The sequence below is a fragment of the Giraffa tippelskirchi genome, chromosome 4 (assembly GCF_054371585.1).
Source record: "Giraffa tippelskirchi isolate mGirTip1 chromosome 4, T2T-mGirTip1v1.2.pri, whole genome shotgun sequence".
In the NCBI taxonomy this organism is placed as follows: Eukaryota; Metazoa; Chordata; class Mammalia; order Artiodactyla; family Giraffidae; genus Giraffa; species Giraffa tippelskirchi.
The window spans coordinates 7,145,541-7,289,132 of NC_137278.1; the positions used below are offsets into that span (position 1 = coordinate 7,145,541).

The following is a 143,592-nucleotide window of genomic DNA, read 5'->3' on the forward strand; positions in this document are numbered from 1 at the left end:
GCGAGCCTGCCAGGAAATCAATCTTCTGGTTTCTTAAAGGAAACCTGCTCGGGAGGAGGTGGTGAAGCCTCGCAGCCCGCCGGCCCTGGGAGGGGGGCAGCCAGCATCTGTCCATCTGTCTGGGGAGACCAGTCAGTTGTGAGGGTCCTTCCCGGCCATGGACTTGGTGGAGGCCACAGACTTGGTGGAGCCCCGACAGGGAGCCAGGGGGGCCATGGGACCAGAAGGCATCATCAGTCGATTTGAGAGTGGGTCCTGGCTGGACTGGCTGTGTGCCTTGGAGTAAGACGCTTGCCCTCTCTGAGCTCTGCTCACCTACTGGTAGTGATAATTTAGCACAGTGCCTCCCCCATCCCCAGGGGATGTTGGAGATTTTCCCCTCAATTCATGGCTCTGGGGCTTAATGATCAACCCAAGGTGGCCCATCTCCTCTATGAAGAGCCTGGATCCCAAACAAATTGTGGAAGAGATCCCCTAAGAGCAGAGATTCTGGAGGCCTGAGTTCCAAGTCAGGCTCCACTCCTTACAAGCTGTGTGACCTTGAGCAAATGCATCAACCTCTCTGTTTTCTTTAAAAAAAAAAAGTGTGTGTGGGGGACCAATATACTTCCTTCTTAGCTGTGTTGTTGGAATAAAGTAGGTCAGTCATTATCTGGCTCACAGTAGGACTAGCTGCAGAGCAGAGTGTAGGAAGGTCCTTGGTATCACTGGTGTGGGTTTTCAGGTGAAAATTCCTCACTATGCCTAGATGGCTTGGCTGCCGCTTGTCCTACAAGCCTCCTCATCTCTAAACGCTGTGTTTGATTCTCACGGGAACTCCTAGCTCACACAGATCGCCCACCCTGCCTTCTGCAGAGGTGGGGTCCCAGGGGCTCCACTGTTCATTCCAGACAGATGTGGCCACCTCTGAGGGTTTTAAGACCATCATCTGCTAGCAAATTGGCCAAAGCCCAGGGCCCCAGCGGGGGACACTGTGAGCCAGCCCCAAACAGACTGAATGTCTGTGGGACCAGGCAAGGCGAGTGGCCCAGAGTCTCCGCAGAACCAGAGCGGTCCTGCTGCTCCACCCACCCTGTGTCTGAATTCCACTTTACAGATGAGGAAACTGAGACTCAGAAAGAGGTGCGTGGCCACAAACTTCAAGGCGGTGGAACCAAGGTTGGAACTGGGTCTGAATGATGGCAAGGACCACCTCCCCAGAGGTCACTTGTAAATACTGTCGACAGAAGGAGCCCTTTCTGCATTGTCAGGAATGCTGCTTTCCCTAAAGAAGGTGTGTGCTTGTGGAGAAAGACCAGTTTTGTGGGCTCAACATGCTATTCAGAATTCACGAAGCTTCTTCCTTGAAGGGAATTGGAGGAAGGAGTGGACTGGTTTTTTGTTTGTTTTGTTTTGGCTGTACTGGGTCTTTGCTGCCCTGTGGCATTGGAAGGCAGAGTCATTACCACGGGACCATCAAGGAAGTCCCAGGTGTGGGTGGCGTTTGAGAACCGACTTGAGTGTGGTGTTCATCCATTTCCTCCACACTTCTGGAGGGGACCAGTGTCCCCAGGACAGGCTGACGACTGGGCAGTGCCGGGTGGTGAGGGGGATGGTGGTTGCACCCAACCCGATGAGAGCCACCCTCCTCTCTGAGACCCTAGCCCTGAGTGAAGAGCCAGGCTAGGGGCAGGAGAGGCCCTGGCCTTCAGGTAGGAGAGAGTCTCTGGGAATTAGAGCTTCCCATCTGAGTGGCAAAGTGGCCTCCACACGGTGTTGAGTTGTAGCCTGCTACCATGGGAACAAAAAAATCTGAATCCAGGGTGTGGCCCAGTTGGATGGTGGCGCCTCCCTGTGTGACCTTGGGCAAAAGCCTTACCCTCTCTGGGCCAGGGTGGCTGAGCTGACTGCACTCCTTCTCTCTCTCTCTGGAAGCCCCTCCCTTTCACCCTGGCCTCCAGGCTCTCAGAGGGGGCCTCTGTCCCTCTACCTCTCGCTGCAGGCCCCAGAGGACAGGCCACCCCCACTGCCCCGCAGGCAGCGGGTAGAGGAAGCCGGCAGGGCGGGAAAAGGCAGGAGGGGCAGGAGTTACAGGAACCGGCTGGGCCTGGGCGATTGCTCAACTGAGGAGCCTGGCCCGGCCTGGCCTCCACAGGCCCCCACTTCCACCAGCCGCCCTCCCTCCTAGCTCTGCATTGCAAACATTCCTCGCCAACCTCGGTTACTGTACCCTCGGAAGGGGGAACTGCCGCAAACACAGCACGAGGCCGCCAGAAACACTTAACCCCTTCCTTGCTTCCAGGCAGAGCCGGCAGGCCAGAGGATGGGGCTGGGCCTGGATTCCCAGATGCCAACGTGACCTGGTCAGGTGCACCGCCGGCAGCCCTGGCTGGCCCCAGGTTAGCAGCCTGAATCAACAGGCTGCCTGTGGGATCACAGAGTGACCACACAAGGACTCACTGGGCAGACATCTCCAGAGTGTTCACTGGGTGCCCGGCACTGCATCTGGTATAAACAGGAAAATCCAATGAGGGGCACCCACAGAGCCCACCTTCTAGTGGGGGGAGGAGTGCAGATCAGATAAACAGGCTTTTTTCTTTTAGCTCACGACAGTGATGAGTGTGCTACAAAGGAAAAGCACAGGGTGAGCCTGAGTGTGAACTGAAGTCGCTCAATTAGGCAGGGAGGGCTTCCCGGAGGAAGTGACATTTAGCAAGCAACAAGAAAAAGAGAAGGAGAGTGTGTCAGGCAGAAGGGTATGAGGCTCCCGAGAGGGAAGAAAGTTTTCATGGTCCAGTATATGTGCCTGGAGGGCATAGGGTGAGGGCTCGAGAGCCCCTAGGTGGAAGAGCTAGGCCTATGCCAGACCCCAAAAGGTTTGGGGTCACTTTTGAGCTTAGATTGTCTTCTAAGGGCAGTGAGGAGCCATGGAAAACCTTTACCTGGGGAATGACATGGTCAAGTTCAGTGTCAGACCCTAAGAATCCCATAGCCGAGAAATGAAACAGCGCGGGTTTCAGATACAGATCAAATATATGCAAAGACAAGAATACCTGCAACTTACCAAAGTGCCACCAACAGGAGACATTTCAAATGGCAGCCTGGCAGCTGGGCCTGGCACCTGGTCCTCCTGGGGCCCAGGGGCCACTCTGAGCCCTGCCATCCCCAGGCCAGCCGGAGGCAGCCAGCTGAGGTGGCTCCTCTTCCCAGGACAGGATCCACCCCTCCCCCATCCCAGACCCCACTCTGCAGACAGCTGGAGCTCCGTAAATGCAGCAATTAGTGTTGAAGTTGGGAGGGGCTGAGAGACCATCCAGGCCCACAGACTCCTCATTTCAGAGGCAGCAAGGGCTGGCCCTGGCTTCTACTGGGGGCCCATATGCAGCTGGGCCTTGGGCCCAAGCTGGGGATGCTTGGGCACAGGGGGGCCGAGGGGGCACGTGTCCGAGATGCCCACAGCACGTGTCCAGAGAGGAGGCCAGCACACCCAGGCTGTCCATGACCTTGGCACATCAAGATCTCTGTGGACCCCCCTCCAACTAAAGCCCCTTCCTCTCCCCACCTTTCATGGGACCTCACAGAGACTGAAAGAAACAGAGATTCAAATCCAGGAGACCAGGAACTATTTGGAAAGGGGCAGTCACTAAACCTAGCGAGGGACCACTCCACTCCCATAAAGCTTGAAGGCATGAGTCAGGGGACAAAGTAAGTTGGTGGGAAACTTCTGTATTGTTTTCGCTGTAGATGACTTTCCTTTTCTTTTTTCTTCTTCTTTTTAAAAATGAAGTGCTACTTAGATCATCAACATACCAGAGATGAAAATGGAGCTCTCTTGATTGGAAAGGAAGAGGGTGGCCTGGGACTTCCCCATGCACACCTGCATAAGCTCTGTGTCCTCCTGGGCAACCCCAGGTTCCTAGAGTGGGCAGGCAAGCCCAGCCCAAGACTATAGGGATGGGGAAACTGAGGGCCTGGGAGGCGGAGACACTTGTCTGGAGTCACACAGCCCTGAGGGGTGGAGTCAAGGGCTGTCAGGCCAGCCTGAGCCAAAACCCTTCCATCAGGCCAGGCCCAGGCTGCGGGGTCAGGAACTTGTACCCCCACTCCGTTTCTCTAAGCCTGGCCTGTTTGTTGGGACAGCAGATTTAGCCAGAGCTCCCCAAATCCCGCCTCAGCGGGTTGAGACTTCCGAGGGGAAGACACGCCCAGGACGCTCCCTCTGTTGAAATCATGCTGGGACAGGACAGGAAAGGGCCCGGCCAGCTCCATGCCCACACATGCCCCCAGCAGAAGCAAGGGCTGAGCTCCTTCCAGCCCCCGGGGTTGCCCATACAGGGGTCCCCAGCAGCAGCGACCATCTGCTCTGTGGCTCTGGGTCCACTTTCGGTCACAGAGCAAAGATCTTTCCAGGCCATGGCACTTCTATGAAGGTTCTTTGAACCTAGGGTGCCACCACCTTGGTGATCCGCCATCAGCTTTGCCAGGATAAAGCATACCAGAACCTCCTGAAGCCTCAGCATAACCGGAGGAGTTCGCCATTATCAACCCATTTCACAGACAGGAGACAGGGCCGTGAAGTCCCTTGCCTGGTCACAGAGTTAGTAACAGACATGGTAACTCGAGCGGCCAGGTGTCTGCTCCTCACCACTAGGCCACCGCCAGAGATGTGACCCTTTTTCCCAGCATGAGGCTGGGGCAAAACCAAAGAACCCTCGGCTCACCCTGACTCCTCATGTTGTTTGTCTGTATTTTAGAATTTTACCTGTTATTTTATTTTATTTACGGTTGTGCTGAATCTTCATTGCTGCGTGATCTTCACTGCAGCGAGAATGGGCTGCTCTGTGGTGTGTGGGCTTCTTGCGGTGGCTTCTCGTTGCATCGCACAGGCTCTAAGGGATGGGGGCGTCATACCTTAGCTGCAGCAGGTAGTTGCGGTGCATGGGGCTTAGTTACTCTGTGGCATGTGGGATCTTCCCGGACCAGGGATCGAATTCGTGTCCCCTGCATTGGCAGGTCAATTCTTAACCACTGGACCGCCAGGGAAGTCCTCCTCATATTGCTAATGCACACAAAATAAACATTTCATCTCACCTATTTACTGTATCTTTGGCATTTATCCATTCTGAGTTTACACCCCACTTCAGTCTTCCCTACATGAGTTCACACGGGTCATGGAATTTTTCTCTGCGTCTCCAGGAGGCAAAGCTACTTGTGTCCTTGTAGCCATCACTGCCAAAACAAACAAACAAAAATCTCACTTTATACATTTCATAAAAATGAGTGGCCTAACTTGGAAATGTTGCGGAACCTTCTCCTTGGGGACGTGGATTGCACTGTGCCATGATGCTGTTGAGGCACCAGGCATGGGGTGAGGGCTCTACAAACAGGCCCAGATGATTGTTATTGCTGCTGTTCACGGGGGGTTGGTGTAGCTGATAATTCCTAGTCTTTTCCTCCTTCACATCACAGGTTAGCAGGGTCACTTCTCAAAGTTACTAATTGGCACTAAATGGTAAGAAACCAGTTGTGAGAATGAGGCAAGTTATCTGTCCTTGTACTGGAGAGATGGTTACCATGGCAGTCAGCCTGCAAGATGGTCTCCAGACAATTTCCACCCCCTTCAGCCCTTCCCACAATGAATAGAGCTGTCCCCGTGGGGCCAAGAGGACAGTGTGGAAAGGACCACACATGCATTCCAAGATACTGTGGCTTAGTCTTTCTCGCTGGCATCCATCTAGAAGAAACCATATAGTGAGGAAACTCAAGCAGCTCTGTGGAGGACTCCATGGGGCAAGAAACCGAGGCCTCCTGCCAACAGCCAGCCAGTGAGCATACCATCTTGGAAGCCAATCCCGCAGCCCCAGTCAGATGAGAGCAGCCCCAGCTGCTATTTGGACTGCAACTTCAGTGGAGACCACAAACTGGGACCAGCCAGTTATGTTGTTGTTCAGTTGCTGAGTCATGTCTGACTCTTTGCAACCCCATGGACTGCAGCACGGCAGGCTACCCCTGCCCTTCACTATCTCCCAGAGTTTGCTCAAACTCACGTCCATTGAATTGGCGATGCCATCCAACCATTTCATCCTCTGTCGCCCCCTTCTCCTCCTGCCCAGTTACGCCACTTTTGAATCCCTGAGTCACAGACCCTTTGAGATAATAAATACCTGTTGTTTTAAAGCGCTAAGTTAGGAGTGATTTGTTACACAGCAGTAGGTAACTGATGCAGAAACAGAGAGACCCTTAGTTATGAGGGCTCGTCCTTGACTGGGTTCCCAAAGTGTGTTCCTTGGCGTATTGACCCCAGGCTATGCTCGGGAAAACCAGAGTCGGTCAAGTAATGGCAGACTGTGGGCTTTCATCTCTGATTTAAGATTCCCAGCTTGGCACATTCAAGCAGACCCCTCTGGGCAAGGAGGCAGTTCCTCTGGAGTCTTGGTGGAACTCTGACATAGCTTCTTTGAGAAATACAGCTGAACTGCCACGGGAGTAGGCTCCTACTGCACATTAGACAATTGCATCCAATATAAAAACAAAAACACTTCCAGCTGGATATTCAGAGTGTGGCTGATGGTGTCCTCTACACAGACAAGATGGCAGGCCTCTCTGAGCTCCTCTTCCGGCTGAGGGGGCTGGTTTGCCCTGGGTCCTCTCTGGTCCCACCAGTCATACCATCAATGGTGTTGGTCAGGGCTCGGGGCCCGTGAACCTCACGGCTCTTTGGCCGTGAACCTCAGTGTATCTGGGGACCACTGGGGCTTCAGATTTTGGTTCCTGCCCTCTGCAGCGTCAGCTCTCATCGCTCCGAAGCGATGGCCTTGAGCTCCCCACCCCTCGTGTTTGCCACATCCTCAACGACAATGCCTCAGAGTCGGATCCTTCTCGGCGGGAACACAACCATGGTCTTAAAACACGCACCACTGGAAAATAACGTTTGATATAAAAAAAAAAAAATCATTTCGTAGGCAACTTTTTCAGAGCGAATCCACCCCCTTCAGCGAGGAAAAGCTGTGCTCAGAAAACCACATTCTTTCAAACCCCTGGGGCTGCGTGGGGGTGGGAACAGAGATCTTTCTACACGCTAGGAGGCAGAGGCCTTTTCTTCTGTTGAAAACGTAATTTTACCCTCATGTTGCTTCATCTTTCCCTGCATGGCCTTTCAGGGGCTCTCAGGCCTTTCTGGAGCCACCGCTTCCAGACACCAAGCGGCCTGCCCTCTTTGCTCAGACCTGAGGCCTTGCTGTGCGGCCCTGGCTGGCCCCTGCCCCGGCCTCACCTGGGAGCCCTGCCTAGGTCTGCTCCAGCAGAATCTGCACTGGGACAAGGTTCCCAGGTGATTCCAGGCACATGAAAGATGGGGGGCACCCAGCTGCCCCCCAGAACCGCCATCTCAAGGTGCCCTCTGCCTCCTTGCTAATGGGCCACCAGGCCCGCCTTCCTCACCCGGCTTCCAGGCTCCCATCACAGACGGCTTCTCAGAAGTTGCACTTCCGGAGCCCCGTTTCCATGGGCACCCTGCCCACCCCTGCATCACTCTTTCATCATGTTTGAAATCTGGAGAGAGGGTCACACACCACAGGGTGGGAAGTCAGGACCCCTGAACAAGCGGTAATGGCAACAATAAAGACTCCCAGCCTTTACAGAGCACTTCCAACCGAGCAGGGAAGCATTGAGACCTAGAGGTTCAGAGAGGGAAAGCCATCACCGCAAGATCACACAGCTGGTAAGTGGTAGAGTCAGAGCCAGCAAGCTCTCCCCCGACACCCTGCGGCAGGAAGCCTTCCCTATGAGAAAATGGGAGGGGCTGCAGGGATTATCAAAGACTTGCACCCCAACCCCAACTGGCTTAGCCCGGTGGTTCCCAATCTGGAGTTCCTTGGGGAGACCTCCGAGGCTTTCTGCAACAGTGGTGGTGGTGGGGTTCCGTGCTCTTTTGAAATCCCTGATGGTCACTACGCCTTGACTGAGGGCTAGGCCACCACAGGGTCCATACAGCATTGCCTTTCTTTGCTTTGGATGGGATTATATCAACCCACCGTGCCGGTTCAGACTCTCCGGCCCAATGGGAGTTGCAAGGCATTGGCACGGATGCCCTTGATTACCCCAAACTGAGGAAGCTTCTAGTACTTAACAAAGGCAGCTTTCTTGTTGGGCCAGCGTGGGCCTGGAGACAGATAAGAACAGGAAGAGCTTTTCTGGTGGGAATGGAGAGAGGAATTAGCTTACAAATCTGAGTTACCGAGGGGAGGGGATTTGTCTCCAGGATTTTCGGCAGCGGCAGGCGCTTTCTTCTATTTTCTCTAAAATGAAGCTGGTGCTGTCCCACTCCCACCCAGCCCAGCCGGTGTTGGTGGAGGCGGAGCCAGCCCCAAGGGTGGGCAGGGCTGAGCTGTCCAGACTCACTGCCCAGGTCTTCATGAGATGCCCTCCCGCCACGCTCTCCACGGAAGCAGACCTTGAAGATGATGGGTGAGCTCCTTTTCGCAGGAAGCCAGCCACAGGCAAACCTTGAGTTTCTTGTAGAAACCTGCAGCAAGAATGGGCGTGGGCTTCTGTGCGCAGTTTCCACGCCGCCCTGCACCTTTCTCCCCATCTCGGCTTGTCCGAGTACCACACGTGTGGGGCTAGAGTGGTGACTCCCTTGCTCCTCCCGGGCAGACCCTTCCCCTCCGCCCCCCACCTCCACCCCACACCCACGGGAGGTGCCAGGCCCTGGAGATTCTGGTCAGGAGCGCTCAGAGGTTAACGGCGGCCGGCGGCTCTAAAGTCCGAAGGATACAGGTGGCTTGTGATCAATGTGAGCAACTGACAACTTCACCTCACGGCTTGGGCCATGTGCTTCCTCCGTCTGGAGACACCCTGTTGGTGTGGGGACCTCAGATTCTTGACCACTGGAAGCTGACCTTCCAGGAGGGACTTGAAGTCACCTTTGGATGGAGTGGGGAAGGGCATGGTCACCTCTTTAAAAATGATCCCTGTGGGTCTGAATAGCAGGAGCTGGAGCCCCCTGTCCAGAGACCCCATGACCAGGGACTAGAACAGCACAGTGAAGGACAAGCCAACTGGGCTTCAAATACGACTCAGGAGGAGTCCATTTTGAGGTATGAGAAAAATGCACCATCCATCAGCCACGGTGAAGGGCTAGAACTGATGTCAGTGCACCAACCACGGGACTTCTCTTTTTTTGGCCACTCCAGGCGATAGCTTAGGTCCACAACCAGTGATCGAAACCATGCTCCATGCAGTGGAAGCGTGATGTCAACCACTGGACCACCAGGGACGTCCCCCGGGGGACTTTTTTAAAGCAAGTTCCTTCTGGGGTCTTTTCTGGTGCTTCTTTATGAGATGGATCAGCTATGCAGCCTTGGGTGGTCCCTCTTATTCCACATGCTTCAGTGGTCTGTCCATGTGTCCCCCTCTCCTAGGAGACGTAGCTCCCGGGCAGGGACACCTCAGGTTGGTCTCTGTGCCCTGAGAGCTCACTTCGGGCCCTGCCGTCAGAACTCACGTTTCTGTTCATCGGTAGAACAAAGCGCCCAGCTCCAAAGCCAGGCTCTGCAGTTTCTCAGTGTGGAACCTTAAGCATGTCAGGTCCCCTCTCTGTGCCTGCCTCTTCTCTCCGGAAATGGTGATCCTGGTCGCTGGCATTTCATGGTTGCTGTGAGGACGGCCTGAGCAAGTGAACATCCCTATCACAGGACATGCCCACAAGGGGGGTACCACTCTCCAGGCTGGGCTCACAGCAGGGACTCAGGGACTGTTTGGTGCTCAGATTTTTTTTTTAAACTAACATTTGTTTTTTCCCCCTAAATTTTATTTGTTTTCGGCTGTGCTGGGTCTTGGTTGCTGCACAAGGGCTTTCTCTAGTTGCGGCGAAACTCACTAGTTTCGGTGCTCAGGCGTTTCCTTGCATGGGCTTCTCTTGTTTCAGAGCACGGGGCTCCAGAGTGCACACGCTTCAGTAGTTCTGCCTCACGGCTTAGTCACCCTGAGGTATGTGGGCTCTTCCTGGACCAGGGATGGAACCCATGTCCGGTGCATTGGCAGCAGATTCTTAACCACCTGGGAAGCCCTAAATTAACATTTCTTCAAGTACAAGGATAAAAATTGTATACGACTTGTGAAGAATGTGATTTTTTGCAAAAGAGGAAACTTGGGACTTCCCTGGTGGTGCAGTGGTTAAGACTCTGCGCTTCCAGTGCAGGGGGTGCAGGTTTGACCCCTGGTCAGGGAAGTAGGATCCCATATGCAGTGCAGTGCAGCCCCAAAATAAATAAAAGAAAAGAAAACTTGACTTCTTTTTTCCCCACTGACAGCCAGCATTCAAGATAGATATTCCCCATGCGTGTCTCCCTTTTACAAAAGAGTAAGTCAAGGCTCAGAGAGGTCAAATGAGGTTCCCAGGATCACTCAGTGACAGAATCAAGCTCTTAACCGTGAGCGTCTTAGATTTATAACCCCTGGCCTCCCTGAGGGACTTAAACCCCTCAGAACCAGGGGCCCCATCACAGAGAGAAGCAGCAAAGATCAAGTGTACCTATGAATTAACCAGGCCGAGAATCACATAGTAAAGTCATCTCCACTTCAAAGATCTCTCGGGTGGGAACCAACGTGACAAGGAAAGAGAATCTGAGTCACGTGCCACCCAAAACACTGGGCTACTCCAGCAGAATACAGCTTCCCCAAGCCTGAGCTAACTCGAGCCACCTTCCATCCAATTCCCTGGGAACCAGGCAGTAGGTGCGCTGGGGGCACATTCAAGTCAGAAGCCTCTTGGGTTTTAGTACAAGAGCAGAGACCAGGGGACAGGGCGGTGAGGGTGGGGGGACTCATGCTCTGCGGCTTTCTTGAGGCAGGGGGTTTTCAAGAGGGTCTTTCAAGCTGCCATCTGAGTAGTTGGTGATTAGAATCTGGGCTCTCAAGCCGCAGAAACCTAGGATTCCCTCCTGGCAAGCTGTGTGGCCTCTCCGACCCTCAGTCTCTTCATCTGAAATGTGCCCAGCCAAGCTGTATTGTCCAGCTGCTCCTTGGGGGGCTGGTGCTGGGGACTGGGGACTCAGCAATGAATGGGAAAGACCAGACTGGGGTCTTCACCAAGCTCACTGCCTCACAAGGGAGACAGTGAGTGTGGAGACAAGCAAGCTTAGGTATCTGCTAGAAGGGAATAACCCGAGGATGAGAGTCAACGCTCTCTCAAGCTGGTGGTGAGGGGGCAGAGTTCAGTTCAGTTCAGTTCAGTCGCTCAGTCATGTCCGACTCTTTGCGACCCCATGAATCAGAGCACGCCAGGCTTTCCTGTCCATCACCAACTCCGGGAGTCTACCCAAACCCATGCCCATCGAGTTGGTGATGCCATCCAGCCATCTCATCCTCTGTTATCCCCTTCTCCTCCTGCCCCCAATCCTTCCCAGCATTAGGGTCTTTTCCAATGAGTCAACTCTTTGCATCAGGTGGCCAAAGTATTGGAGTTTCAGTTTCAACATCTGTCCTTCCAATTAACACCCAGGACTGATCTCCTCTAGGATGGACTGGTTGGATCTTCTTGCAGTCCAAGAGACTCTCAAGAGTCTTCTCCAACACCACAGCTCAGAAGCATCAATTCTTCGGCGCTCAGCTTTCTTCACCATCCAACTCTCACATCCATACGTGACTACTGGAAAAACCATAGCCTTGACTAGATGGACCTTTGTTGGCAAAGTAATGTCTCTGCTTTTAAATATGCTATCTAGGTTGGTCATAACTTTCCTTCCAAGGAGTAAGCGTCTTTTAATTTCATGGCTGCAATCACCATCTGCAGTGATTTTGGAGCCCAAAAATAAAGTCTGACACTGTTTCCACCGTTTTCCCATCTATTTCCCATGAAGTGATGGGACCAGATGCCATGATCTTAGTTTTCTGAATGTTGAGCTTTAAGCCAACTTTTTCACTCTCCTCTTTCACTTTCATCAAGAGGCTCTTTAGTTCTACTTCGCTTTCTGCCATAAGCGTGGCGTCATCCGCATATCTGAGGTTATCGATATTTCTCCCAGCAATCTTGATTCCAGCTTGTGCTTCCTCCAGCCCAGTATTTCTCATGATGTACTCTGCATATAAGTTAAATAAGCAGAATGACAATATACAGCCTTGACATACTCCTTTTCTTATTTGGAACCAGTCTGTTGTTCCATGTCCAGTTCTAACTGTTGCTTCCTGACCTGCATACAGGTTTCTCAAGAGACAGGTCAGATGGTCTGGTATTCCCATCTCTTTCAGAATTTTCCACAGTTTATTGTGATCCACACAGTCAAAGGCTTTGGCATAGTCAATAAAGCAGAAATAGATGTTTTTCTGGAACTCTCTTGCTTTTTCGATGATCCAGCGGATGTTGGCAATTTGATCTCTGGTTCCTCTCCCTTTTCTAAAACCAGCTTGAACATCTGGAAGTTCACGGTTCACGTATTGCTGAAGCCTGGTGTGGAGAATTTTGAGCATTACTTTACTAGCATGTGAGATGAGTGCAATTGTGCAGTAGTTCGAGCATTCTTTGGCATTGCCTTTCTTTGGGATTGAAATGAAAACTGACTTTTTCCAGTCCTGTGGCCACTGCTGAGTTTTCCAAATTTGCTGGCATATTGAGTGCAGCACTTTCACAGCATCATCTTTCAGGATTTGAAATAGCTCAACTGGAATTCCATCACCTCCACTAGCTTTGTTCGTAGTGATGCTTTCTAAGGCCCACTGGACTTCACATTCCAGGATGTCTGGCTCTAGGTGAGTGATCACATCATCTTGATTATCTGGGTCATGAAGATCTTTTTTGTACAGTTCTTCTGTGTATTCTTGTGAGGGGGCAGAGTGTGCATCCAAGTCAAGGCTGAGCCCTTAGTGAGCACTCAGTCCATGAAAATGGCTTTAGTTGCTGCTGTGGCGACTATTATTACCGTAACCTGAATAAAACTGGGCTGCCTTGGGGCCCAGTCTTGTCACGATGTTATGTTCAAAAGCAATATCAGCCTGACATCCCCAAATCATTGCAAAGCAGTTTAAATCTTCCCGACGATCTCTCAGAGACACCAAAGGCGAATTCCTTTGCACACCACACAAAAAAGCATTCTCAAGACTCTCCGTGACAATGTGTCTGCCTAGAAGGTCTCAGAGCAGTTGCTCCAGAAACATCTCCGTTCCCTGCACCTCTCTGTCATCCTTCTCAGAGAGGCGGGGGCCGCTGGGCTTGACCGCCGGAGAAGGGGGACGGGGTGTGTCCAGGCTCTGCCCTCACTAGCCATATGGCCGCAGTTTGCTCATTAGCAAAATGTGGGTAACAACAGCACTGCCTCCAACAAGGTATGGTGGGGACTCAATGAGATGGTCGGATGGCATCATCAACTCAATAGACATGAGTTTGAGCAAACTCCGGGAGATGGTGAAAGACAGGGAAGCCTGGCATGCTGCAGTCCATGGGGTCGCCAAGAGTCGGACACGACTGAGCGACTGAACAACAACGATACAATGGCTTTAAAGTGTTGAGGATGGGCAGGTACAGCTGGGCAACCCCTTCTCCTGCCTCCCCGACCTGCCCTTTGCCTCTCATCATTGATAGGAGCTCCAGCAGGGTCTCCTGTAGTCAGTCTGGGCTTTCTAGGGCCTAGCATCCAGTGGCAGCCGCTCCACCCAGCACAGGGAAAGGGTCAGGGCCCAGCAGGTACAGAGGCTCCCACCATCTGAGGTCACTGTTTGCCGGAAGCCTGGGCAGTGTGGCCCAAGCTGGCTTCTCCTCTTCCTCCTGCATCAGGGATCTGGTATCTGTCTTCTCAAGGGGCTCTGGGCCAGGCCTTTGCCAGGCATGTGGTTCCTGCCCCCGTAGGGCTCACAGACCCAGATAATCAGGGCCTGACTTCAGGGGAGACACCCAGGGCTGCAGGAGAGGACCAGCTGGAACATCAGGGAGGGCTTCCCGGAGGAGGCAGCACGGAAAGGAAAGCCACATCCAGGCAAAGGCCTGGAAGGAAGACAGTGATGGGTTCTAGAAGCTACAAAAAGTTCTCACCCATCTGCCCTGGACAGGTACAGTTTGCTGAGCTCTGTCACCTAGACCATGTCACTTGGCCCTCTCCTCCCTCAGATCCCAGAGGACAGAGGGCAAGAACTCTTACTCCCAATTCACAGAGGGGGAGACAAGTACAAGAGAGAAAGAGACAATTCCTAGTTGGGATTAGAGCCCACATCGCCTGTCTTCTGGCTCAGGTGAGAAAATCAAGATGCAAGACTGGGCGCTGAGCATCCCTAGCATCTCCCTGTGATCATCACCCCCATTTTACAGATGAAGAAACTGAGGCTCGGTGAGACCACAACATGCCTCTAGTCCTGCTCTTTCCGTGCATCTCTGGGGACCTAGGACAAGCCTGGGGTGCCCAGATGCCCTCCCTAGGCGGGGCAGGAAACAGCCAGGAACGCTGGTGACAGGGGGTGATGGAAGGAACGGAGCCAGGATGGGTTTGCAAATCAACACCAGGCTGGGGAAGGCGGAGGAATGCGAACGGGATGGGGTGAACCCTACATGGGAGGCCAGTCTGGGAGGGGCCCAGAGCCCTAGGCGGACCCCCCCCCCCCAAACACAGGAGGGTAAGACCCTGACTTCCCGGAAGACACCACCCCCCAGCTGGGCGGGGTGAAGGACCACTGCCTCCTGGCTTGCCCAATCAAACGCACTCCCAGTCCGACGGGGGAGGCGGCCAGGGCGGAGGTCTCCCACGGCCTTCCTGGGGGAGCCCCCCGGGACCTGCCCCGGACTCGGCCGCCCACCGCCCACTGCCCACCCCCAGCCTCAGTAGCCCCGACGCCCGGTGTCCTCCCCTCGGCTTTCGGTGGCTCCAGAATTTAAAGGTTAAATCCTAACCTCGTCTCAGCAGTTTCTCCCGGCTTTGCCTACCCAGCGCCAGTTGCTGGTAATTATATGCATCTCCGAGCAGCCAATCAGCTGTCAGACTGACAGATACTGATCTTTTCGTTTTATTTTTAGCTCTGTGCTTCCCCCTCTAGTTGCAAAAAAAAATTCTGTTTGTTCTGTGTGTGGCTGCTTGACTCCCAGCTCTGCACCCGGCTCTCATCTCCACCAGCCAGGCGGGAGCAGGAAGCCGCAGGGGCTGAAGCCCCCTGCCCCTCCAGAGACAGCGATGGCGGGGTGAGAGGGGGAGAAACGCACCCTCTGCGCCCCCTGGTCCCCTCCAGCTGCAGACTCTGGGCTGCGATGGGGAGGGGAGGAGGCCGGTGCTGCCCAGAGGTGCCTTTGGAGGCCGAGGGAGCAAGAGAGGAGCTGGACTTGGCGTGGGAGGGGAGCAGGTCCTCACCTACAGGCTGGAGGCTGGGGAAGAGACAGAGACGGAGAGACATGCAGAGGCAGAGACGAAGCTACACTGACAACAAGGCAGAGAAGGGAGTGGAAGGGGAAAGACCAGCTCTCGCCCCGTGGAAATATTTCCCTCCCACCCCTGAACTGAACAGAAGAGGGCAGGGATGTCAGCCCAGGGAGCCCTGGAAGGGAGTCAGGTGGGGGCTTCCCAGCCAGGCCTGCAGGGCCCAGGCTGTGTGCCTCCCCTGCTCTGTGAAAGGCAAGCGAAGTGCTCTTCAGAGTCCCTTTTGGGGGAACGTTCTGGAAGATTCTGGGACCTCCTGGAGGCACCAGGAGGCAGGCAGGTGTGGGGCCCAGCTGGCAGGAGGCCCCCGTTCACCCACGGTCTTTGGAAGGAAAGGCCAGGCAAGCTTTTATGTCCCAGAGGGTCTCCCAGTCAAGGGCTCTGGTCCAGGAGTCATTTGTTATTTAGTCGCTAAATAATGTCCGACTCTTTGCGACCCCATGGGCTGTAGCCCGCCAGGCTCCTCTGTCCTTGGGATTCTCCAGGCAACAGTACTGGAGGCGGTTGCCATTCTCTTCTTCAGGGGAATCTTCCCGACCCAGGGATTGAACCCGCGTCTCCCTGGTCCAGGAGAGGGGTCAGCAGATGATGGTCAATGCTTCTTTCCATCATCAAGGCACTCTACAGTTTGCAGAGCGTCTCCCCTCGCCCCAGGGGCCTCCGCTTCTCCCCACAGTTAGCCTCAGGATGAAGTGACATAGGGGGTCTAGGAAGACTGGCGGGGATCACCCCCATTCTGACTGGCCCTGGGGGAGGGGCAGCAGTGTCACCTAATGGTTTGCACTTTGGGGGACAACAGACTGGGGTTCAAGCCCCAGGGCTGTTCTTCAAGCATCGTGAGGCCGAGTGAACGCCCCGAGCTCTCCGGGTCCCAGCGTCCCCATCTGGAAGGTGGGCCCCAGGCCACCCCCCTCCCTCACAAAACTGTCTGGGGAGCGCAGTCACCCTGCATGGGTGCTTCTGACAGCCCCAGTAGCCCCAGCCTGCTGGTGAGCAGGTATCATCAGTGTCTCCGTTTTGCAGATGGGGAAACTGAGGTTCATGTGACTCGTATTTGGCAGAACTGGGACCAGAACACTCCCCCCCCCCTACTTCTTGGCTTCCTTTTCTCTGACACCACAGATGGCGCGCTGAGAAAAAAGAGAGGGGAGAGTGGAGAGAAGGGAATTAGGAGATGGAGCGAGGTGGAGGGAGGCAGCAGCACCGTGATCAATTACTTGGGCTGTAAATTTCTGCTGTTTTGCAAAGTGAGCACACAACCTGGGAGAGGCATCACTCCCTGGTCTGCTTGGAAGAAACCAAACGGCCAAGCCCACGGCAGATGCTCTGATGGTGGGAGCCTGAGAGGGAGAGGGGAGATCCCCTGGGTGGGGTCAGAGCTGCTCGCAGCATGTATGGAGGGCAAGGGCCCCTGGAAAGAACCAGGGGAGGGCAAGCTTGGGAGCTGCCTAGAGCCCCCTTGGAAAGGGACTCGCCTTCCTCTTCTCTTTCCAGAAGATTCCTCTCCTGCTTTTGGGAGTGGGAAAGCCAGTCCTGGGCAGCCCTGTCTGCCGCAACACCCCTGCCTGGCCAGACCCTGACCGCTGCCTCCACAGCTGCTCCTGGGAGCTACCGGGGACGTGGGGTAGGGGGTAGGAGGACTCAACTTTCTCACCTGTGAAATGGGAGTAATGACAGCATTCATCCCCAAGAGTTGATCCAAAGGATCAGAAAAGTCTAGGATATAAATGGTCTAGCGTGGGGCCTGCCACACACCCAGCAAGGAGAGTTAATGCTGTTGTTATTACTGTTATTATTTTAAAAATAAGCAAGGGCTAAAGGGTTCCCTGGTGGCTCAGATGGTAAAGAATCTGCCTGCAATGCAGGTGACTCGGGTCCGATCCCTGGGTTGGGAAGATCCTCTGGAGAAGGAAATGGCAACCCCCTCCAGTATTCTTGCTTGGAAAATTCCATGGACAGAGGAGCCTGGCGGGCTACAGTCCATGAGATTGCAGAGTCAGACACATCTGAGCGACCAACATTTTCACTTTCATTTTCAATGGTAGTTTAGAAACTGATTGAATTATTTAAAAAGTGGGGACCAGTCCTCCCTCGGAGGTTCAGTGATGGAAAGGGTGGTCCACATATCATGGACTTGACCTGTCTCCATCTCCCAGCATGTAGGGTTTGGGGACGGGGTCAGGGTGCAATTTGTGCTTGGGAAATGTGGTCAGAGCGAGGCAGCCCAGGCCCGGAGTGCTGGCCTTGACCTTCCGGGAGCCTTGTTACAGCCCATCTGGGGAATGAGCATCGGTGGAGTCCAGCTTCTTCCTCTGGAACCCGGGTGCTCCAGGGAGGTGGATTTTAGCCATGACGCTGTCAGGGCTTTACACATGGTGGAACTGCAGAGACCACAGCATTTCAAAAGCACCTGCTGCATGCTCATCTTCTGCTGGGCACGAGGAAATCCATCAGTGAGCATTCCCCAAGCCCTGCCCTCAAGGAGCTATTCGGGAGAAAAGCAAATAGATTCAGCTGACTCTGAACCGTGGTCTTTGGACCCCAGACAACAGCCAAAGCAGTGGGAAGCCATGAGAAGGAACATGATCCTAGACTACAGACAGGGTGAAATGAAGGAAGCCAGATGAAGGGGCCTGGGGGCAAGGGGTAAGGCCAAAACTGGCGGTAAATCTGGGTCCTGGAAAAGATGTTTTGAGTTCAGGTGGGTGCCAGGCAGAAGGCCCGCCATGCACCCTTGGCAGCCTCAAGGGTCCAGGCTGAAGGCAGTGGTGGAGCTTTCTGCTTTAAAGGCAACCTTGGGTGGATTCCTTTACAACAAAGAGCAGCTCCTCTGGATGCAGATAATAAAAATATTGTATTAGTCAGGATGGGCTAACAAATATAACAAACCATCCCCAAATAAAAGTTTATTTCTTATTCACATCAGTGTCTACTCTGGGCTGGTAGAGAAGAAGTGGGGGCCCTGCTACAGGCAGTAACTCGGAGGCCCAGGCTCCCTCATCCTGTGGTTCATCATCTTCTAGGGCCTTTTCCTCCTCTGCAATAATCTTGTGGAAGGGTAAAGAGAGAGTGGAGGAAGGCATAGGAGGAATTTATGGAGCAGGCTAAAAGGAGCAGGCTAAAAGGTGGTGGAGCAGATCACTTCGGCTCACATGCCATTGGCCAGAACTCAGTCACGTGGCCACACATAACCACAAGGGAGGTTGGGAAATGTAGTCCTGCTGGGTGCCCAAGAAGAAAATAATGATCTAGGATTTGGTGAAAATATAGCAGTTTCTGCCACAAGTGCGGTTCTCCTTACGTGGATGAGCTGATGCTCACAAAGCACCTGATGTAGGCCGGGCCACTGACTTGTGCCCTGAAGCTGGTTATTTGTCTTATAAAAGCAGAAGCTGCTTGCCTGAGGGTTAGGACTCGCATCGGAAGCCTGTACCTAGTTCTCCTCCTGAAATGATGTGTTAAAGTGTGTGTGAGTGAGAGAGAGAGAAAGGAAAGGAGGGAAGAAGGGAGAGAGAGATGGATGGAGGGATATTTTTTGGTCTAAGCGGAGCATCCAGAGGTATCAGATTCTCAAAAATATGAGCATAATGGCTAAAAGCAACAGCTTAGTAGGGACTTCCCTGGTGGTCCAATGGCTAAGACTCTGTGATCCATTGGGTCCCAGGTTCGATCCCTGGTCTGGGAACTAGATCCCACATGCCTCAACTGGAAGATTCCACATGCCGCGATGAAGATGGAAGATTCAGAGTGGCACAACTCAGACCCGGTACAGCCAAATAAATAACTGTAAATATTTTTTAAAAAATAAAAATAAAGCAACAGCTTAGCTGTGCAATGGTTTTGGGGGCTTAGTAAAGTCTTGGTGCCGAGTACATCAATCCTTTTGTACTCGGATGTACATATGGCCCCTTATGTACTTATGGTCCCACATAAGTAGGAGGTAGAACCAACAATTCCACAGCTACCGTCTTCCCTCCCTCCCTAAACACACCCCCAGAGACCCCAGGGTTGAGCAGAGAAGGCCTCAGCTGATCCATGGCAGCGGACACATCAATGCTGGTCAGAGGCAGTGGCCACGGCAGCCGTGGAGGTCATCGATGTCAGCACGGGAGGCCAGCTGAGAGGTACAGGTGGGGAAACTGAGGCCAGAAAGGGGCCACCTTGCCCAGGGTCACACAGTGAGTCAGAGCAGAGCCAGGACTGACATTCAGAGGCAGTCAGGTTTCTGTGGTTGTAAGCAACAGAAACTGGGCTCTGTTTGCCTGGATCAGTAAAAGGTTTCATCTCCAGACTGAGGGGAAGTTCAGAATGGAAGGAAACACAGGAGAGGCAGACAGTCCCCAGCAAGAATGCCACCAGGGAGGGCATGTTGGAGAGCAGTGACCCACCTTGGGCTGGCCATCAGGACGAGGAATGAGAGTCCCGTCCTCAGGGAAGGGGGACTGCTGACCCAGCCGGGGCTATAGGCTCATCCCTTGGCACGGAAGGACGGGCGTCTGGACTGGCAGCCCACTCCCCAGGCTGCACACATGGGGGGAATTCCCCGTGACGCAAATGGGGGACTTTTGCCAGAAAGAGGGGGGCCAGGGGTGTTGGGCGGCCAAAACAGCAGATGTCCGCTCTGGCCTCTTGCTCCAGGGTTGTGCAATCGAAACAAAACAACCACAGGGCTGGTTTCCTGCAACCCAGAGCTGCAGGCTAACCAGAGAATCCAGCCCAGAGCCAGGCCTGAAGGCTCAGCAGACTGGTGTTATGGACTCTGACGGCACTTCTAAATGACCGGCAGCTCCCTGAGGGTGGCTCCACGCCGAGCTGGGCTCCCAGAGGACTTGCCCAGGCTGGTTAAAGGAGATTTCACAAGCAAGGGACATACAGCTGGCAGAGGAGCTGGGCTGAGCGCTGGGGGTCCAGGCGAATTCGTGGCAGGAGGGAGCTGGGAGCCCTGCCAATCTCACCCTGCCTCTGGTGGGGGCCATCTGAGAGTTGATGCTTGAGCTGAAGGAGCTAGAAGCCACTGACAGAGGAAGAATGAAGGGACGCTTGGTGCTGCCTGCTAAAGCTACAATCCCCAGCTCTTCCATCAAACACAGTAATCTTAGTGTCACTCCGAAGGTGCCCCGTGGATGTGATTACAGTCCATAATCGGTTGACTTCAAGTGAGAGAGCTTGTGCTAGATACTCTAGGTGAGCCCGATTCCATCCCCTGGAAGACCTTAAGAGCAGAGCTGAGGCTTCCCTGATGGAGAAGAAATTCCGCCCACGGACAGCACCATCAGCCCTGGCCCCTCGGTCCAGCCTGCTCTTCAGATTCCAGGCTTGCCTAGCCAGCTCCACAGTTGCATAACCGATTGTTTGCCATAAATCTCTTCACATAGATCTCCTGCTGGTTCTGTTTTTCTGGTTGGAGCCTGAGTGAGGCAGATGGGGAAGGGAGGCTGCAGGGGTGCGTTTGCTAGGAGGCTCCCAGTTCTCTCCGAAGGAGCACCCACATCCCTACAGAGGAGTGCTAACTGGGTTGGGTCCCTTCACGCGGCCGGGGAGCAAGGACAGGGGTGCCTGGAGGGGCTCACAGCCCCTGGATGTCAGTGTTCAGAAAGGTGGCTCGGAGCCCTGGGGCTGGGTCCTGATACCTGCCCCCACCGTTTGCGCCCTGCCCCACCTGCCACCCCCTTGTGTAGCAGACACATCACTGAGCTGTGTTTTCCTGGACTTTCAGAAACATGGGAGCACGGATAGACTCTTGGACAAACCAGGAGACTAAGACCTGGACTCGCTCACCCGTCTGGGGGTTTCAGATGGCCTTGCACCCTCTCCTCTCTCAATGCAGCCCCTCTCAGCCCACTCCATAGGTGCCATGGGCTTGGACAGAGGCTGAGGTGCCCAGGGGATGGGCAGCCCCCCTCTCAGTGATGCCAGTTGGTCTGAGCTATCCTGGCATTTTATAGGGGCTTCCAGATCCCCACGGGCAGAAACCAGCCCTGGCTGGCTGATGGTGCTCAGGGAAGGGCAGGGCCCTGGTGGGGAAGAGGCTCCCAAACCAGGGGTTGCTGGAGACCTCAGGCCCCCTAAAGGTGTTCCCCAGCCTGTTAGTAGGAGGCCACATACAGAGGCTTGCAAAGCCCCCACCCTGCCTTCTAGGGACTTCAGCCATCACCGGAGTAGGGCGAAAGGTGTTAACACTCTGCTTAGCATCCTCTCTTCCCCTGCAACAAGCAGATTGGGGGCAGGGCAGAGGATGAAGAAAAGGGGCGACTCCCTGACACGAGCTGCAGGCCTGCACCAACAAGCACCTGGGCCGGCCCGCGTACCTGGGCACATGTGCGGGTAGGCGGGGCTCCCACTCTGTTTTTTTTTTTTTTTTGCTTCCACTCTTATTTATCCATAAAACTTGAACATAGAGCCCACCCTGCCAGGCTCAGCTCCAAGCACTGTTGGTTGTTCTCTCCTTTGATCCTGACGACCACCCTGAGAGGTGGAGGGGCTAGTGATACCTTCATCATCCCCATTTTACAGAGCGGGAGACTGAGGCATCTCTTACCCAAGCCTCCACAGCTGGCAAGTGGCAGGCAAGCTCTGTTGCCCGGAGGTTCAGCTCTGTCTCCTTGATCCCAGGGTCTGAGCCGTCTCTCCTTCTCAGGCCTCCAAGGGACCTCCCAGAGGAGGCCTCCCTGGGGCATCATCTAACCACCACCACCCCCACCCCATGTCAAGAAGATTCTGTCTTCTATTGTAGCAGCACCGCAGCCCTGGCCCTTTTCTCAATTTCTGCTTCTCTCTCATCATGCTGTTTGTTTGGTCTTTGGGTCTGCCACCCCCAGCCCATTATCAGAGCAATAAACACTCATGATGGAAAGTTTGGAAAACACAGAGACCTCACACTGTGATGTAATTGATCTGTTCCCACACCCACCCGTTTCCCCTCAGACTTGCGGCTTCTGGAGGGGTGAGTGGGGGCTCAGCCCAGAGCAGGGGTGGGGAGGGTCCCTGCCGCCCACCGCAGCCTTGAAAATCTTGGATTGGTCTGTTAACCCAGCACCCGGTGACATCCATCAGAGCCATTGTTTGGGGGCATCTGCTGTGTGCCGGCACCAGGCTGGGCACCTGCCTCCCCTTGTCCTCCCAGCCTTCCAGGATGTGCTGCTGTCAGCACCCCTACTTCTCAGATGAGGACACTGAGGCTCAGGAACACAATTTGTCCAAGATCTTACATCATCTGGTCTCAGCGCTGGTGGCTGTCAGCAGCCTCACCTCCCCTTGAGAGGCATTTCCAGGGCTTTGTTAAGTGACTTATTGCCTGCTTGGTGCAGACACGTTCTGCCTAAGACCTCATAATGCTAAGACGGAAACAAGAGGCTGCGCAGAACAGCATCCACACATTCTATAAAACAATAACTGGGACTTCCCTGGCAGTCCAGTGGTTAAAATTCCGTGCTTCCACTGCAGGGAATGTGGGTTCGATCCCTGATTGGGGAACTAAGATTCCAGGTGTGGTGTGCAGCCACAAAAAAAAACTTTTAAAGATGATGGGCGAACGTCACCCTGAGATTATGCACTCAGCTGACCCTGAGGCTAACTAGTATTTTTACCTTAACTGGGATCCCAGAGAGTCCCATAAACCCGATTTGCTGGAAGCAAAGGAAATGGGGATTAACTGAGTCTGAGTGGTTTCCATGGAGCCCGGATTGTACAAAACAACATTTAGCTTCTGCCAGGGGTATAGGGACCACAGGTTGGGCAGGAAGATCTCTTAAGAAGGAGCCTGAGAGATTGTTCCACCACCAACCGCCAGCAACAGCAAAATGTCTGGGTCCCTGGACCATCCTAGCAGATGACACAGGGGCTGTTGGGCACTGGCCATACTTACTGAGCATTTCCCTGGCTGGGGGAACATGGTTTCTCATTGACATACTGGCCCTGGCCCTCCCTAGGCCAGGCTGCAGCAGCTCTGCCCAATACTCTGCTCCCCAAGACCTGTCTAGGGCCAGGGGATGCCAAGAAGATAGGATTTCACTATTAGGCAAGGAATTCCTCAGGGTCTCCAACGCAATCATTTGTTCATTCAGTCCATGTATTCATCACAAAGTCTTTAATTTTTAGATCCTTTCTTAACAGTAGCTAAGGGGTTGGAAGCAGTCATTCCCTACTCCCCAAATCCCCCAAACCCTCACTGACCCTCCATACCCTGCAATTCATTGAGGCTGAGCTGATGGGTGTAATGAACTGCATGCCTACACAACACCTTCCCTGGGCATCAGATTCAATTAGACCGTATCTTTAGAGATAACAGCAAGAGTTGGCACAGAGCTCTTATCATGGGCTCAATCTGTCATATATTAGCCCATTTACAATGGCTCAAGATGTCAGCGCTAACACTGTATTCATTGTAATAAAATAGTGTATTCGTTCATTAATGGTCTCAACAAATTCTTATTTGGGCCTGGACTCCAACCTCCACCCCAGCCTGTGCAGGGCCCTGGGGAAACCCAAAGTGAGTAAGGCAGAACTTGCTCTTGAGGAGCTAAGGATACAGTGGTCGACTTTCAAGATGGCACCTTCAGGTCTTCACATCTTAAGTCCTGACCAACAGAATGGACATGACAGCGTGTGATGGTATGTGACTTCCCAGGCTGAGGCACAGGGGGCGCTGTGGCTTCCGCCTTGCTTCCATGAATCTAAAGGAAGCTAGCTGCCATGCTGTGAGGACCTTCAAGCAGCCTTGAATGGAGAGGCCAGGAGCTAAGCAGGCTTGTATGTGAGCCATGGGGGACACAGTTTTTCTAGCCTCAGGCAGTCTCTGTGGACACCTGACTTCAGTCTCCCAGGTAACTCTGAGCCAGAAATACCCAGCTAAGCTTCAGCCATACTTCTGACCCATGGAAATAATGAGATAATAAGTGTTATTGTTGTTTTAAGCTATTGTGTGTTGGGGGGGATGTATTTGTTTAACACTAACAGATAACTAAGTGTGTGTGTATGTGTGTGTCTGTCTGTCTGTCTGACACATGCAAGTGACAAACTTGTAGACAGATGAATCAAGTGCAAACAGGGATGTAAGGGACTGTCCGGGGAAGGAAGGGTTCCCCGGAGCTAAGTGAGCTCTTCCTGATATCCTCAGAGTACAGCAGAGGAGATGCACAGGAAATAATGATTCACAAACCGCTTCATTCATTCAAAAGGCACAACTATGAGGGACGTCCCTGGTGGTCCAGTGGCTAAGACTCTGTGTTCTCAATGCAAGGGACCCAGGTTCAATCCCTGGTCAGGGAACTAGATGCCACATGCTGCAACTAAGTGTTCATACACCACAACTGAAAGATCCCACATGCCGCCACTAAAGATCAAAGTTTCCACGTGCCACAACTAAGACACAGAGCAGCCAAATAAATAAAAAGAAACACAACTGTGAGTGGATATATGCACATTTATGACTGATTCACTTTGCTGTATACCTGAAACTAACACAACACTGTACATCAATTATACTCCAATAAACATTTTTTAAAAAGATACAGTTGTGCACTCGCTGTGGGTTCCACAGTAGTAGGTACAGGGGCTAGGTATGAAAAAGCAGACCCAATGCCATCTGTGATGAAGCTTTCATTCCAGTGGGGGAGACAGATGCTAGATAAAGTCATAAATAAACACACAATTCCAGATGAGATGAGGGTCATAAGACAAGAGATGGGGAAGGTCTCGCTGAAGGCCGTAGAAACTGAGGCCAAAAGGATCTGAGAATTTAACCAGGTGCTGTAGGGAGATGCAGGAAGAGAGCATTCCAGCCAGAGGGTGCAACGTGTGCAAAGGCCTGGAGGTGGCGAGAAGCTTGGTGAGTAGGAAGAAAAAACTGAAGGTCAGTATTGTGAGAAGAGAGTGAGCTCAGGGGAGAGGGATGTGACGCGTGGCTGCAAAGGTTAGGCACAGGCCTTGTGGGTCAGGCTAAGGCTTTCCATTCTATGCTGAGCAGAATGGAGAACTGCTGATGGTTGGAGTAGAAGAATAGGGGTGTGTCTCTGCTGCCAGTAATAGAACACCAAGCTAGCTCCGAGTGGACTGAACCATAAAGTGTATTCAAGAAGAATTACTGAGATAAGAAGTTCTGAGGTCAGTCCAGTAGCTTGAGTCAAGGTCGAAATTCATAATCACATCTGCAAAATTCCTTTTGCCACATAAGGTAACATGGGAAAGAGTGCCTTTCCCCCTTTGACTCTGTTGTCCTTCGGTTTTTTTTTTTAAATCTCAAATTTGTCACCTCGTAGTTGCAAGATGGTTGCCACAGCTCCAGGCATCACACCCTCACACACCAGCATCCAGAAAGCTCTCTCTAAACTTGTGAAGTGGAGGGAGGGACTCTTTCCAGAAGCTCCCAGCAGACTTCCCTTTCTATCTCATTGACCAGAATTGGGTCACATGCTCACCTCTGTCTAATCATTAGCAAGGGGGAACAAGATTGTCATGAATAACGAACTGATCATGATTGATCCCCTGGGGCTGGCCTCGGTGTTCTCCAAACAAAACTGGGATTTGGTGAACAAGGAGAATTGACATGATTATGTAATCTTGATGTAATTTTCAAAAGAGAAGTACCCCACCTCTTCCTAAATTTTACATGTGTTTGTCTAGCACAGGCTGTGTCCAGTGCTGAGGGAGAGCAAGCCCCAGCAAGAAGCCACCTGTATGAGGTCAGAGATCATAAGCAGCCTGAGGAAGCGAATGATTCCCGAGACCCACGTCCACATCCGAGCAGATTCAGACCCTCCATCATCCAACTGGCCTCTCCAAATATTGGCTCCAATCTCTGGTTCCTGTTGTTCAAGCCGGGAGCTCAGGGGTCTAGCCACCCGCCCTTAGCAGGGTGAGAGTCAGGTTGATGCTATTACTCTCAGGTATGAGAAGAGAGAGACTTCCCAGGGGGCATCCGTGGTAAAGAACCCACCTACCTATGCAGGAGATTTAAGAGATTCGGGTTCAATCCCTGGATCAGGAAGATTCCCTGGAGGAGGGCATGGCAACTCATTCTAGTATTCTTGCCTGGAGAACCCCATGGACAGAGGAGCCTTGGTGGGCTACAGCCCATAGAGTCGCAAAGAGTCAGACACAACTGAAGCGACTTAACACGCACGCATGGGAAGAGAGCTACACCCTTGACACCCAGGCCTTTGCCAGGTCACATCTTTTGTCATATAAGGTCACATACTAACAGGGTCATTATTCTGCCTTCCACTCTGTGTCCTTCCACCAGGATGTAAGTCCCTGAGGCCAAAGTTACTTCCCTGATTTGCCCACTTGCAGGTCCCAAGAATCTTTAGAACTTAGCACACAGCAGGAGCTGAATGAATATTTGGTGATTTATGAACATGGGAATGAAAATGTTCCAGATTTCACAGGGAAATCTTTACAGAACTGTGTCTGGAACAAAGGCGTCCAGTAGTTCTGATTGCAAGGAGCAGGGCAGTGGTCCCCAGGGGGAGGTCGATTGAGGCACAACATTGGTCCTTGGCACGGTGGAGGGTGGCCCATTGGAGGACGTGTGAATCAAGCAGGTTGTGCCTGTGAAGGAGAGGGAGCAGACGTGAGCTGCCTGCCAGATACAGACAGGCAAAGTGATGCTGTGGCGGCAATGCCAAGGGGCACCTCCCATCTCTAGAATGTGGGAGAACTTTGCCTGTGACTGTGAGCAGTACAGTCAGGGCAGCAAAGAGTTCTGCCCTCACCACACTTGGGGTGGCCAAGCGAAGATGCAACGAACTGTGGGTCTTTCATAGATCCAAGAGTCATGAACAGTGGCCGTCATTCCACTGTAACACCTGCTGTTTGTTCAGTGTTATTCTGAATCTATGTTTGGTTACAGTTCAGAATATTTTAAGGTAAAATGTGCATAGAGTGAAATGCACAAATCTCACACATATGATTCTATGAGTTTGGACAAATGCATGCACCCATGTAACTCACACACTTATCAAGATATAGAACCTTTTCACCAACCCTCAAAATATCTTTGTGACTTCCAAGATGATCCCACACCTAGTAAAAAAACCCAATATTCTGATTTTTTTCATCATTGAATAGTTTTGCCTGTTCTAGAACTTCATATAAATGGCATCATACAGTTTGTGCTCTTTTGCATCTTGTTTTTTCATTCAACGTAGTGTCTGTGAGATTCATCTGTGTTGTGTACACTGATAGATCATTTCCGTTTTATTAATAACTAGGATGCCATGGTATTAGATACGCCACAGTTTGTATATCCACCCTCCTGGTAATGGACATTTGGGTTGTTCCCCTTTAGAGATGTATTCTAAATAAAAGCTTCTATAAACAGTCACATACACATCTTTTTTGTGAACATGTGCACTTATTTCTATCAGGAAAATACCTAGTAGTGGAGAATTCCTGGGTTAGAGGGTAAGCGTGTGTTTTACTTTATAAGCCACTGGTGAAACATTTTCTAAAATACTTGTAAGATTCTGTGTTCCCATCAGCAATTTAGGAGCGTTCTGGTTGTTCCACATTCATACCAACATTTGGTGTTGTCAATCTTCTAAAATTTTAATCATAAAAATATCTTAATCATGAGACACTGTTGTGGTATCTCATGGACTGTAATTAGCATTTCCCAGATAACTAATGATGTTGAGCACTCATTGCCCATTCATATGCATTCTTCATTTTTTTTTTTTTTTTTTGGCCATGCTTTACAGCTTGCAGAATCTCAGTCATCCTACCAGGGACTGAACTCTGCCACCTGCAGTGGAAGTGCAGAGCCCTAACTACTGGAACATCAGGGAATTTCCATACGCATTTGTTTCTAAAGAGTCTGTTCAGATCTTTTGACCATTTTGAATTGATCATGTGCCCTTTGATCATTCTGTTGTAAGATTTTCTGTCTAATCTGGACACCAGTTCTTTACCAGTTATTTGTTTTGCAGTATTTTCTCCATCTTTGTGGTTTGCCTTTTCATTTTCTTCACAGTAAGCAGAAGTTTTCAACTTTGATGAAGTCAGTCTGTTGATCTTCTTTCTGGTCATTGCTTTCTGTGTTACATCTGAGGAATTTCATCCGGTTCACAGGTCATGAAGATTTTTCTTAATGTTTTCTTTGAGAAGCTGTATGGTTTGGGCTTTCACATTTAGATCTATGATCCATGTTGAATGTCACGTATGGTGTGAAGTAAAGATAAAGTTTCATTCATCTCAGTATGGACACCCAGCTGTTCCAGTACCGTTTGTTCAAAAGATTTCTTCTCCCCATTGAAATGCTTTTGCCCCTTTGTCAAAAATCAACATGCTGATTAAGTGTGGATCTACCTCTGCTGCCACAGTCAGCTACATTAATCTGTCTGTTATGCCTTGATTCCTTAGTTCTGAAATCAGTTTGGGTAAGTTCTCCAAGTTCCAGCAATACAACAATTATTTTGGCTATGATAGGGCATTTGCATTTTCATATAAGTATTAGAATCAGCTTGACAATTTACGTATTTCCACAAGGCTGCTGCTGCTGCTGCTACTGCTGCTAAGTCACTTCAGTCGTGTCCGACTCTGTGCGACCCCATAGACGGCAGCCCACCAGGCTCCCCCGTCCCTGGGATTCTCCAGGCAAGAACACTGGAGTGGGTTGCCATTTCCTTCTCCAGTGCATGAAAGTGAAAAGTGAAAGTGAAGTCTCTCAGCCGTGTCCGACTCTTAGCGACCATATGGACTGCAGCCTACCAGCCTCCTCCATCCATGGGATTTTCCAGGCAAGAGTACTGGAGTGGGGTGCCATTGTCTTCTCCATCCGCTGAGAATATAATTGAGATTGTGCTGAATCTATTGGTCATTGAGACGAACTGGCCACTTTGACAACACCAAGTCTTCCAATTCATGAACATACTATTTTTTTCCATTTATCTTAAGACTTTTAACATTTTGTTCTTTTGTTAAATTCATCGCTAAGTATTTTATGTCTTTGTGTCATTACAAATGGAATTTAAAACTTTCATTTCTACCACTGTACACCTACTAAAATTGCCAAAATCCAGAACACTGACAGCACCAAATGCTGCCAAGGATGTGGAGCAACAAGAATTATCATTCATTGCTGGCAGGAATGTAAAATGGAACAACCACACTGGAAGACAGTTTGGCAGTTTTTACAAAATTAAACATAGTATTATCATACGATCCACCCATCAAGCTCCTTGGTATTTATTCAAAGGAGTTAAAAACTTATGTCCATACAAAAACCTGCACACGGGTGTTTATAGTAGCTTTATTCATAATTGCCAAACCTTGGAAGCAACCAAGATGTCTTTCATCAGGTGAAAGGACAGATAAACTGTGCTAATCCAGACAATGGCATATTATTCAATGATCAAACAAAATGAGCTATCAAGCCAGGACAAGACATGGAGGAAACTTAAACACCTGTTACTAAATGAAAGAAGTCAATCTGAAAAGGTTGCATCCTGTATGATTTACAAAATTTTGAAAAAGGGAAAACTATGGAGATAGTAAAAAGATTAGTGGTTGCCAAGGATTAGTGGGAGGGAGAATATAGACAGAACACTTTCTGGGCAGTGAAAATACTCAATATGGTGAATACTCTCTATGTGGCTAATGGTAGATATGTGTCATTTTACATATTAGCCAAACCCATAGAATATACAACAGCAAGAGTGAGCCCTAGTGTAAGCCATGAACTTTGGGTTATAATGATGAGTCAATTTTGGTTCATCAGTTGTAATAAATGTACCACTGTGGTAAAGAATGTGGATAATGGGGGAGGCTATGCAAATATGTCATATCTGTTTTTTCACTGATGCTGAAGCTAAAGCTCCAATACTTTGGCCACCTGATGGGAAGAACTGACTCATTGGAAAAGACCCTAATTCTGGGAAAGATTGAAGGCAGGAGGAGAAGGGGACAACAGAGGATGAGATGGTTGGATGGAATCACTGAGTCGATGGATATGAGTTTGAGCAAGCTCCGGGAGTTGGTGATGGACAGGGAAGCCTGGCGTGCTGCAGTCCATGGGGTCGCAAAGAGTCAGACAGGACTGAGTGACTGAACTGAACTGATGCAAATGTGAAGGGAGGGGTTATGTGAAAAATCTCAACAAATGTATTTATTTTTATTTTATTTATTTACTTTTTGGCTGTGTCTCAGCGCTTGTGGGATCTTAGTTTTCCAATCAGGGATTGAACGCTGGGCTATGGCAGTGAAAGCATCACGTCCTAACCAGGGGACTACCAGAGAATTCTCAAATCTCAACAAATTGAAAAGAAGTGAAATCAGAGTGTGTTCTCTGATCGTGGCTGAATCGAAGCAGAAATTAATATCAGAAAGACAACAGGAAAATCTCCAAACATTGGAAACTAAACAACACACTTCTAAAAATTACCCATAGGTCAAAGAAGACGTCTCAAAGGGAATTTTAAGAACACATAGAATGAAAACAAAAACACAGAATATCAAATTTGTGGAATGCAGCTAAAGTAGTGTGGTGAGGGAATTTATAGCACTAAATGCTTACATTCAGTTCAGTTCAATTCAGTCGCTCAGTCGAGTCCAACTCTGCGACCCCATGGACAGCAGAGCTTACTCAAACTCATATCTAACGAGTTGGTGATGCCATCCAACGAGTTGGTGATGCCATCCAACCATCTCATCCTCTGTCGTCCCCTTCTCCTCCTGCCTTCAATCTTTCCCAGCATCAGGGTCTTTTCCAATGAGTCAGCTCCTCCCATCAGGTGGCCAAAGTATTGGAGCTTCACCTTCAGTATCAGTCTTTCCAATGACTATTCAGTGTTGATTTCCTTTAGGATGGACTGGTTGGATCTCCTTGCAGTCCAAGGGACTCTCAAGAGTCTTCTCCAACACCGCAGTTCAAAAGCATCAATTCTTTGGCGCTCAGCCTTCTTTATGGTCCAACTCTCACATTTGTACATGACTACTGGAAAAACTACAGCTTTGACTATATGGATATTTGTTGGCAAACTGATGTCACTGCTTTTTAATACACTGTTTAAATTTGTCATAGCTTTTCTTCCAAGGAGCAAGCTTCTTTTGATTTTGTGACTGTAGTCACAATCTACAGTGATTTTGGAGCCCAAGAAAATAAAGTCCGCCACTGTTTCCACTGTTTCCCCATTTATTTGCCATGAAGTGATGGGATCAGATGCCATGATCTTAGTTTTCTGAATGTTGAGTTTTAAGCTTTTTCACTCCCCTCTTTCACTTTCATCATCAAGAGTCTCTTTAGTTCTTCTTTGCTTTCTGCCATAAGGGTGGTGTCATCTTCATATCTGAGGTTACTGATATTTCTCCCGGCAATCTTGATTCCAGCTTGTGCTTCCTCCAGCCCAGCATTTCTCATGACGTACTCTGCATATAAGTTAAATAAGCAAGGTGACGATATATAGCCTTGATGTACTCCTTTCCTGATTTGGAACCAGTCCGTTGTTCCATGTCCAGTTCTAACTGTTGCTTCTTGACCTGCATACAGATTTCTCAGGAGGCAGGTAAGGTGGTCTGGTGTTCCCATCTCTTTAAGAATTTTCCACAGTTTGTTGTGATCCACACAGTCAAAGGCTTTGGCATAGTCAATAAAGCAGAAGTAGATGTTTTTCTGGAACTCTCTTGATTTTTCAATGATCCAGTGTATGTTGGCAATTTGATCTTTGGTTCCTCTGCCTTTTCTAAATCCAGCTTGAACATCTGGAAGTCCATGGTTCATGTACTGTTGAAGCCTGGCTTGGAGAATTTTGAGCATTACTTTGCTGTCGTGTGAGATGAGTGCAATTGTGCAGTAGTTTGAGCATTCTTTGGCATTGCCTTTCTTTGGGATTGGAATGAAAACTGACCTTTTCCAGTCCTGTGGCCAATGCTGAGTTTTCCAAATTTGCTGGCATATTGAGTGCAGCACTTTCACAGCATCATCTTTTAGGATTTAAAATAGCTCAACTGAAATTCCATCACTTCCATTAGTTTTGTTCATAATGATGCTTCCTAAGGCCCACTTGACTTCACATTCCAGGATGTCTGGCTCTAGTCCAGTGATCACACCATCATGGTTATCTGGGTCATGAAGATCTTTTTTGTATAGTTCTTCTGTGTATTCTTGTCACCTCTTCTTCACATCTTCTGCTTCTGTTAGGTCCATACCATTTCTGTCCTTTATTGTGCCCATCTTTGCATGAAATGTTCCCTTGGTATCTCTCATTTTCTTGAAGAGATCTCTAATCTTTCCCATTCTATTGTTTTCCTCTATTTCTTTGCATTGAATGCTGAAGAAGGCTTTCTTATCTCTCTTTGCTATTCTTTGGAACTCTGCATTCACATGGGTATATCTTCTCCTTTGCCTTTAGCTTCTCTTCTTTCCTCAGGTATTTATAAGGCCTCCTCAGACAATCATTTTGCCTTTTTGCATTTCTTTTTCTTGGGGATGGCCTTGATCACTGCCTCCTGTACAATGTCATGAACCTCCATCCATAGCTCTTCAGGTACTCTGTCTATCAGTTCTAATCCCTTGAATCTGTCACTTCCATTGTATAATCATAAGATATTTGATTTAGGTCATACCTGAATGGTTTAATGGTTTTCCCTACTTTTTTCAATTTAAGTCTGAATTTTACAATGAGTTCATGATCTGAGACAAAGTCAGCTCCCAGTCTTGTTTTTGCTGGCTGTATAGAGCTTCTGTACCTTTGGCTGCAAAGAATATAATCAATCTGATTTCAGTATTGACCATCTGGTGATGTCCATGTGTAGAGTCTTCTCTTGTGTTGCTGGAAGAGGGTGTTTGCTATCATTAGTGTGTTCTCTTGGCAAAACTCTGTTAACCTTTGCCCTGATTCATTTTGCACTCCAAAGCCAAATTTGCCTGTTACTCCAACAAAAAAGTAAGTATTCTTATTCTGACAAAACATGGTCCACTGGAGAAGGAAACGGCAAACCACTTCAGTATTCTTGCCTTGAGAACCCCATGAACAGGATGAAAAGGCAAGAAGATAAGACACTGAAAGATGAACTTCCCAGGTCAGTAGGTGCCCAGTATGCTACTGGAGAACAGTGGAGAAATAACTCCAGAAAGAATGAAAAGATGGAGCCAAAGCAAAAACAACACTCAGTTGTGGATGTCACTGGTGATGGAAGTAAAGTTCGATGCTGTAAAAAACAGTATTGCATAGGAACCTGGAATGTTAGATCCATGAATCAAGATAAATTGGAAGTGGTCAAACAGGAGATGAGAAGAGTGAACAGTGACATTTTAGGAATCAGTGAACTAAAATGGACTGGAATGGGTGAATTTAACTCAGATGACCATTTATCTACTACTGTGGGCATCCCTTAGAAGAAATGGAGTAGCCCTCATAGTTAACAATAGAGTCCGAAATTCAGTACTTGGATGTGATCTCAAAAATGACAGAATGATCTCTGTTTGTTTCCAAGTCAAACCATTCAATATCACAGTAATCCAAGTCTATGCCCCAACCAGTAATGCTGAAGAAGATGAAGTTGAACCGCTCTATGAAGACCTACAAGACCTTCTAGAACTAACACCAAAAAAAGATGTCCTTTACATCATATGGGACTGGAACGCAAAAGTAGGAAGTCAAGAGATACCTGGAGTAACAGGCAAATTTGGCCTTGGAGTACAAAATGCTTACATTAGAAAGAGAGAAAGTCTCAGGTCATTCATCTAATCTCTCACCTTAAGAAAGTAGACTTTAGAAAGTTTCATGTGAATGAAATATCCCACTTAAAAAGTATAAACTTTAAAGGCAGTATTGTATTGGGGGAAAAAATTAAAGATGAAACTAGATGGGAAAGAGCAAAATAAACCCAAAGCAAACAGAAGGAAGGAAATAATAATTACAAAAGCAAAAACTTGATAAATTAAAATCATAAAAATAGAGAAAATCATGGGAAAAAAGCTGATTCTAATGATCAGTAAAATTAAGAAATCTCTGGCAAGAATAACAAAGGAAATAAAAAGAAGACAAATCAGGAATGGAACATGGGGTAATCTACAGACTATAAAGACATCAAAAGGATAGAAAGGGAATGTTGTGAATGGTCTACAAATGTAAATTAGACAACATGGATGAAATGGACCAATTCCTTGGAAAGCACAAACTTTCACAACTTATCCAATATGAAATAAATCTTTTGAATAACACTATAAACATTAAATAAATTGAAATAAGACAAGGGAACATTTCCAATTCATTTTATGAAGGCAGTATTTCCCTGATACCAAAACCATACAGTACCAAAAGAGAAAAGTACAGATCATCATACGTACAGATCAGTTCAGTTCAGTTCAAGCGCTCAGTCGTGTACAACTCTTTGCGACCCCATGAACTGCAGCACTCCAGGCCTCCCTATCCATCACCAAATCCTGGAGTTTACCCAAACTCATGTCCATTGAGTCAGTGATGCCATCCAGCCATCTCATCCTCTGTTGTCCCCTTCTCCTTCCACCTTCAACCTTTCCCAGCATCAGGGTCTTTTCTAATGAGTCAGCTCTTCGAATCAGGTAGCCAAAGTATTGGAGTTTCAGCTTCAACATCAGTCCTTCCAATGAACACTGAGGACTGATTTCCTTTAGGATGGACTGGTTGGATCTCCTTACAGTCCAAGGAACTCTCAAGAGTCTTCTCCAACACCACAGTTCAAAAGCATCAATTCTTTGGCGCTCAGCCTTCTTCACAGTCCAACTCTCACATCATATATGACTACTAGAAAAAATCATATGATTATACTAAAGAATGGGCTTCCCTTGTGGCTCAGCTGGTAAAGAATGCACCTGCAATGTGGGAGACCTGGGTTCGATCCCTGGGTTGGGAAGATCCCCTGGAGAAGGGAAAGGCTACCCACTCCAGTGTTCTGGCCTGGAGAATTCCGTGGACTGTATAGTCCATGGGGTCGCAAAGAGTTGGACACAACTGAGCGACTTTCACTTTCATTCTTAAGAATGAAGAAAACAATGGGCAAAATTCAACTCCCAGTCAAAAAATTCTCTAAGGAAACTAGGAGTAGACGGGGATTTCCTCCTCTTGATAGAGAACATCTACAAAAAACAAACAACAAACAAACCTAAAACTAATATTGTATAGCCGTGAAAAATTAAATGCTCTCACCTCCTAATAATGTGAAAAAGGATGTCTACTCTCAAGAATCTATGTTTAGTGCTAGAAGTTCTATCCAAAACAATAAGGCAAGAAAAGGAAGTTAAAGGCATATAGATCAGAAAGAAAGAAATTAAAATATCATATTTGCAGATAAGAATGCTTATGTAGAAAATCCAAAAAACTACCAAAAAATCTCCCAGAACTAATAACAGAGTTCATTCTGATCACAGGATACAAGATCAGCACACAAAAATCAATTGTATATCTATATATTAGCAATGAACACATGGAAACTAAGATTAAAGGTATAATACCATTATAAAAACTCCCCAAAATGAAATACTTAGGTATAAATAATAAACATATACAGGGCTTACATGTTTAAAACTATAAAACATTGATGAAAGAAATTTTTTAAAGATCTAAATAAATGGAGAGAGAATTCATGTTCATGGATTGGAAGAATCAGCATATTAAAAATATCAATTCTTGCAGAACTGACATGTAAAGTTTAATGTAATTCCTGTCAAAATTCAATTAAAAATTTTAAAGATATGGATATTATACAATTTACACCGAAAAATCAAAGGAATTAGAAAACCTAAAACAATTTTGAAAAGAGTAATAAAGTGAGAGGAATCACTCTACCCAGTTAAAAACTACTACATAGCTACAATAATCAAGACTGTGTGATACTGGTGGAGGGATAGACACATAAATGAATGGATAGGGACAGAGAACCAGAAAAAGACACACACAAATATATATGTGTGATTCTTTTTTTTTAAGGTACAAAATGATTCAATGGAGAAAGGATAGCCTTTTCAACAAATTGTGCCGGAACAACTGGACATCTATAGACCCCTCAAAAAAAACTGAACCACAAACTAAACCTTATATAAAAATAACTCAGAGCGGATCACAAACTTAAATGTAAAACTATAAAATGTTTATTAAAAACTCTTCTGGGGCTAGTACTTGGGTCTAGAAAAGAGTTCTTAGATAGACATAACACAAAAAGCACAGAAAAAAACCTGATAAATTGGACTTCATCAAACTTTAAAAGTTTTGCTTTGCCAAAGACTCTGTTAAGAGGATAAAAAGACAAACCACAAACTAGGAGAAATATTTGCAAATCACCTAACATTTAACATCACAAATAATCCAACAAAAAACATAGCTAGATTATCAAGAAGTCTCAAAACTCAATAACAAAAAACCTCACAAAAAATCCAGTTAGCAAATGGACAGAATATATGAAGAGATATTTCACTGACAGTATATGGATGGCAAATAGGCATGTAACAAAGATATTTAACATCATTAGCCATTAGGGAAATGCAAATATACCCCCACAGTGAGGTAGTACTACAGACCTATTAAAACACCTAAAATAATAAAACAAAATACGAAAAAAAAAGAAACAAATGCTGGTGAAGATGCAGAAAAACTGGGTCATTCATGCATTGTTGTTGTGGAAAGTAGTCAGGCCACTCTGCAATATGGTTTGATAGCTTTTCAAAACACTAAATGTAGAGTTACTTTATGGCCCAGTAATCAAGCTTCTGGACATTTATCCCAGAGAAATGAAAGCTTATATCCACACTAAAACCTGTACATGAGTGTTCATAGCACCTTTATTTGTAATAGCCAAAAACTGGAAACAACCCACATGCCCTTCAGTAGGTGAACAGTTTTAAGCAAACCATGGAATAGTACTCAGCAACAAAAAAAGAATGAACTATTTTATACAGACAACAGCATGGATGGATCTCAAGGGCATCACACTGAGTGAAAAAGCCATTCTGAAAAGATGACATGGTGTATAATTTCATACACAATATTCCCTAATGAGAAAATGATAGAGGTGGAGAAGAGATGAGTGGTTTGCTAGGATTAGGGGTGTAGGTAGCAAAGGTTGGGTGTGACTATAAAGGGGCCATTTGAGGATGATCTTTGGTTGATGGAATAGTCTGCATCTTGGTGGCTGTGGTAGTTACAAGATTCCATTCATGTGATAAAACAACACAGAACTCTGAACACACACAGTACCAATGCCAATCTCCTGGCTTTGCCATTGTACTGTTGTGTGAGGTATAACCACTGAGGGAAACTGGTTCAGAGTACTCTCTCTGTTCTGTGTTTCGAACTTCCTATGAATCTATAATTATTTCGAAACTAAAGGTTTTTTTAAAAAGAGAAAGGGAAAATTCTTCAACCAATAATTCTATATCCAGCAAAAATATCCTATAAGATTGCAGACAAGACAGTCGCTTTCAGATTTAACAAAAGTTGAGACTTTTAAAAACCATTTTTAAAATTGAAAAAGTTAATTTACAATATTGTGCTAGTTTTAGGTGGTGAGCAAAGAGGTTCCGCTTTACATATAAATAAATATTCTCTTTCAGATGAATAAAAGTTGTTTTTTAGATAGGGACTTTTCACCAGAAGACATGTACTATGAGCAATGCTAAAAGGGAAAGAGTATAAAATGGAAATTTGGATCTCCAGAAGTGCAGACCTGAAACTATCATAACACTGTTAATCAGCCATATCCCAAAACAAAATGTTTCTGGTCTTAAAAAAAAATTAAAATTAAATAATCTTGAAAAAAATTTAAAAAATGATAAATATCTAAGTAAGTAGAAAAGATGATATTTCCCTCTTAATTTCTGTAAACCATATAGAACTGTCTAAAGTAAAAACTGTATACGCTTACCTATGACAACTATAGCGTAATGGGTAGCAGATTGGGAGCCAATGGACCTCCACAGCTGCCAGAAGTTTACATTTTATGTGATGCGTTTCAATGTTAACTCCAAGTTGAAAAGTTAGGGAGGAATGAATATCTTAATCCTTTAAACAACCACTAAATAATAAGAATAATGCAAAGAGGGTAGGAAAGAAATTGCAGAGTTATGCTTTAAATATTGAGACACAGATAGATTGAAAGTAAATGGATTGGGTCTTCCCTAGTAGTCCAGTAGTTAAGACTTTGCCTTCCAATGCAGGGGGTATGGGTTCAATCCCTGGTTGGGGAGTTAAGATCCCACATGCCTCGTGGCCAAAATATCAAAACATAAAACAGAAGCAATATTGTGACAAATTCAATAAAGACTTTAAAAATGGTCCACATCAAAAAAAAAAAAAAATCTTAAAAAAATACAGTAAATGAATGGAAAAAAGATAACACAGGCACACGGTAAGCCAAGGGAGGCTGGTATGTTATATAAATATCACAGCAAGGACAGCTCTGTTGCACGTGTCCTCAAGACTCTCTCCTTAACTTCACGCCCAACTCCATGTGGGGCCACCTCCTGTGATACTGCGGAGGAATGGGTGAGTGCACTTCAGGCAGGGCTGTGTGTGAACACAGGCTGGGTCTTCCTCCAGCCCCTTTCCACCTACCACAGAAGCCTGGCCTCGGTTTGGCACCTATGCGGGGAGTGCTCACCGAGGACTGGCAGATTCCATCGATTCTCTGGGTTGCTGGGTGGTTTCTTGATACTGGAGGCTGTCATTGCCTGGGTCTACCAGCTCCTGACAAGACCAGAGGGTGGGGAGGGATTCAGGGGATCAACAAAATATTGACTGAGCACCTACTGTGTGCCAGACCTAGGGTTTCACTGTGCATGCCAAGTTGCTCAGTCATGTCTGACTCTCTGCGACCCCATGGACTATAGTCCACCAGGCTCCTCTGTCCATGGAATTCTCCAAGCAAGAATACTGGAGTGGGTTGCCAAGTCCTCCTCAGGGTTACATTCAGTTCAATTCAGTTCAGTTCAGTCGCTCAGTTGTGTCTGATTCTTTGCATTAGCAAATGTAACAAACCCAGACCCTTGCCTCAAGGAACTTACATTCTGATGATGGGCTGAAGAGAGGGCACTGTAGACAGGAAACATCATAAAAAAATAAATCGTGAAGTTGGTTAGGAGGTTAGTGCTATGGGTTTGTCATATATGACCTTTATTATGTTGATGTATGTTCCCTCTATACCCACTTTCTGGAGAGTTTTTACCATAAATAGGTGTTGAATTTTGTCAAAAGTTTTTTCTGCATCTATGAAGATGATCATATGGTTTTTGTTCTTCAATTTGTTGATATGGTGTATCATACTGATTGATTTGCAGATATTGAAAGATCCTTGCATCCCTAGGATTTATGGGCTTCCCTGGTGGCTCAGATGATAAAGAATCTGCCTGCAAGGCAGGAGACCCGGGTTTGATCCTTGGGTCAGGAAGATCCTCTGGAGAAGGGAATGGCTACCCACTCCTGTATTCTTGTCTGGAGAATTCATGGATGAAGGAGCCTGGTGGGCTGCAGTCCATGGGGTTGCAAAGAGTCGGACACGACTGAGGGACTAACATTTAACCCCACCTGATCATGGGGAAACCAAGTGAGGCAGGGTAAAGGGTGGGGTGTGCAGGGGTGGGTCTGGACAGGTTGCTCCAAGTGGACTTCTTAAAGAGGTGAAGCCTGAGCCAAGACTTGAAGGGGGAGGGAGTGAGCCCCCTGATCTCTGAGGAAGAGCTCCAGGCAGAGGGAGCTAAGGGAGTCTGGAAGTTTCCAGGAAGAACAGAGTCTGGGAGGAAGGTGAGCACTGCTGAGACGCTCCTGCTACATAGGGCACAAAAAGGCCAGGCACAAGCTCTGTCTCTCGACTTGCTGAAGGACAGGTGATCCACCAGCTGACACCCCCTTTACAGGGAGGCTGGGAGCGAGGCTGAGTCCCCAGTCTGGCAGGACTTGTTGGGGAAACAGACTCTCTGTCATCATGGGCCAAGTCAGTCTAGGCTGCCTGATGACCATGCTGTCAGAGTCCCTGCTCTGTCCTTCCCAAACCAAGGACTTGTTTGCCCTGCTCACCCTCTGAACAGACCCCTAACGTGTCCTTCTGATGGAGTTGGGGAAGGTTTGCTGCAGGTCTCAATCTTGGACACATCTGCTCCCAAACCCTCCATATAGGCATCTAAGGAACTCAGAGGGTAAAAAGTCTGCTAGCAATGTAGGAGACCAGGGCTCGATCCCTGGGTTGGGAAGATCCCCTGGCGAAGGGAATGGCAACGCACTCCAGTATTCTTGCCTGAAAAATTCTGTGGACAGAGGAGCCTGGCAGGCTGGTGTCTGTGGGGTCACAAAGAGTCAGACACAACTGAGCGACTAACACTTTCACTCTTCACTTTCAAGGAACCCACAGTATAGATCCAGTGGTCCCTCTTGTCCCTTTCTGCTCCTAAGGGCACCCAGCCTGACTCCTTGACAACCACTGTGGCATCACCTCCCTCTTCACTGGTTAACAGGCCTGTTTCACTCCAGAGGCTCCCTCACACCACCCTTCCAGCACCCAGCTCATCCTCTGTGCCCTGCCTTGGCTGGTATTAGCAAGCCCCGTTTAGGAACATTCCATATTATACAGGTATTCGGTATTCCAAATAAAATCTCAGCAACCCCCGTGAACCGTCTTAACTGCCGAAATGCCCACAGGACTTGAGATTAGCTCCACAGCACATGTGAAATGAGGGGATTTTGTTTAGTGTTTAGGATTTATACATGTATATTGTGTGTGGGGAGGAGTCCCAAATATGTATTTAAATCAAGTAACTTAATCCACGGGGTTCAAGGCTAAAACCACCCTAGGAAAATGGTATTTACATGTATTAACCTCTTGCCAACCACAAGGGAGAACGTGTGGGAGACAGCGGAGCGACCTGGAATTGGAGGAGCCCAGAGAAATCGCCAGGTGGTGTTTGCTTTCTGTCCTCACCTGTTCGGTACCTATCTCACTGCCCCATCCCCGCCCCCTCCAACACACACACCTGGCTGGACACAGATTCACCAGGGTAGGGGGCCACCGGCGTCTACCCTGAATTTCCCAGGGCCTAGTGTTTCTTGTTGAACGAACAAAGGAATGAATGAATGTGTGCGCTGTGAGGATGACGCTCTAAACAAAAACATGAGTTTAATGATGCAGCCCACTTACTACTCCGTTCAACAGACACTGAGGAGTTGGACAGGGTATGAAGACCAAGCCTGGAGGAGGTTGTGTGCTGGCTGGGGCTGAGAGAACCGTGGAGGGGGCTTGAGGACGCCTCGTGTCCATTGACCATCGAGGGACCTCTCTGGGGCGACAGAGAGGAATCAGCTGATGGGTGATGGATATCCGCTCCGGTGGAGGGCATGGGGCAGGCCAAGGAAAGAGCTCGGGGTGATTGAGACAGTCTGTGGGGTGAGCCCCATGGCAGGAGCCAGCTCTTGGGGCCCCAAGAGCCTTGAGGCAGTTTGCATTTTATTCCAAGCACACGTGGGAGGTGGCAGTGACAATTTGGGAAAGCAGCCATCATCCTGGAGCAAAGACAGCTACTCTTCCTCAGCCAGGTGACCCACACCCTTGTGAGCTCACACCTTTCCACCTGCCCAGACTGCAGCCCACGCCTCCTCCTCATCACACACACACACACACACACACTCACGCGTGTACGCACACATGTGCACACACACACCAACAGTCAAGAGAGCCCCAGCGAGAGGGCAGATCAATGCGGGGCCCACTGATCAGTGCTTTGGCTGACCTTGACCGTGGTGCCCTAGGCCAGGTGGAGAGGCCGGTTTCTTTTCTCAGCAGCTCCCAGTGGAGGAGCCAGAGACCAGGCCCTACCTGCAAAGATGCCCGAGGGCTCCTCGGAGCCCAGTGCTCCCGCTCCTCTGCGGCAGGGCCCCCAGGGAAAGGCGGCCATGCGCTGTCCCTAATTACCTCCAGCAGCAGCAGCCGCAGTGGTAGCACTTCTGGGGCTTTGCAGCGTCTGAATTAAATTACTCCCTCTTGAGAAACGGTGAAACAGAGGCAGTGACTTGCCCGAAGACAAAGTTGATCAAGGGCAGGGCCTAGATCTCAACACTTCCTGGTCTGCTCAGATTGTCCCCCTTCTCCAGTCACCCGGCCACCTCCCTGCCATGTCAGGAGTTTCTGTTCAGCAGATTCTCATTCATTCAAAGCCTCCTTAAATCAGAATTCTGGAGAGGAGCAAAGTCTCCTTGGCACCAAATGTGGAAAGAAGCAGGACTTGCAGAATAAAGCATCTGCATTAGCAAGACCAGTGGGGAAAGGGTTAACCTGGGAAGAAAGGCAGCTCAAAAACTTGAGTTCATGCAAGCTCCACACTGTAAGTCCACTCAGCAAGCATCTTCAGTAGAGCCTCTTCCATCCCAGTTCACACCTTGGAGAAGGGGGAAGCGTCAGCCTGGCTGGAGGAAGGTTTGCCTTTGCTCCCCTCTGTGTGACCTGGGGCGGGTACACCCCCTCTCTGAACCTCACTTTCCCATCAAAAGTGTAACTAATAATGCCTTCCCCGCAGAGCTGCTGTTAGAGTTGATGTGTATAAAACAGTATGAGGCTTGGTGTTTAGTAGGTGCTCCGTAAATCGTAGCCATCTTACAAGAGTTAAAAAAGTATCTCTTGGGACTTCCCTGATGGTCCAGGGGCTAAGACTCTGCTCTCTCAATGCAGAGGGCCTCGGTTCGATCCCTGGTCAGGGAACTAGATCTCACATGCCGCACCTAAGGGTTCACATGCTGCAACTAAAGATCCCGCGTCCCACAACTAAAAAGAAAAGAGATCTCGTGTACTGCAACTAAGACCTGGCACGGCCAAATAAGTAAATAAATAAAGTACCTCTTGAATCAGATGAGTGAATTAGACATGAATCTGAGCAAACTCCAGGAGACAGCGAAGGACAGGGGAGCCTGGCATGCCACAGTCCATGGGGTTGCAGAGAATTGGACACAACTTAGCAACTGAACAGCAACAACTTGACCCAAAATGCCTGCATCTCATCTTCTCACTAATGCGCATGGGTCTTCCCAGAAATGGATGAGAGCTCCACGCATGGTGCCTGCACCAGGCTCAGGGTGAGGTCCCCCGAACTTGGCTTATCAACTTGGGTATCAATCCAGCACCTGCTTCCTGCCAGGTTCTCTGAAGGCTGGGCACATGGCAGTGGCCGAGACAGATAAGACCCCTGCCGCCATCCTCCACCGGCAGCTCACCCCCATCATCTGGCTACTGAGCGTGCCTGACAAGGGGGCAAGGAGGAGTGGAAGGGGAGGAGGGTTGCCAGGTTAAATACAAGACGCCGAGTTACATTTGAATTTGAGATAAACAACATATTTTCAAAGTATATCCCATTCAATATTCAGGATATACTTGTACTTGAAAGTTGTTGCTTATCTGAGATTTGTGCTGTACTTTCCCTTTTGTTGCTAAATCTGGCAGCCCTATAAAGCAGGTCTTTCTGTGTTTAGCAGTTACCCAGCCCCTTCAACAGAAGTCTCTCTCCCAAATGAACAGACCTATGGGCCTGGGGATAAACAGAGGGATGAGAGAAGTATTACTACAAGGGGTGGTCCCAGAGGTTCCTGACAAGGTGACTTTTGAGCTCTGACCTGAAGCTTGGAAAGCAAGAGAAGCGATGTTACATTTATGAGGAGAAGGAGGGGCAGGAGATCTAGGGAAGGCGAGGCAGAGTCACAGGCTTTGGAGGAGAGAGCACGGGCTTGGGGTGGCGGGGGATGGCAGGCTTCATGGAGGAGGCAGAACTGAGCCAGGCCTTGAAGCCTGAGGATGGGGTCCCCTATCAGACCCAGTTTGATAGGGGGAGGGTCTCCCCTTCCTGGTAATCCAGGCGACAGACCCCTGAGGCATGGTGTCCCACGCCATGCAGCACCGCTCCCAAGGAAATATGACGTGTGGGATAACGCACACAATACAATGTTGGGTGAGGAGTTCAAGTTACAAGACGGATGGCAGTTATGGTGTTTCAGGTGTTGAACTAGACCATCTGACCAGCACATCATGAGTGAAGTGAAGTGGCTCAGTCGTGTCTGACTCTTCGCGACCCCATGGACTGTAGCCTAGCAGGCGTCTCCGTCTGTGGGATTTTCCAGGCAAGAGTACTGGAGTGGGGTGCCATTTTCTGCTCCAGGGATCTTCCCGACCCAGGGGTCGAACCTGGGTCTCCCGCATTGTAGGCAGCCGCTTTTACAGTCTGAGCCACCAGGGAAGCCCACATCATAGGCCGATCAAGAAATGTGGAATCAATGAAATCATTTTCCCATTTGCAAACAAACTCAGGGGAAGTAGAGGTATCTCTAAGGAGTCTTTCAGTTTTGAGAATATTTTACTGAATGGATGGATGGATGGATGGATCCAATAGATGGAAGTTTAATAGGACTCCATCCAGAAGCCACTGGTCCCAGACTTAGAAAGTGATGAAACAACAAGCAAAGACAGAACCTGCCTCCTAGTCCCTGACAGGGGCCATGGCTATTGAACTTGAGATAATTAATGCGTTTGCGAATTCCTGCTCCCTTCTCAGCCTGCCGGGTCTGCAAAGCCTCCTGCCAAGCACAGCAGGACAGATCAGCTCCACAGCCTCCAACACCCCTGCCCCATGTTCTCAGCCCACTGGGCCCGGATGGATGTAAAATCCTGGCTCACCCCCGGAGGGTGTGAGGCCAAGGCAGGGAGCTCTGCGGGGAGGCTGTCTGGCAGACTGGAGGGCTCACTCACCACCGCCCTCCTGTGTGTCCTCAGGCAAGTGACTTCACAGCTCTGAGCCTCAGCGTCCTCTGTAAGGCAGGGACGGATAACTGCGATGCCGCCCTTCCCTGATTCACAAAGGTTCCACGCCCTTTCCAAGCCAGGCACCACCCCAGGGGTGGAGTTACAGGAAGAAGGTGTTGGGACGCCCAGCTCAGGTTCTTACACGGAAGCACCAGACAATGAACGGAGGCTCAGCCCCACCGGATGACCCCTTGGGGAGGTCTGGGAGGCACCCCACCCCTACAGGATGATCTTGGAGAAGGGGACAAGACAGACCCCTCCCTTATAGGCTGCAGGCAAGGGGGTTCCTGACATTCCACTCCTGCTGCATGAAAGGATCTCCTACCCTAAGATCCCACCATCCTGCTTAAAAGCCTGTGTGTGCTCAGTCGTGTCCAACTCCTTGCGACCCCATGGACTGTAGCCTGCCAGGCTCCTCCCTCCGTGGGATTTCCCAGGCAAGAATACTGGAGTGGATTGTCATTTCCTTCTCCAGGGGATCTTCCTGACCCAGGGATCGAACCTACATATTGCCAGGCAGCTTCTTTACCACTTGAGCCACCTGGGAAGGTGGTGCTTAAAAGGCCGCTCTTGATCCTTCCAGGTTTTTTGTTTTTGTTTTTTTTTTTCTGAGTAGGGGGGCTGGCAATGACTTTTAAAATTGAGTATAGTAGATGCACAATATAATGTAAGTTACAGGTGTACAGTATAGTGATTCACAGTTTTTAAAGGTTATGCTTCATTTATAGTTATTTTATATTATAAAATACTGCAATTCCTCTAGCTTTTTAAGCACTTTGGTATTAATGATAACACATGGGTAAAGTTTATTGAGCAATTGTCACGAGTCCACTCCTCCGTGCTTTGAGGGGTTAATGTGCTCGGACCACACAGTGGGATGGGGCGGGGGGAGGGCAGGAGCCCTGCCAGGGTGACATGATGCAGGCAGCAGCAGGCAGAGCTGATGCAGTCAGCCAGCCTGGATGCACCGCGTGTTGACACCTCCTGGGACCTCTCCTAAGGGGAGGAGGGAGACCAGGGCAGGGAGGAGCCCTTCCATGCATCCCTCTCCCATCAGGCCCCAAAGCCCCTCTGGCCATCAGGCCTCACCCTTTCCCTGCAGTGAAGGAGACGCTGAGGCTCCCAACTCCCACCCCACTTCTCCCCTACACTGGTCTCCTCCTTAGTGCACGCTACCCAGCAAAGCCCCTCCAGAGCCCCTCCTGGGACTGATAGATGATACACAGGGACAGGATGAGGGTTGGGAGAAGACCCAAACTTCTGTTCTATGGCTAGGAGACAGACCTGGGTGCCCAGCACCCCTCTGGGCCCACCCAGGTGTGCTAGGCCAGTGGCCACCAAAGTCCAGCATAGTGACCCCTCCCTCTCTACACATTGTCACCCCCACCCAAAGTGTCTTGTTTGATGCCATTGTATGCCCCCAGGTGTTGCAGTAGTGGGCAGGTTGGGGGGGGTGCCTGGTGAGAGGAGACCCCTGCAGAATGGAGTGGTGGGATGGACAGCGGATCCCGGGAAGGCGGGGTCCCTGGGTTCCAGGCTTCTCCTTCCGAGGCCCATACACACTGCCCAGACTCCTGGGCCCCACTCTGTCCCCTGAGCCCCTCCCGCCCCAACACCCTCCCATTTCCCCACCCCTCTCCCCTTCCAAATGACGAGGACTGGGTGACCAGGAATGACCCCACCACCACGAGACCTCTCACCCCGAGGTGAAGTCAGGCCCACTCCCTAACTCCCTGGCTGTGTGAACTTGGGCACATCACTGGCCTTCTCCGATCAGCTTTCTCACCTTAAAATAGGGGTCACGTCAGCCCCAACCTTGCCGGGCTGCTGGAGGAGGGAGGGTCCCCACAGCTGCACTCAGCACAGACACAGCACCCAGGGCCCGAACCCCTCCTGCCAAACGCAGGATCACCTTTGGGACAACCACAAAACGAGCATGAACCGAGTCTGCTGATGAGAATGAAAGAGCAAAACCTATCCACAGCTCCTGGTCTTGGCCCAATCCTTCAGGTACCACCTTTAGTAGGTCTTAGTCACTCTGAATCACTGTATTATTTGATATTTTTCTTTAAATGAATCAACTATTCTTACCTGTAAATGTGTCTATCTGGGAACTTTATATGAATACTGAAAGTGGAAACTAAGACCCCTCCACGCCATAAACAGAATCTAAAAGTAAAGGTAAATTACAACGAAAATAAACAGTTGTCAACAGGTTCCATCCGGCTGTCACTGCCTGCCCCGGTGTTCTGTTAGAAAGGGTTAGAGAGTATAAGCCGCTCTTCCAGGAAATGAAAGGAGAGAGAAAAAGGGAGTCAGTAGGGCTCTTGAAATCGCCCCTCCTATGTCACTGGGTGCTCACCTACACCAGGGAAGCCCTGAACAGTGGGGGACACCCCCTTCCTGGCCACTGATCCTGGGGACACTCCCTTCCTGCAAGGGAGGGACCAACCTCATCTATTACTGACAGGTACTGTCATTACCTCCCTGCAAGAGACAAGTGAAAGACATTGTGAAAACCACAATCACAGAAAACTAATCAAACTGATCACATGGACCCCAGCCTTGTCTAACTCAATGAAACGATGAGCCATGCAGTGTAGGGCCACCCAAGACAGACGGGTCATGGTGGAGGGTTCTGACAAAACGTGGTCCACTGGAGAAGAAAATGGCAAACCACTTCAATATTCTTGCCTTGAGAACCCCATGAACAGTATGAAAAGGCAAAAAGATACGACACTGAAAGATGAACTCCCCAGGTCGGTAGGTGCCCAATATGCTACCAGAAAAGGGTGGAGAAATTAATCCAGGAAGAATGAAAAGACGGAGTCAAAGAGAAAACAATGCACAGCTGTGGATGTGACTGGTGATGGAAGTAACGTCCGATGCTGTAAAAAACAATATTGCAGAGGAACCTGGAATGTTAGGTCCATGAATCAAGGCAAATTGGAAGTGGTCAAACAGGAGATGGGAAGAGTGAACAGCGACATTTTAGGAATCAGTGAACTAAAATGGACAGGAATGGAGGAATTTAATTTAATTCAGATGACCGTCTATATCTACTACTGTGGGCAAGAATCCCTTAGAAGAAATGGAGTAATCCTCATAGTCAACAAAAGAGTCCGAAATGCAGTACTTGAGTGCAATCTCAAAAATTACAGAATGATCTCTGTTCGTTTCCAAGGCAAACCATTCAAGATCACAGTAATCCAAGTCTATGCTCCAACCAGTAATGCTGAAGAAGCTGAAGTTGAACAGTTATATAAAGACCTAGAACTAACACCAGGCTCCTCTGCCCATGGGATTCTCCAGGCAAGAATACTGGAGTGGGTTGCTGTTTCCTTCTCCAAGAGGAAGGAGGCCACCCCCCAAATCTTCACAAACTACCCTCTTGATTTCTCAGTGAAGTACTTAAGTTGGATGATAATCATTACATACACTAACAATTTCCTTTCAGTTCAGTTCAGTTCAGTCTCTCAGTCGTGTCCGACTCTTTGCGACCCTGTGAATCGCAGCATGCCAGGCCTCCCTGTCCATCACCAACTCCTGGAGTTTACCCAAACCCATGTCCATCGAGTCGGTGATGCCATCCAACCATCTCATCCTCTGTCATCTCCTTCTCCTCCTGCCCCCAATCCTTCCCAGCATTAGGGTCTTTTCCAATGAGTCAACTCTTCGCATCAGGTGGCCAAAGTATTGGATCTTCAGCTTCAACATCAGTCCTTCCAATGAACACCCAGAACTGATCTCCTTTAGGATGGACTGGTTGGATCTTCTTGCAGTCCAAGGGACTCTCAAGAGTCTTCTCCAACACCACAGTTCAAAAGCATCAATTCTTCGGCACTCGGCTTTCTTCACCGTCCAACTCTCACATCCATACATGAACAATTTCCTTTATGAGAATGCAATTCTAAGTCTTAGGAAGGGATATGTGAGTGAAAACGGGCAGGGGTGACAAAGAGGGTAAGAAACTCACCAGAGTGCTAGGACAGTCCCTGAATGGTCCTCCACGTGGGAGGCCAGCCATGATGGAAGGAGCACTTCATCCATGAAAGGACTGGCAGCTATCTGTCCCATTCTGTCTCCCCAAAGCAGAGGAGGCAGAGACAGTCCATGCTGTGCATTGGCTGGCAGTGTCAGGGGCCAGACACGCAGGCTGGTGGCATATGTCTCAGGTGCCAGTCGACCACTCGGCCCAAGTGTGGGCAGGGAGGCCTCTGTCCACATGGGTCTCACTGAGCCATGACCAGCTTCTGAAGCCCATAATGTTCCCTACTCTGACCCCACAACTTGCCCAGTTCCCCTCCAGTCCAGAGAGCAGCCTGGATACTCTCTAAGACCTAGAAACTTCTGTACCCCCTCCCCCCATAAAGTGTGATCAGCCCTGGTGGGGAGAAGACGGGAGTTCCCAGGCTCCATCTGTGGAGCGTGTGCCTTAGATCCAAATGGCAGGATGAATTCAAAGATGAACAGCCCTCTGCAGCCTAGAATGGTACTTCTGCAAGTGAGGGCCTAGCTGAGGCTGTGGGGAGACCCCCTTGCCTACACACAGTCCCCTCACAAGAAACGCTCAGTCCCAGGACCCTCAGCCCCAGGGTCCTCAGATCCGTCTTCTCTGGTCAGGGACCAGGCAAGCAGGAGGATCAATGGTTGACAAGGCCAACCCCCAGGCCTCCTACCCCACCCCTCAGGTCACCCTGAGCAACTGCTACCTTGAGTCCTCCTAGGTCTTAGCCTGAAAGTCACATTTCAGCAAGTGAAACAAGAGCAACCCTCTCAAAAGGACTCCCTAGGACAGAACTCGGGCTTCCCAGGTGGTGCAGTGGTAAAGAACCCGCCTGTCAACGCAGGAGACTCGAGAGACACGGGTTCGATCCCTGGGTCGGAAAGATCTCCTGCAGCAGGAAATGGCAACCCACTCCACAGGAAAATTCCATGGACAGAGGAGCCTAGTGGGCTACAGTCTTTGGGGTCCCAAAGAGTTGGACACTACTGAGCAACTAAGCACAACACAACAACAGGGCAGAACGCCTAAAAAGCAAAGACAACCACCATGAGATACAGATGGCAAGCGGAAAGCATTCTCCTAAAACATCTAAGGGCTCTGGTGCCAACAAGGAGGAGACAGGGGCGGGACTTTCCCAGTAGTCCAGTGATTAAGACTCTGTGCCTCCAATGCAGGGGCACAGGTTCAATCCTCAATCAGGAAACTAACATCCCACATGCCTAGCAGCTTGGCCATAAAAGAAAAAAGGAGATGGGAGAGGGTGATGGCTAGAGCAGGGGATTTAGTGCTACCTGGACCTGGGTTCAAATCTCAGCTGCATCCAAGCCAGCTGTGTGATTCTAGGCACCTGGCTTCCCTTCTTGGGGCTTCGGTTTCCTCCTCTGCAAAACAGTTAAGATGGTAGCACTGACCCAACACAGATATTCTATAGATTTCAGACATTTGTATGGAAAGAGCACAATGCCTGGGATACGTCTGATAGATAACATTGGCATGTTGCTGAGTAGCTTCAGTTGTGTCTGACTCTTTGCGATACCATGGACCATAGCCCACCAGGCTCCTCTGTCCATGGATTTTTCCCAGCAAGAATACTGAAGTGGGTTGCCCTTCCCTTCCCAGATCCCTGGGTTGGATCTTCCCAACCAAGGGATGGAACCCGCATCTCCTGCGTGGCAGGAGGATGTTTTACCGCTGAGCCACTGGGAAAGCCCCAAATTGGCATAGTTGACAGCAATTATTATTACTGAATGTTACGTACAAATATTGGCAGATGTTAAACATATAAGAAAATTTTAAGTAAAGAAACTTAAAACTGAGAATTCCTATACATTAATTCAATTTAGTCTGCAGATTGGAGCAGATCCCTGCAGTTCTATTTCTGTTCAGCTCCTGGTGCCATGTCATGTCAGAAGTGAGAAGCAAGGCTCCTGGCTATTTGGGGACACACGTGCTGGAGGGGTCCTTAAGCTCCCCCAACAGGCTCTAAGCTTGAATCTGGATTCCTCGACTCCCCGTTTGGGACAAGTGGCCTCCCCCTCCTCAAAGTGAAGGTGAGAAGCCTGAGGGACCTGACTCCTGGATGCCAACTTTTGCAAGTCTGGGCTTTCTGGAGCTTGGTTGGCTTGAAGAGGGGCGTGGCCAAATGGAGGTGTGTGTCGTAAAGGGGCATGGTCACAACTGGGGCGTGGTCGCTGCTCCCTCCGCCACGCCCACCGGTGGAAGGAAGGGTCCCTGGGAGGGTAACCACGAGATTCACACGGGCTTACGAGGATTTGGTAGCCCCACAAATCCTCGGTGCCTGGGGCACCCCCTTTGCAGACTAGAGTTGGCAACCAGACAGAACAGTTCTTGAGGCTGCACACCTGGCCTAGGGGGAGGCGCCAGGGGCCAGGTGCAGCCCGGGGCAGGAGGAGGGACTGCAGGAAGCCGGGCCGGGCTCCAGCGCAGGGCGGAGCCTCCCAGGGAAGGGCCGTGCCCTGTTCCTCGCTTACTCATTCATCCAGTTTGCACCATTGTGTGGTCTGGGTGCGGGTCACGGTACCAGGGGAGCCGGCCAAGACCAAACACACAGCCCTGCCCTCAGCGGGGCTCAGAAGGGGTCAGCAAGGTAAGGGAGAGGTGGGATCAGATCAGGACTAGGGAACAAGGGCTTCGCATCCCCCTCTCTCTGCCTTGAGAAGCCACTGGAGGATTCTGAGCCTGCGAGAGACATGGTTGGACTTGCATTTTAAAAGGATGGTTTGGGCTTCAGTGTGGAAAACAGGCTGAAGGGGAACGAGAGGGTGAGGCCTGGAGACGGTCAGCTAATACAGAGGAGCAGGGATGGCGGCTGACCCCCGGGTCCCAGGAGACCAGGAGAAGGGGCCATGTTTCCCGTGTGTTTCAAGTTAGAGCTGACAAGACTTGCTGGTCTGGATGAAGATATGAGAGAGACAGGAGTCGAGGACACTTCCAAGTGTTTTGACCTGAGAAAATGAAAGCAAGGTGTTTCCATTTGCTGTGGGAGGGCAGGTTTGGGGTTAGCAGGTGGAGGACACACTGTTTGGAACCGGTTAAGTGTCAGGAGCCATGAGCTGTCCACTGGAGATGTTGGGGAGGCCTGGAGTGCAGGCGGAGGGGGCCGGCTAGAGGCAGGCGTCTTTTGGCAGAGTGGTGTCCCTGGAAAGCTGGTTCTCAGCCCCATGGAAGGAAGAGACCATCCACGGAGAGCTGCGGACAGACAGAAGAGAAGCGGAGTCAGGACCCAGCCCTGGGGCAGGTCCAGGTTAACAGGGAGACGAGCAGGAGGAAAGGTGGGAGGTCAAGAGAAGGGCATATTCAGAGCTGAGGGAGTGACCAGCTGTGCCCATTGCTGCTGGCGAGTAGACCAAAGGATAACCTCTGGGGCCAGCCACATAGCAGTCAGCACTGACCTTGGCAAAGGCTGTTTGGGTGGAGTGGCCTGTGGAGATCACTGATTGCAGTGGGCTCAGGAGATCACAGGAGGAGAGAGGTCGTGGAGAGACCACCCTGTTGATGGAGAGTCCTAGAAGAAGGTCAGATAAACAGGGCTGAAGTTGGCGGATTTGAGGGTCAAGCGTGGTGTTTTATTTTTTCTTTAAATGTGGGAGACATTCCAGCATGTTTGTTGCCTGCTGATAAGGACGATCCTGGAGAGGGGATGTGGGCGACACCGCTGCAGAGAAGCCAGAGAAAGGAAATGGAGATGAAAAGATGCAAAATCCCTCACCAGTTCCATGCTTGGGGGCCGGAGCACTAAAGGCAGCACACTGGACTCCAGTGGGACCAGCATTTGTCCAGCAAATAGGTGGAGGGAAAGGGCAGGGGGCTGAAGGTGGATGCAACCGAGGGATCCATCTGTAACCTGAGTGAGGAGAGGCAGAGGTGATGGGGGGAGGGGAAGAAAAGGGAAAAGGAGGTCACAGGTTGCCGGGCAAGGATGCTCAGGTTCAAGGTCACAGAGGGAGTGTGTGGAAAGACGGGAGGTGGGAAATACAGGAGTCATAGAAAGAGAGGCTGGAAGTGGGGACTCCAGGCGGGGGAGGCTGTCCTTGGAGAAGCCAAGATCCAGGTGTGGCCTTGGAAGTGGCCGCTGAGGGAGAGGCTGAAAGCTCTTTGGAGGAGAGGATATCAGGAAACTGAGAGGTGAGGCCAGGTAAGGGGAGGATGAGGACAGAGGAAGCCCTGGAGCAGCCCTGCTTATCATGGAGGTCTTGGTCTTTTCATGGTGAAGTTGCAAACATTCCAGGGGGCCTGGCTCCAGCTGCAGGGCAGAGGGCTGCCTGAAGCCTCTATGCAGACCACCCTCTGTCCCGCTACATGAGGACATCTCTTGATGGTGGCTTCTGGCAAAGACAATCTTCAGTGTCTTTTTTTTTTTCAATTGTAAAATTCACAAAATACAACATTTACCATCTTAACCATTTTCAAGTACAAGCTCAGTGGCATTAAGCACATTCACGTTGTTGAGCCACCCATCTCCAGAGCGATGTTCATCTTCCCCAACCTAATGTCTGTTAAACAATGACTCCCCTTTCCCTCCTCCCCCATCCCATGGCAACCACACATGCTACTTTCTGACACTATGATCTTTTTTTATTGTTACTATTTTTTGGCCACACTACCTGGCGTGTGGGATCTTAGTTCCCTGACCAGGGATGAACCCATGCCCCTTGCATTGGAAGCGTGGAGTCTTAACCACTGGACTGCCAGGGAAGTCCTCTGACTCTATGATCTTGACTACTTTAGGGACCTCATCGAAGTGGAATTGGGCTACCCTAGTGGCTCAGCAGTAAAGAATCCACCTGCAATTCAGGAGTCATGAGAGACACTGGTTCAATCCCTGGGTCGAAAAGATCCCCTGAAGGAGGGCTGCTAAGTCGCTTCAGTCGTGTCCGACTCTGTGTGACCCCATAGACGGCAGCTCAACAGGCTCCGCCATCCCTGGGATTCTCCAGGCAAGAACACTGGAGTGGGTTGCCATTTCCTTCTCCAGTGCATGAAAGGGAAAAGTGAAAGTGAAGTTGCTCCGTCGTGTCTGACTCTTAGCGACCCCATGGACTGTAGCCTACCAGGCTCCTCTGTCCATGGGATTTTCCAGGCAAGCGTACTGGAGTGGGGTGCCATTCCATGGACAGAGGAGCCTGGCGGGCTATAGTCTGTGGGGTCGCAAACAGTCAGACATGACTAAGTGGCTAACACACACAGACGTAAGTGGAGTCATACAATTTTTGTCTTTTTCTGGTTGGCGTATTTTACTTAGTATAATATTAGTATAATGTTGTAGCAGGTGTCAGAATTCCTTATTAAGGCCCAATAATATCTCATTGTATGGATAAACCACATTTTGTTAATCACTCATCTGTCTATGGACTTTGGGTTGCTTTAACCTCTCGGCTACTGGGAATGATGCTGCTATGAACATAGGTGTACAAATATCTCTTCAAGTCCCCACTTTCAATTCTTTGGGATATACACCCAGAAGTAGGATTGCTGGATCATATGATAACTTGTACATTTAGCTATTTGAGGAACCACCATATTGTTTCCCACAGCAGTTGCACAATTTTACGTTACTACCAGCAGAGCACAAGGGTTTCAAAGTATCCGCATTCTCTCCAGCCCTTTACTTCCTGTTGCTTTTTTCTTCTTTTCATGTTGGCCATCTGACATCAAAGTTCATTGACAAACATCGTCTCATTTGGTGAGGTAAGAGCATCCCAGGTGGAAGGAACAGCTTGAGTGGAACAGGAGTTTGGAAGCCGGGTGGGGTTGGGGCAGAAACAGCAAGTGACAGGCATGTCTGGTTGAAGCGCAGGAGTGTCATCAGAGCCGAGGCTGGAAATATGGCTGGGTGAGGCTGACCTCAGAGAGCCTCTCAGAGGTCACAGGAGGCACCTGGACGTCACTTGAGAGAGAAGGAGGAGCTCCTGCACAGCTCTGAGCAGAAAGTGATGAGACCGCAGGCGACAGCACTGATTGATCCTTGAGTGAGGGGCACAGGGTGGCCGGAGTGGAAGAGAGAGGAAGCTGGGAAGCCAGATAAGAGATGCTTAGAACATTTCGGAAGAGAAGAGAGGACACTGCTGAGAGACACCCACCACCGTCAACTCCCACTGCCGTGAAGCCTCACGTGGACCCAAACCCAAGGCCAACAAAGCCTTTTACTTCCATTATCTCCACCTGGTGGGTACATGGTTCCCCCAGTGGATAGATGAGGAGACGGAGACTCAGAGAGGGTAAGTAACTTGCCGAAGACCTCGAAGCGAATAAGTAGCAGAGCTGGGACTCAAATTCCAATCTGTTTCCCATCACTCCACAAGCATTTATTGAGCACCTACTGTGTGCCAGGCCCCACACTGAGGGCTGTCTGACACTAAATCATTGCTCTTACCAGCGAGGCTACACCAGCTCATATGGTGGTCAACCTGCAAGCCATGATGCAGGAAGGTAACTCATGAGGGCACGGAGAAACCGGAGAACAACTAGAAACTGGAGAAGGTGGCTAAACCGTTGTGGGCTATTTGATCACACAACAGTCAGACTCACCCAACACAGAATCTTCTGGGTCTGGAAAGGTTGATGGCCAACACAAGAGGGGAAGAGGGAAAGGAGAGTCCCAGGAAATTTCAGGCCATCCGCAGCCCCCTCATCCAGCCAAGAACCCGAACGTCACCCAATGATGGGAGTCCACAAAAAAGGAAAGCTTGGGAAGGCTCCAGTCACAGGCAATTGCAATTTTTGGAGGTCAAAACCGACCACATTTTGTTGGACGCTCACATGTTTCAATCTAATACAAAACGGGGTCGTGTCACTTTCACTGCTTTTCATTCCTTCACCCAACACTGGGTGGGGCCCTACCAAGTGCCAACAGTGGGAACACAGGAACAAACCATGCGTGGCTCCTGTCCCCATGAAGCTGTGGTCTGCTGCAGGTCACAGACGGAAAACACAGTCACAAGTGTAATAGGTGATGGCAGCGTGTCGTAGGGGATTACCTGTCTGGGGGATCGAGAACAGCTTCCCCAGTGAAGTGTGGTCCAAGCTGAGAACCGAAGCATGAGTTGGCAATGCCCCAGCACGGAGGGTAGGAGGAAGGTGTCCCAGAAGAAGAAATCAAGGACCAGAAGCCTTTGGAGGAAAAGACAGGGAAGTCTGGCCAGGATTTACTATGGGAATAACAGGCTGCCAGATAAAGGGAGACCAGGGTTTTCATCTGTTTAGACTTTCAAAGGTCAAGCCAAATAGGGCTTACCATCAAAAACATTTTAACAGGCCTAGGAACTTTGAAGTGTTTCCTGCTGTGTTCTCCCTTTTGCTAACTCAGTATTTTTTTTCCTCTTCTCTCTCGAATTGCCACCACCATGAAACTTAAACCATGAGGCTTTTGTCCCATGATGGGATGGTGGATGACATCTGTAGCACAGAGAGGAAGATTTGTTGCCAGACAGTGCGGGCAAGTCGAAGGCCCTTTCAGGGCAGGAGGAGATGGTCGGAGGGGTCCTAGGGCAGCAGAACGATTCAGGTAGGTTTAGGGGATGGGAAGGGCTTCCCTGGTGGCTCAGACAGTAAAGAATCTGCCTGCAATGCGGGAGATCTGAGTTCGATCCCTGGGGCGGGAAGATCCCCTGGAGAAGGAAATGGCAACCCACTCCAGTATTCTTGCCTGGAAAATCCCATGGACGGAGGAGCCTGGCAGGCTATAGTCCACGGGGTCCCAAAGAGTCGGACACGACTGAGTGACTTCACTTTCACTTTCATCACTTTTATTTGAAGTGGGCTCTTGGAAGACATCACCGAGTTAGGATAAAGACATTAGGATGGGCATCGTCATATGACCAAGGTCCTTATGAGAAGAGGAGGAGACGCATGCAGAGATCGGAGTGGTGCGGCTACAAGCCTGGGGCTGCCAGCAGTGGGCAGAGGCGACGAAGGATCCTCCCGTAGAGGCTTCAGAGGAAACATGGCACAGACAGCACCTTGATCTCAGACTTCTAGACTCCAGAATAAGTAAATATCTGCTGTTTGAAGTCACCCAGTTTGCAACAGCCCTAGTAAACCAACACGGAGGAGAAGAGGTTTGACTCAGAGATGAGAAGTGTGGTCCACAAGGCAAGGTCCACAGTCACCATCATCAGCAAGATGCCCAAAGACCAGTGCATACCAAACCAGCCACACCTGAGCAGGTGCAGTGACAGCAAGCAGGACAAGACACTGCTTCCTCAACCCCTTTAGACCACATAAGCTTCTCCCGGCAGCCAGACACCACCTACAAAAGGAAACAGCAAGGAGACACCCTGGGGGCAGAGGAACTACCCTCACAAGGAGTCAGGGCTTTGAATTGACCGGATATTTACCTGGAAGAGACTGTTTGACAAAGGAGGAGACTGACTTTCAGTTTTGTCACCCCACCTCCTCTACTGCTGCAATGTCAGCAGACGAGGGACGGACAAAGGCAAAATGAGATCAATTCTAGAAAAATCAAGATTTTCACACACCTTGATCCAAGATGGTACGTTTCATCCCACTACACTCATTTTTACATACAGTGTCGATGGAATTGGGGCACCTCCTTAAGCCCAGGTAAAGGAGGGGCTCAGACAGGAAACAGGAAACAGAGGTGGAATCAACTGGCACATACGCAGATCAGGTGATCTGATTTATCATGAGGATGTTCACTGGAGCATGACTTATAAAAGCAAAATGTTGGAAGCAACCTAAATATCCAGCCATATGAGACTGAGTAAATAAATAATTATAAGGGATTACCATTAAAATCAAGCTATCCAAAACTGCTTAATAATAGGAAAGAAGATTGTAGTAAATGGTAAGTAATAATAATTTGTTTTTCATTCGCTCAGTCGTGTCCAACTCTTTGTGACCCCATGGACTGCAGCACGCCAGGCTTCCCTGTCCATCACCAACTCCCGGAGTTTCCTCAGACTCATGTCCATTGAGTTGGTGATGCCATCTAACCATCTCATCCTGTCATCCCCTTCTCTTATAATAATAATAATAGAAATAATAAATACAAATCAGCTTAAAACTGTATCTATAGTACAATTCCAATGTTTATGTGATGTCGCTGTCTCAAGCCTTAACGAACAATGCCCAGAGTCCAGTGACAACACAGCCAAGGTTCATTCACCCTCATGGAACTATCAGGGGAGGGGAATCTCTATTGCACTGAGTCATCTGGGAACACAGGAGCCTTCTGACAATGATCTAGCTGCCCTCTAGGGCCCTGGAGTCCTTCACCAAATCCTTCCCTCTTCCCATCCCGTGAGCAGCAAGAGGAGAGAGCATGGAAGACAAGAAGAGCTTATGGGTCAGGCATGGGTGTGTGTGTGTGTGTGTGGAGAGAGCATGGAAGACGAGAAGAGCTTATGGGTCAGGCATGGGTGTGTGTGTGTGTGTGGAGAGAGCATGGAAGACGAGAAGAGCTTATGGGTCAGGCATGGGTGTGTGTGTGTGTGTGTGTGTGTGTGTGTGTGTGTGTGTGTGTGTGTGTGTGTGTGTGTGTGTGTGTGTGTGTGTGTGTGTGTGTGTGTGTGTGTGTGTGTGTGTGTGTGTGAGAGAGAGCACTCCCTCCCACCTTCCGTTGGTCAGAACTCAATCACATGCCCACCTGCAGGGGAGGCTGGGAAATGTAGTCTAGTTGCCTGCCAGGAAGAGAAAGGAAACAGGATTTGCTGAACACATTACATCTGCCACTGTTAATATGCATTGAAAAAAACTATTGCAAATAAATCACATTCTAACAGTAATTATTTCTGGGTGGTGAAATTTGAGCCATTTAAAATTTTTTTCTTATTTATGTGACTTTGAATTTTCTAATTTTCTGAAATAAACAGTCAGTACTTCTACAGACAGGAGGGGGAAAATGTAATTTATTTATTTATTTTTTTTTTTTTTATTTATTTATTTTTTTTTTTATAAATTTATTTATTTTAGTTGGGGGCTAATTACTTTACAATATTGTAATAGTTTTTGCCATACATTGACAAGAATCAGCCATGGGTTTACATGTGTTCCCCTTCCCGAACCCCCCACCCACCTCCCTCCCCCTCTCATCCTTCTGGATCATCCCATTGCCCCGGCCCTGAGCCCTTGTCACATGCATCGAACATGGAATGGTGCTCTGTTTCACATATGACAATACACATGTCTCAATGCCATTCTCCCAGAACGTCCCACCCTCACCTTCTCCCTCAGAGTCCATAAAATTGTTCCATGCATCTGTGTCTCTTATTCTGTCTCGCATATAGGGTTATCGTTACCATCTTTCAGATTCCATATATATGCATTAGTATACTGTATTGTTGTTTTTCTTTCTGGCTTACTTCACTCTGTATAATGGGCTCCAGTTTCATCCATCTCAGTAGAACCGGTTCAAATGTATTTTTTTTAATGGCTGAGTAATATTCCATTGTGTATATGTACCACAGCTTCCTTATCCATTCATCTGCTGATGGACATCTAGGTTGCTTCCATGTCCTGGCTATTGTAAACAGTGCTGCGATGAACATTGGGGTACACGCGTCTCTTTCAATTCTGGTTTCCTCGGTGTATATGCGGGAAAATGTAATTTAATAATTGACAAAATTAAAGTCCCCAGGCTTCCTGTGGGATTTGGACAGACTTGTTCAGCAGTCAAGCTTCAGGTCAGACTTACGGGTTATATGACCCAAGGAAAGTTACATCACCTTCCTAAGTCTCCACATCTGTAAAATGGAAAATAAAAATATATGTCACATAGAGTTGATGGGAGAATTAAACAAGAAAATGTGTGAAATACCATTCGTGTGGTGCCTGGCGTAGAGTAAGTCTACAGCCAACCAACAGCAGCTGTTTTTCTTTCTGCACCCACGCTACCCTTCCCCGGCTCCGCTCACTCATCCTCTGTGCTTTCTCACTCCCCAGACCGTGTCAGCATCACCTCTCTCACTCTCTCACCTACAACCCTGTTCTGTTTCAGATGGACATGATAGGAATATCCAGGGGGCTTCCCTGGTGGCTCAGTGGTAAAGAATCTGCCTGCCAATGCGGGAGACATGGGTTTGATCCCTGATCTGGAAAGATCCCACGGGCTGAGGGATCACTAAGCCGCTAAGCCACAGCTACTGAGCCTGTGCGCTAGAGCCCAGGAGCGGCAACTACTGAGCCCACGAACTGCAACTACTGAAGCCCAGGGGGCTTAGAGCCTGTGCTCTTCAACAAGAGAAGCCACCACAGCGAGAAGTCCAAGCACCACAGGGAGGGTAGCCCCTGCTTGCCGCAACTAGAGAAAGCCTGCTCACAGCAGCAACAACCCAGCACAGACAAAAATAAATATTGATAAAATTATTTTTCAAAAAAAGAATACCCAGGGACTGCCACCACCACCCCGACCCCTGGCACCTGCCCCCTCCTGCTTCCAGAGGTGCCCAGCCCTGCCCTGGTCACCAAGTCCCACCCCACTGCCCTCTGGACATGCCCCAGCCACGCCCCCTTTCCTCCGCCTTCATCAGTTTCCCCTCCCTGCTGGATAATTCTCACCCGCATTCAAAGGAGCCAGTAACTACTCTCATCTTTACAAAACCTCTGACTGCATGTCTCTCTCCAGCTATCACCCCATTTCTCAGCTCCCTTTTATTACAAAATTTATCAAAAGTGTTATCTGCCTGCTGTGCCTGCTGCTTCTCATCCCAGTCTCTCCAAACCTACTGCCAACAGGCTTCACTCCTCCTCCTGCACCAATACCTGTCTGGTCCAGGTCACCAATGTCCTCCCCTTTGCTAACCTTGATGGCCCTTCTCCTTCCACCTCCTATCTGACCAGAAGCAGCCCTGGCGCTGACCATCACTCCCCCTCGGAACTGAAGGCACATTCTCCTGATTTCCCTCCACCTCCCCACCACTCCTCACCCTTCTTTGCTGTTATATTCTTTGCCTCTTAATATTGGGATGACCAAGACTCAGTCTTCCGACCCCAACAATGGGTTGAATTGTGTCCCTCCCCCCAGCTCCCCAAAATATATGTTGGTGTGTGTTAAAGTGAAAGTGTTATTTGCACAGTCAGATCTGACTGTTCACAACCTCATGAACTGCAGCCTGTCAGGCTCCTCTGTCCATGGAATCCTCCAGGCAAGAATACTGGGTTGCCATTTCCTTCTCCAGGGGATATTCCCCACCCAGGGATCCAACCCAGGTCTCTTGCATTGCCGGCAGATTGTTTATCATCTGAACCACCAGAAAAGCCCTTGTTCAATTGCTCAGTCGTGTCCAACTCTTTGCAACCCCGTGGACTGCAGCCTGCCAGGTTTCCCTGTCCTTCGCCATCTCCTGGAGCTTGCTTAAACTCATGTCCATTGAGTCGGTGATGCCATCCAACCATCTTGTCCCCTGTCATCCCCTTCTCCTCCTGCCTTCAATCTTTCCCAGCATGTTAACACCCTTAAAAAGGAAGGAGATCCTGACTCATGCTACAATGTGGATGCACCTTGAGGACATGAAGCTAAGTGAAGTAAGCCAGTTACAAGAGGACAAATACTGTATAGATTCATAGAGACAGACAGTAGAATAGTGGTTGCCAGGGATTGGGGGAGAGGAGAATGGGGACAGAATTCCAGTTTTTGCAAAATGAAAAGAGTTCTGGGAATGGGTATTGGGACGGTTGCACAAAAACATGACTGTGCTTAATGCCACAAAACTATACACTTCATTTTTAAATTGTTGGCTGCGTTGGGTCTTCACTGCTGTGTGCAGGCTTTTCTCTAGCTGTGGCAAGCAGGAGCTATGCTCTAGTTGCAGTGTGCAGGCTTCTTGTTGCGGTGGCTTTTCCTGTTGTGGAGCAGAGGCTCTAGAGCACATGGATTCCGAAGTCATGACCCAGGTTTAGTTGCTCCCCGGCATGTGGGAGCTTCCTGGACCAGGGATCAAAACAGTGTCGCCTGCATTGCAAGGTGGATTCTTAACCACTGGACCACCGGGAAACCCCAGAACTGTACACTCCAAATGGGGTATAATCTATAAAAATATTGAGTCATTATGCTGGTCACTAATATGATACTGTAAATGGATTATACTTCAATTAAAAAAAAAAAGAAGTCTATACTTAAAAATGGTTAGGATGGTAAGTTTCATGTCTTGTGTATTTTTCCACAATATACCAAAAAAGATGACCTAAAAATATTTCTAATAGAATGCTTTTTAAAAGATATTTTGAGGACTTCCCTGGTGGTCCAGAGGCTAATACTCTGTGTTCCCAATGCTGAGGGCCCAGGTTCAATCCCTGGTCTGGGAACTAGAGCCCACACTAGAGCTGCGACTAAGAATTCAAATCCGCAACTAAAGATTCCACATGTCACAACCAAGGCCCAGTGCAGCCAAATAAATATATATTTTTTAAAGATATTTGAAGTCTCACCCTCACCCTGTACCTCAGAATGTGACCTTGTTGGAAACAGGGTTGTGCCGATATAATCAGTCAAGATGAGGTCATGCACGAGTCAGGCGGGCCTTTTCCAATTTGACTTGTGTCCTTACAAGAAGAGGACAGAGACACACCGTGAGAGATCAGATGACACGTGACAGCCGAGGCAGAGATTAGAGTGGTGCAGCTGCAAGCCAAGGACTGCCGGCCACCACCCAAAGCCAGAAGGAGGCAATGATGGATTCTATCCAGAGTCTCCAGGAGGTATGGCCGTGATGACACCTTGATCTCCAGACCTTTGAGAGAAGCACTTTCTACTGTTTTAGGCTATCAGCTTTGGCTTCCCAGGTGGGGCTAGTGGTAAAGAATCTCCCAGCAAGGCAGGAGACCCAGGTTCAGTCCCTGGATTGGGAAGATCCCCTGGAGGAAGAAATGGCAATCCGCTCCAGAATTCTTGCCTGGAGAATTCCATGACAGAGGAGCTTGGTGGTCTACAGTCCACGGGGTCACAAAGAGTCGGACCCAAGTGAACAACTAATACTTTTGCTTTCATCAGCTTTGGTACTCTGTCACAGCAGTTCCCAGGAAACAATACAAGCTTCCCCTCTTCTCTCACTTCCTGGGTGGTCTCATCAGATCTAGGACCTTTCAGCACCCCTCTGGAGCCCACATTCACATCTTCACCCAGCCCTCCCCACTGAACCTGGAAGCCTCTTGTCAACACCTACCTAGTGGTCTAATCTGCATCTCAAATGTAAAATACTGGAAAAGAACTTCCATTCTCCCTGCCAAACTTGCTTTCTTATCTCAGCTAATGGTTCCTTGTCCACCAAATAGCCCCTGGGACCCAAAACTCTGGGGTCAGCCTTGACCCTGCCTTCCCTCAAAAACCCTCTTCCATCAGCTAATGCTGACAACCAGCTAAAGCCCCATGTGGCTGCTAAACCCCCCACCCCCAAGAAGACCTCTGCTCCCTCATCTCCTGGAGTTGCTGCCCACCTTTTCCCATCCCCACTCCAGTCACATCAGTCATCACACAGCCCAGTCAGTTCTTTTTTTTTCCTTTTCTTTCTTTCTTTCTTTTTTTTTTCGCCACATGGCTTGTGGGATCTTAGTTCCCTGACCCAGGGCCCCAGCATTGAGAGCGCTAACCACTGGACAACCAGGGAATTTCCACACAGCCCAGTTCTCCTTTTCTAAGTACTCTTGTGCTGAGCACTGTTTGTACCACCCAGTCCATCCCAGAGTCCCCAGGGTGCTCCAGCCCACCTGCCCTGCCCTGTGCATGTTCTGCCTTCCAGCCTGCAGCTGAAACCCCACCCTTCTTTTTTTCTTGACCTCAACATCCAGGGGCCTAGGACTGTAGGGTTTCTGGGGAACCACCCCTGGGCCCAGCCCTGTGAAGATGGTGGAAGGTAAAGGAAAAACAAAATCATCTCTGAGATCCTGAAACTCACACGTAGTTGTGGGACAAGGTGGATTTGTACCCAGAACCACCAGGAAACAATTCAACCCAGTGGCGAGAACCGGCCAGAATTCACCCTGGAATGGCCAGGGTTCCTGCTTGTCCTTCTGTCAGAGCCCAAGTCTGTCCCCAACCTTGGCCCACGTGACTGGCAGGGATTGGTACCCTGGGATCCTAAACTCTGATATCTTCCTCTTGCTGGGGATGAAACGTTCCTGAAAAAATCAGAAGGTAACAGTATAACTGGAGATCTTGCCCAGCCCTTCCAACTAGAGGATGGGCCAGACAGGGAACACTGATTCTAAAGATGCCTAGGCTATGAATGAAACCCTAGAAAACCAGAACTGGAAAGAGCCCTGCAGACCTACTCCCTCCTAACTTTTTTTTAATTGAAGTATAGTTGCTTTATACTGCTATATCAGTTTCTGCTGCACAGCAAATTGAATCATCATCCATGTGAAAATGTGAAAGTGTGTTAGTTGCTCAGTTGTGTCCATCTCTTTATAACCCCATGGACAGCTGCCTGCCAGAATCCTCTGTCAATGGAATTCTCCAGGCAAGAATACTGGAGTGGGAGCCGTTCCCTCCTCCAGGGTATTTTCCCAACCCAGGGGTCAAACCTGGGTTTCTCGTACTGTGGGCAAATTCTTTACTGTCTGAGCCACCTGGGAATCATCTATATGTATACCTATATACCCTCTTTTTTGGATTTCCTTTCCATTTAGGTTGCCGCCAAGCACTGACTCCAATTTATGGAGAAATGTGAGGCCCAGGGAAGGGAGGGGACCTCCCCAAGGTCACAGAGAAAATCAGTGTCAGGCTGACATGGGTCTTCTGGTCTCACGGCCGGCCCTGTGTCCACTGAAGCGCCGAAAGGGGGCCCCAGCAGGACTCCAGAGGGAATTTTACCCTTGATGGTGGCCAAGGCCCTGTGTTAAGACTTTCCAACATCATCTCATCAAAGCCTCCCACCACACTTGGGAGGACACCTGTTATTGTCCCTGGTTGTCAGAGTAGGAAGCTCAGTGATGGGAAACATTTGCTCAAGGTCTCATGGCAGTCAGGAGATGAGCCTATTGTAAGCCCAAACTCCTAACACTTCCCTCACACTGCACCTAAGAACTAGAGGCCTACTGTCTGTAAACACAGCCTCACCACTTCCGGTCGCTAAGCCTCAGTCTCCTCATCGGCCAGGGAGGAGGCCACCTCTCTCCTGGAGGTTGTTTCAGGATGCAGCGAGAACACATGTGGCCTGGCCGCTGGGAGAGGCTTGAGAAACAACAAAGGTACAACGGGAAGCTGATCTTCAAAATTTCTGCGAATGTGAAGCGCTTTTCTTCCCTTTTTTGGGTTTGGTTTGGGTTTTTTTTTCAATTTATTCACTGAAGTAAAATACACATAACACAAGAAACGCCGCTTGAACCATCTTTACGTGTACTGTTCAGTGGCCTTAAGGGCATTCCCACTGTTGTACAACCATCACCATCATCCACACATAGAACTTTTTCATCTTCCCAAACTGAGACTTTGTCCCTGTCAAACGCTAACTCCCCATTCCTCTTCCTTTCCTTTTGAAAATGAACCACCTCTTGCCTACATATCCTGGTCAAACAGGCCAGAGAGGGAAGAAGAGGACAATAGGGTGGCAGAAGCATGAGGAAAAGGAAACAGGAAGTGAGTGAAAAGACGGGGTCACAGGAAGTACATCCCGGAAGTTGCTCCCGGGTAGGGGGAGGGGGAGGTCAGGCCAATTCCACCCAAGGCTGAGCCAGCCATAGGTCCCTGCGCAAGGAGGGGGACTCCTCGCTATTGACCACCCGTCCACTGATTCCCACTATCCCTGTTCCAAACAGGGCCCCAGGATGGCCAAGATGCTTTCCTGGCCCAAGCTTGACCTCCCAAGCTTCAGGTTCTCAGCTATTAAATGAGGCTGCAGACAAGGTTGGTCCCACCAAGGCTGTTGTCTGAATCAGTTGACAACAGGTGTAAAGAGCTTAGCAGATCCTGATGCAGAGCAGCGGGCAGTGTCGGCTGCCATTTTGTGCCTGTTATTATTACTCCATCCCGGCAGCCAGAATCTGAGCAAAGGTCCTCTCATATCAGGAAGGAAAGGGCTTTTCCCTCCATTTTATTCTTCCCAGAATAGCCCAAATGGTCTCCTCATACCCACCACCAAGCCCCTGAACTGACTGTGGCCAACAGAGGCTGGCGGATGTGGGCAAAAGAGGCGAGTGACATACAGTGCCCCTGGCGAGGGGCTCATTGCAGGGAGCTTGCGGAGACACGAGGAGGCAGGGGTGAGGTCTCTTGAAGTCGCCATGGTCAGTGCACACTTAGGTTCTGGGAAGGACAATGAAGCGGCCCCTTTACTCAACCTAGGGGTCAGAGAAGGTTTCCTGGGGGAGATAAATAAAGATGGGCGAACAATCCAGAAAGGCCAGGAGGTGTCAGATGCCCTGGGAAATAAAGAGAACCAGAAGTGATTTAGTATTACAGGAGCAAAGGGCAGTGAGGCAGAGAGAGTGAGGATGGGCCTGGGGGAGCCAACAGAGCCGAGTGGGTGGGGAAGACAGGTGGAGGCCCTTTGTGCCCAAGTACAGTTTGAACTCTCGCCTGCAGGTGACTGGGGCCATGGGGCTTTTTTTTTTTTTTTAACTTTTGGCTGGTCTGGATCTTTGATGCAGGTTTTTCTTTAGCTGCAGCAAGCATGGGCTTCTCATTGCAGTGGCTTCTCTTGCTGTGGAGCAGGGGCACTAGGGTGCCTGGGCTTCAGTAGTTGCAGCATATGGGCTCAAGGGCGGCTTCCTGGCTCTAGAGCACAAGCTCAGTAGTTGTGGCCCATGGGCTTAGTTGCTCCTCAGCATGTGGGATCCTCCCGGCTCAGGGGATGAACCCATGTCTCCTGCACTGGCAGGTGAATTCTTTACCACTGAACCACCAGAGAAGCCCGGGGCCTGTATCTTGAAGCACTCACCCTAGGGGCTGGGGACAGACAAGGGGTGAGAAAAAGGAAGATAGAAAGGTGGCCACTGTGAGTATCGTGCCAGAGATGGGGGCAGCCAGAAAGGGAGGAGAGAAGAAAAGGACTGCACAGAGGTTTGGAAGGTCCAACTGTCAGGACTAGTGTGGTCAGCAGAACAGTGCCCCCAAAGACATCCACATCCTGATCCCCACAGGGATGAATATTTTATGTTACTTGGTGGGGAGAATTAAGATTGCAGATGGAATTGAGATTGCTGATCACCTGGCTTTGAGGTAAGGAGAGTATTCTGAATGATCCATTTGGCCAATGTGATCATGAGGGTTCTTAACCTGGAAGAGGGAAAAAGAGTCAATCTCACAGTAAAGAAAGACCCCACTGCCCACTTCTGGCTCTGGAGATGAAATGGGTCACAGGTCTGAGCAACAAGGGTAGCCTCTACACTTGGAAATGGCAAGGAAACGATTCTCCCCCAGGGCCTCCAGAAGGAAGGCTGGGATGCCACCACCTTGAGTTTAGCCCAGTGAGATTCGTGTCAGACTTCTGGAGAATCGCATGGACGGAGGAGCCTGGTGGGCAACAGTCTATGGGGTCCCAAAGAGTCGGACACACTGAGTGACTTCACTTTCACTTTCTGACCTATAGAACTGCAAGAAGGTTCATCTGTGTTGTTTTAATTGCTAAATTTGTGATGAGTTGTTACCGCAGCACTAGGAAGCAGATACAACTGGTGATGGGAATGGGAGGTAGGGGAATATTAAGGGCATCTGGCCTGGAGACTAGAAAGATGGCAATGCCCCAAACAGGGCCACGAGGACAAGATGAGTATCTGTCTACTGCACTGACGTTAGTGGCGCAGCCCAGGTCCTGGCTAGGCACAGAGTCCAGGGACTCAGTGAAGAAATTGGGGTCAGGGATTACATCATCACGACTGGGGATGCAGTAGCCCTTGTAGAATGGATGGATGACAAAATCCCCCACAATTCTTGGGTTTCATTTTTCAAGCATCAAAACAACCATACTCAAGCTTCTGCTTCCCAAACAAGCCAGCGAAAGAGAATTGAAACCTCAAGGACTGAAGTCAAAGCGGGGTTAGAAGATCAGTGCATAAGTAAAGACCCTGTGGGCTCTCACGCCGTCAAAGATGCCCACGTACCAGATTTTTTCCGGGAGGAAAGAGGGCAGGTGGGACTGGCTGGAATCCTCTCCCCCAGAGCTTTCCGCATTAATTCTTTTTTGTTTTTTCTTTCCTCCAAAAATACAAAGAGGCGGAGGTGGCGGGCTCCTCCTCCTTGCAGGAGGAGCGTGGAGCTCACCCCCGCCGGATCCGACGGCCACGCTGGCCTCTCCACAGGCTTCGTTCCCCGCCTTCCCCGGCCCTTTGTCTGGCTCCCGCGCTGCCGCGCACGTGGTCCCCTGTCAAAATCCGGGCGGCTCCGGGGGACACGTGTCGGGAAACCAACGCTCCACAGGCCCCACGTAACCATGGAAACGGTGGCCAATGAGAGTCACGCTCTGCCTGCGGGGGCGGAGCCAAGCGCTGCCAGAGCTGGAGGGGCGGGGCCGAACTGTCAGCGAACTGAGGGCGGGGCCCAGATCACCCGCGGCCTCACAGGACGCTCCCCAGGCCACGCTGTGCAGTTATCTGGACCAGGCAGCTTTGCTCACATTTGGGCAGCGTTTCCTTGACACTTTTGGGATTTTCTTTGCCTTTATGTATAAAGTTAGGATTCTAGACCCCAGTAGATCTGGGTTCAGATCCCATCAGCAACATTTACCAGCTGTATGCCTTGCACAAGCGTGTGAAACTTTCTGTGCTTCCATTTCTTCAGCTGGTAAATTGAATAATTGTAACGCTCCAGCAAGATAACAGGCAATTCACCCAGGCGTGTCACCAGTAGGTGTTCAATAAACAGCAGTGATCCCTGTGACTCAGGTCCTTCTCCTGACCCTCCAGAAAGAAGGAAGAATTTGGGTGTGAAGAATCTGCTGGGAACCCAGGGTACTAACCTCTGACTCATTAGCCTAAGTCTGGTTCCACCACCAGTGTCAACATGCCCATCAACAAAATGGGAAGATGGGCCTGGAGTGTGTCAGGGTCCCCATGGCAACAGGTGTGCTGCTGAGTTCCTGGTGGCAGACACAGAGCTGAACACCTTCAGGTTCAGGGGCAGAAGGAAAGGAAGAGTCAGTGCCAAGTGCTAGGGACCAGGAAACAGGGTTTAGGAGCTGCTGCCAACCAGCCAGGTGACCCACACAAGCGTTTTTACTTCTCTGGGCAAAAGCATCTTGTAAAACAGTGAGGACGATACCTGTAACCCTCCTACTCAGTATGGTGGAGACTCTGAAATGAGGAAATCGATTCTCAAAAAAACCTCTATTTGTTTCCAAGTAAGCCTGGAAGCAGAAACGGATGGTCGCCTGCTCTGGGAGACACGTCCCCTCTCTCCTGGCTTCCCCAGGGCTCAGCTAAGGGCCTGGGACTAACTTCCTAGTCAGGAGCTGCCTTTAGCTGGAACCTTTCTTTCACTTTTATGAAGAAGTGGAAATTGCAGTCCTTCATTCATTCCCTTGTTCGAGCACCCAAGTTTTCTGCAGGTCTGCTGTGTGCCAAGGCCTGTGCTGGTTCCTGGGGCTAGAGCAGTGAACAAAACAACATCTTTGCCCTGAAAGAGGTCACCGTATGGCCGGGGAGACAGACATTAAAGAAATAAACATGCAAACAAACACGTGGCCACAAATATCCACAAATGCCCTGAAAGGAAACCATGGGATCCATGAGCATGAAAGATATAAAAAACCAGCCTGGGGGGAGAGGGCAGGCAGGGCAGGAAGTGACATTTCAGAGGGACTTGAGGACTGAGCAGGAGTCAGCTAGGTGAGGAGGAGAGGAAAGGTATTTCAGGCAAGGGGAACAACATGTGGGTGCCTTGAGGGCAGAAGGAGCTCAAGACATTCACAGAAAGAAGAGGTCTGTGTGACCCAAAGATCAGCGAGGGGAGGAATCAGCAGATACCAGCTGAGTCAGGCAGGGTTGCACTAAGGATCTTGATTTTGGAAAACGGGCCATGACATAGGCTCTTGGGGACTTACATGAAAATATGCACCCCTGTTTTTCAAAGTTATCCCCTGGATTGGACTGGTGTTCATCCTGGTCTCACCGGCCTTCTACCTTTTCCAGTCTGAAGGCACTGGCTCACCCAGAATCAGGTGAGTTTCATTACTACTCAGCACAATCCACTGTCTACATCAGAAAAGGAGACAAACATTTACTAAAAGATTTTTAACCCAAAGGTTAGAATTAGGGTTGGGGTTAGGTTTCGGTTATGGGTAGACTTGGTATTGGCTTTGGCCAGGAAAGGATTGAGGTTAGATCAGGGTTAGCATCTGGTTTGGGATTGGGGTTGGCATTGGGATTAGGGCTGGTATTGGGTTAGGGTTGTGTTTAAGGTTAGTGTTGGGTTAGGTTTTGGATTGTAGACTTGAATTCCACCAAGTATACTTTTATCACCAGCACTCAACAGAATATCTGGGAGGTAGTAGGTGCCCAAAGGATATTTTTAATAAATTAATTACTGTGGTTTATTGTGAACCAGAAAGGCAAAGTGCCAGGCAATGCCACTTCCCTGGATATTCTACTTATTAGTCTGCACGTCGTGCTGAGTGTGAACAGACTGGTAAAACTCACCTGTGAGCTACGTTTACATTCATCTGTCTAAGGCTGCATTAAAAGTCATCTTAAAGTAGAAAACAAGAGGAAAGTAGTCTGGGCATGTCAACCCAATGACCCAGGGAGAAAAGAGAGAGAGAGTGCACGCAGGAGCCCAAATGCTTCCAAACAGTCCCGGTGCGGGAGCAGAGGTGGTTCCAGGCAGAGGTCACAGCAAGGCCAGTGGGAAGTCAAAGGATCAGGCTGTAATGTGGGGTTTGGATGAGGAATTGGGGGAGGGAAAAGGTGAAGAGATAAGTGATAAAGTTGAAAAGGTGGGCAGACCACTGATCATGGGAAGCCCAGTAAGCCATGTAATGTAACCCTAGTAACTGCTGGGCCCCACGTGGCCCCTTCCCTACAAAGTCTCATTAAAAGGAGTTTGGGTGACCTTTCTGACTATCCAGTGGTTAAGACTCCGCACTCCCACTGCAGAGGGCAAGGGTTTCATCCTTGGTCAGAAAACTAAGAAGATCCTGTATCCCACATGCCTCAAGGTGTGAGGGAGACGAAAAAAAAAAAAAAGGAGTTTGGGACAGCACCCACATATTATTTACAGGGATTTCCAATTTTTTAAAAAATATTTATTTGCTATTTTTGACTGCACTGGGTCTTCGTTGATGGACGTAGCCTTTCTCTAGTTGCAGAGAGCGGGGGCAACCCTTCACTGCATTGCACGGGCTTCTCATTGCGGTGGCTTCTCTTATTGCAGAGCACGGGCTCTAGGTGCACAGGCTCAGTCGCTACAGCATGTGGGCTCAGAAGTTGTGGCATGCGGGCTTACTTGCCCCGTGGCATGTGGAATCTTCCCAGACTAGGGATCGAAGCCGTGTCCCCTGTATTGGCAAGGGGGACTCTTATCCACTGTACCATGAGGGAAGTCCCTTCGATATTTTTTGTCTTGCAAAGAAGATCAGGGAGGGTCCTGTTTCTACCCCTCAGCGACCATTTCCAATCCCCTCTCCTGTCCCTGCGGGCCTCTCGTATCAAACTCTACTCCAGAACCTCTTACTGGCAGTCCCGGAATGAACATGGCTCTCCTGCCTCTCTCTGCCCACTGAAGTCCTCATTCACAGCTCCACTCAGCCTTGGAAACTCCAGTCCATTCCTGCTCTCCCTGCTTGGCAGAGCCCCCAGTAAAGAACACCCGAAACTGCCCCAGCAAGCGCGCCCCTCTGCGCTTCCCCCTTCTCTTGGAGAACCAGGCTGGGAAAGGGAGAGCTCTCTGCAGAGGGGAGAAGGAAGCGCTGAATGGGCAAGTTTAAGATCCTCTTTTACGAGGCCTAAGTGAGGGGGCAGGGAACATTGCCATGTCTCGTCTCTATCACAGTATAAAGATGACAGCATCTCCCGTGGACACTGGGGGCTGAGGCCGGGGGTGGTGGGGACTGTTGAGTTGAAGAGTGAAGCAGTCAGATCTGTGAGCTCCTTGGAAGCAGGGCTCCATGTGTTTGTGTTTGGTGGGCAATCGCCCCGCCCCCCACCAAGAAGATCTTGATTCAATATGTGATGAATGAATGGATGGATGGATGGACGATGGACGACTGAATTTCATGAGCATTCTGAATTTTCACGCAGGCCTCAGAGACCCCAGGACGATTGCATCCTTTACACAGCCTCTGTAAATCCTCATTCCTCATCTTGTGCCAACCAACCAGGGGCCTGGCAACAATGACCTCCAGGCTCTAGGGGGACGAGGGCCAGGCTCCCCCCTACACACACACACACACACACACACTCAGTGGAGTATTTGGACGGACTCCATCAGTCTGCTAGGAATGGCCCGAGCTCCACTGGGCAAGACCCACGGTACAAGGGAAACCTCCCTGTGCTTTTGGCTCTGTCTACAATTCAGGTTTCCAGCAACACATAAAAATAGCTTCAAGGACATCCAGGGGGGCGGGAGGAGAGAGACCTGGTCCCCTGGCTTCCATAAGAACTAGATAAGTACACGTTCCATCTCTCCTTTCTCCAAGGGCCCACGGCTGCCCGGTTGACTCTGGACTTGAACCTGGGTCTGTATCTGTCTGTAAACCACAGGCCTAGACTTGCAAAGCTCCTTGGTGTTCAGCCCCCATCACCCAGCTTCGGGCAAAGAGAGGCAGATGTAAAAGTCATGCAGAGGAAAAAAACGCCTGGAATCCCTCCCACTGTCGGCTCTGAGCACAACTCCTGCAGTGCATCATGGGAGGAGGCTGCAGAACAGGGCGGACCTGGGGAGCCGGCAGGAGAACTGGGGAGCCGTGCTGGGGAGGGGAAGCAAGGTGGGGGGCTTGCGGGCCTCTGCCTGGGCTCCAGTGCTTTAATTCCTCCGAACAGGGATGATGTAAAACTGTGCCGCAGATCACCTTTCAGGCCCTGCAGGGCCCATCCAGGGACAGAAGCAGCCCCCTGCCAGAGGGGGGAAGGAGAGGTGGTAGAAACACTTTAATAACAGGTACATCATGAACACAGACTGTTCCCGGAGCTGCGCATGTGTCATAGGAATCCTTACAATCCATGAAGGCCTCATGGTTTGTCCCACCATACAGATGAGCAAAGTAAGGCTCAAGGCAGAAAATAACCAATTGCATGGCCAGCAGACCACATGCCCAGCAGGCACAGAGGCAGAGTTTGCACCCAGAGGGACTCAGGAGCCTGTGTTCATGCCTCTGCACTAAGGAGGGGGGCTGAGCATGGATGTTTTCAGGGCCGGCACCCATTTTCCTCCCTGCCTCCCGAAGGCCCCAAAATAGGCCTGCTTTCCTGACGAAGCTCTCCTCCCCTCAGCGCCACAAATACCCACATTCCCAGGCTGAATCCAGGGCGGGGCCTTCAGGAGCTCGTGCCCAGCAGGACCTATTTCTGGCTGCATCTCCTACCGGCCACAAGCAACCTTCTGTGGCGGCCTCGGCCGCAGCCCACAGCTGAGGCCCAGGCCCTGGTCAGGCCTCCAAAGGGCCCATTGTCCGGCTGCCTGGGATGCCGAGCCTGGCTCCTGGACATCCGGAGAGGGGGGCAGAGGGTGACCTAGGGCAGGGTGGACTGAGGGGCCCATGTGAGAGCTGCTGTCAGCTCAAAGGATGTCCCAGTGTCCACCATGCCCGCTACGGAAAGAAAACAGACTCCACCTCCGGACGGGCCTCAGTCTGGCCTCAGACAGGCCCTGAGGTCTCACACACACACATACACCCCAAAGGTGAAAACTGCTGAGTGCAGCCATCATGTCCTCGGAGAAGCAAGGAGGCGACAGGCAGGGTTTAGAGCTGAGTGGGTTCAGATTCAAATACTGGATTCTCCAATGTTGACCTGGGCAGGTCATATCACCCCTCTGAACTTCAGTCTTCTCATCTGTGAAATGGGACAGCTACCAACCCCATTTTATAGATATGCAAACCCAGCTTCAGAGGAGAGGCTTGCCTGAGGCCACACAGGCAGGATCTTTTTCATAACATCAAAAAAGTCTGGGGACTTCCCTGGTGGTCCAGTGGTTAAGAATCCACCTGCCAAGGCAGGGAACATGAGTCCGATCCCCGGTCCGGGAAGATTCCATGTGCTGCGGGACAACTAAGCCAGTGAGCCGCAATTACTGAGCCTGTGTGCTACAACTACTGAAGCCTGTGCACGTAGAGCCTGTGCCCTGCAACAAGAGAAGCCACTGCGATGAGAAGCCCACTCACCACAACTGGAGAGTAGCCCCCACTCTTTTCAACTAGAGAAAACCTGCACACAGCAACCAAGGCCAAGGGCAACCAAAACTAAAAAATAAATAATTTTTTGAAGTTTTTATTAGGAACGTTTCAAACATACACAAAAGTAAAAAGAACATAATAAATCCCCACAGACCATCATTCAGATTCAAAGATTACTGAGATTTTACCTGCTTTATTTGTCCCTTTCCATTATTTTGTTGCCATGAAAGGGAATATAAAGCCAAACCCAGGAGGAGTTCCCTTGATATCCAGTGGTTAGAACTCTGTGCTTCTGCTGCAGGGCGCACAGGTTCAATTCCTGGTTGGGGAAATAAGATCCTGCACTCTGCACAGAGCAGCAGTATAAATAGATGAAGCCAATCTTGGACACATCATCTCATCCCAACACACTTCCGTATTCCTCTAATGTAAGGACATAATATCAATAGCATTTGTTGTCACACCTAGCAAAATTAACAGCAATCCCATGGCATCATCTAATATCCAGTGCATAATCTAGTTATCCTAATACTCTCATCAATGTGGTTTTCCAGGTGATTTGTTTGAGTTAGGATCCTTGGAAGGTCTACACACAGCACTCAGTTGTTGTGTCTTGTTGATTTTTTTAAAATGTTTTTCCATGCCATTGACTTATTGAAGTAACTGAGTCCGTTGTCCTGTGAAATGTCCACGGCCTGGTTTTCTGTTTGCTTCCTCGTAGTGTCATTTAGCCTGTTTCTCATCCCTATATTTCCCGTGAAATTGAGCCCCTCTCCTTTTAAATAACCATTTTTGTTGAGATATAATTCACATATCACATGTATCGCTCTTTTAAAGTGTACAATTCAATGCTTTTCAGTACATTCACAGAGTTGTGCAACCATTACTCTTGTCCAACTTCAAAATGTTCTCATCACCCCCAAAAATACTCCAAACCCATTAGCAATCGCTCCCCATTCTGCCCTGCTGCCAGCCTTGGCAACCACTGATCTACTTTCCTCTCTACGGATTTGCCTACGCTGGACATTTTGTATAAATGGAATCACACAATATGTGGTCTTTTGTGACAGGTAGCTTTTATTTAGCATAACACTGGGTTGGCCAAAAACTTTGTTCGGATTTGCCCGGAAGAGCTTATGGAAAAACCCAAATGAATTTTTTGGCCAACCCAATATTTTCATCCATGTTTTATCATGTTTGAGTACTTTGTTCCTTTTTATTGCCAAATCACATTCCATTGTATAAATATACCATATGCTGTTTATTCATCCATTGTCAATGGACATTAAGGTTGTCTCTACTTCTTGCCTCTTATAAATAATGAACATATAAATATAATATAATAAGTTAATATAAATATAAAATAAAATATCTATGCACACGTGTGTACATGTGTTTGTGCAAATATTTATTTTCAATTCTTTTGGGTGTATATACCTAGGAATGGATGCCAGGTCTTATGTAACTCTGTCTTTAGCATTTTGAGGAATCACCTATTTGTTTTCCAAAGTAACTGTACCATTTTACAACACCACCAGCAATGTGTGAGGGTTCCATTTTCTCTGCATCCTCACCCATGCTTGTAAGGGTCTATCTTTTTTACTGAGTCATCCTAGAGAGAGTGAAGTTGTCTCTCATTGCAGTTTTGATTGGTGTTTCCCTAATGGCAATGGTGTTGAGCATCTTTTCATGGGCTTATTGCAATTTGTATGTCTTCCTTGGTATTTTTCATTTGGATTATTTGTCTTTTACTATTGAGTTGTAAATAATTCTCTATATAGACAAGATCCTTATCAGATACATGATTTATAAAGTTTTTTCTCCCATTATATGGGTTGTCTTTTCACTTTCTTGCCATCCTTTGAAGTACAAGTCTTTAAAATTTTGATGAAGCCCTATTTATCTATCTGTTTTGTATCCTTGCAGGTTTTGTGTTGCATGCCTAAGGAAGGTCATGAACATTAACTCCTTTGTTTTATTCTAAGGGTTTATAGTTCCCACTGCTACATTTAGTACTATGATTCATTTTGTGTTAACTTTTGTATATGGTATGAGGCGGGGATCTAAACTTACTCTTTGGGTGTGTGATTCCAGTTGTCATTACCATTTTTTTTTTAAGATTATTTGATGTGGACCATTTTTTAAAGTCTTTGTGGCATTTATTACAACATTGCTTCTATTTTATGTTTTGCTTTTTTGACTCCAAGGCATGTGGGATCTTAGCTCCCCAACCAGGGATTGAACCCGCACTCCCTGCATTGGGAGCTAACGTCTTAACCACTGAACCATCAGGGAAGTCTCATCATTTTTTAAAAAGACTCTTTTCCCCATCAAATGATCTTGGCACCCATGTCAAAAATCAACTGAACATAAATATATGGATTTATTTCTGGACTCCCAATTTTATCCCATCAATCTATAGTCTAGCCTTATGCCAGTGCCACACAGTCTCAATTCCTATAACTGTGCAATAAGTTTGAAATTAGAAGGTGTGAGTTCTCCAATTCTGTTCTTCTTTTCCGAAATTGTTTGAAGATTTTAGGTCTTTCATATTTCTATCTACATTTTAGCATCAATTTTTACCAAAATGCCAACTGAATTTTGATAGAGATTGCATTAAATCTATAGCTCAATTTGGTTGGTGTTGCTCAGTACAGTTCAGTCACTCGGTCGTGTCTGACTCTTTGCGACCCCATGGACTGCGGCACGTCAGGCTTCCCTGTCCATCACCAACTCCTGAAGCTTGCTCAAACTCATGTCCATCGAGTCAGTGATGCTATCCAACCATGATGTTGCTATCTTAACAATATTAAGTCTTCTAATCCATAAACATAGGATGTTTTTCCATTTAGGCCTGTCTTTCCATTTGTTTAGGCCTTCTTTCTTTCAATTCTTTTCAGCAATGTTTTGTAGTTTTCACTGTGCAAATTTTACAGTTCTTTTGTTAAACTTATTCCTAAGTATTTTATTCTTTCAGATATAAATGTAAATGGAATTATTTACTTAATTTCATTTTACAGTATTCATTGCTAGTATATAGAACTTGGTTTTGCATTTTGACCTTGTATCCTGAAACCTTTCTAAACTCTTATATTTGTTCTAATATATATTTTCAGTGAATTCCTTACAGTTTTCTATACATAAGATCATGTCATCTGCAAATAAAGATAATTTTACTTCTTTCCTTCCTAATCTTGATGACATTTATTTCTTTTTCTTGCCCAATTGTGCTGGCTAGAATTTCCAGTACAATATTGAACAACAGTGGGGAGACTGGGAATGCCTCTCTTGTTCCTGATTTGGTGAAAGCTTTCAGTCTTTCACCATTAAGCGTGATGTTAGCTGCAGGTTTTTCATAGATGCACTCAGAATTTTAATCCAGATGTGAGGGATTCTAAAGCCTTGACTCTTATCCTAGCTCTAGGATATAAGAGCAGTGACCTGGTCAGGATGGTCAGCAAGGAAGAGGCTCAAAGAGCTGTCAAAACTCAAGATGGGAGTGGAGGGTCTGAGTGACTTGGGAGGAGTCGGATCCAGCAGGGAACACCAAGTCCCACTGCCAGTGGGCGCTGTCCCCATCGTCCCTATAGTCTCACAGAGCCCTTGGCCCAGCAGAACAAATATGAGAAACCCTGCATCAGAGTCCTGAGGCCCTCATCAATGCTCATTTCCTCACAATCTTAGCACATATCCTCTTACCTCCCAAGCTGCTCTGAGACAGAATGTCCATGGAAAAAGCAAGTGGGAACAGCTGACATTGGCACAGGCAGGGAGGGAGCAGGTGGGGAAAAACAGGCAGCCAGGTGGAGAGGTTGAGAGACTTGGGAGCTGGACTTCTGGGTTCAAGCCTGGCCCTCCTCCACACAATGTACCAAGGAAATGACCTTGGCCCAGTCATTTCAGCTCCCAGAGTATGAGCTTTCTATCTTTAAAATAGGAATAGTCATTTAAAAGTCTAGAAATAACCAGCACTGGAGAGGGTGTGGAGAAAAGGGAACCTTCCTACACTGTTGGTAGGAATGTAAATTGAAGCAGCCACTATGGAGAACAGACTGGAGTTTCCTCACAAAACTAAAAATAGAGCTGCCATATAATCTTGCAATCTCACTCTTAGACATACATCCAGAGAAAACGAAAATTTGAAAGGAAGCATTCACCCCAATGTCCGTAGCAGGTTATTTACAATAGGCAAAACATGGAAGCAACCTAAATGTCTGTTGATATGACAAGATGAATGAATAAAGAAGATGCTTTTATACATATATGTATATACACACATAATGAAATATTACCCAGCCATAAAAAGGAATGAAATAATGCCATTTACAGAAACATGGATGGACCTAGAGGATATGAAATAAGTCAGAAAGAGAAAGACAAATACCGTATGATATCACTTATGTGTGGAATATAAAATATGATACCAATGGACTTAGCTAAGAAACAGAAACAGACTCACAGAAGTAGAAAACAAAGTTACGGGATTTCTCTGGTGGTCTGTGGTTAAGACGCTGCACTTCCAGTGCAGGGGGCATGGGTTTGATCCCTGGTCAGGAACTAAGATCCTATTAATACATGCCTCATGGTGTAGCAAAAAAAAAAAAAAGACAATAAAGTTAGGGTTACCAAAGAGGAAAAGGATAGGGAAGGGATAAAGCAGGAATTTGGAGTTAGCAGATACAAACTACTATATATAAAATAGATAAACAGCAAGGTCCGACTGTATAGCACAGGGAAGTATATTCAATATCCTGTAATAAGCCAAAATGGAAAAGAATATGAAAAAGAATACATATATGTATATTTATTTATTTATTTATTTATTTCTGACTCACTTTGCTATACACCAGAAACTAACACAACATTATAAATAAATCAACTCTACTTCAATTAAAAAATAAAGTCCCAGCTTTGGGGGAAAGAATTCCATAGAAGAGAAAAAAATAAGTAAAGTGAAATAGGGATATGACAAAATCCACCTCTCAGGGGCACTGTGAGGATGACTTGGGGTAATACTTGTAAGGTGTTCAGCACAGCATAAAGCACATTCTTGGCACTCCATAATTCAGGTTATTATTGCCTTTGTGATTGCCATTTTTATTCTTACCTCCATCTATAGTATTGCTGCTGGGATGATGGTGGCTGATCCAGCATTCCCAGGAGAGAAATAGCCTCCTGAATGTTCAGCCCTTGTTAGGTGTTCAGCCCTTGTTTGGTCCAGCGGCCCCAGGGGCCCCAGGGGCCCCAGGTCTCCCGCATTCCTGTGCACACTGCACCCCATGTGGGGTCCAACTTGAGAGAGGAAGCCTCTTCCACCAGAGCAAGAGCTCAGAAGGCTCCCCAAGGTCCTTGTAAGGCCCTATACCAGGCACTCCAGAGATGTTGCCTCATGGACTGCTCACCCCATTTTACAAAAGGGAAAAGAGACTCAGAGAAGTTGAGCAATCATCTAAGATCCCCTGGCTAGTAAGAGACAGACACAAGATCTGATCATAGATGGTTTCCCTCACCTACGGGGCTACTCCTCTCTTCTCAGCCATTGGCCAAATTGGGAAGTTCAAGAAGTCACCTTGGGACAAGGAGGAGGGGGCCCAGGTAGAGATCCCAGAGCAGTCCATGAGAAGACAGCCAAGCAGAGCCCACATCAGCAATGCGGAGTGATGTACTGGGCCCCAAGGATCTATCATTCTGACCCCAAGTGCCCACAGAGACCCTGCCCTGGGTAGCTGTCAGGGGCTGAGGGTCCATCTGGGTACCTCTGGGGGCCTCTGCATGCGTGCTATGTCAACTTCAGTCATGCCCGACTCTTTGAGACCCTGTGGACCTTAGCCTGCCGGGTTCCTCTGTCCATGGGATTCCCCAGGCAAGAATACTGACATGGGTTGCCATTCCCTTCTCCAGGGGATCTTCCCAACCCAGGGAATGAACCCGCCTCTCATGTCTCCAACATTGGCTGGTGGGTTCTTTACCACTAGTGCCACCTGGTAAAGCCCCTGGGGGTCCCTACTATTCTGTAATCAACCCAAGACCCATGAAGCTTCCAGACAACTTGCTGTTAGTTCCTGTCGACTGGCAAGATGACTGTCAACCCCACCCTCCAGCTGACTTTTGGAGCCAAAATGCAGGTTTTTTTTTTTTTTTAGAACATTGATGAAGTGATAACCATTATATTTATTTATTGGTTGTGCTAGTTCTTCATTTCTGTGAGCCGGCCTTTTCTAGTTGTGATGAGTGGGGGCTACTCTTTGTTGCAAGGCCCAGGCCTCTGGCTGTGGTGGTTTCTCCTGTTGCGGAGCAGAGGCTCTAGGCGCCCAGGCTTCAGCGGTTGCCACATGCAGGCTCAGTAGTTGTGGCGTTCAGGCACGTGGCTCCACGGCATGTGGGATCTTCCAGGACTGAACCCGTGTTCCCTGCATTGGCAGGCGGATTCTTATCCACCACACCACCAGGGAAGTCCCAAAATGCAGATGTTAACATTCCTTATGATAAACTCCCTCGGTAAATTGTAGACACCAGAGAAATCAAGAAATCATTGTGGATCTTAATTCTGCCCCAACAGGAACCAGCACGTCCCCCAGCTTTGGGCCCTGCAGAGCTGTGAACCTACCCAAGCCCCTCTCCCTTCTGCTCATTTGCGATGGAGGCTATTTACTTCCTGGGTCCTTCATGACCCATCCTTCACCCACAAAGTCACTCACTTCTAAGGATGGGAGTAGGCGTTCCTAGGCAACAAAAAGCATCCCTGAGCACGAGGGCTCTAACCCTATTTCTCTGCCTTGTAAATCTCTCATTCAAGCAGTCTGCAGATTTACTGTGAAGCTGTATTGGGCGTGGCAGGAAGTTGAGGCTCAGACTCCCAAGTCAGGGGCCCCTGCTCCTGCCAAGAGCCACGTGCCTTATGCTTTCAGGCACCGACCCCTGAAAAGCCCAAGAACAATGCTAGGAAGTATGTGTTATCACTACTTCATGGATGAATGTGTCACTTTACCCTGAAAATATACGCCTTGAGCAGCTGCTAAGTGCTTGGCTTGTGCAAGGGGGTGGGTGAACAATGACGGCAAAGATTCCCTAAGTCCCCTCCCTGCTTCTTTCAAAGATGGTCCCCAGTAGGAGAGGCAGACCCTGAACAAGAGAAGAAAGCAAGGGAGGAAAGGCGGGCGGCAGGATGCAGTCAACACCGTGGGTGACAAGGATTTGGGAAAGCAACACGAGAGACCTACTTTAAATATGCTGATCGGGGAAGGGACTGTCTGAGGAGGCGACATTCAAAGCACTCCAGCCTCGTCTCCTTCCTTTCCGGAGCTTCGGGCCATGTCCACCCCCGGCAAGGATGGTGGGCCAGCTGGAGAGGCAGGCAGCCCTGTCCTCGTCCTCTCCTTCCTCCGGCTTCCCCCATGGCGGGGAAGGTGGGAGGAAATATCACATCCTCCATCGACGAGCTGTGTGACCTTGGGCAGTCACTGTGCCTCTCTGGGCTTGTGTTGGTGAAATGATCCACCCCATCCTGTCCTCCATAACTGAGATCAGATCTGAGAGTGTGAGGGAGCATTTCCTCTAGTTTAAAGCACTTTATAAGGTGCAGGGGAAACAGGCTCTTCATCACCCCCAAGCTCTTACTAATGGGGCATCGGTGGGCCTTTGGGATCCCCTAGTACCTAGCGGGGAGAAGGCAATGGCACCCCACTCCAGTACTCTTGCCTGGAAAATCCCATGGACGGAGGAGCCTGGTAGGCAGTGGTCCATGGGGTCGCTAAGAGTCAGACATGACTGAGCAACTTCACTTTCACTTTTCCTGTTCATGCACTGGAGAAGGAAATGGCACCCCACTCCAGTATTCTTGCCTGGAGAATCCCAGGGATGGCGGAGCCTGGTGGGCTGCCGTCTATGGGGTCGCACAGAGTCGGACACGACTGAAGCGACTTAGCAGCAGCAGCAGCAGCAGCAGTACCTAGCGGGGGCCCCATCACATGCTTCTCTTGCTGAAGGGGAACTGAGGCTTGGTGGCAACATGGTCAGCCCAAAGTCTCCCGAAATTAGGGAGTGAGAAATAAACCCCCTAGTAATACCCATGGCAAACACTATGGAGCACTTGCTGTGTCCAAGTCAATACCAAGGGTCTTAAATGGATTGTCACAGTTCGTCCCCACAGCAGTCCTGCCCTGAAAGCTTTACAGCTGTTAGCTCTGTTTAATGGGAAGGTGGGCAGCCAGCAATCGTTCACAACCCTCAGTTTAGACCCAGAAAGAGGCAGGAGGGCCCTGGCCTGGCTTTAAGACAAATGGGAAGTCATTTACTCACCCCACCCCAACAGATCCCGCCACATGCCTGACACGTTCTAGGCACTGATGAACCACAGACACAAATGCAGGTCCTCATGGGGCTTACGTTCTAGCGGGAAGACGACCGCGAGTGAGGGAAGGTGTGCTGCGTTAGACGCCAGGGAGGACAAGCCCCCAGACCCGCTTGCTCCAAGCACCACGCTATTGGGACAGCAAGTCTATGCTTTGCAGCCATTGCTGCTGGGAGGTGGGGTCACCTGCATCTATGGCTGCATCACCTGCATCTTTCCCTTTGTCATGAGTGTCTGAATCCCCGAGACAGCAGACAATCTGAGGCAGGAACTTCATTCGAAGTGCACTGCCAGGTGGAGCAGGCCGGAGGGACCGAATGTGGGCCTCAGAGTCCTCCCGCAAGCCCGGGGCCACACCTCCCTCATCACGGAGTAAGCATGTGATTAAGTAATCTTATTATGGGAGTCTCACGTGATCAGACGCCAGGCGACACTTCGAATTGAAATTAATTCCAAGGTTCAGCCAAGTCCCTGGGTGTCTTCCTTCCAGGGAGGCTTTTGAGCAGGAAATGAAGTCTGCATGTTCCCAAGACCCCAAGGAACCAGCCCCGAGGGCTGAGGCTGCTAGAGATCAGGACTGAGGAGGGGGTTCAACTGGCCATCACTCACCCCTAAGTCCCAGCCACCTTCATGGACATGGGATGTCTACAGGAATGCCCCACACATGTCTTGATCAAAATCAGATTCCTGGGACTTCCTTGCGGGTTCAGTGGTTAAGGTTCCATCCTTCCACTACAGGGGTCAGGAGTTCAATCCCTGATCGGGGAGCTAAGATCCTGCATGCCACATGGCAAGGCCAAAAAACAGAAAAAATAAAAAACCAGATCCCTTATTGCACCCTCGTCAGAGAGGTTCCTCCTCCAAGGGCCCCTCGCTCCACAAACGACCCCATCATCCTGTCAACCATTCTCTCGAAGCTCTGAGTACCCCCTGCCCCACAGCCTCATGTCCATCCTGTTGCCGGGTCTGCCCGACTTCTGCTGCTGCTGCTGCTAAGTCGCTTCAGTCGTGTCCGACTCTGTGCTACCCCATAGACGGCAGCCTACCAGGAGCCGCCGTCCCTGGGATTCTCCAGGCAAGAACACTGGAGTGGGTTGCCATTTGAAGTCTCTCAGTCGTGTCCGACTAGAGGCGTCTCAAATGCCTTCTTTTGTCTCCATCCCTCCAGCCTCCTCCTCGCCCCCAGCCTCATCACCTCATCACTTTGACACTGGCTTCCTGGCTGTGGACTCTTCCAGGGCTCCCACTGCACGGGAAGTGATCCCCCTCCCGCCCAGAATGCCAGGTCCCGAGTAGTTGCTGGGGAGACCACGCCTCCCGCCCTCAGAAACCCTAGCCCCTGCTCAGCAGCCTCCAAGGATATGATCCCAGGGGGAAGAGGGCAGGTCCACCCAGGGCCTCTGTTGAGCGGGCCTCTCAGGCTGTGAAGGCTGGGTTGAGTGAAATGCTGTGTGAGCATCAGGAGTCACTGTCCCTCTCTGGTCTTGGGTCTCCTCATCTCTAAAATGATCAGCCCACCTTGCCCTCCGTCACTGAGACCCACAGGGGAATGAAAGGGAAGCATTTTATGTATCTTCAAGCTTATACCAGTGTCTGGGAATGTCACCATCACTCTTGAAAATCCCGGGAGGAGAACATGTGTCTTCACCTGACGTTGCCCCCCGAGGCCCACTTGCCTCCTCCAAGTCACAGCTGGGTCAGAGGAGATGGGAACCACCAAGAGACCAAGCAAACAGCTTCTGTAAGAAGCAAGGAAAAGACAAGAGAACAGGACCTTGCAAGTCTCACTCATCACTGCGCCCCCAGCACAGGGCCCTGCACACAGGAGATGCTCAATCAATGCTACAAATGAACAGTGAGGCCCCCACCCCACCTAGCTGCTCCTCACATCATGGAGGATGATGCCAGCGAAGACCTGCATGGACCAGGGCGATCAGCACGAGCTTCCTGAGAAGCAGAGCCTGGCCTCACAGGACTCGGCAGATGTGACTAGTCAAAGGAAGGGAAAGGTCGTTCTGGAAAGGCAGAGGGACAGGGAGGGACAGAGAGAGTGGGACAAGGTCATGGAAGGACAGTAGCTAGAATCTAGTGAGAATGCCCCATCAGCCTGGCCCTGCGTCAGTGCTCTGCGATGAATGATACAGACTGGGTAAAGTCCCACAGCCAGGGATTCTAACCCAAGTCAGAGACCCAGAGTCCCTGGACGTCATCACTGAACTGGATGCTTCTCTGCTTGGCTTTGTCCTCGAAGCAGCCCTTGGAATTTGTGTGCACAGGAAGGAACTTTATAAGAAATAGGGTTTCCCATAGTTTGAATTATAACTGTCCCCTCTGATATATTCTCCTGTTTCTGGGATTTATAGTCCCACTTCTTGACTTAAGGGCCAGGGAGAGGGTATGAACTTCAAGGAAAGTGTGTGCTAGGAGGAACCTGAAGTCACTCTGGGCAAAGGATCAAGCAGCTAATGTAGAAGGAGAACAAGGAAGGGATATCTTCTAGCAGGCAATACCAGTTCAGTTGTGGGGTATGGGATGGGTCCCCAAAGAGCCAGAATGATTGACAATGTCAGGGAAAAAGTGAGATATCATTCAGCCATTTATCCATCTATACATCCATTCATTCATTCATTCATTCATTCCAGATTATTAATTAAGCCCATAGTCTAGTGGAGTGATAGATGGGGAAGCACGTAATTATAGTCAGTGTTATCATGGGGGTACAGGGTACCATGGGAGCCCAGAGGGGACACATAACATAGCAAGAGGTTGGTGTGGTGAAGTCAAGGAAGGCTTCCTGGAAGAGGTAATGCCTAGCCTGATACTTAGAGAGCAAACAGGACTTGGTCCACAGGCTGAAGGAACCAAACAGCACCTGCCTACACTCAGAGGTGTGTGACTTTCAGGGACCAGAACAGCTCCATGTGGCTGAAGCACAGAACACCAGAGAGGAGGCATGAGAGGTGAGCTTACAGAGAAGGATGGCCAAGGCCAGATCTGCCCGGACCTTGGGAGAGCAGTGAAGACTATAGTCTTTATTGGAGAGCAGTGGGAGCCTGTCAAGACTTCTACATAGAGGAGAGATGTGGCCAGATTTCCTGTTTAGAAAAATAACTCAGACTTCTGCTCAGGGGGTACTGGGTCATTTTGACCAGGCTTCTAATTGAAGATAACTTACAAAGCTGACATATCTATATTCAGTATAGAGACAGAGATGCGTGCGTGTGTGCGTGCTCGGTTGCTTCAGTCGTGTCTTACTCTTTGCAACTCTATGGACTGTTGCCCACCAGGCTCCTCAGTCCATGGGATTCTCTAGGCAAGAATACTGGAGTGGGTTGCCATGCCCTCCTCCAAGGGATCTTCCCCACCCAGGGATCGAACCACGTCTCCTGCATTGCAGATGGATTCTTTACCACTGAGCCAATGGAGAAGCCCAGAGATAGAGATCTATATTTGCAAAAGCATTAAAAGTTTACAAGGGAGTAAAAAATTTTCAAACCATACCTGAAGGTCAAGTAGGAACCCAGAGAAGAGAATGTACATGGAGACCATTCTTGCCTAAAGAGCTTTTCCAAGCCCAGAGGAGTCTTCCCTTTGCCACTTGTGAAGAACTAGGTTCAGTTCAGTTCAGTTGTTCAGTCATGTCCGACTCTTTGTGACCCCATGGACTGCAGCATGCCAGGCCTCCCTGTCCCTCACTAACTCCCGGAGTTTACTCAAACTCATGCCCATTGAGTCGGTGATGCCATCCAACCATCTCATCCTCTGTTGGCCCCTTCTCCTCCCACCTTCAATCTTTCCCAGCATCAGGGTCTTTTCTAATGAATCACCTCTTCGCATCAGGTGGCCAAAGGATTGGAGTTTCAGCTTCAACATCAGTCCTTCCAATGAATATTCAGGACTGATTTCCTTTAGGATGGACTGGTTGGATCTCCTTGCAGTCCAAGGGACTCGCAAGAGTCTTCTCCAGCACCACAGATCAAAAGCATCAATTCTTCACCACTCAGCTTTCTTTATAGTCCAACGCTCACATCCATACATGACTACTGGAAAAACCATAGCCTTGAATAGACAGAACTTTGTTGGCAAAGTAATGTCTCTGCTTTTTAATATGCTGTCTAGGTTGGTCATAACTTCCCTTCCAAGTAGTAAGTGTCTTTTAATTTCATGGCTGCAATCACCATCTGCAGTGATTTTGGAGCCCAAAAATATAAAGTCTGACACTGTTTCCACTGTTTCTCCATCTATTTATCATGAAGTGATGGGACTGGATGCCATGATCTTAGTTTTCTGAACGTTGAGCTTTAAGCCAACTTTTTCACTCTCCTCTTTCACTTTCACCAGTAGGCTCTTTAGTTCCACTTCACTTCCGGCCATAAGGGTGGTGTCATCTGCATATCTGAGGTTATTGTTATGTCTCCCAGCAATCTTGACTCCAGCTTGTGCTTCATCCAGCCCAGCGTTTCTCACGATGTACTCTGCATATAAGCTAATAAGCACGGTGACAATATACAGTCTTGACGTACTCCTTAAGAACTAGGTGGACAGGAACAAAAGCCCAGCACCTACAGTCTAACCAGAGATCCTCCCCACAATTAGCTGGGACCCCAAGGGCTACATCCTCAGGGTGAGAGTGACCAGAACTAGACCAGCACTTCTAAGGGACTATAGGTGGGTTTGACCTACCTTCCTTGGAAGACTCAGGTCTTCCAGGGAACCTCAACCTTGAGTGAAGCTTGGTCCAGACAGGGAATACAAGTGCATGGTAGAAGCAGCCAAAATTCTCTCTGGAAGAAGGTAACTTCATTCCATGACTTAGATTTCCTTGCACTCAAGTTTTCAAATACTATGACCAATGTACAAAGAAAACTGGCACAGAAAGAAGTAAGACATCACAAGAAAAACAAGAACAATAGAAACATACCTGTAGAGTTTTCAGATACTGGAGTTAGCATAAAACAGCTATGTTTACTATGTTTTTGAAAATAAAAACACAAGAAACATCAACAGAGAACATAAAGCTATAAGTGACATAGCAAACTGACCAAATAGAAGTTCTAAAAATGAACATTACAATAACTGAAATCTAAAAATTCCGAGACTTTACTTCTTGACTCTTGGTGATGGTCTCATACTCTTCCACAGAGCTGTATGTTTATAATTTATGTGTTTTGTGCATGTATGATATATTTCAAAGTAGCAAAAGGTAAAAAACACTCAGTGAATGGGTGTAAGAGCAGGTTAAATGCAGACAAAGAGAGAACTGGGTCAAAGGAACATAAATAAAAAGAAAGTATCCTGAATGTGTGGCAGAGAGACCCAAAGATAGGGGAAAGGAGAGAGTAAGAGACAGAGAGGATTGAAAAGATGGAGTTTAATTAGAAGAAAGAAAAATAGAAAAAGAGAGTTTGGCAAAGGCGATGTTTAAGAGATAAAGGCTGGTAATTTTCCAGAAATAATTAGCAGCATCAAGATACCCAAAGAATCCCAGGAAAGATAAATTTTAAAAATCCACACCTCAGGACTTCCCTAGTGGTCCAGTGGCTAGGACTCTGCACTCCCAAAGCAGGAGGCCTAGGTTCGATCCCTGGTCAGGGAACTAGATCCCATATGCCTCAATCCATCCAGTAAAAGTATCCACCCAACAGCTAAGAGTTCACATGCCACAACCAAGACCTGGTGCAGCCAAATTAATTTAAAAAAAATTCCACACCTCAGTTCGGCATGGTGAACCTGCAGAAAGCCAAAGGTAAGGACGTAAGATACCTAACAGCAGTCAGAGATTTAAAAAAAAAAAAAATCAGATTCAGTTTCAATGGCTCCCTAGTTAGACCAACAGCCAACTCCTCCACGGCAACAATGGAAGCCAGAAGCCATGGGAGATACTCCCCATCCTGGAGGGTTAGAGGCAATGAAAGGACACTCGGAACTGCTGAGTGGAGAAGAGTGCAAGGGTCAGAGCAGAGGCTGAGAAACCAGCCAGGGGCTGAGATGATGGCCCCCTGGACCAGTTCAGCAGCAATGGGGAAGGAGATGAGTGGATGGGTCTGAGAGAAGCTGAGGATGCAGAGCCAGGATGACTTGGTGAGTGACAGATTGGTAATGACTTGATGACTGTTTATGGGGAAGGAGGAGGTGAGAGTGAAAGCCAGGTCTGACTCCAGGGGCTGCTGGGCTGGAGGGGCCCCATGGGGATGGGATTGGAGAGAAGGACCAGGTTTGGGAGGGAGTAGGGCTTAGTTTGGGATGTGGGAGTCAAGAAAATCAAGGCCATTGGTACCCAAAGGAAGGAGAATCTTCCAGGCAGAAGGAGACAGGACAGACATCCAGAGGAGGAGGAAACATGTGAATGCGTGCATGCTGAGTCACTTCAGTCGTTTCTGACTCTTTGCGACCCCATGGACTGTAGTCTGCCAGACTCCTCTGTCCATGGGATTCTCCAGGCAAGAATACTGGAGTGGGTTGCCTTTTCCTTCTCCAGGGGATCTTCCCAACCCTGGGATCGAATGGACATCTCCTGGGGCTCCTTCATTGCAGGCAGATTCTTTACTGCTGAGCCACCAGGGAAGCCCAAGAGGAAACAGTCAGCTCTAAAGGGCAGGAGGCAGGAGCGGGGAGATCTACACGGTAGCAGGTCTGCAGAGCAAGGCACTCACAGCTCCAGGAGGCAGCGAGGTTGACAGGAAACTATGAGAGAGAGCAAGCCTGGACAGGGAGACTGAGTGGGCAGAGCCCCTGCAACCAGGGGAGCCTGGCTGAATACATGTGCTCGGCCAACCCTGAAGTTTATCCTTAAGTAAAGCATTGACTGTTCTACACATAGTGGGTGATCGTGGTTGGAGGCCACAGTGAGAGCAGCGCTCTGCTTGGTTTCCCTTCTCCATCTGGGTGCAGAGAGCCAGACCTGCCCACCTGTTATCTTCTCCTTCAGTGGTGACTTCTGAACCATAAGTAACACCTCCTGCAAACTCCAGCAGGTGCGACACCAAGTCGGAAAACTGAGGCAATGAGAAGCAATGATTGCTTGGCAGAGTTTCTTCTCTCTTCTTAAATTTATTTAGTTTGGATTGAAGGATAACTACAATATTGTGTTGGTTTCTGCCATACATCAACATGAATCAGCCATCAGCCGTAGGTATACATATGTCCCCTCCTTCTTGAGCCTTCTTCCCTCTTCCCACCCCATACCATCCCTCTAGGTTGTCACAGAGCCCCAGTTTGAGTTCCCTGAGTCACACAGCAAGTTCCCACTGGCTATCTATTTTACACATGTTAGTGTATATGTTTCCATGCACCCAGCCCCTCCTGCCTGTCTCTCTGCTACCCCACTGAACCCTCCCCCCCTCACCCAGAGAGGACGTCTACAGAGAGACGCATTTATTCTCATCTCTCATCACAAACTGAAAGCCAACAGCTCAGCCTTGCTGGTGTCCCCAGAGGTCCCACCTCCGGAGCTAAATGCACAGCCATCTAAGGACATAGAGACCTCTCCTCCCAGGGCAGAGAAACCCCAGGGCTCCCCAAAGCCTGCAAAGTTGGGGGAACTGAAGCTTCTCGGAGCCCTCCTGCTCCCATCTGCCTCAAAGCAGCTCGTTTCTACAAAACCTGTGGGCTGAGACTCCGCGTGTGACTCACCTCCCTCCCTTCCTCTCTCTGAGTAAATGTCAAGTAACATCAGTTATCCCGTCTCCTTCAGCAGCCTCGCTCCCCGCTCAGTTTTGGCGATGTTGTTTACCTCGGCGGGATCAATCAGCGTTTGGGGAGAAAATAGAAACCCTTTTAGACCCAATTAATGAAAATTGGGCAGCAGGAATGTGCCTGTTTAAAATTTCACTACCTGGGCAGGGAAAAGACTGGTGATGCAGGAACGTGGGCCCCGTTGTCAAGCCCTGGACCCTGCCAACATTCGGAAAAAAAGAAAACCTATTTCTGCAGGGGAAAGAGCAGGAGGCCCCTCAAATCTTGGTTCTGGTCAGACACTTCTTTGCAGGTACAGAGCTGGAAGCAGCCTCTTTGCTGGCTCCTTGGGGGGTGAGCAGGGACAGAATGAAGGAGTGGGGAGGGCTTGGGGTCAGGTGGGGGACACATGAGTAGCATGAAATCTTGGGGGGGACTCGGGGTCCAATAGCTGCTTTGGGTGGGGTTTATGACACGCAGACACCCCCTGTTGCGAGGACCTCTGCTTCTCCTCTGTCTCCCTCTCCCGCCCTTCACGCAGTCCCCTGGGAGCCCTTCCCAGCAAACCATCTGCACCCAGGCCTTTGCTGGGCTCAGACAGGGACAGGAAGTAGCACAGTTCTTCTAAGCACATGTGATGACCACCTGAGCTGATGGTGGCCCACGCAGGTCCCCAGCACCGCACTGTGATGGGCCCAGCTCGTGGCAGGTGCTCAATAACCAGGTGTTAGCTCCCCAGGGCATGGCAGCACCCATTCATCCACACCACACAGGGTTGAGAGGACACCCAGGAATGGCACATTCCCTGCCCTTGAGGGCCATGGTCTCCTAGGTCAGATGGAGAAGCCGACCATGGGCTGCAAAGCCAGGTGACCAGCGTCATGTCAGAGCAGTAGGGGTGAGTGGGGTGAGATGGGAGAAAAAAGGAGGGATGAGTAGGGGCAGGAAGGAAGTGCTTACAGGCAGACAAGGCAGGAAAGGTGTTCCAGGCAAAGGGGACAGCTTGAGCCAGGGTCCCAAGACAGAAGACAGCACCAGGCTGTGGGCAAGGTTGGGGGGGGGTGCGGGCAGGGGTGAGGCTGGCTGGGCCCAGAGCCACAGGCTCCCCACAGACCATCTCCTGCCAGCCGGCCCTTCACTGGCAGAGGGGGTGATGCCTGGCTCCCAGCGCTGGAAGAAGCACCTGGGCGAGTGTGGCACAGACGTCTCTCCACCACCCTGCCAGCCGCAGCTGGGGCTTTTGTGGAATCACCTAGCTCTGGAGGGGTGCACACGGGAAGGACCCCAGCTGTGCTCCGCGTGGCCCTGCCAGGTTCAGAAAGGCCCTGTGCCTGCCCAGAGCTGAGGGCCCCCTCTGTCCTAGCGTGGAGACGAGGCCACATCTGAGAGGGCCTGGGTCTTCTGTGTAGCTGTGTGGCCCGGCCTCGCTCAGCCTGTTCTGGGAAGCAATGCCCGAGCCCTCCCGGGGGTGCTCACGGCACAGGGCTGGGGCACAGTGTCCTGCCACCCTCTCACACGTGGTGGGCGGGGGCCTCGGGGGTGAGAGAGTCAGGCTCAGCTGGAACAAACAACCCCCAAATCTCAATCTCGGTGGCTCCGCTCAACAGAAGTTGTTTTTTTCGCTAACACCTCCTGGCCAGAGCTCTGCTCCACAGAATCACTCAGGGCTCCAGGCCGGGAGGGGCTCCCCAGCTGGTAGCTCCCCAGGGGGCTTTCTCGGTCACCAAGACAGGGAAAGACACAACAGGGAAGCTGGTGTTCAGCCCAGAGGGGATCCCTGTCACTTCAAATCTCGGCCCATTGGACAGAGACAGAGCAAAGGGGCTGGGGCAGGAGACATAGATGGACTGCTTGGCGTGACCATCCTTGACGCAGGCGGCGATGAGAATCCTTCACGTGGGGCCCTGGACCTGGCGGCCTCGGGCACTCCGGCTTAACCTCTCAGAGTACTCAATCTCTTGACTGGTGGAACAGGGACCGGGTGGTCTCGGCCTCGCTGGGTTGGAGTGGGGAGCTAAGAAGTAGAGTCAGCAAAGTGCTTCCTGCTGCACGAGGCCCACAGACAGCTGTTCTCTGTGTGTGTGTGTGTGTGTGTGTGTGTGTGTGCGCGCGCGCGCGCACGCGCGTGCTTCCTCCTCCCATCTCTGACTGCAATGGTTATTAGTGAGAACTGTCAAAACATTTTGTTGCATTTGCTCTTATTTTATAAAAAAGAGTTGGAAAATGCACGAGCAGAACCGTGAGCACAAAAGGAGGGGTGGGCTTGGTCAGTGTAGCGTGATCAAGGGCAGACATCCAGAAAGACACCAGGAAACATGGACGCTGTGTCCTTTGGACACGCCCCGGATGCACACACAAACTCCTGAACCTGTAGCACCTTGACGACTGTGCCTAAAAAGACACTGCTTTGAAACTGAAACTGAGGTTGCTCAGTCGTGTCCGACTGTTTGCGACCCCATGGAATGTAGGCTACCACACCCCTCCATCCATGGCATTTTCCAGGCAAGAGTACTGGAGTGGGCTGCCATTTCCTTCTCCAGAGGATCTTCCCAACCCAGGGATCAAACCCGGGCCTACCTGCACTATAGGCAGACGCTTTACTGTCTGAGCCAGCAGGGAACTCCTGCTTTAAGGGAACAGAAACCCCATTATAACACTCAAGTGTGTATCACATTCACACATTTACCTGCCAAGAGTTTTCTTCAGGAACATCATATGTTGAAAGGAAGGGATTTCTGTGGCAGGATTTCAGGTGTCCTAGGGGTGAGGGGAAGAGGAAAGCTTAACTAGTTGCCAAGGAAAGTTGGCTCCACAGAAGAGACAATATTTAGGGTTGACCCGAAAGGGTGATTATTTGGGGCTGACCCGAAAGGGCTTCCCTGGTGGTTCAGATGGTAAAGAATCCGCCTGCAGTGCAGGAGACCCGGGTTCAATCCCTGGGGCAGAAAGCTCCTCTGGAGAAGGGAATGGCAACCCACTCCAGTATTCTTGCCTGGAGAATTTCATGGACTACGGTATGTAGGGTCACAAAGAGTCAGACATGACTGAGTGACTAACACTCACACGAAAGTGTGAATAGTCACATCATGGAAACAGGGAAACTAACAGACATCGAAGGTGAATTCTCCCGCCAGTGATTCCAATTGCCTCCCATCACAGAGGCTGTAAAAGTCATGTGCTTACTTTCCCCGCCTCCCTTACAGCCAGAAGAGGCCATGGGACTATGTTCTGGCCAATGGCATATGAAGCAAAGGCTGCAGGGAGGGGCCTCAGGGGAAAATCTTTCCCTCCATGATAAAAGGGGAGAAATACAGGAGGAGAGCACTGTCTTCCCACCCTCACTGTACCTTGTCACACACACCCTCACTCTTTCCACTTGGGGATGTGGTCTGGTGAAAACAGGGATGCTGGAGCTGTGGCAGCCATCTTGTCAGCATGGAAGATGTACCAAGAGAATCACAGAGAAGCAACCCAGGGCCCTGACCCTGACCCTATGGTGGAATAAGCCTTGTAAGCAGTGCCTTCCCTGGTCTTCTTGTCAGGTAAACTTTCATTGGTCTGGGAGTTTGTCTAACACCTGTGGTGAAAGGTATTTCTAAGGATATAAGGTAGGATATACGGTCCTACCCAACAAGGAGCTCACAGTAATGAGCAGCATTTGCCTCTAGAAGTCATCTCAGGAAAGAAAGTAAATCCCCATTTAGGCACAGAATGTTTTCATTATATCACCTAAAATCAGAACAAAGGGTGTTCCTACATAGCAGCGAGTCTGAATGTTACTCAGGGCCCCCGGCCTCCCAGCTGAAGCCCACTCTCCTGCACCTCCTCCACGTTCCAAACTGCCCTTCAGTTCACCATGACCTATGGTTCCTTAAACACACGGAGCTGTGTGCTATCTCCAAGCCCTTATCCACCGGGGCCCTGCCAGCTGTGCCTGACCACTGCCCTCCTGTCTTAGCTTGGGCTACTGGATGAAACTCTATAGCCTGGAGGGGCTTCGACAGCAGGCATGGATGTCTCACAGTTCTAGAGGCCGGGAGTGGAAGGTCAGGTGCCAGCATCGTAGGGTTCTGGTGAGAGCCCTCTGTCTGGCTGTTGGAGTCGTTGGGACTGAGGGGCTGTAGAGCAGTGGGATCAAGGGAGACCTTTCTGACAGTTGGGAGCAAAAGGCACTGCTCTCAAGGAGACACCACCTGGAGGGCAGGATGCAGGAGACAGAGCCCCAGGTCCGGGGCAGGCAAGCTCTGAAAAGCAGAGGCTTGGCCAGGCCAGCAAGGGGTCGGGGGTCAGAGAGGAGACCCCAAGGCTGGGAAGGGCAATGACTCTTGGGATTGAGAGGCCAGTCCTGGAGTCAGACAGACCCCGATGGGCTCCATTCCCCATCATGCCACTTGGAGCTGGGTGACGGGGCTGGTTTGGGCCCCTGGAGCCTCTGCACCCTTGACGGAGACATGGGGTCCCAGAGGGCGGATGAGGACAAGGGCTCACTGCGAGCTCCCACCCTGTCACTAGCGGCGAGCAGTGCTAGCATCTCTGTGGGAACCACTGTGAAAACCTGCCTGACCGGGGATAGAACCCATGCCCCTGCGTTGGAAGCATGGAGTCTTAACCCCTGGACCACCAATGCAGTTTGGGAACCACAGTTTAACAAGCTGTGAAACTGCTGTATGCCTCCACCCTGCCCTCCAGCCTTGCACCCAGCGATGCCCACACCTCTGTGGCCCTACCTGTCTGCCCTCAGTTTCAGGAAAAAGTTCATGAAATCAAGGACAGGGGTGAGGCAACCCCCAGGAGACTCTGTAATCCCGTGGTGGGCTATATCCTCCTCCCCCTCCCCTTCTTGGCCGGCTGCAGCTCACACCCTGGGCCTGGAGAAATGTTCGTTCCATTTGGCGTTGCCAGATTTAGCAAATAAAAATATAGGATGATTTGTTACATCTGAGATTTCAGATAAACCGCAAATAAAATCTTAATTCAAGTCTGTCCCATGCAATATTGAGGACATACCTACTCTGAAAAATGACTATTTACCAGAAACTTAAATTTAACTGGATGTCCCGTATTTTATGTGGCAACTCTAATCCTCTTATGTCCTTATGCCATATCCTCCCCAAAGATCCATCCATGGCTCCCCAGTGCCTTAGGCCAACGTCTGGCATGTGGGATGACAGAGACCTAGCAGAGAGACTCCTGCTCTGTGCCAGCCCCTGCAGGAAGAGGCAGGAGGGCCCAGAGCGTAAACAGCCATGAAGATCGTGTCAGGGGCAGGGTGGAGGGGTGTCAATTTTTCTTTTTTGAATGCAATGAGGAGACAAGAAAAGAAAACCCCATGCCACCCACCCCCATCCTGGCACCCTGCCCTCATCAGAGAGTAAAAGGGGTCAGAAAAAGCCCTTTTATGTTGCAGTGGCCCCCCCTCCCCGACGGGAAGGGCAACAGAGCGATCCCTCCATCCATGTCACAGTGACCAAGCCCAGCAGAGGCCTGGCGACCCTCCCACTGTGGCCACCCTGGATTCCCACCACGAACCTCATCCCCCATCACAGACTTTTGCCTAAAAAGGCATTTCTTTTTGTTTTAAGCCCCTACTTCCTCCTCTGCATGGGTGGGAAACCCCTGGTTTCAGATCAAAGGGACCCAAAAATTCACATGGCATTTCAAGTTGAGTCGCAGTTGAACCACTGACTTCAGAGAGTTCCCAAGGGCATCGCTGGGCAGAGTCACCCTGCCCTTTGTCCTCATGGCCACGGGAGGCAGAGACGCCCACTTCCCAGAATCCTAGACCAGCTACAAAGGCCATGGGCCTCCCTGCCCTCAGACTGAGCAAGAGGCCAACCTGGGGCATGACTTGGGGTGCAACGCAGGGATGAGAACCTAAAAGAAGAGATTAAAGCAGCTACAGTCAGGGCATTTACAAGGCACGGTGCAGGAGCTTCCCAGGTTGCTCAGTGGTAAAGAATCTGCCTGCCAGTGCAGGAGACGCGGGTTCGATCCCTGGGTTGGGACGATCCCCTGGAGAAGTAAATAGCAACCCACTCCAGTATTCTTGCCTGGAGAATCCCATGGATAGAGGAGCCTGGCAGGCTACAGTCCCTGGAGTGGCAAATGCGCCTGAGCACACACTCATGCACACACACGTGCTTCACAAGCAAATCTAATCCTTTAAGACTTGCTCCAAGTAGACCTTCTTACCATCACCTGAGAGCAAGCTGGGTCCACAGGTGACCGACATCTGAGCCCCTGACCTGGGGCCCATCAGTCTCATTTACTTACTTGGGGAATGATGTGGTCAAGGTCTGTCTCCCCCGTTGCTGGGTGTGGGGGGCGCTAGTGCCCAACTGTCGCCTCTTTACTGACCCCCAGCACCCAGCACCATGCGGGACATAGAGCAGGAACTCAGGGCAGACTCGTGGTACAGAAGAGGGAGGAGGGCCGTGAACTCCATGAGAGCAGGCGTCTGGCCTGACCCGATCCCCGCTCTGGCCCCTATGCTCCGGGGAGCACCAGGCACGTAAGTGGCGGACCCCCCAGGAAGCTGTGTCGAAGCAACCAGGGCTCCCTCCGTCAGCACCATAAAATCGGTTCCTGGAATTTAACCAGTGAGCCATCACCAGGAAATGCAATACTTTGCTTCTGGGCACAGGCTCATTGCACAGATGAGGAAGTGGACGGAGCCTACTTCCCCGTCACAGGCGGGCCAGCCTAAATCCCGGGGCAGAGATAGGTGAAACTCTAGAGGAAGGCAGCGGAGGGATTCTTCCAAAAGTTAGGACAGGGGTTACCTCTAGGGGACACAAAGGGGATGTGAACAGTCAGGGACACACGGCCGCCGGGGGGGAGGTGTGGAGGGGAAGGGGGTCTCTGGATGCTGATGGCGACACTCTATGCCCTAACTCTCTGTGAGCATGTGAGAGAGGGTTTTCATGACCTGTAAAGCTTTGCTGGGACTTCCCTGGTGGCCCAGTGGTTAGGACTTCGTGCTTTCACTGCGAGGGGTGGAGGTTTGATCCCTGCGTGGTGCAGCCAAGAAGAAAAAAAAAAAAGCTTTGGCTTCCACGTTCTGCTGCTCCTTTATAACCCGCTCCTCCTCTGAGGGTCCCTAACTGTCTGCTCCTTAGGGCTCTGGCCCAGGTCCTCTCCTCACTCCTCCATTCCCCCCACTCACCCTCCAGGTCCCCTCCAGGTCCCCTCCAGGTCTGGCTTCAGCCCCGTCTACACACTCCCAGGCTTCTGTCTTCAGCCCAGCTTATCCAGCTGCTGGTCAAACGACAGAAGCTCCTCAGGGCCCCCATGACCTCCAGGCTGAGACCCAGGAAACAGGTCAAGAAAGAGTATTCAAGGAGCAGAGACAGTGTGTGCAAAGGCCCTGAGGCCAACGTGAGCCCTCTCTGTTGCAGGAATGGAAAGTCGCTCCTTGTGGTCGAGAGGGGGGAAAAGGAAGGACTTAAGGGGGTGAAATTGTGCAGCGGCAAGGACTCTGGGGTCCCCGGGAAACAAATGCCCGTGTTTTCATAGAGGCATCCACCTTACAGCCCAGGATCCCCAAGAGGCACCAACTCAGGCCTCGTGCGTTCTCACAAGTGGGATTTATCCTTCAAGCCCAATTCATGTCCTCACCTTCCAAAACCCCTCTCCTTCTGTCCTTCCTCATCTCCCTCCTCATCCTTACCCTTCTCCCTCCCCCCTCTTCCTCCTCCTCTCTCCCTCCTATTTCGCGCACACTCCTGATTATATGTGTTCAGCACACCGTGTACAACCCTTTTTGTTGTTGTCTAGTTGCTAAGTTATGTCTGAATCTTTTGCAACCCCATGGACAGCAGTCCGCCAGGCTCCTCTGTCCATGGGATTTCCCAGGCAAGAACACTGGAGTGGGTTGCCATTTCCTCCTCCAGGGGATCTTCCCAACCCAGGGATCGAACCCGCGTCTCCTTCATTGGCAAATGGATTCTTTACCACTGAGCCACAGGGAAGCCCTCTCCTATTTCACACACACTTCTCATCTGAACAAGGAAGCAGGGACTAGCACAGCCCACCCCATGTCCCTACCAGCTGGCAGAGCAGACACGACAGCCCAGGACCCTGGGAGCCAGGAGGTATGTTAAGCATCCACAACCAGCCTGGAAGCTTCTTTCCAAGAATGGCCTCAGTCTCCTTCCTGCTTTCTCATCCCACCCCTCCTCTGGTGGGTGCACCCAGCAGGCCGTCCACTTCCTGCACTGCTCTGACTGCTGAGGGTGGTCGAGCTCAGGCCTGGCTTTCATCAAACACCACCCATCCCGAAGGGCATGAGCTGTCGTGGAGGAGGAAGGGGTCAGGGGAGAGGGTGGAATTCTCCAGATTTTCTCCCAGCCTCCAAACGGCCTCCAGAGAGGTGGTTATGTAAGCTTTCTTTTTAAAAAGCGTGGAAAAGAATGTTCTCCAAACATTAAGAAGTGCCACACAGGACAAATAACGGGTGGATACCCTGCCTGTGGGTAGGGCCAGTCCTGAACCAAGAAGACCCAACTGCTCCCTGGGGTTGGGGGCTAGACCAGCCTGTCACCTTGGGCCCTCGGGCCAAGCTCGGAGCCAGGCAGGAGGAGGTGCTCAGAGAATATTTGCAGATGTAGCAAATGAAATCAAGGGGGAGAAAAGATCTGAAAAGGAGGAGAAACAGGCCAGGATTGGGGGTGCAAGGAAGGAGCCCGGGAGAGAAGGCAGGAGGGTAGCTCCTGATGGGAATGGGGCTCTGGAATCAGGAAAATTGCTGAGTAAAAACTGTCTTTGAAAAGGCCCCAGATTATTCATCTAAGTAAGTCCTCATCTCGCTAAATTTCAGTTCAAGCGGCTGCAAATATTTGAAATGAGTAATTTCTCCTGATGAAGAGAGTCTGATTTTGATTCTGCCTAATTTATTTCAAGATTTCGGGGAGCACCCAGAGAAGAGGGGGGCTGCGGCTGTCGCCAAGTGGCTCCTGGCCGCCCTCTCCTCCAGGCGGCCTCCCTGTCCTGTCCTGCCCCACCCCAGAGCAGAGATCCTTGGGAAAGGACAGTAGGCTGGTGCCCTGGAACAACGGAGGGGCCTGCCTGGACCACACATGAGCCCTTAGGCCCAGCAGCAGAGGGGGCCCCCATCAGGGGACAGAATCAGAGCTGGGTGGCCCCAGGCCTCCATGAGCTCCTGGCCGCTGCAGACTCCTCTGGGCCTCCAGGCCTCTGGTCCACTCAGTCACAGCTGCCAGCCCTGGGCCCCTGAGCCCCTACAGGAATCCCTGAACCCAGTTAGTCTGCCTCAGTTAACCTCCCGGCCCCGCCCCTTCCATGGGCCCTCTCTCCTCTACTCAGTCAGACAGTTCAGTCACTCAGCCGTGTCCGACTCTTTGCACCCCATGGACTGCAGCACACCAGGCTTCCCTGTCCATCACCAACTCCCGGAGCTTGCTCAAACTCATGTCCATCGACTTGGTGATGTCATCGAACCACCTTATCCTCTGTTGTTCCCTTCTCCTCCTGCCTTCAATCTTTCCCAGCATCAGGGTCTTTTCCAGTGAGTCAGCTCTTCGCATCAGGTGGCCAAAGTATTGGAGCTTCAGCTTCAACATCAGTCCTTCCAATGAATATTCAGGACTGATTTCCTTTAGGATGGACGGGTTGGATCTCCTTGCAGACCAAGGGACTTTTAAGAGTCTTCTCCAGCACCACAGTTCAAAAGCATCAATTCTTCAGCACTCAGCTTTCTTTATAGTCCAACTCTCACATCATACATGACTACTGGAAAAACCATAGCCTTGACTCTATGGACCTTTGCTGGCAAAGCAATATCTCTGCTTTTTAATATGCTGTCTAGGTTGGTCATAACTTTTCTTCCAAGGAGTAAGCATCTTTTCATTTCATAGGTGTGGTCACTATCTGCAGTGATTTTGCAGCCCAAGAAAAGAAAGTCTGACACTGTTTCCATTGTTTCCCCGTCTATTTGCCATGAAGTGATGGGACCGGATGCCATGATCTTAGTTTTCTGAATGTTGAGTTAGCTTTAGGCCAACTTTTTCACTCTCCTCTTTCACTTTCATCAAGAAGTTCTTTAGTTCTTCTTCACTTTCTGTCAGAAGGGTGGTATCATCTGCACATCTGAGGTTATTGATATTTCTCCTGGAAATCTTGATTCTAGCTTGTGCTTCATCCAGCCCGGCATTTTGCATGATGTTCTCTGCATATAAGTTAAATAAGCAGAGTAACAATACACAGCCTTGATGTACCCTTTCCCAATTTGGAACCAGTCTGTTGTTCCATGTCCAGTTCTAACGGTTGCTTCTTGACCTGCATACAGATTTCTCAGGAGGCAGGTAAGGTGGTCTGGTATTCCCATCTCTTTCAGAATTTTCCACAGTGTGTTGTAGTCCACACAATCAAAGGCTTTGGCAGAGTCAATAAAGCAGAAGTAGATGATTTTCTGGAACTCTCTTGCTTTTCCGATGATCCAACGGATGTTGGCAATCTGACCTCTGATTCCTCTGTCTTTTCTAAATCCAGCTTGAACATCTGGAAGTTCACGGTTCACATATTGCTAAAGCCTGGCTTGGAGAATTTTGAGCATTACTTTGCTATCGTGTGAGGTGAGTGCAAGTGTGCAGTGGTTTGAACATTCTTTGGCATTGCCTTTCTTTGGGATTGGAATGAAAACTGACCTTTTCAGTCCTGTGGCCAATGCTGAGTTTTCCAAATTTTGCTTGCATATTGAGTGTAGCACTTTCACAGCATCATCTTTCAGGATTTGAAATAGCTCAACTGGAATTCCATCACCTCCACTAGCTTTGTTTGTAGTGATACTTCCTAAGGCCCACTTGACTTCGCATTCCAGGATGTCTGGCTCTAGTCCAGTGGTCACACCATCGTGGTTATCTGGGTCATGAAGATCTTTTTTGTATAGTTCTTCTGTGTATTCTTGCCACTTCTTCTTCATATCTTCTGTTTCTGTTAGGTCCATACCATTTCTGTCCTTTATTGAGCCCATCTTTGCATGAAATGTTCCCTTGGTATCTCTAATTTTCTTGAAGAGATCTCTAGTCTTTCCCATTCTATTGTTTTCCTCTATTTCTTTGCACTGATCACTGAGGAAGGCTTTCTTATCTCTCCTTGCTATTCTTTGGAACTCTACATTCAAATGGGTATATCTTTCCTTTGCTCCTTTGCCTTTAGCTTCTCTTCTTTTCTCAGCTATTTGTAAGGCCTCCTCATACAACCATTTTGCCTTTTTGCATTTCTTTTTCTTGGGGATGATCTTGATCACTGCCTCCTATACAATGTCACAAACCTCTGTTCATAGTTCTTCAGACATTCTGTCTATCAGATCTAATTCCTTGAATCTATTTGTCACTTCCACTGTATAATTGTAAGTGATTTGATTTAGGTTATACCTGAAAGGCCTAGTGATTTTCCTTACTTTCCTCAATTTAAGTCTGAATTTTGCAATAAGAAGTTCATGATCTGAGCCACAGTCAGCTCCCAGTCTTGTTTTTGTTGACTGTATAGAGCTTCTCCATCTTTGGCTGCAAAGAATGTAATCAATCTGATTTCGGGGTTGACCATCTGGTGATGTCCATGTGCAGAATCTTCTCTTCTGTTGTCAAAAGAGGGTATTTGCTATGACCAGTGCCTTCTCTTGGCAAAACTCTGTTAGCCTTTGCCCTGCTTCATTTTGTACTCCAAGGCCAAATTTGCTTTTACTCCAGGGATCTCTTGACTTTCTACTTTTGCATTCCAATCCCCTATGATGAAAAAGATATCTTTTTTGGGTGTTAGTTCTAGGAGGTCTTGTAGGTCTTCACAGAACTGTTCAACTTCAGCTTCTTCAGCATTACTGGTCGGAGCATAGATTTGGATTACTGTGATATTGAATAGTTTGTCTTGGAAACGAACAGAGATCATCCTGTCATTTTTGAGATTGCATCCAAGTACTGCATTTTGGACTCTTTTGTTGACCATGATGGCTACTCCATTTCTTCTAAGGGATTCTTGCCCACAGTAGTAGACATAATGGTCATCTGAGTTAGATCTTACAAGATAGCAGAGTAGAAGGACGTGTGCTCATCTTCTGCGAGAACTCCAAAATTACAACTCACTGCTGAACAACCATCGACTAGAGAATGTTGGATCCCACCAAAAAAAGATATCCCACAACCAAGGGCAAATGAGAAGCCCCAGCAAGATGGTAAGAGGGGGTGAAATGGCATTAAGAATCATACCCCATACCTGCCAGGGATGCTCAGAGGGCTCAAACAAAACCTTGTGCACACCAGGAGACCCCACAGAGACTGAGCCAGACCTGCCTTTGAGTGTTTGAGTGTCTCCTGAGGAGGTACGGGTCAGCAGTGGCCTGCCGCAGGGGCAGGGGCTCTGGGTGCAGTAGGCCTGGGTATAGCATAAGCCCTCTTGGAGGAGGTCACCATTAACCCCACCATAGAGCTGCCAGAATTTACACAGGACTCGGGAAACAGACTCTTGGAGGGCACAAACAAACCTTGTGCACACCAGGACCCAGGAGAAAGGAGCAGTGACCCCATGAGGGACTGACCCAGACTTGCCCATGAGTGTCCAGGAGTCTCCGGTGGAGGCGTGGGTCAGTGGTGGCCTGCTGCAGGGTCAGGAATACTGAGTGCGGCAGTGCACGTATGGGACCTTTGGAAGGAGGTCACCATTATCTTCATTTCCTCCACCACAGTTTGGTCTCAGGTCAACAACAGCGGGGGAACACAGCCCTGCTCATCAATAGAAAATTGGATTAAAGATTTACTGAGCATGGCCCTGCCCATCAGAACAGGACCCAGTCTCCCCCACAGTCAGTCTCTCCCATCAGGAAGCTTCCGTAAGCCTCTTACCCTTCTCCCTCAGAGGGCAGACAGACTGAAAACCACAATCACAGAAAACTAACCAAACTGATCACGTGGACCACAGCCTTGTCTAACTCAGTGTGACTATGAGCCGAGCCGTGTAGCACCACCCAAGACGGACGGGTCGTGGTGGAGAGTTCTGACAATACGTGGTCCACTGGAGAAGGGAATGGCAAACCACTTCAGTATTCCTGCCTTGAGAACCCCATGAACAGGATGAAAAGGCAAAAAGATATGATGCTGAAAGATGAACTCCCCAGGTCGGTAGGTGCCCAATACGCGACTGGAGAAGAGTGGAGAAGTAACTCCGGAAAGAATGAAGAGACAGAGCCAAAGCGAAAACAACTCCCAGTTGTTGGTGTGACTAGTGATGGAAGTAAAGTCCGATGCTCCTCTACTCACCATGGCCAAAGTGTCCCTGGGCCCTGGTGGCTTCTCATCACTCAGGCGGGCACCAGGCAGTCCCTTGTTTATTCTACAAGGATTTCAAGCCCAATATCACCTCCTGTTGTGAAGCCTGCCCTGCCCCATGGGAGGCAGGGGGCAACTGGGGTTCCCGCACCCTGCAGAACCCTTGACCTGAGAAGTTGCCATCTAGAGGCGTCCCTGCTTTCCTCCCAGGAGCGAGGCCCAGGGATGCTCTGTGACTTGTGGCTTCCCAGCCCGGCACACACAGTATGCCGGGGAAATATTTGGGCTGAGAATTAACTGTAAATGCACAGATGAAGAAGTGATGAGTGTCCGAATGAACACACAAAGGAACCAGCAGATAAACTCAAAGTCCATCCTGAATGAAGAGAGGTCCCCACACCCTCTCTGGCTCCAGGGGGAGTCAGTCTTTGGAACCTCTCCAGGGTCCACCCACCTAGACAGGAAATAAAAGGTTGGCCTTGGCCTGGGACTCAGACAACACAGTATCTCATCAGCCCCTCACCACATGCAGAGTGTGGCTGGCTCAGGGTCATAGGTTGCCACGGCGAGAAGGCCACTGAAATGGCATACATTGGGCACTCAATAAACATTTGCCAAATGAATGAATGGATGGATGCAGACAGAGATGAGGGGATGGAAGGAGGGATGCAGGGATGGATGAATGGATGGATAGATAAAGGGATGGATAGATGGATCTGGATGGATGGAGAGGTGGGAGGAGGGATGGGTGGATGGAGTGATAGAGAGATGGAGGGATGGCTAGAGGGATGGCTAGAAGGATGGATGGATGGGTGAAGGGATGGATGGATGGAAAGAGGGATGGATGGATGGAAAGAGGGATGGATAGATGGATGGAGAGATGAAGGGACGGCTGGAGGGATGGAGGGAGGGAGGGAGGGATAAGGAGGTTCCTTCTGATTCTAGACCCTTAGTAAGAAACACAGGCTCTGGGTAAGAGAGTCTGGGCTTCAGTGAGGTTTTGCCACTTCCTGGCCTCAAGACCACATCAATCCACTTAACCTGGGGTGTGGGACTTCCAGAGCATCTGATGCGCCTTCTCTCCAGGGGCCCCAGGAACCCAAGGCCCTGACAACAGGGATAACAGCTCCATCTTTGGAGCACTGACGGGTGCCTGGCCTAGGCCAAAACTTCTCCATACCACGTCATGCACAAGTGACACCACACTGACCTCATTTCAACAGATGAGACTGAAGTGCAAAGAGATACCATACAGTGACAGGTCTCGGTTTAGAGAGGGGAAACATGTGCCCCTCAAGTTAACTCAGAAAGAAGGGGAAAGAGCAGAGTGACAGGAACCCAAAACCTGGGTCCAGGCCAGCTCTGCCCCTGCCAGGACACCCACAGCCCGTGGTCCTCCTGTCTCCGACTGTGAGCCTGCTGCCCCCCACTCTAGATCAAGCGACCCCCAACACAGATGGGGGAAACGGGGAGTTCCAGAGGACTGAGCTCAGCCCAGAGGCCTCAGTTGAGTCCTGAGCCCTAGAGACAAGGCAGGTGTGTGCCCAGTGGGCAGGGGCATCAGAGGGCAGCAGCACAGAACAGGAAAAGGTGGGTGTGTTGACGCCTGGGTGCGCCAGTTTCCCTGTAGAGGAAACTCAGCCTGCAGGTCGGGGATGTTAAAGTCACCAGGTAGGTGGCGACGGGCTGTACACACAGGCCCAGGAGCCCTGGTCCATTTCAAGGATGCTTGACCCAATCCTACAGGGCTCCAGGTTCTATGCTGGGGTGGAGTTCAAAGCTGAGTGAGGGTGGGGGGTCCCTGCCCTTGAGGGTTCGAGGTGGGGGAGGCGAGGCTAGAAGAAGGATCATTCGCAGGGGCAGGGACTGCACTCCAAGGCGGACAGGGCTGGCAGTTCCCACCACCGAGGATCAGCTTTGGGATAGAGGCGATACCAGGCCCAGAACTCCACCTTGACCCGCAGGGACCGGCCCAGACATTGCCGCCCGTCCTCCCTGAGAGGCTGGGCTGGGCTTAGACCCCAGAGAGGAAATACATGAGCTGAGTGAGCAACTGAGTTCCCAGATTTCAGGATGCCCACAAGGGCTGGGAAGAGAAAAAGGAGGGAAATTTCTGGTTTAAAATGCAGGTTCCCAGGCCCCACTCCAGAGATTCTGATTCTGTCCGTCTGAGCCCAGTCCCAGGAATCTGCATTTAACCAACTACCCAGGTGACTCTTGGGCAATGGGTCCGGCAGGGCATCACTGCCCGATGCTGTATGGATGGACAGCCTGGCAGACATGATGGCAGGTCTCACCTTCACCCCTTCCCTGCTGCGTGGCCTTCGACCTTCTACTGGTGCCCCACCCAGCCAGTGGGTGCAGGGTTTAAAAGCTCAGGTGCCCCACTCAGATGACCTGAGCTTCTGTCCCACCTTGGCACCTCACCGCCTGTGTGACCTTCCACAGGCTAATTAACCTCTCTGGGCCGCAGTTCTTTCATCTGCACAGGGAAGGTAATAATAGCACCTGCTCCCAGGGGTATTGATGGAAAATACATGTGCACACTCAACACTCCATGAACCATGACTCTTGGGCACCAGTTCTCCACTTCCCAACAGTCTCCCTGCACCTGCCTTCACCCCCAGAGCAGCAAGAGGGATCCTATTAAAATCTGTGTTCCATCAGGTCACACCCCGACTGACAACGTGCAGGGGCATCCTGGCCAGTCGCCTTCTTTCTCACCCTGGACCACTGAGATGCTGTCCTTGTCTGTGCACTCAGCCGCACGCATCACCCGGCCCCTGGCTCACGGGCCTGCCCTGCCCAGGAACTCTCCCTGGCTGGGCTCCTTCCATCCAGGCCCCAGTCCAATCGTTAGTACCCATTGTGTGCTGACTTTTTTCGTTTGAAGAAACTATTTACATTTGTTCCAACAGGCACACCTCGTTTTACCAGGCTTCCATTTATTGCACTTCGCAGATGCGGTATTTTTTACACATTGAAGCTTTGTGGCACCCCTGCGTCAAGCAAATCTCTTGGTGCCATTTTTCCTACAGCATTGGCTCACTTCACATCTCTGTGTCACATTTTGGTCTTTGAAATATTTCAAAAACAGCAAAAAAAAAAAAAAAATTATGATTCACTGAAGGCTCAGGTGATGGTTAGCATTTTTTTTGGCAACAAAGTTTTTTAAACTAAGGTGTATACTTTGAGGGTTTTTTTAGACACAATGCTATTGCACACTTAATAGACTATGTTATAGTGTAAATATAACTTTTATATGCACTGGGAAACAAATCATTACTTATGACTCGGGCTTCCTTGGTGGCTCAGTGGTAAAGAATCTGCCTGCCAATGAAGGAGACATGGGTTCAATTTCTGGTCCAGGAAGATCCCACAAGCTAAGGAGCAGCTAAGCCTGTGCACTCCAACTACTGAGCCTGAGCTCTAGAGCCCGAGAGCCGCAACTACTGAAGCCCACATACCCTAGAGCCTGTGGTCCACAACAAGAGAAACCATGGCAATGAGAAGCCCGCGCACCGCAAGTAGAGAAAAGCCAGCCTAGCAACAGAGACCCAGTGCAGTCAAATATCAAATAAATAAATAATTTTTAAAAAAACAAGTGTGACTCTCTTTATTGCAACATTTACTTTATTGCTGTGGTCTAGAACCAAATTTATAATATCTCCAAGGTATGATTGTATCTACCAAAAGAAACTGAAAACTTCTTTGAAAACTAAGAACAGTGATTACTGGGACAGGGAACCAGGCAGATAAGAAATCTATTCTGGACTTTGAACCACATAAATGTTTTATATACTCACCCAAAAAAGTCTAAATAAATGGATGGATACTTCTTTAAAAAGAGTCACCACTTTTTTCATCGAAAAAAAATGAAAAGACAGCTTGCTGAGTGAGAGAAGATTTTGCAAATGATATGACAAATAAGGGGTTAATCAGTCAATTCAGTCGCTCAGTCATGTCTAACTCTTTGCCACCCCGTGGAATGCAGCACACCAGACTTCCCTGTCCATCACCAACTCCCAGAGCTTGCTCAAACTCATGTCTGTAGAACTGGTGATGTCATCCAACCATCTCATCCTCTGTCGTCCCCTTCTCCTCCTGCCTTCAATCTTTCCCAGCAACAGGGTCTTTTCCAATGATATTCAATATATATAAGCAGCTCATACAACCTAACATCAAAAAATAAAATAAAATAAAATAAAAAATGGGCAGAGGAACTGAATAGACATTTCTCCAGGAGGAAATACAGATGGCCAACAGACACATGAAAAGATGCTCAACATTGCTAATCATCAGGGAAATGCAAACCAAAACTACCCTGAGATATCACCCCACACCTAGCAGAATGGTTATCATCAAAAAGAACACAAATAGCAAATGGTGGTGAGGATACGGAAAAAAGGGAACCCTCTTACACTGTTGGTGAGAATGTAAATGGGTGCAGCTACTGCGGAAAGTAATATGGAGGTTTCTGAAAAAAACTAAAAAGAACCACCACATGACCAGCAATTCTACTTCTGGGTGTACAATGTCCAAAAATGAACACACTAACTTGAAAAGATGTGTATGCTCATAGCAGTATTATTTACAACTGCCAAGATACGGAAGCAACCATAGTGTCCATCAACAGGTGGATGAAATTGTTGTGTGTGTATGTATATATACACCCACACACATACATAAGCTTCCCAAGTGGCGATAGTGGTAAAGAACCCACCTGCCAATGCAGGAGACTTAAGAGATATGGGTTTGATCTCTGGATTAGGAAGATCCCCTGGAGGAGGGCATGGCAACCCACTCCAGTATTCTTTCATGGAGAATCCCATGGACAGAGGATCCTGGCAGGATACAGTCCATAGGGTCACACAAAGTTGGACACAACTGAAGCGATTTAGCAAGCACGCAACACACACACTCACACGTATACCACGGAATATTATGCAGCCATAAAAAAGAATGAAATTTTGCCATTTGCAGCGACTTGGACAGACTTGAAAGGCGTCATGCTAGGTGAAATAAGTCAGACAGAGAAAGACTAATACTGTGTGATACACACAATCTAAAAAATATAACAAACCAGTGAATAAGACAAAAAAGAACCAAACTCACAGACATAGAGAACAAAATAGTGGTTATCCGTGGGCAGAGGGGAAGGAGAGAGGCAATGTAAGTGTAAGGGAGAAAGGGATTATTATGGGATTGTATGAAATCATGTATGTGAAACTTGAAAACTGTAAAGCACTACAGAATTTAAAGGTGCTTTCATTCAATTTTTTAAAAAGTGTAAACTACTACCTAAGATAAAAGCGACCTCAAAACTTGAAAAAAAAATTTTTAATAAATACATTTTTAGGGAATTCCCTGGCAGTCCACAGGTTAGGACTCCAGGTTTCACTGCCAAGGGCCTGGGTTCAACCCCTGGTCAAGGAACTAAGATCTCACAAGCTGTGCAGTGCAGCCAAAAATAAAATATATAAATAAATTTTAAAAAATTTTAATTACTTTTTTAGAGAGGTTCTCCCTGACCAGCCTTAATAAACTATCTCCTTTCCATCACTCTCATCCCCTCATCAGCTTTATTTTTATTCATAATCCTGTCTTTGACTACCATCATTTTAAATATTTATCGGCTGATTATTGTGTATCTCCCCCACTGCAATGTCACCCTGTGAGCAGGGGGCCGTATCTTGCCTCAGGGTCAGAAGTGTGTCATAGATCCCAGAGGGGAAGAGTGGAAATCATCAGAGTTGCTTACCTGTCCAGCTGTGTACACCTCCGCACACTGTCCAGGGCTGGCTGATGTCACACCCAGTATTGAACCTGGTACAACACTGGTACTCAGTAAATGCTTGTTGAGTGAATAAAGAAATGAACGTCTAAAAGATCTGTTAATAGATGGACACATCTTTTAACAGAAGGACAAGCAAAACCTTTTAAGAGGAAAACACCTAGAAGAGCTACTGGCATAGAGGAGTTATGCCATATGTGGTAACAACTATAACTACACTAAAGTGTAAATGACTTACCTGAGTCTCTTTCTTTGAGTAGGAAGAAGAGAGCCCTGAGCAGATCAGAAGGAAGCAGTTCCAGAGACACAAAAATCTTCTTTGGAGGTTTTCTCCAATAATTATATCATTTCCTTTCTCTTTTCGAAAATTCTCTTTCGGTGTGGGCCTCTGCTCGCCTGCCCCGCTTCCTGCTGTAGGACATCTAGACAGGAGCCCCCATCAGAGAAGTTACAGCTTCAGATTCGTGATCAGGAAGCTCACAGCCTCCCCCACAAGGGACCAAAGGGCCACACCTAGGTGTTGGGGACTGGGAGAGCACGGAGTGACCGTCTCATACTCCCCATCCACCCCCTCGGCTCCTCCAGGCCCTGTTTCTAGCTGCCTTGAGAGGCTACAAATGTGCAGTGGAAGGATCTTGACTTCTAGAAGCTGGATCCTGTCCCAGCTCTCGACCTTCCAGGACATTCTATGCCTGAGTCACCTTACCCACTATTGGATATGCCTGGTTTTATTTCACCCCCACATCTTTGGCAATTGTGCTATTGCCCCATTTCACAGCTGGGGAGGTTGAGGCCAGAGAATCGCTTGCTCACACATTATAAGAGTGCCCTAAGCCAGGCCCCTCACCCAGCTGACCTGTGCTCCCATCCCCTAACACGCTGCCTTAGGCAGGTGCTCAGCCCAGGGATCCTCCCTTTCCCTATCAGGAAAATAAGGGGGACGGAGGCTCCTCTTCAAGTTTATTGTGAACACCGAGTCACTTGAAAAATCACCCACGGAAGCGTTTGACCCAGGAGGGGCTCGTCAAACGTCTCCTTCCCTCCCATGGGAAGCCCTGCATCCGCTCCCATGGACGGCAGCCTTGGACGAACGGCTTCTTCCGTTTCCCGTGGGAGTGGGATGAGGGTGTGGGGAGGCACAGATGGAGGAGGGCTGGGAGGACCTGCAGGGGCACCGTGCTCACCAAGCCGGGCGTGGGGAGGGGCTGGGGCTGACAGCCCACGTGCCAGGACCCTAAACCCCCCTCCCCACCTGTCCCCACGGGGACGTAGTGCCTGCTGCCACCAGCAGGGCTGCGAGGATCTGGCAAAGGAAGCTAGATAGAGAGGAAAGAGCAGCCCCCTCCCAGCTTTTGTCTCTTCTTTGCAGTGCTGGTTTTTGGTGGGAGTTTTTTTTTACTTTTTTTTTTTTTATCCAGCCACACTGTGGTCCCATCCGGGGCCCCCTGCCTCCTCCCATCTCCTCACTGGTGGCTGTCACACGATAGACATTTTTAGTGGTGACAGCTGGCCTTGTGGAACTCGGCTCGAGTACGGGAATGGTTTTTTAAAAACGAGCGAGCCAAACCACCGTCACTTTAAATAGCACTGCCTGGGGAGGAGAGGCAGGGAAACACGTGCAGGCAGGAGCCCCGTGTCCCCACGTCCCCACGTCCCCACGTAGGGCTGGGCTTCCACACGCAGCAGCTTCGATGGAGGGAGGTCCAAGCCTCCAGGACCTCAGAACCCCTGGCTCCCCGCTCTGCATTTGACTAAGGGAGAAACTGAGGTCCAGAGCGGGAGGACGTCACAACCAGGATCACACGTGCTTGGGGTTGGCACGGTGTGTGCGCGCGCGCGAGCGGGTCCGGCACCACGCCCTTCACTGTGACAAGGCCCTGCCTCCCGATGCCTCCTGTCCTTTCCTGACCTTGGAGACAGCCCACTGCAATGGACAGTGACTGGGGACCACTGCTGAGACCAATGTTCCCAGACTGAGCCACCATGAAAGCAGAGGTCCCCCCCACCCCGCCCCGGAGCCTAGAACAGGCTGGACCTCAGTTAACATCTGTAAAGGAAAGTCAGGTCCAGGCTTGGATTCCCAGGGGTCCGCAAGCCTCCCGGGGACCCTTCATCTTTGTAACTGCAGGGATCTGAAGCCCGTGGCTCCTCTTCGCCTCGTCCAATGCCAAGTCCTGTCACGTCTGTCCCCACCACATTTCCTTCGGTAGCCTGAAACTGACCACCACGGGCCACTGACATCACAAAATGGACGGATGCCACCACAGCTTCACACACAGATTCCAAGCTTCAGCTCCAAGCCCAGGAGACCTGGGCTCTGATCCTGCCTCTTCTCCTCCTTGCTGTGGACCGGGCAGTTCATGCCACACCGAGTCTCCATCAGCATCCCTGTGGGTGAGGATAAGACTATCTGTGGACCTGACTGTGAGAATCATTTAGAAAATGCATGTAGCCCCCGGAGCCCAGTACCTGCCTTAGTAGGTGGCGGCCGTTCCTATGATTACTAAGGCGACACAGTTCCTTGTCCCTGCACCATCCAGGTCAGCCCTCTCTGGACATCTGCCCCTTCGCTCTGACGCCCGTGAGGGGCAGCCGATGCTCAGCACAGAACAGCACTGAGCTGGGGGAGTAGACAAGGACGCTCCCCTTCCTTGTTCCAGAGACCGCGTTGCTCCTAGTGTCACCTAAGGCTAAATTCCCCAAGGCTTCCCCACCCCTGCCCTTTCCTGCCTAGTTCTCTCCGTGACACTTGCCTTCAGTGCTGTGTTGGTTGGTTTCATGTGCATCTCCCCGCCACCTCCACAACAGGGCTCCATGAGGGCAGAGGGTTTGCTGCAACATTCAGCGTCCTGCCTGGCACATACCGGGAATTTAATACACAACCGTGAGGCTCAACGGGGCTTCTCTGGTAGCTCAGCTGGTAAAGAATCTGCCTGCAATGCAGGAGACCCCGGTTCGATTCCTGGGTCAGGAAGATCCCCTGGAGAAAGGATAGGCTACCCACTCCAGTACTCTTGCCTGGAGAATCCCATGGACAGACAAGCCTGGCAGGCTACAGTCCATGGGGTCACAAAGAGTCAAACACAACTGAGCGATTTTCACTCACTCATGAGGCTCTAACGTGGCCCTGGGGGCACCTCAGCTAACTGACAGCTTCTCCGTGTCTCATCCAGAACAACCTGGGCAGTCATGGGAGATGTTAAAAATTAGAGAAAGGAAACATAAAATGAGAGGGAGAGATGAGGGAACAACTCCTGCGTAGCAAGAGCGAACCTTTGTATCCTAGGAACCTTGGTTTAAATACAAACCTCCATATGCGCTCCTCTGCTGACCTGCTGGGTGTCTCTCATTTCATCTGACAACAGCCTGGGAGGTGAATTTTTTTTTTATCATCTCTTTACCTGATTTAACAGAGAAGGACACTGAGGCTCAGAGAGGTGAGTACACTTGCCCAAGGTCACAAAGCACAAAGTGTGAGACTTAGAATTGAAACCCAGCTCTGACCCTAGTGCCTAAACTCTTGCTGTTAGTAACCTATTGACAATTTTCAGCCCTGCCCAAGAGTCATCCTGCATCAGGGCAAAGAGAGAATCCTCTTCACCATACGGAAAATTCGAAAATTAAACAGGCTGGGGACTTCCCTGGCAGTTTAGTGGTGAAGACCCCATGCTTTTACTCCAAGGGGCACAGGTTTGATCCCTGGTCAGGGAACTAAGATCCCACATGCCATGGAGTGTGGCCAAAATTTTCTTTTAATTAAAAAATCAAACAGGCTGTTATGTAAAGCAGGGAGCTCTCTATCATTAGAAGTTTTCAAGCAGAGGCTGAGCAACCCCCAGAGATGGACAGGATGCCAGGGTCTCTGCACTGAGTGAGCGTGGGTGTCAACTCGAGGGGCTTTAGGATCTGAATGCTAACTTTTTGATTCTGTGATCTATACCACAAGCTGTGAACTGTGGGTCTGTGCTTCCATAAGCAACACAGTTACTCTGTGTTTCAAGGCTTAGAAAAGAAAAAATAACCCAAAGGATTAAATAAATGTACTAGCATATCATGTTGTACACTGAGAAACACACTTATTTTTACATAAGAAAAATTTTCGTTAATAATAATATCTAATATTTCATGGAGTTACTACATGCCAGACTATAATGAATATTTTACTATATCAAGTTATTTAAATATATTATCCCATTTAATCCACACTGCAATCCTGTGTAGTATATTCTGTGATCATACGTGCGGATTAGTCAGCTTTCTGCTTCAATCCTGCTGTGTAACAAACTGCCCCACCAATCCAGAGGCTTGCCACAATTTCTCTTCCTCTCTCATAGGCCTGTGGGTCAAGCCGGGTGACGCTGCTTCATTCTGTGGGTCAGCTTGATTTAGCTCCAGTCCACGGGTCAGATTCAGGTCAGCTGCATGAGTGTCTCCTTCTAGAACCATCAGCTACATGGGACATTTTGCCTTGTAGCATGTGGCAGAAGCTCAGGCAACCAAGCCCCAAACTCAACGATTTATCAAGCTGGTGCTTTGGTCACATCCACTAATGTCAAACTGGCCAAGGCAAGTCACATGGCCGAACCCGCACTTCAGCAGGCTGGGGATTATACTCTGGCGACTGCAGTGGGAGGTGTACCACAAACTCACATGGCAAAGAGCATGGATATATCATCCTGTTTTAGGAGGAAATGAAAATTTGAGAATAATATCCAATCTACCCCCAAGAGGTGTCACAGGTGAGAACCCAGCCTCACCTTAATGACACAAGTGGCCCAAGGTCACATGGCTGGTAATTGGAATTCCAACCAAGATTCTGACCCAGGTTGTCTGATATCGAAGCTCTCTACTCCCACAGGCTGCAGGGCAAGTACCTGATACGTACAAGGTGCTCCATAAATTATCAGTTCATTGTTAAGGTGTACACTTCAAATGGATGCAGTTTATTGCATGTCAATTATAGTCAATGAAACTGATGAACTGTCTTTAAAAAGAAAATTTAAAGAACAAAGAGAGAAATGATCAGTCGATGCCTTCATTAGATGCTAGTACCTGGTGCGTGACTTGGTTTTGAAGAATGTCAGCAAAGGATTAGAGCTCAGCTTCCACAGTGAGAACCAAGAAGTCTCTGTGACATCCATAAGGGGGGCTGTTCACAGGGGAGGTCAGGCCTCCGCGGTGAGGCTGCTCTGGAGAAGAGGCCAAAGAAGGTCTCATTCTTCAGAACCAAAGGTTGAGAGCGAGCGACTGTAGTCAGCCTGGACATCGAGGAGGTAAGGAGAGAGATGGGTGCACTGCTTGCTGGGACCTGCCCTAAACATCCCTTGCACTGAACCAAAGAGGGTGATGCCCCGGACTCAGCCAGTGAGCTGGGGTGGTCTGCCAGATGCAGGGGACAGGGCCAAGGCTGTGGCCCAAGGTCAATTCCAACACTACATCTGCCCTTGCACCTCCTGGGTTGCAGAAGGGTGACCACAGTGAGGATGTAGCCCTTGCCCAGAAAGGACCCTTTGCGTTGCAACCCAGAATTTGGGTCACACGTTGCCTCGGAGCCCCAGATTCCTCCTTAGTTAAAAATAAGAGGGCAGGAGAGGAGGTGGTAAAAGATGATAAATAAAGGGAAAGGTTGGACCATCTGTTCTACCTGTCCTAGCAAACTGTATCACCTGGTGCCCAAACATAGAGGAGAAACATCTCAGCTAATTGATAAAGCCAGGAGATTGCTGGGCTAACTGCACTGGGCGGCCCCCCATGATTTAATAGGTCTGGGCCATGATGGGCAACCGGCTGCAAACCTCCCCAAACCAGAAACCAGAGGGTATCGTGCCCAGCGGGGAAACACGCCACCACTGTGAAGTCATCTTACTAAAAACAGCGAACTCAAATCTGGAAGAGCCTCAGACCCAAATACCAATTTACAGAAAATACAGAGAGCAGAGAAACAGGTTTGAAACTGCCACGGAGACATAGTCAGCAAGATCCAGATCAGGGGAACTCTTCATGACAAATATATTGCAAGGAAAACAACAAGACTCAGAGAGCCTATTTAAGAACAGATTAAAAACACTTGTCAATTTCAGTGTGTGGTCCTTATTTAGATGCTGATTCAAATGAAAATAATCACATATGACTGCATGTTGTATATATTTTCACATATTAAATACATAAATATAAGTATACATTAAATATCTAATATACGAATACCCTAAATATTACATTAAATAGATAAGTGTTTATATGTTTAACATAAATTGAGACCATTAGAAATGTAATGACACTGTGTGTTTTACGTGTATAATTAGGTATGAAATGTATTTATACTTAGAAATGTGATTATTTGATTTGGGGTTTTTAGGTGTTAGAGTGATAGGTTACAATTTTTTCTTTTTTAATTTTTTAAATTTTTATTGGAGTATAGTTGCTTTACATGTTATGTTATTTTCTACTGTACAGCAAATTGAACCAGCTATACATATATATATATATATATATATATATATCCCCTCCTTTTTGGATTTCCTTCCCATTTGTCACCACAGAGCACTGAGCAGAGTTCCCTGAGCTACACCGTAGGTTCTCATTAGTATCATTAGTAATCTATTTCATAATAGGAGTGTGTATAGGTCAATCCCCATACCCCAGTTCACCCTATCACACTTTCCCCCCTTGATGTCCATACATTTGTTTTCTATTTCCATGTCTCTTGACAGGCCCTGTGTAGCACAGTTGGTAAAAGCATCTGCCTGCAATGTGGGAGACCTGGGTTCAATTCCTGAGTCGGGAAGATCCCCTGGAGAAGGAAGTAGCAACCCACTCCAGTATTCTTGCCTGAAGAATCCCAGGGACAGAGGAGCCTGGCAGGCTACAGTTCATGGGATCACAAGAGTTGGACACGACTTAGCGCTTTTTCTCTTCTTTCTATGTCTCTATTTCTCTTTTGCAAATAAGATTACCTATACCGTCTTTCTAGATTTTATGTGTGTGTGCTCAGTTGCTCAGTCATGTCCGATTCTCTGCGACCCCATGGGCTGTAGCCCACCAGGCTCCTCCGTCCATGGGATTCTCCAGGCAAGAATACTGGAGTGGGTTACCATTTCCTACCCCAGGGGATCTTCCTGACCCAGGGATCGAACCTGAGTCTCCTGAGTCTCCTGCATTGGCAGGCAAATTCTTTACCATTGAGCCACCTGGGAAGCCCCCAGATTCTACATATATGCATTAATATACAATACTTATTCTTCTCTTTCTGACTTACTACACTCTGTATGGCAATCTCTAGGTCCATCCACTTGGAAAGGGCCTTATTTTCCAGAGCTGCATTCTGAAGTATTTCCAGATGAAACAATATGATGTATGGGATTTGCTTCAAGGTAAATAGAGAGGAAAAGCGAGTGGGGACGAGAGGTGAAATGACACTGATCGTGAGCCGGGTGATAGGCACATGAGCTCACTGCACCATCCTCTCCATTTTTGGTAAATGCTTTATATTTTCCATCCTGAGAAATTAAAGCTAAATAACCGTCATAATGAAAAAAATTTAGAAAGTTTCTTTTTTCCATTTTTGATTGGAAACACAGAAAAACATAAAATTTACTGCCTTAGCCTTTTTAAGTGTACCATTCTGTAACATTAAGCACATTCACACTGTTATGCAACCATCACCACCATTCATCACCAGAATCCTTCTCATCTTGCAAAACTGGAACTCTGTCCCTATCAAACAATTCCTCATTTCTCCCTCCCCACAGCCCCTGGACACTTCAGTTCAGTTCAGTCGCTCAGTCGTGTCCGACTCTTTGCCCCCCCATGGACTGCAGCACGCCAGGCTTCCCTGTCCATCACCAACTCCCAGAGCTTGCTCAAACTCATGTCCATTGAGTCAGTGATGCCATCCAGCCATCTCATCATCCTCTGTTGTCCCCTTCTCCTCCTGCCTTCAATCTTTCCCAGCATCAGGGTCTTTTCAAATGAGTCAGCTCTTCGCATCAGGTGGCCAAAGTATTGGAGTTTCAGCTCTCACAGTTCCAACTCTCACATCCAAACATGACTCCTGAAAAAAGCATAGCCTTGACTAGACGGACCTTGTTGGCAAAGTAATGTCTCTGCTTTTTAATATGCTGTCTAAGTTGGTCATAGCTTTTCCTACAAGAAGCAAGCGTCTTAATTTCATGGCTGCAGTCACCATCTGCAGTGATTTTGGAGCCCCCAAAAGATAAAGTCTCTCACTGTTTCCATTGTTTCCCCATCTATTTGCCATGAAGTGATGGGACCGGATGCCATGATCTTAGTTTTTTGGATCCTGAGTTTTAAGCCAACTTTTTCACTCTCCTCTTTCACTTTCATCAAGAGGCTCTTCAGTTCTTCTTCACTTTCTGCTATAAGGGTGGTGTTACCTGCATATCTGAGGTTATTGATATTTCTCTTGCCAATCTTGATTCCAGCTTGTGCTTCATCCAGCCGGCATTTCTCATGATGTACTCTGCATATAAGTTAAACAAGCAGGGTGACAATACAGCCTTGACGTACTCCTTTTCCTATTTGGAACCAGTCTGTTGTTCACTAACTTTGCTCATAGTGATGCTTTCTAAAGTCCACTTGAATTCTCATTACAGGATGTCTGGTTCTAGCCCAGTGATCACACCATCATGGTTTTATCTGGGTCATGAAGATCTTTTTTTGTATACCTCTTCTGTGTATTCTTGCCACCTCTTCTTAATATCTTCTGCTTCTGTTAGGTCCATACCATTTCTGTCCTTTATTGAGCCCATCTTTGCATGAAATGTTCCCGTGGTATCTCTCATTTTCTTGAAGAGATCTCTAGTCTGTCCCATTCTATTGTTTTCCTTTATTTCTTTGCATTGATCACTGAGGAAGGCTTTCTCATCTCTCCTTGCTATTCTTTGGTACTCTGCATTCAGATTGATTTATCTTTCCTTTTCTCCTTTGCCTTTAGCTTCTCTTCTTCTCTCAGCTGTATGTAAGCCCTCCTCAGACAACCATTTTGCCTTTTTGTATTCCTTTTTCTTGAGGATTGTCTTGATCACTGCCTCCTGTACAATGTCACAAACCTCTCTCCATAGTGCTTCAGACACTCTATCAGATCTAATTCCTTGAATCTATTTGTCACTTCCACTGCATAATCATAAGGGATTTGATTTAGGTCATACCTGAGTGGTCTAGTGGTTTTCCCTACTTTCTTCAATTTAAGTCTGAATTTGGCAATAGGGAGATCATGATCTGAGCCACAGTCAGCTCCCAGTCTTTTTTTGCTGACTGTATAGAGCTTCTCCATTTTCAGCTGCAAAGAATATAATCAATCTGGTTTCAGTATTGATCATCTGGTGATGTCCACGTGTAGAGTCGTCTCTTGTTGTTGGAAGAGGGTGTTTGCTATGACCAGTGCATTCTCTTGGCAAAACTCTGTTAGCCTTTGCCCTGCCTCATTTTGTACTCCAAGGCCAAACTTGCCTGTTACTCCTGGTATCTCTTGACTTCCTACTTTTGCATTCCAGTCCCCTATGATGAAAAGGGCATCTTTTTTTTTGCTGTTAGTTCTAGAAGTCCCTGGACATAGCCTCTGGACACCACCATTCTATTTTCTGTCTCTATGAATTTGACACTCTTGGTACCTCACATGAGTGGAATCATACAGCATTTGTCCATTTGTAACTGACTTATTTCCCATAGCAGAGGAGCCTAGCGGGCTACAGTCCATGGAATCGCAAAGAGTCAGACACAACTTAGTGAGTGAACAACAATGTCGTCAAGCTTCATTCATGTTGCACCATGAGTCAGGATTTTGCTCCTAAGGCTAATATTCCATTGCACGTATAGACCACACTGTGTTTATCCATTCAGACATCAGTGGTCACCTGGGTGGATTCCACAATTTGACTATCGTGAATAATGCTGTGATGAACATGGCTGTATAAATATCCTTTTAAGTTTCTCTAAGAAGATAATTAAGGCAGCCATTCTTTCCACATCAGAAGTGGGAACTCATGGCCTGACATTCCTGCAACATTCAAAATAAGACACATTAGGGGATTTCCCTGGTGGTCCAGTGGTTAAAACTCCATGCTTCCAGTGCAAAGGGACACCAGTTCAATCCCTAATCAGGGAACTAAGAACCCGTGTGCCCTGTGGCATGATCAAAAATTTTTACATAAATAAATGAAAAGACATGCTGGGCACCTGCTAAATGCCAGGTACCATGTTAGAGTCTGTGGATCCCCCGGTGAGCAAGACAGATACACCCTTGGCTGAGTGGAGCTGCCTGTCCCATGGGACCTATCAGGGCAAGGGGCCTCAAGGGCATGGGGACAGGGCATTGCGGGTCAGCCCTGTGCTTTAGAGAGCTCTGGCAGGGTGTCAGGCTGAAAGGGAACAAGTTCACCAGCCAAGCAAAGGGCAACAGCAGAGCCATTCCAAACACGCCCATTAATGTCACTGTCCTGCCCCATCCAGGATATGACCCCTCATCCCTCCCCTCCATCCCTCTCTCCTAACACTGGACTCAGGTAGCCCTGGCTGTCAGGCCAGCCAGCCCAGCAAGACTTATGGGGTCACCTCTGCTTCTAAAGTGAAAGCGTTAGTCGCTCAGTAGTGCCCAACTCTTTGCAACCCCATGGACTGTAGCCCTCCAGGCTCCTCTGTTCATGGGATTCTCCAGGCAAGAATACTGGAGTGGGTAGTCATTCCCTTCTCCAGGGGATCTTCCGGACCCAGGGATGGAATCTGGGTCACTCATATTACAGGTGCCTTCTTTACCATCTGAGCCACCAGGGAAGCCCTTACCAGAGAGAGCTTGCCCTACAGACAAGCTTTTGGAATGAACTGGAATGCCTTTCTTTTCTCTTTCCTAATCAGTGTCCAGGAAAGGAGGGTGGTTCTTGAAGTGATGATGGCTTCTTTTCAGAACCTAAGAAAGCTGGGCTCATGCATTCCATCCGCTCACTGTGAGCCTGCATGTGCCAAGGCTTGAGGGACCATCAGGGAGACAGAGGTGGGCACATCCTGATTTCTGTTCTCAAGGGGTTTGCAGTCTAATTGGAGAACCAGACACACACCCAATGACAATGCATCCAGGAAAGTGCTGTGATGGGAGAAGTACAGGCACAAAGAGGGCCCCAAGCCCACTGCAAGGGGATACTTGGGCCAGAAGGCACACCTGGGCTGATTCTGGAGCGTGGGGAGGCAGTGTGCCTCTCAGGGCTCAGAGGGGAGCGTGGCCATGGTTCAGGGTGAAGTGGGGCTCCAGAAAGGAGGCTGAGCAGTGGGCAGGGCCAGGGAATGAAGGGCCTGCAGGCAAAAGGTCTGGATTTTACCCAAAGGCATTAGGGAGCCATCGAAGACTGTTCAATAAGAGAGAGAGAGCTGAGCACATATGCCCTCGAAAGTTCCATCACTCCAGCTGCTGTGGCAAAGATGGGAAGTGGGAGGCAGGCAGGGTGTAAGATGGCAGATGGGTTGGAGGGTTCCACAGCATCACAGAGGGTCTCCAGCGCCTTCTTGGGAACCTGCCTACAGGGCAAACCCCCTCCCTGTCACCCTCAGCACTGGAAAACTCCAGAAATGACTAGGGCCACTTCTTTGGCTTCCACCCCAGTCCCCTGCCGAGGCATTCAGGAAGACATGGCTAAAAACGCAGAGCTGCGAAGAGTCCACGCAGGCCTAAACGGTTAGGAACTTAGGATGGAGATCAGAGACATCGGCTGGCACACCTGGCATTTGCAAAGCCTTGAGGTCATTACTTCTCTGGGCTTCGGTTTCCTTGCCTATAAAATGGAGATAATGCATGTGCTTCCCCTTCAGGGAGGCAGAGAGAATCAATGAGAAAATAAAATCCAGTGCTACCATGATGCTCGCTCAACAAAGGTTAGTTACTGATCATCAGTAGCAGTATTGCTATGACACATGTCCCAGTAGTTCACAGACTTTCAACCCCTCCACCGCAAGCAGCTTGGTTCAAGTGTTCCTGGTCTTTGCTACCTGCTTTTTTGTGACTCTTTCTGCTCTGAACAGTCCCTTCCCTGATTCCCAAGCCAGTGAAAGCCTGCCTGTGCCTCAAAGCCCAGCCCAAAGGTCACCTCCTCCACAAAGCCTGCCCGGATTCCCCCTTCCCTCAACACAGAGACTCTCACACCCACAGGCTTCAGGGCTCACCTCTGGTGGCAGTTCCCAGTTTCCTATGAGGTAAGAAGCTTGTGTCACCTTGTCACCTCCCCTTTTGGTCTGTGAGTGCTGAGGTTCCAGCATAGGGGCTGGCATGGAACAGAAATTCAGTAAATGTGGGATGGCTGTGTGGACAGATGGACAGAAGAATGGGTGAAATGAGCTTTCTGCATCAGTCAGAACTAGTTGCAAGTACAGAAACCCAACTCAAACTACTGTAAACCAGAAGGCAGACACTGCTTCAGGTAAAGCTGGATCCAGGTGTTCAAACAATGTCCTCTCTTTCTTTTTCTCCATCTCTCTCCATCTCTCAGCACTAGTCTCTATTATGTTGGCTTCATCTTTTCCCAGGCTGTGCACTGATGGTTGACCATATATCTTATACCCTACCAACCTTGACCACCAGCAGAAAAGAGTTTCACATTCCCCTTTATCTGAGCCCATGTCTCAGGATTATGTCTCGTTGGCCTGCCTTGGGTCACATGATGACACCCACCAAGCCCTCTAGCCAGGGGGATGGCCAGGCCAGGATCACAGGCTCATCCCCAACAGAGGATGAGGAAACCACTCGAACCAGGAAGCTGAGGGTGAGGTGGGGTGCTGGGCAGGTAGAAACAACAGCCACACCCCATGTTTCCAGCCCCATCCCCAGTGGTGGATCTGCAGGCCAGGTCTGGCTCTGACCAAAGTGGAAAGAGTAGACAGAGGGCCCTCCTCAGGGAACTCGGCCCCAAACAGGAAACGGATGGGTAAACATATCACTAGGAGCCTTGTTGTCCAGCCATAGGAGCCAAACAGATGGCCTGAAGGAGGTGACCAAGGAGGAAGCCTCCTGGGTGCTCAGGAGGGGCGTCCCCAGGAGAAGCTGAGCAGGGTCATCACACCCACCTTGGCCAGGCATCCCAGATCTTCCTTCCACAGGCTCACCTGCCACACACACCCCCCAGGCCACACCCAGACTGGGTATGATGAGGCCCACGGTTCTCCAGCTCCCACTGGCTCTGATCCGGAAGGCAGTTTCCCCCAAAGCACAAGAGAAGGCCACTGCCCCCCACAGTGTGCACTCGAGGCAATAAGAACCGGAGTCACTTAGATGGCAATCAATTCAAAAGCTGTCACCTCCTCTTCCGCCCTCCTAGGAACCACGACAATAATAATAACAATATGCACACCACAGCCCGTGCAACCCTGTGAAGAGGCTGCACACCACGTTATCACCATTTCCAGACAAGGACTCGAGGGCCAGAGAAGGATGTCCCCTGCACAGTGCCCTCCAGTAAGAGCCAAGCTGGGACTGGAGCCTGGGTCTGGGTGACCCCAAAGCTGTGTTTTCAATGCTTCCCTGCGGCCTTTCACTCCAGGCCAGTGTCTCCACACTCAGATGCCCATCACCAGTGCATGGGGAGCTGTGTATAAAGCCTTATTCCTGGACCCCTCTTCAGATCCTCTGCACCAGGGTCTCAAGACAGAAGGAGCCCAGTAATCTGCATTTAGCCAGTCTCCAGGTTGACTCTGATACAGCCAGACTAGCAGGAGCCTGGGAAAACCATTTGGTTTCCAGAGTATCCCCATCAAAAGGGTGAGGAGGCAGGTAGAGATAGTCCACAGGGCCCCACTGGGGAAGGGACCTCAGTGACAAACACCCCCCTTGGTCTTCCTTCCCCCTCCTTGTGGCCCCACATATTCTAATTTTTTAATTTAAATGTTCAGAGTCCCCACCTCTGTTCAAGCACAAATGTGTAGTTTCCACCAGGATTTCAGGGGGCATGGGGGGAAGGTCTCAGGCCAACACTTTCTGTGTGTTCCAACCTTCTCATGAAGAAGAGGCCTTCGACCCTCAAGAGATTTTTTTCCTACCGTCTGAGTTGCATTTGTGAAGGGGTCATTGATTCGCTTCCCCATTTTTTATTAATCAAAGACAAACCACAGCCAGCCAGGCCTCTGATCTGGGAGACGTGGCCACTCTGCGATGACCCCATCCTCACCTGGACCACAGATGCCCAACATTCCTGATGGGATCCCAGGGCTTCATTCCTACTGGCTTTCTTGAGAATCCAGAACACTCCTCAGAAGTCCAGGAGCCCGGGGTGCCAGTTAGGGGGCCTGGGTTCCAGGCAGAGGGGACAGAGAGTAGGCTGAGAACAATCTGCCAAGATTATCTTGGAAGCAAAAAACCCACGTCCTGTGAGCAGTAAGGCAGGGCTTTCTGCCAGTCTCTGTAGATGTGACCAGAGCCCAGGAGTGCAACCCTGGGGTCTCTTGGCCCCAGGGCCAGAGCAAAGCAAACCAGAGCAGCGACCCAGTCAGAGCTCATTTTCAACAGCAGAGCTCCACACACACACATACCTCACCCCACCCCCATGCAACTTGCTGGGCCTGCGGACCCCCAACATCTGGCCTGAATCCTTCCTGCTTTTGCCACAACTGGGATGGGAGGGAGGGTGTGAAAATGACCTCCCCTATTTCCCAGGGCTGGTCCCTGACAGTTGGGAGAGTCGAAGGAGGAGAAGGCTCCTCTTGGATCTCACACAGAAGCTCATTCGGCAGAAATTTGCCAAAGTCTCAGTTTCCCCTCCCAGTAACGGATGCTGAGCCTCCTCCACCCCCAGCCTGCCATTCGGTCCTCTCCCTGCTTGACTCCTGAACAGCTCCAGGACGACAGCAGACCGGCTCCTGCTGCAACCCTGCCCTGGAACAAGCCAGGACCTGGAAACAGGGGCCCCTGGGCTGGGTCCAGGCTCTGCCACTGACCCCTTAGGCCGGACATCCTGCCTGAGAAACAGTCACCCATCCACTTGAGATCAAATGAACACTCCTCCCCGTGATCCCAGGTCCTTCAGAAGCCCCCCACTCGACTCACCACCTCTTACCCTGACCTCAGCCCCGAGACCCCTCTAATAAGCCTGAGAGCCCTCCCTCATGATGTTCCCTCCGACTGGAACACCTTCACCTGCTCCTGATCTGGCCAGCGCGGGCCCAGTCTTAATAACACCGTCCAGTATCTTGGGCCTTTTTCAGGCCCCTGGGCCGCCCTCCCCACGATTCAGGTGGGGTCATCATTATGTGTTATTGATGCGATTCAAGTGGGGTATCATTATATGAATGTGATCCCCCCTCTCATATGCACTCTAACCCCAAAGCACCAGACACACAGTTGACAACGTTTGGCCAACGGAGACTGGAAAGGTTTCGGTGAGATTACGGGTTTTAAAGCGCGGGTTCGGACGCCGCTGGGGGCTGATGTCAGTGAGAGGAGGGTGGGTTACTCAGGGGTGGGGGCAGGCGCCCGGCTCCGCCCCTTAAAGGGCTCCCGGGGGAATGCGAACGAGTTATCCAGAGGTCTTCAGCGTCCTTAGGGTTAATTCAAAGAGTTTTCCACGAGTGTGACTTCCACCCAAGAAAGAAGCCTGCGCTCCCGCGCCGACAACGAGCCCCGCGGGTGCTCAGGTGCCCGGCAGCTCGGCGCACGTCTGCGCCGGCGGCGGCGCGCCCGGGGCGATGGGACTGAACTACAACTCCCATGATGCCGCGCTCCGTGGTGTGCCCGGGCGGAGCGAGCGCCGGCATCACCGCCCCTCACGGCCTTCTGGGGACTGTAGTTCTCCCCAGAGGGGCGCGGCCTGGGCACTGAGGCGTCTGGGAGGTCTCTTAAGGGAAATCCGGAGCCTCCGCGGCCGGCTGGTAGGGAGGGGCTGAGGATGCTGACGGCCCGGCTGGGGCTCCCGCCACTCCAATAACTATGTCTCCCAGCATCATTTCTTCTTCATCTTCATCGTTGTCGTCATCAGCTGCAGCAGCATCACAAACTTCTCTATTTCGTGAGCAGCTACTTTGTGCCAAGCCCTGAGCTAATCTCTTGGAAGACAGGGATGAAGACAGACATGGTCCCCCGTCGTTGCGGGCACACAGTCCAGGCAGGGAGACAGACTTGGGAGATTTAACCGCACAAATACTTAATTACTTGTGTCTAACCCTAACCCTAATGCTGGGAAGGATTGGGGGCAGGAGGAGAAGGGGACGACAGAGGATGAGATGGTGGGATGGCATCACCGACTCGATGGGCATGGGCCTGGGTAGACTCCGGGAGTTGGTGATGGACAGGGAGGCCTGGCGTGCTGCGATTCATGGGGTCGCAGAGTCGGACAGGACTGAGCGACTGAACTGAACTGAACTGAAGGAGTACACGTGAGGCTCTAAGACAGGGAAGGAGATGGTGACTATTTTCTGAGCTAAAGACAGACATAGAGTGTAGACAAACTGACTGGAATCGCTGAAATTCAAAGAGTGAATTTGAGGGGTGGGGTGGAAAAATCCAGAACCTTTCCTGTGCAAATCTCTTCATTCTCCCCCAAAAGAAATTTGTCCAGAGAGGTTCGGGGACTTGCCAGAAGTCACACAGCAAGTCAGAGGAAGCTGATACAAGGAGGCAGCCCCAGCGGTTAAACTCCCCAGGGACTGGGCCTGGGTCTTCTGTCTTCTAGATGCACCACTATTCTCTCTCTCTCTGATACACATGCACACACACACACACCCCTCTCATCCCACCTTGCACACAGTGGTGTGAGGAAGCGTTCCAGGGGCAAAGACATCCCAGTGTCCTCCCTCAATGTGGCAGAGCCCAGCCCTTCACCTCCTTGCAAAAGTCTTCACCTTCCTGAGCTGTCTCCCCATCCCTGAAAAGGGGGCACAAAACACCCCCCCTCGCGGGGTAGTTCTAGCAGAAAAACCAAAGATGATGGACCTGAAACCAGCGTTTTACAAGCAGGAGAGGTGTTGGCGTGAGTCACTTTCTGTTCTGTGTCCCAGTGCAATATTGTGGGACAACCAGGAGCCATCTGTGGACAGCCATTGGGTGCCAACCGGGGCACAGCTGCCAGTGCGGGAGGTGAGCAAAGGAGAGAGCTGGGAGTTGGAGGCCCTTCTCTGAGGAATTCAAGTTTAATCTGAGCCCTGAGGACTCCCCCCTTCAAGTCCCCAAAGTAAGGGTGGAATGTGTCTCCATCAACAACACATTGCAGGTACCCAGCTTACATAACAAAGCTTCAGTGCAAACATGGCCATGTCACCCCTCCTGAAAAGTCATCTGTGGCTCCCTGTGGCCCTCAGGTGAAGTCCACAGTCCGTTGTCTGATCCCTGCCCACTCCTTGCCCCAGAATTCACCAAACCCTTCTCTTCTAGGGAGGCAGGGACTTTGGCCAAAGCTATGGGTTGGCAACCCAGAGGGCATTCCAGTCCCTCTCTCTTTCTTTTTTCTACTATAGAGATGAGCAAAATTGTGAAACTCCATTTTTCCCAGCCTCTCTTGCAGTCTGAGGCGCCAGGTAACCCAGTTCTAGCTAATGAAAGGAAACAGAAGTTCCTGGGGAACAATTCCTTTCTGAATAAGGAGATGGAGTCTGGCAAAGAAAAGGCCTTTTCACCCTTTGCGCTTTGGCTTTTAGCTCTTTCTTCTTCTTCCTGCCTGGAACACAGACCTGAGGCTCAGAGGTTCAGCAGCCACATTGTGACCATGAGGCAGCAATGTGCATTTTCAAGGCCTCCCTGCTGAGGATAGTGAAAAGGAAGATAGAAAGAGCCAGCGTACCTGGTGGCATCTATAAACCTCTATATCAACCCCTGATTTCTTACCACCCCCACCCCACCCGCCATTTGTTGTTGTCCAAGTCAGAATCCCCTATCTGTTTAAGCTGCTATTGTATAGTTTATTTATTTGACATGAACGCAACGCTGATGATACATGACCCTGCATGAATGTCCCCTTGTTGCTCTCCTTGGGGTTCACTGTGCTGCAGCCTCTGTCCTGGCCTCTTTTGGTGCTTTGACTACACTGAGTTCATTTCTGCCTCAGGGCCTTTGCACTGCCCATATCCACTCTTGACTGGCTCCTTCCATCATCCAGACCTCAGCTGAAATGTTACCTCCTCCAAAAGGCCCTCCCTGGTCACTACACAATCTGGGGGAGCCTCCCTAGAGCCTCCCCTCTACCATTATGACCTTGCTTAATTTTACCACCATTCCTTATTGCTAGCTGATAGTTTCTCTGTAAATTTATTTCTTCATTTGCTTGTTATACAGAATGTGAGCTTTGTGGGAGGGAGGTTGTCAGGATTTATGCCTGAATTATTCTCCTCTGTATCCCCAGTGCAAGGCACATAGTAGGCATTCACTAAGGGTTTGTTGGATTAATTAATTAATTAATGTGTTAATTAATGCTACTGCCCTGCCTGACATGTGCTCTCTCTCTCCCTCTTTGCTTGGGAACTGGAAATGCCCGCTCTTTCTTCAAGCCACCCCTCCTAGGAAAGCCTTCTTGGTTCTCCTGTATTTGGGCTGGGCCAGGTCTGGTTCCCACACTCAGGACTTTGCGTGTCTCTCCTCCTCTGCCCTTTCACAGTCATGATCACAGGGCGGTTGACGTCTTCATCTGTTAGATGTCATCTCCCCCTCCAGGACGTAAACTCTAAGAGGACTGTGGTCTTTGTTCCTCATTCCATGGCCAGTGCCTGGCACAGGTAGAAGTGTTTGGGGTTCTTTATTTTTTCTTTGTTTTTAACTTTTATTTATTTATTTTGGCTGCACTGGGTCTTCGTTGCTGCGTGTAGTCTTTCTCTAGTTGTGAGGAGGGGCTCCTCTCTAAGTGGCAATGCCCGGGCTTCTCATTGCAGTGGCTTCTCTTGTTACAGATCACAGGCTCTAGGGTGCGTAGGCTTCAGTAGTTGTGGCTCACGGGCTTAGTTGCTCCACAGCATGTGGAGTCGTCCCGGATTCGGGATCAAACCCATGTCCCCTGCATTGGCAGGCGGATTCTTAACCACTGGACCACGAGGGAAGTCCCAGAAGTGTTTGTTGAATGAATGACTAACAGGAGCTACTTGCTGACTGTGTGCCAAGCACTGGGGAAGGGGCTGTTTCGATGACTTGATCACTGCCCCAGCCTGGAAGATCTCGTTCCTGAGGGCAGGGAACACTCAAGTACCATCTCCCCTGCCCCACCTGCTACAGGAAAAACGAAATCAAAGCTGCGCAGCCGGTTCAGATCTGCCCTGCTCTGAACAAAGGGGCAGCCGGGGCTTCTGCCCAGACAGGCACCAGCACCAGCAACAGGAGCAAAACCAGGTTGCCTGCGCAACCCCAGGGGCTCTGGGCTACTTCTCTGCAAAAGTTTGCCCCTTCCCTTCACCACATCCTTCTTCCTCCCCCTATCCCCCAAATAACAGCACAAACCCTCAGCCCTCGCGTGGAAATTTTCGTCTTCTAAGCACTTTATAAACATTAGCTCATTAGCCGAGCGGCCCCTTGACACCAGGAGGGTGCTCCCTGGGTGTCTTCTGAGTCATTGCGCTGGAGTTTGCCGACAAAAACAAGTTTTTCCCATAGACCGAGTGCTGTGCCACGGCCAAAAGCACTATGCTCAGAAAAAAGGAAGAAGGAGAGAAACAGTGCCTCTGGTGAACACAGCCAAGCGCGGGGCCTGGTGTCAGCATCAGGAGAGCTGAGGGGTGCCAGGCTCGGGGTGGTGCCACCCGGCTTTGGTCCTCTGCCCAGGGCCCAAGACCCCCACGCAAGAGGAGCTGCTGGAGCATCGTCCCTGGCACCCTGGCACCTCTTCCTGCCTCTCCCTCCTGCTCCACATCTGCCTCTCCACCACTGGGAGCTCCCCACCCCCCACCCCCACAAAACCCATCCACGGTGAGTGGAGGAGCACCACCCCCAAATCTCAAAGAGGTGGCATCAATCACCGATGCAGAGGGTGGCTGCTTTGGGACTGGGCGACCTGGGTTCAATCCCAGATTGGCACCCACAAGTGCGGGGGCCGCAGGCAAGGGGCTGAGAATCTGTCTTCCTCTCTGCAGGGCAGGGCCAGGCTGGCACCACCTCTCTCAGGGGTGGTCCTGAGACCTTGGTGGAAGACGAGTGAGAAGCACCTGGCACTTGGGGGTCCACACTGTTCTCAGCGAAGGGGGCAGCTCCCTCCCTCCCTGGTTGCAGGGCGTGGCAAAGGTAGGGCACAGATCTCCGTGGAGGGACCTCAGCCCCGAGCATCACTGAAGCCCATCGCTTCAGGGAGGGACTGCTCTCAGCCACACCGCCTGCACCGCCTGCACACCTCATCCACAGAGGATGCATTTAGTGAAGGCCCAACTGAGAGCCCAGAGAACCCCACCTAAACCGCTGCAGAAGCTAGACTGGCTCAGGGTAAAAGCCTGGCAATACTGCTTTCTAGAACTCCCTCCCTTTTTCCCAACAAATATTGCCTGAGCCCCTACTGTGTGCCAGGCACCACATTGGGCAGAGGATCCTGCTTCCAAGGATAGTAAGAGAGAGCTAAGTGTCTCTCCTGTGCACACACCAGCTGCTTGCTACTTCCTCCGATAGTGAAAAGCTCCAAATGTATGTGTCCCCCCCAAATGTGGGCTCCTTGAGAACAGAGAGTCTGTTGGGCGGGTAAGAACACTGCTGACCAACTCGGTGTCCATTTCACCCCCATCTCCCCTCCTAGAGGAACCTTGGTTTTAAGTGAGCAAGTATGCTCATATAAAATATTCACCTCCCAGACCCCATTGCAGCTAGCTGGGCTGGTTGGCCAATGAAATGGAATTAGGAGTCTCCTCCTGGGAACACCCAGGAAATCAGTTGTTTTTCTGATAAAAAAGAGGAATTCTTTTGACAGAGGCCTTTTGTCCTTTTCCCTTCACTTTTCCCCAGTCTTTGCCCTAATTTTCCTGCCTGGAATGCTGTCATGATACCTGGAGTTAAAGCACCCATTTTGTGCCATAAGGATAAACAGCACATCATAGGGATAGTGGAGCCAAAAGCCAGAACATCTTGAGGTTGCCCAGCTATGACCACCTCTCCTAAGACTGTCTGGGTTCTCTGTGTAAGCTGTCTTGGTTGAGTTTCTATAACTTGCAGCTAACTGTAACTCCTGCTTCACCACCAGGCCACCTCAGAGACCCTCACAATGTCCAGCAGAAGGGCCAACACAGAGCGACTGCTTAATACACATGAGTGAACAACAGAGTGAATGAATGGATGGGGGCAGACCAGTCCTGAGACTGCAGGACCTGAACTGCAAACTCAACCCAAAGGGAAGCACAGCAGACAGTCCCATCAGTTAGGAGACCTGCACTCCCAGCCAGCCCTCCTTGGGCCATGCTGTGTGACCCTGAACAAGTTTCTTCCCGTCTCTGAGCCTGTTTTCCTATCTGAAAAATTCATGTGAGCCTTTGATGGGTTTGCCAGGGGAGCAACTAGATTCACTGGCAGTAGCCACTGTGGTTCTTCTTTCTTTTCTTTCTGGTGAGGGCAGAAGGGCGCTCCTATCACCGTCAAGCCAAATTCCACAGTAGGGGCAATAAAGGAAGAAGCTGCTGGGTTTGGCTATTATCTGGGAAGTGCTGGCCTTGAAAGAGCTTGCCCCCCTGTGCCAGACACCACTGGCTGTGTGTCATCTCCCTGAATCTTCATCCCACCCAACTAATTGGGTGCTCTTACTATCTCGACTTAACAAATGAGGAAACTGAGGCTCGTGAGTTAAAAAGTTGGGCCTACTTTACAAGGTGAGCATTTGGCAGAGCAAGGACTTGTGAGCCAAAGGGGTGAGGCCAGACACAACTGTGATCCCCAGTGATGGGGACAGACGGCCAGAACCTACAAGTGATGACGTCAGTTTTCCCAAGGTCCCAGGGAAAAATTCAACAGGAAGTCCCCAGGACCTGACCCCAGATCTTTCTGCCTCCAAAGTAGTTGCCTCCTTCCAGAAGGAGCTGGCCATGGAGGGTGAGAGAAGAATAGAAGGAGAGACTGACATCAGTGTGAACCCAGCCCACGGAATGGGCTTGCTCAGCAGAGATGCTCAGAGCCACAGAGACAAACAAAAATGAATGATTCTGATGGGGACATCAAAAAAGGCTTCCTGGAGGAAGTGACATTAAAAAGGGACATTTTAAAGGGGTGGGAACAGGGAAGGGATTGGAGTCCAGGCCTGAAGAGCCATGGGAGGGCAGGACACTTGCTCCACCGTGTTCTCTGAGTGTGGAGGAGGCCAACGGTGGAGGCAGCCCGCCCATGACTGTCTCCCCCATCAGACGATGTGCCCCTCAGAATCTTCCTCAGGACTTGGCACAGGCTGGGGATCAGGGGAGGGAGAGTGGCTAAAGGAGGTCTAGCTGGGTCCCAGAACATCTTGGGGTGAGCAGGGAATGAGGGCAGGAATTTTTGCCCAATCCCAGCATGGCATACAAGGCGCCATCCTCCCTGATGGCCTCTTACCTTTTCCTGCCACTCTCACCTCTGACATCCCCCACCCCCACCCAAAAATCCCCAGCTGCCCCTGGGCTGCAGGAAGTGCTGGCTGGCAGCAGAGGTCAGAGGGGAGTCTGGGGTGATTAGACTCACCACTCCAGAGAGCCTGTATGATCTTACTTTCCCTCCATACATTTCTGCATAATTAACAAGCCCTCAGCAGCAGCAGCAACAAGCCCTCATGTGGTCCTGAGGTACAGCCAGGTTTGAGAACCACTGACTTAACCTGCTTGAGTCTCAGTTTCCTTATCTGGAAAATGGGCCAATACATGTCCCACTCCCATAGCCTAGCTATAGAGACGGTGAGATGGTGGACAGGAGTGTTTAGCAAGGGGGAAAGAGCCTGCAGGTAGGTGCTGGTGATTGGCATTCCACACATTCGACCAGTAGCCGACCACAGCAATGGTCCTGACCTCCACCATAGCCCAGGAAGTGGCCCAGAATCTGTGCAAGAAGTGGAAGCGTTATTTTATTTGTGAAAAATTCATTGTGACCAAGTAGTTATTCAATACCTCCCGGATCATTTTTTAAAATGCAAATTTTATCAACAAAGAGAAGAGCCTAGTGCAGTAATTAGCAGAAGGGAAAGCAGAAAAGTGAATAAACTTGAAAACCAAATCAGCCTCTTCTACCCACTCCCACACATCCCCAGCAGGAGTCAAATATTAATTAATTGCGTCTTCCACTTGGACCCCCTGTTTGCAGGATTCATTCATGTTTGTTATAACAAACACTGCAGGAGCCAACCAACAAAGCCCATCCCTTCAGAGGAAGAGATAGAACCCAGTCACCAACAGGACAGACACCAGGCTGGGCTGGACCTTGTAGAGTTCTCTCTTAAAACAAATGTACCCTAATTTTCGGTCATTTGTACATAATACCAAGGAATGGGGGTAGAGCGAGGTGTTTGATGACTTTTACCTGGAATACAAGTATTCACGGGTGTTTGGAGCTATCAAAAACTTGCATTCTTGAAAACAATAATCCCACAGAACATTTAAATAATAATCGTGGTATGCAGGCACAGAGATCATTTCAACAAATTCCAAAGTCAAACACATTCTCCACACAGTGAAATAAAATTAAATTAATAGCTATAGAGGGTTCTTTTAATCTAACTTGGTGGAAATTTGAAAACTTTTTTCCAAGTAACTCTTGAGATAAACAGGGAATTTGAAAGGAGATTACATCCTACTTCGATGTTTCATACTATTTGAACATTAAATACAATGAGAGCGTTGAACACTAAAACTTACAGGATGCAGCCAAAGCAATACTCAAAGGAAAATTCATATCCATAAATATACCCAAAAGATATTAAGTCCCTAAGAAAGAGATTCTTTTAGCAGAAATTTGGCTTACCCATCAAACAGCCCCCAATAAGAGGAAAAACTTCTGTCAAGTTGCCTTGCCAAGGTTCCTTAAAGCTCATACAAAAGACAGGTTGCTAATACGTAGTTTTCTTTCCATTTCCAAACTTGAGATGTATGGTGATGAAATTCCAAGAATAGCACAGATACATCAGTATATACTGGGTTTACTATTTTCAATAGAAAGATAAAGAAAACAAGCTAGAGAAAGTCTGTAATGCCTACACAGAACCCTCAACCCTGGTTCTATTCTCTTTACTGGCTTTTTTACCAGAAGCCTCCAGATAAGCAGTGGGTAGGGAGTATCAGTTCAGTTCAGTTCAGTTCAGTGGATCAGTTGTGTCCAACTTTTTGCGACCCCATGGACCGCAGCATGCCAGGCTTCCCTGTCCATCACCAACTTCCGGAGCTTACTCAAACTCATGTCCATCAAGTCGGTGATGCCATCCCACCATCTCATCCTCTGTCATCCCTTTCTCCTCCCACCTTCAATCTTTCCCAGCATCAGGGTATAAAAAGACCAAAATTCTAGACCCTGGCTCTTCCATTCATTAGCTGTGTGACCTTAATGAAATCACCAAACACTTATGAAGCAGTCAGTTTTTGCCATAATGATGCTGCTTAACAAACAGCCTCAAACTCTCAGAAACTTCCTCAGTTCAGTAGCTCAGTCATGTCCAACTCTTTGTGACTCAGTGGACTGCAGCTCTCTAGGCCTTCCTGTCCATTACCAACTCCCGGAGCTTGCTCAAACTCATGTCCATCGAGTCAGTGATGCCATCCAACCATCTTATCCTCTGTTGTCCCCTTCTGCTGACTTCAATCTTTGTCAGCATCAGGGTCTTTACAAATGAGTCAGCTCTTCGCATCAGGTGGCCAAAGTATTGGAGTTTCAGCTTCAACATCAGTCCTTCCAATGAATATTCAGGACTGATTTCCTTTAGGATGGACTGGTTGGATCTCCTTGCAGTCCCAGGGACTCTCAAGAGTCTTCTCCAACACCATAGTTCAAAAGCATCAATTCTTTGGCGCTCAGCTTTCTTTATAGTCCAACCCTCACATCCATACATGCTGCTGCTGCTGCTGCTGCTAAGTCACATCAGTCGTGTCCGACTCTGTGCGACCCCATAGACGGTAGCCCGCCAGGCTCCTCCGTCCCTGGGATTCTCCAGGCAAGAACACTGGAGTGGGGTGCCATTGCCTTCTCCGCATCCATACATGACTACTGGAAAAACCATAGCCTTGACTAGATGGAGCTTTGTTGGCAAAGTAATGTCTCTGCTTAAGGAGAAGGGGAGTGAAGAATTGCTGAACAATAATCCAATCTCTTCTACTTTCTTAGCCTCAACTTTCTTGTCTATGAAAGATAGTTGATGGGAATTCCTGGGTTCAATCCCTGAGTTGGGAAGAACCCCTGGAGGAGGGCATGGCAACCCACTCCAGTATTCTTGCCTGGAGAATCACCATGGACAGAGGAGCCTGATGGGCTACTGTCCATAGGGTTGGGAAGAGTTGGACATGACTGAGCAACTAAGCACAGCACAGAAAAGCTTAGGTCTCTTCATCCATCGATTGGGGATGATATAACAAGCTGCCTGACATGGTGTATGAAAGTCCTATGGTGTGAACCAGAAAGTGCAGGGCCTCACACATACTCAGTTCTCTGTAAATGATGGTTCCCATCCCTTCTCCATGCCTGTGAAATACCAAATGGGCTTCCTTTATCAACACAGGGTCAGAACTAGTCACTAAATGTGGGATGATATGGCAAGTTGTATGAAGTGCCTTATAAATATTAATTAGTCCAATGAGTCAAACATCCAGACTTTGGCAAATCTAAGATGTTATCAATGGTAAGACACATAGAAATTTCAAGAGTGTTAGACTGAAGTCAGGGGACGGGCAGGGTGGGGAGTGGGTGCCTTAGAATAGATTAAACTCAGTGTTTGGTACTACAGGTGAGAAATCAAGCCATGGTTCCAAAGAATTCAATGGTGTCTGCTTCTATTACCTTGAAATCGCCTCATCTCCTTGAGTGTATTGCATCCCCTGGAGAATGACTGTCCTTTCTCTTTCCCTAGTGCCCTGAAAGGGATTAGCACATGGCAGATACCCCAGACATATCTGTTAGAGTGAATCGGTCTCTCCTTCCATTCATCAGAGAATCAACGAACAAATCAGCAATAAATGACACTTGTTTTCTTTTTAAGAATTTTATTTATTTATTTATTTTGGCTGTGCTGGGTCTTTTCTCTAGTTGCAGAGAGTAAGGGGTTACTCTCTAGTTGTGGTGCACAGGCTTCTCATCGTGGTGGCTTCTCTTGTTGTGGAGCACAGGCTCTAGAGCGCAGGGGCTTCAGTGGTTGCAGCATGTGGCTCAGTAGTTGCAGTTCCCAGGCTCTAGAGCACAGGCTCAATAATTGTGGCGCACGGGCTCAGATGTTTCCAAGGCATGCGGGATCTTCCCGGATGAGGGATCAAACTCACGTCTCCTTCAGGCAGATTCTTTACCATTGAACCACCAGGGAAGCCGGACACTTGTTAATTAAAAAAAAAAAAAACCAAAAAAACTGTGTTCATCACTAGGAAAGGACAAGATTGTTTAAAACTCTTTTTTTCTTTTCAAGAGGGATTTCCATGCTAGTTCAGTCACTCAGTCAAGTCCGATTCTTTGCGACCCCATGGACTGCAGCACGCCAGGCCTCCCTGTCCATCACCAACTCCCAGAGCTTGCTCAAACTCATATCCATTGAGTCGGTGATGCCATCCAGCCATCTCATCCTCTGTCATCCCCTTCTCCTCCTGCCTTCGATCTTTCCCAGCATCAGGGTCTTTTCCAACGAGTCAGTCCTTCACATCAGGTGGCCAAGATGAACATTTAAAAACATTTTTGTCCACATCTGATCCATGCAAGCTAAAACAGTTGCTCACCAAGATCCTTTCACACAGACAATGTTTGTTCATGGAACATATAGAAATTGGGCACCTATTATGTTAAGGACTAAACAAGGTACCAAGTACAGAGAGTTGCTTGTGGGTTCTGCCCATGGTGGGGTTTCCCTGGTGGCTCAGTGGCAAAGAATCTACCTGCCAATGCAGGAGACATGGGTTTGATCCCTGATCCGAGAAGATCTCACAAGCCACAGAGCAACTAAGCCTGTGCACCACAACTATTGAGCCTGTGCTCTAGAGCCCGGGAGCCACAGCTACTGAAATCCACGCACCCTAGAGCCCATGGGTGCTAAGTAGCAGTCCAACTTTTTGAGACCCCATGGACTGTAGCCTACCTCTACTTGGGATTCTCCTCTGCCCATGGGATTCTCCAGGCAAGAATACTGGAGTGAGTTGCCATGCCCTCCTCCAGGGAATCTTCCAGACCCAGGGATCGAACCCATGTCTCTTATGGTTCCTGTGCTGCCAGGCAGGTTCTTTACCACTAGCGCCACCTGGGAAGCCCCCCTAGAGCCCATGCTCTGCAACAAAAGAGAGGCTCCTTTACATTGCTCTGCAATGAGAAGCCCATGCACCATAACTAGAGAAAAGTCCACACAGCAACGAAGACCCAGCACAGCCAATAAATAAATAAATAGTACAAAACTATTTTTTAAAAAAAAGAAATGAATGGAACTAATGATGTCCTCACTGCCAAGGAGGAAAACCAGGCACTGAGGAAAGATCCTGCCATGAGGAGACTGCATGAAGGGCAGATGAGGCTCTAGCCTCGCTGTCCCAAGAGGTTCAGTGATGGGGCGAACCACCCTCCCAGGCCTGAGCGCTACAAACCGGTGAAATCAGGCCGAAAAGATGAACCAGCCCTGCGTCAAAGGTTTACAAGTTCACAAGGACAGTCACCAGCCTCAGCTCTCAGAGTCCTGGAGGCTACCTGCTTCTTCCAGCCACCTGCATATCCAGGTGTCAAGGTTAAAAGAGCCGGCTCTGGAGGCACGCCAGTCTAGATTGCAGTCAATTCACCTCTCTGAGCCTCAGCCTCCTCCTCTGTAAAGTGGACATGATAACAGAAGTATCTTAGTCATAGATTCTATCATGAGGATTCAAAGAGATGATTCACGTCAAGAGCTTGGCAGCTAGTACCCAGTAAGCGCTCAATAAACAGGCTAAGAGGAGGACACTGAGAGCCACTACGAAGGACACAAGGCCGAGACCCACTTTGCTACATCTGGGGGTCAGTTCCCGGGAAAGGTTCTGACCCTCTAGCACTAACCACTAAGGTTCACTATCCAACCTGTATGTCTCTCTCCCCTTCCTCCTTCTCAGCCAGATTATTCCCAGCCCCTTTGAGGTCACAGGCTGGGGTCCTTCCCCCATTTCCACCCCTCTTGAAGCCAGAGTTGCCTTGAGCTTGTGTGTGTGTGTGTGTGTGTGTGTGTATGTGTGTGTGCGCGCGCGATGGGGCAGGCAGTGTGGGGCCATGTGCTCCAGCCTCCCTCTCCACCACTCATTAGTGGAAGGACCCACACAGATACTTCTTGTTTCTGTACCTCGGTCTCCTCATCTATATGACAAAGGTAATGATGGGGCCCAGGTCCCCAAGGGGCTGAGTGGGTTCGCTAAGGACATGGACGTCAAGGGCCCTCCAGGGTGCCCTTTTACCAGCACAAAGTCCAGAATTGAGATCCTATTTAGCCCCATGTTTTAAAAAAATTTCTAAAGAAACAGGAGCTCAGGAGATGAATTGAGGACAGATAATCAGTACTCACTGGGCTGTCTCTTTCACACTCTCTCTCTTCATACACACGCTTGAGAAATGATTTTTTTGTTGTTGTTTGAGAAATGCTCTCAAAACAAAAACAAAAACTCTGCTCTGTTCCATGTAAGCAGCATTAAAAATTCACCAGTTGTGGGGAGCGGGAAGGACAGAAGTGCAGCCTGAGCTCTGAACAGATTGCTGGAGAGTTTGGGTCTCTGAAGCAGGGACTTGGGCCTGGAGAAGGCCAAGGGATGTAGGGAGGGGGCCAGGGGAGGGGTGGGAGCTTGGGACCCTCTGTCCAGGGAGCCTTCGAGGCTGGTCAATTCCCCGCGACAAAGCCCTGTTTACTTCGTTATCACCCTCTTTGCAATCTTGTTTACTTATCTGCTTACTTTTTGCTTGTTTCCCTGTCTGGTCTAGAATGTAAGTAAGGTCCTTGAGAGTGGGGTTGTTGTGGTTCTAGGAGTTGATGCAGAGCCTGGCACACAGTGGGAACTTAACATTTGTGAAAGAACAAAAATACAAAGTGAATAAAGGAGTAAATGGATGAATGGACAGCAGAGCCAGCACGAGGCACAGTTGGTCACGACAAATGAGACAGTCTTTCTCTAGCTCAGATCAGAGCCTGGTACAGACCGGCAGCAGCCTGGAGGTGTATGGCTTCCGACTTTCAGTTCTCTGGGCCTCAGTTTCCTCAACTGTGAAATGGGGATTACTCTGCTACCCACCTCATTAGACCATTTTGAGGATTAATGGGAAAAATCCATGTTAAACCTAGTTCTGTGCCTGGCACAATGGTCTAATTTTAATCACTGAGTGGGGATGTGGAGGAGGCAGGTGGCATACACACCAGCTCCCACCAGTCAAATGAAAACAAACAAAAATTCTAAGATTCAGTTCCTAAGATCCAAGGAGCTTCTTACTCCTTAGAAACTCCCAGCTGAGGCCAGGGAGGGGACAAAGGTCTGTACTAAGTGAGTTATAAAAACAACTCTGAGCCAGGAACCGCTGAGGGGCTCCCCACCCACCAGTACACACACACACACACACACACACACACACACACACACACCACACACACACACACACACCACACACACACACACACACACACACACACACACACACACACACACACACGACTGTCTGGGATTAACTCTACCCTGCCCAGCATGTTCCATTTCTGGCAAGATTTTGAGAAAGAAGAAAAGAAGGAGGGGAGTAGTTTCCCATTTCCTTTCATTATCAGTCTCCTCAACTCTTCAAACACTTTCCTGTCATTTGATGCTCACAGTACCTCCTGGAGGAAGGTGACAAATGAGGAAACGGAGGCCCCAAAAGGCTGATGTGTGTTTCCTGAGGGTTACGGGGCCAATCTGGGGCTAGAACCCATTTCTCCCAACATCCAGACCCATTCTGTCTGCTTAACCAACCCAGATGTCCAAAGCACTGAGCAGCCACCCCATCCTCATCCCAGGGGCAGCTACCCCGGCACGTTTGCCATAAAGGCTCCCAGCTGAGCCCTTGGCAGACATCACTAATCAACTGGGGCACCCGCCAAATCCCTTCCAACCCAGGGTTCTAGGTAGACACTACCAATCAATCAGAGTTGGCCAAGGAGATTAAAAGGATCCTCTCAGCCCTGCTCTGCGCAGACAGAGCTGTCTGGTGTTCCTTTAGCACGGCACCTGCTCATTGGCCAGTATTTGTTGCTGTTAGGTCACTAAGTTGTGTCCGACTCTTTGCGGCCCCGTAGACTGCAGCAGGCCAGGCTTCCCTGTCCTTCACTATCTCCTTCCATGGTTATTGAGTGAGTGAATGAATGAGTGAGTGAATGAACGAACAAATGGGCACCCAGCCTGTGCCAGGTGCTCGGGCAGAGGCCCCCAGGTGAGAGATCATATCCGCTCTATATGCACATTCCGTCGGTAAGGACAGAATTCGTTCAAAAGCCAACGAATCCAAAACTAGCAGCGGAGGGCTCCACTCCTCCCATGCTGCTCGTGGTGCCCCCACTTCGCCAGAGCTCTGGCATCAGAGTCGCTTTTCCTCCTTTGCTGGGGGATCCCAGTCAAGTCACCCAAGCCCTCTGAGCCTCACATCCTTCATCCATAAAATGCAGATGATAACCGAACCTGCCTCAAAAGTTGCTGTGGGGCTTCAAGGAGACCAGCATGGGAGGCAGCGCCTGGCAGAGAACAAGAACTCCAAAAAACCAAGCTGTTGTCAACCTTCCACATTACACTTAAGACCTTGAAGCCAGGAGCCATGATGTCTTCCTGGGCACTGAGCCTGTTGCCCTGGACCTTGCTGGGCAAACACAGACAGGTCATTAACCTGTATGTGGGACAGTGACGGGATGCTGGGTCTTCAGGGAAGGAGGGGTGTTCCCCAGCTCTGGGACCCCAGCCAAGCTCCCCAGTGCCCATTAGCCACAGAACAACTTTCGCAGGGTGTAGCACCAGGCTCCCATATCTAAGCACCATGGACTCTGAGCCTCAGAGAGGACTCAACAGTGACCCTGCGTTCAGCCCTGCCCCTTGCTTTCTCCACCACTGCCCACAGTGTCAAATCTCAGTCCCCATGGAGTAACCCCTACTCCAAGGCTTGGAGACAGCGAGCTGGGGAAGCCAGAGGCTGGACTGGGAGGTGGGATGTCTGGGTTCCAGTTCCATCTCTGGGCGACACACTCAGCGCATCCTTCCTCCTCTCTGGACCTCAGTTTGTGTGAGTGTGTGCTCAGTTGCTCAGTCATGTCCGACTCTTTGCTACCCTGCCAGGCTCCTCTGTCCATGAGATTTTTCAGGTCAGAATACTGCAGTGAGTTGCCATTTCCTCCTCCAGGGGATCTTCCCAACCCAGGGATCGAACCCGAGTCTCCTGTATCTCCTGTGTGGGCAGGCAAATTCTTTATCACTGAGCCACCCAGGAAGCCCTCGGACGTCGGTTTACCTATCTGAAATTAGGGATGGGGGCAGCCCAATGCCTAGGACCCTTCCAATTCTAACAGTGTCTTCTGCATACGTACACTTACTGATGGACTGATTGATTTTACAAAAGTTTATTGAGTGCCTACTGCATAACGGGCCCTGTGCTAAGTCTCAAGCTGTTCCCTCTGCTAAAAGACCCCTCCCCATCCTTGGCCTCCCAGTCTCAGCTTCCTGCAGGAAGCCTTCTCTGGGCCAGCTTTGGGAACCCTCCGGTGCCCTCCTCCAGCCCCTTCCTTCCTACCACAGACTTATCACTCCACATCATCTGGTCTGTTTATCTCCTCTGCTTCCCTCTGAGTTGTGGCCTCCTGAGGACAAGATCACAACTTGTTCCCCTTAATCCATTTGCAGGGATTCCAGAATAAGGTTCTAGAAACATCTCTCTGGCCAATGAACAAAGAAATGGATATGTCAATTCCAAATCCTCCTTCTCCCAACACAGACCTGCAATTAACCTTTTTGCCTCTGCATCCTCTTCTCCAAACCGGTCCCTGGGAGCCCACCAGGCGAGTCCCAAAGCTGACTAGGAACCTTTCTGGCATGTCTTCCCTTCTGAGCCCAGTGAAAGGTGTCCCCAGGCCTAAGTGGCATTTCAATGTGTTCGAGGCTCCAGTGACACCCCCTGGGGTTTGACAGGATCCCAAGTCCCGGTAGGTTTTGTGACCTGCTCTACACTGTCCCAGCACTCTCTTGGTAAATATTTAGGCATGAATTAATTTCCTCCAGAGAGCAGTGACTCAGGGCCAGATGTAATCTCCCAGCTTTAGGGGGAAAGGTGAGTGCCCCAAACATTCTCAGGTGCCCAGACCAATAAGGCCAGCCCTTCATCCCAAGAAGCCTTGTCTCACTTGGACCTGCCCTCCTGCACACATGTGCACACGGATATTCATACACACATGCATACATACACATACTTGATGCCCTGAACGTCCGTAGTCCCCTGCTCTGAGCCATTGACCATCGGAACAGAAGCCTTGTGTGAGACCCACCCATTCGATAAATATCTGTGAATTCCTACTGTGTACCCTCCCGTCTTCACTGCTCCCAGGGGCACCAAATAGCTCAGCTGTTGCTTTACCTCCCTCAGCAAATGTGTCCTTACAACAGCTGCAGCAACTCTCCCCACTCCAGGCCACCCCAAAAAAGATCAAGGGTTTTTATTAAGCTAGACAACTGCTTAGCCCTCCCCACTAGCCCACCTCTCCATTCCCGAGAAGGAGGTGAGATCAAGTGAACAGGAGCCCCAGACAGGAGGACCCAAAGAATGGGGCCACGCAGACAGGACTGACCACTCCTCAGCTGGCCCCAGGGAGCGGAAGAGACTTAGCTGAGCTCAGACTCACCTTGAGGCAGAGGCTGAAGGGGAGACTTGTTTCCTGGCCCTCAACCTGTGGCTAGGAATCCATTCCTATCCCTACCCTGGTGTCCCATCTGGGCCCCCAGAGTTAGGAGGCACTTCTCTGAGAACAGCTGTCAACAATGAGCTGAGCTGTGAGAGGGATTTGCTTCTTCGTGGATCCTACAGGCCCTGGTTTCAGAGCAGTTGGCAGGAAAGTGGTGGGATGCTGATCAAGTCAAGGTTACATTTGCCATGAGCTTGAGCCCTGAGAACTGGACTCAGATTCACCCACGGCAGAAGCAAGTGGCTGATTTCAAAGAACCGAAAGCAAGATCCGTTGCTGGAAACAGACCTGGGTTCAAATCCTGCCTTCACCCCTTCTTGACTGCGTGACCTTGAGCAAGACACAAACACTCAAAATCTTAGCTTGCCCCAATAACTTCTGGTCAAAGACAGAATGAAGGTCCAAAATAAGCATTAATAATACATTCTTAGGCTCTCGCAACGTGCCAGACACTGTCCATCCCAGACCTGACTGTAGAAACAGAACCTCCCGCTTGCCTCCACATGGTAATGACATCTCAAAGGTGGACTTCAAATATAAATGAATGAGGGATCTCCCTGGCAGTCCAGAGGTTAAGACTCTGAGCTTTCCATGCAGGGGGCACCAGTTCTATCCCTGGTCAGGGACTGAGATCCCACACGCCTTGCAGTGTGGTTGAAACAAAATAAATAAAACAATGAGGTCTTTGTGTGTCTATAAGACAGGCCCTAGGGAGGTAAGGAGCAGTATATTTTTATTATTACAAATACTACCACATGAACAAGTTGTATTCTGTGTATCCTTGTCAGCAGATCACCGATACAATGGAAATAAGACACCTTTTCTCACCGTTCCCCTAAAGTGTCAATCCTGGCTTCTCTGGAGGGGGGGCGCAGAAGAGGTTCTTCTCATCACAGGGGCTCAGACCAGCTTGAGATTGTGCACAGATGGCATGGAAAGGCCAGAGCACGGGACCTAGGGCTGTGGGACCTCAGGCAAGTCCCTTCCGCTGTCAGTGCCCCAAGTTTCATCTGAAAAATGGGGTACGTGCTCCCTAAATGTGTTTTTAACCTTGCTGCCTGGCACTGAGTAGATGCTGAAAAATTGTTGGAGGAAGCAAACTTGGAGAATTCTTAAATCTGAGGGGACACCGAGAGAGTACTGGATGGGCTGGCTGGGTCTCTTTACTCCTGCCAAGGGATGAAGCAGGTGCTGAGGACAA

General features: G+C 49.5%; 4 long non-coding RNA genes and 2 other non-coding genes across 6 annotated transcripts; 4 read left to right on the forward strand and 2 right to left on the reverse strand.

Moving 5' to 3' along the window:
• Positions 1–24,562: 24,562 nt before the first annotated feature.
• TRNAE-CUC (transfer RNA glutamic acid (anticodon CUC)) lies at positions 24,563–24,635 on the forward strand. The gene has a single exon. It is a non-coding gene; the product is annotated as a tRNA-Glu (tRNA).
• An 18,308-nt stretch (positions 24,636–42,943) lies between these two features.
• On the forward strand, positions 42,944–43,016 carry TRNAE-CUC (transfer RNA glutamic acid (anticodon CUC)). The gene has a single exon. It is a non-coding gene; the product is annotated as a tRNA-Glu (tRNA).
• Positions 43,017–51,322: 8,306 nt separating this feature from the next.
• On the forward strand, positions 51,323–58,156 carry LOC145503744 (uncharacterized). Its single transcript, XR_014051721.1, has 4 exons — positions 51,323–53,263; positions 56,491–56,632; positions 56,884–57,619; positions 57,969–58,156. It is a non-coding gene; the product is annotated as an uncharacterized LOC145503744 (long non-coding RNA).
• On the reverse strand, positions 52,050–111,228 carry LOC145503746 (uncharacterized). The gene is made up of 4 exons (XR_014051723.1): positions 110,625–111,228; positions 109,679–109,862; positions 52,521–52,633; positions 52,050–52,317 (listed from the first exon to the last, which is right to left on the reverse strand). It is a non-coding gene; the product is annotated as an uncharacterized LOC145503746 (long non-coding RNA).
• Positions 59,684–68,410, reverse strand: LOC145503745 (uncharacterized). The gene is made up of 3 exons (XR_014051722.1): positions 68,122–68,410; positions 63,978–66,441; positions 59,684–59,831 (listed from the first exon to the last, which is right to left on the reverse strand). It is a non-coding gene; the product is annotated as an uncharacterized LOC145503745 (long non-coding RNA).
• Positions 111,229–111,352: 124 nt separating the features above from the next.
• LOC145503743 (uncharacterized) lies at positions 111,353–115,519 on the forward strand. Its single transcript, XR_014051720.1, has 3 exons — positions 111,353–111,834; positions 113,775–114,713; positions 115,204–115,519. It is a non-coding gene; the product is annotated as an uncharacterized LOC145503743 (long non-coding RNA).
• Positions 115,520–143,592: the final 28,073 nt, after the last annotated feature.